Source organism: Xenopus laevis, chromosome 6L, assembly GCF_017654675.1.
Source record: "Xenopus laevis strain J_2021 chromosome 6L, Xenopus_laevis_v10.1, whole genome shotgun sequence".
Lineage (NCBI taxonomy): Eukaryota > Metazoa > Chordata > Amphibia > Anura > Pipidae > Xenopus > Xenopus laevis.
The window spans coordinates 53,558,776-53,675,687 of NC_054381.1; the positions used below are offsets into that span (position 1 = coordinate 53,558,776).

Sequence of the window (116,912 nt, forward strand, 5' to 3'; positions counted from 1 at the left end):
ATTGAAAAATACATACCGCATATATGCAGCCTGTTTGGGCTTCTTTTTCTGTTTATAATTTGTTATTTTATAGGTCCAGTCAGCCCGGTCTTTATTTAGAATATAATTGATGACACGATCCCATTGAATTATGCAAGAGCATTGGTCAGGTATTAGAGCCTGAATTGCTGGTTCCTCTTGACAGCATGTTGATTCCTTTTGTGTGTTCATTGGTGTACAATTTCCACAAAGGCACCAATCTGTTTTTCCCACTCGATTTTGATTTAGCTGTGAAGCATTTTCTTCTTCTTCTTCTTTAGTACTATCTTCTTCACCAGATTCTTGTTCTTCATCAGCACTTTCTGTAGATGTAGTAGGAAAACTACATGGTTCCAGCACCGATCATAATGCCCCCTTTGGTTCCATGTTCCAGCACCAATCATAATGCCCCCTTTGGTACCTGTTCCAGCACCAATCATAATGCCCCCTTTGGTACCTGTTCCAGCACCAATCATAATGCCCCCTTTGGTACCTGTTCCAGCACCAATCATAATGCCCCCTTTGGTTCCATGTTCCAGCTCCAATCATAATGCCCCCTTTGGTTCCATGTTCCAGCACCGATCATAATGCCCCCTTTGGTACCTGTTCCAGCACCAATCATAATGCCCCCTTTGGTACCTGTTCCAGCACCAATCATAATGCCCCCTTTGATTCCATGTTCCAGCACTGATCATAATGCCCCCTTTGGTTCCATGTTCCAGCACCGACCATAATGCCCCCTTTGGTACCTGTTCCAGCACCAATCATAATGCCCCCTTTGGTACCTGTTCCAGCACCAATCATAATGCCCCCTTTGGTACCTGTTCCAGCACCGACCATAATGCCCCCTTTGGTACCTGTTCCAGCACCAATCATAATGCCCCCTTTGGTACCTGTTCCAGCACCAATCATAATGCCCCCTTTGGTACCTGTTCCAGCACCGATCATAATGCCCCCTTTGGTACCTGTTCCAGCACCGATCATAATGCCCCCTTTGGTACCTGTTCCAGCACCGATCATAATGCCCCCTTTGGTACCTGTTCCAGCACCGATCATAATGCCCCCTTTGGTACCTGTTCCAGCACCGATCATAATGCCCCCTTTGGTTCCATGTTCCAGCTCCAATCATAATGCCCCCTTTGGTACCTGTTCCAGCACCAATCATAATGCCCCCTTTGGTACCTGTTCCAGCACCATTCATAATGCCCCCTTTGGTTCCATGTTCCAGCACCGATGATAATGCCGCCTTTGGTACCTGTTCCAGCACCAATCATAATGCCCCCTTTGGTACCTGTTCCAGCACCGATCATAATGCCCCCTTTGGTACCTGTTCCAGCACCGATCATAATGCCCCCTTTGGTACCTGTTCCAGCACCGATCATAATGCCCCCTTTGGTACCTGTTCCAGCACCGATCATAATGCCCCCTTTGGTACCTGTTCCAGCACCGATCATAATGCCCCCTTTGGTTCCATGTTCCAGCTCCAATCATAATGCCCCCTTTGGTACCTGTTCCAGCACCAATCATAATGCCCCCTTTGGTACCTGTTCCAGCACCATTCATAATGCCCCCTTTGGTTCCATATTCCAGCACCGATGATAATGCCGCCTTTGGTACCTGTTCCAGCACCAATCATAATGCCCCCTTTGGTACCTGTTCCAGCACCAATCATAATGCCCCCTTTGTTACCTGTTCCAGCACCAATCATAATGCCCCCTTTGGTTCCATGTTCCAGCACCGATCATAATGCCCCTGCCCCTTCATAATGTTAATAATCACCATAATCTGTACCCGTGCCTGCGACAGTTAAAAAAACCCATCATATCTCCGGTAAACATATATTGAACTGCTAACTATCATAGCACTCTCCAAATGATGTTTCTGTCTCATGTTCAAACCAGAGCATGGTTGCTAGGGTAATATAGACCATTGCAACCAACCTACCTATATGAAAAACAGAGTAATAGAAAATACCTGTTCTGCATCTGATGTAGATGTAGTAGGCATCTGAGAATCGTCATCACCTGACATTTTTCATTCTGTAAATAAATTTATTATTAGTGAATAAATTAAATTAATTTACTGCAAATTAATTAGAGAACATATAATATATAATAAATTGATTTTTAAATTAATTATTAATTAATATAATTTATGCGAATAATTAAAAATTAATAATAGAGAAATAATTAATTATGGACTGTATTCACTGTCAATAATTATTTCATTAAATAATTAATCATTTTTAAAATTAATCAATGAATTAATTTATTGAATGTATCTTTGATTAATTAATTCTATTAAAATTATTTACAATTAATTGAGCCAGCTATTCATTTTAAAATATTTTGTAATATAATTAAATTTACTTGACAATTGATTATTAATAATGCTATAGCTCCCTAAAATATATTTGTGAAATGAATGGCCAAAGCACACACATTTACATAGATATCCTTGCAATCAGTGTAAAGCACTTCTATTAACTTCTATAGACTTTAGAATTGATCTAAAGCACACCTATTAACTTGCATTAAAATCGGATAGAATTGGAATTCTTTGATATGATGTTTTTAAGCACCTGCACCTTTATTTGCGTTTGTGAGCGTTGTTCAGACTCGTGCGCTGTTGCCCAAAAGGAAGTCTGGTGCACGAGCTTTACAGTGTCGCTCGCGCACGTGATGCGTGTAATGGATTTGGCGCATGCGCATTAGAACAACCAGCGCCATCTTGATTAAAGAAAATGTCAGCGCTGAATATGATTTGCTTCACTTACAGACAAGGATGCGGAACAGGAGAACGGAACGTATTTGAAACAAAAAAACTTAGCAATCAGGTACATCATAGGGTGGACTTTACAATCATGGGGGATTAAAAAAAATACTTTCCTTGTCCTTTAAGCGTGTGGGGTGGCTGCAGCAGCAAACTACTACAGGCAGAGGAGGGGCCAGGATCACCCCTGCTACTACCCACAGTGGGACTGATAGCCATAGGGTTACTGTCCTAGCCTTAGACTTATTGCTAAAAGCCTCAACTAGCTGTGTCCAGACTTGATCTACACTAATGCTGTCCACATTTTAATAATCACCACCCCTATGCAGAACTTCCATTTTCTGTATTAATTATACTGGTGCATCAGGGGTATGTTTTGGTAGAATGAGTGTGGTATTTAAGTTGGTCTTATCAAAGTGCACATAGTCAATTTTTGATTTTCTTAATTTATACTCTCTACTTAAACAGTCCCCTAGTTATACAATTACATAAGTTGTGAGTGATTTTATGGGCTTTGCAAATAAAATGATTTTCTACAAACTTGGCACCTAATATACAGGCTTAAGGGGTTATGTAATAAAAGGCACTAAGTTTGCCCAGGAGCAGTAACCCATAGCAACCAATCAGCAGGTAAAATATACCAGTCACCTTTTTAAAAGCAAACAGCTTATTGGTTGCTATGGGCAAAAAATACATTGACACCCAAACTGATTAAAAATGATAAGTAACAACAAGGGGTTGATGGTGGTGGGTTATTTGGAGTGTTCAGTAAGGTTTAGAATGATAAGGAGGGGAGGTGCATCTATCCAAGCGATCCAAACCCTTTCAAATGATTTGGGACAACCACTATGGAACTATGTTTGTTGATACAAGGGGACAAATAACCAGTTCAGCCATTACTTGACCTAATGTTATTTGACCTAACAATACATGTATTAAGCATGCAAATTAGATGTTTTATATTGACATCTAGCGGCCATTGTTAGTTGTATTCCTTTTAGTTATGGGTGTACCCAACCCAGCAGGACACACAGCACTGATTTATATATCTGCCCCACCTTGTACCTTCTCTGATATCTTAAGAGGGTGGCAGGTGAATGTGAGAATATAAACAACCACCACCTGACACTTCTGGGGTTTGGCATGGACCATTGAGGTCATGAGAGTGGCTGGGTGCTGGAGAATTCAGCCAGTGACCCTTCTCTGGAGGCAATTAGGTAAATCTGAGGGTCTTGCAGTTCCCATGCTGACCCGTACATCACTAATTCCTTTCATAACAGTGTTGTTCCTTCATAAGGACATTTTTTTAATGAACTTTAAAATGTATAGTAAGTCATTTTGTGAAACATTTGCCACAACCTGTGCAATTTAAAGTTAAGTAGAAGTTTTGACAAGCAGGGCAAAATTATGGAAGTGCAAAACTTTAAAGTTTGAGCAATGTATCAAAAAGTTGTCACGGCAAAAGTTGCAGCAGAATAAGTTGCTGTGAAAAAACAAGTTTAGACTCCAATGTAGTTTGTACATAAATATAGTATCTGCTGTGAAAAAATCACATAGTCTTAAATACATTCTGTACATTTTTGGTGTTTCACAATTTCTTCTGCAGTTTCACAATTTGTTACAGGTTATCGCAAGTGGGGGATGCAGGTATTAGCACGGGACTAGCCACAAACCAGTTAAGTAATCCAGAAACAATTGAAGAGCCAATACCTTGAATGCAGCAAACAGGTGATCCCAAATTTATTACACGGTGCTCCAGACACTTTACACACGATCAAAGGTTTCGGGACCACATGTCCTTTCCTCAGTGACTAAATGCCTAATATTTCTATTTGATACTCCTATGTATGCATGATTCCTAAATTCTCATGACCATTCAGTTTCCACATCTAGACCACAGTGTTGTTCCAATGCGTTGCTTTCAATTCTTTGTAGACATAGATCACAAAGCATATTCCATACTGGTTGGTTCATTCATAAAACATGGTGGGTTGTCTTGCCCTTGGGATTGCTATATAACAAAATATGAATGAAACAAAAGTTGGAGAATATCTTAAGATGTATGTGAAGGAAAGAATCAGTTTGCAGTTATCCCCTTTAGTGGAAAATGCACCCTGCACATTTTCAGTCACTTTGTGTAGGCATCTGTATAACAATTAGGCATCTTATCTGCCCATATATGGGACGTTCCGACAGGTCTCCCTGAACAATTTCAGGCCAAAAATCAGGCAGTTATTGATTAGGCAGGTTTAAATTCTTTTTCCCATTTCCTTTGTTGTAATCTGATCGTTTGTCCCTAGGGCCGAACAATCATATTAAACCGATATCGCCCTGCCTTTGGTGGGCATATCAGGTTAAGATCTGCTCGTTTGGAGACCTTGCAAAGTGGCTCTTGTTAACCTTGACTGGGATAGGGACCTTAGGTAATAAGATCCAATGGGTCAAAAACTGATGTGAATAATGTATAATCTCTGAAAAATGCTGCAGAATATGTGGACGCTAGATAGATATATAGATGTGGGCAGGGGCGTAACTAGAGTGCATCGGGCCCCCCTGCAAAAAAACTCCTCAGAGGGGCCCAGCACACTCCGATCCCCAGCCTCCCGCCTCTGCCCACTTCCTGCCTCTGCCTACTTCCCATCCTGATTCCATCCACTCTCTGTCAGACTTCACCACGTGTCTCTGCTTCCCCGCTGCAGGTAAGAGAGTGGCTGGGAAAGGAGGGGGTTTCTTAGAGGAAGCAGACCTGGCAGTCCCAGCCCCCTACGACTGCGGGTCTACTTCCTCTATAGTTACACCACTAAATGTGCCTGCTTTATTGCATTATTAATTGTGGATCATGGAGCTGTAACAGTATGTTTGCCAAAGCTAATGTGAGTGTCAGTAACAGTGAATATAAGTATATGTAAATACAATTCAGAACATGGGGGCCTCAATTATTATTCAAAGGGATAAACTGGTATACATTTCCACTTTTACAATCATGTTCCGTGAATTGGATCCACATTTATAGAAAAGTAGGATCCACATTCATAGAAAAGTATGATCTGAAAAATAAATAAAGTTTATATAAGGATATTATGAATACAAGAATAGCACTCATCCCAAATTGCACCCTAGATGGAACTTAGACTGGGCATGTTAGCTTATAACAAAGTCAGGGATTTAACTACAGAGGAAGTAGACCCTGCAGCTACAGGGGGTCCAGGAGGTACAGGGGGCCCCATGAGGCCCTAATTAATGAGCAATTTCAATATATACTGTATTTGTCAACCTCTGGGTGTGTTGGGGGCCCTAAAATTAATTTGTTACGGGGCACAGTATCATCTAGTATTGCCACTGAGCAAGGTTACCTTGTATATAAACTTAGAAGGCAACAGTCGCCCTGAAATTGTTTTAGAGAGACCTAGTGATACTCCCAAATCTCTGAACAAGCCCTCAGGCAGGGCCCCTTTAGCTCATAAAAAGGTTTAACGTTGATTTGTGTAGCAATGGGATCCTCCTATAGTTCCAAAAAAATCTTTTGCAACAAACATGCATACATCCCAAATTACAGTCAAACTGGCTCTCAATTTGGGCCCCTTTGATGTTGTTAAACTGCAAACCCCAGAATGCAATAAAGGCTTCAGTTATGGTTATATTACTAGGAAAGGTTTGCAGCAACATGATCTTAGAAGCAAGGGAAAAGCCTATGTTAAAACTTACAGTATGGTTCTACAGCATCCCCAGACTCCCCAGCAATCACTTCAGATCTCTTCAGATAAACTGCATGAAGGATTCAGTCCCTTTCCTCTGTAAAAGAGAATTCCCCCAGCAAGGGAACAAGCATGCGCAGAGCATCCTCTCCAATATCTACAGATAATTTATGCCACAGCAGCATACTTACAATTTTTAGCAAATATGAAATGTGTTGTGAAAATATGTCTGATGAAGGTGAACTTTGGTGATGTTCGAGGAGGTGAAAACTCACTCTTTAGTAACTATACTCCTTGTAGAATGCCCCGATTGCTCTACATGAAAAGGCTGTACACAGCCAGAAGAGGGATTTTATCCAGGTTAATTATATATACATCATTGAATTCATGTGACTGGTGCAGTGTAAAGTTCTCCCATTTCTATCACCCATACTACTTAAATAAAACCTGCAAACATTGGTATGAATTGAAAGGCCGCAGCTCCTTTATTAATCAGCATATTAATTACCAACATATTTTCTTTTAAAACAACATGAACAGATAAACATAACAGGAATGCTTGACCCATTATAGCGGCCGCCTGCCATGCCAGTCACCCTTATGCAACCACCTGCAAGGGCGGGCATGTGAAAGCAGGACAGCCCAATCTAACTAGTGTTACATTGATTTCAAACCAATATATTTTGAATCTCCTTTCAAGAATGGATGTTGTGATAAAGGTATGTGTTTCTACTGTATAAGCGGATTTAATACAAGTGTTTATTATAACAGGTCCTGTGCATGGGAGCAGAACAGAATGACTTACCACTTGAGTATTGGAAGATGCTGCAAGACATAGAAACCAACAACTTCTCTGGCCATATTCCTATCATGGACCAGCTAAAAGATGCAATTGAGAAACTGCAAAGAGCTTTGTATCAGTAATGAAGAGAAACTGAACTTACTGTCAGCCTCTGACCTGTTGTGAAAGTGACTGGATAACAATTGCAAAACAAGCGGACTCCCTTCTGGGACTGGGTGGTTCATTTGATCTTTATTTGCTTGGAAATCAAAAAGAATCATTATACATTTTATTGATAGGTTTCTCCTCTGGGGACACTCGAGGGGGTCATTTATCAGTCATGATGCAGGTGCAAGCAGAAATTGTGCACCCTGTATCGTGGGTGAGCAAGCACACCTGCACTTTCTGCATAAATACAGCACTCACTATATAACAGCAGTTTTTTATATAATTCATTCTGTAAGTAACTTTACCCATACGTAACTGCATCTGTTATGGATGTTTTTTATTTGTGAGACAGATTGCTGTTTAAAATGTACAGAATATAACAGAATGTACAGTAATATAATGGTATCCTTTTTTGCACAACATAGATTTGTTCTCTTACTTTAATAGAAATATGTTTTTAAGCTTTTGTGTATTTATCTGTGTATATGGTCACAAATACTTATGCAACCTGAGAGAGACATTCATTCTGTGTACTAGGGATATTTTTGTATACAGATTGTATTTGGGACAATGGCACCCCATACTGTAGCATCAGCTTATAGGATAGGAAAAATCAAATTTTCTGGTTGTTGATTCTCCATGACCCCTAAACTTAGCTTCTCAACAGCTACTCAGAGCCCACTGAGCATGTGAGTGTCACAGACACTCTTAACAAAATCCAAGATGGGAAACTACCGTTGCAGCTTTGAAGGCCTGGATCATTGCTACTATAGAGATGCTGAACCTTTAGGCTTATTCAATAAGTTTATTATTATATATTATTTCTGGCCATATTCATTTAGGGTTTAGTTCTCCTTTAACTCATACCATATTTACAGGTATATGAAAACATTGCTCTATTCACCTATTATCTCTTACCTAAAAGTACCTTAAAGTTCGGCTTTTAGCAGTATTCTCAAATATTATATGAATTCACTTATCTTAACCCCCAAAGGATGCTGCTCCATAAGTTAGGAATCACTGGTGTAAGGGGTTTGTTTTTAGGGGATCACAGGGACCAGGTGTAATCCTTGATACTAAAGTTGGGAAATGGGATGAGTCTTAGAGGTAAGAGACAGTAAGGTCCAATGTGGCACTAGAGACATATCAGGGTCGGCATAGAGCAGACTGGAGCAGGGTAGAGTGGCTTTAGGACAGGGCAGAGTGGGTATAGAATGGGACAAACTATAATATAATATAGGTCAGAATAGGCATGGTATCAAGGCTAAGATTCTTAGGCAAGGCAATGAGTCTCGGGCAATACAAGGCAGAAGTAGCCAGAGCTATGGACAGGCCACATTACTTAGATTACACAGGCAATGGTAAGAACGTCAGTACATCAATACATTAGAAAGGAAGGAAAGAAAAAGTTTTATATAAGGAGCAGTAGCACTGACCTGTGATTGGCTAAATCCAAGGATGCTTGGATTTGAAACAGCCCTCAGAAAAGGCCAAAGTCCGCCAAGTGGCTGCATTCCTGGCCAGTGGTTAGGGAAAGGCAACCAAAGGTCCCTGGTTCAAATCCCAAGTAGCTTTACAAAGGCGAGACAGAGGTAAAGGCACTTTTACATAGCTACTCAACTCTTCAAAATATGTCTTTCCATTGCCCATTCTTTACCTGCAAAGGTGGTAGAAAATTGCTATGTATAGTAGTAATGTCTTCTATTAGTTTTCTTATTTACATGTAAAAATATGCATGAATAGAAGCCCGCTGTACAGAAACCCTTAATTAGGACAGGAATTAAACGAAACCCTTTGTGTTTTTTTACTCTCTTTTAAATGAGTTTTACTGGTTTTCTTTCCATTCTTTCATAAGAAAATCACATTGTAAGTAAGGCAAAGTATGATGATTGAAGTGTTTTTTTTTCTTGGCCTTAATTTAGCAAAAAATACCATATTCAACATGAATTACTTTCAAATATGGCACAAAACATAAAGCATAACACCAGCCTCTTCCAAGCCAAACAAACATACTTTACTTCACTCATTATCTCCCTTTCTAAAAAACCAGCGCAACTTTTCTCCACCTTTAACACTCTCCTTTCCCCTTCTCCACCCCCTCTGTGCACATCTGTCTCTGCTCAAGATATTGCTGAGCACTTCAAAAACAAAATTGACACTATCAGAAGGGACATTACACTACTCAACCCCCCCCTAGACTTCCATCACCCTCCCTCCTCATTCCCCAGTCTCTCCTGTGCTCCGTCACCCCTGTCACTGATGAAGAAGTCTCAAAGCTTTTGACCTCTTCTCACCTTACCACATGCCCGCTTGATCCAATTCCCTCAAAACTTCTCCGCAATACCAATCTTTGTCTAATCAAAGCCTTAACTCACCTATTTAATGTTTCGCTCTCAACTGGACTGTTTCCTTCTCAACTAAAACATGCTCTTGTCACCCCCATTCTGAAAAAACCCTCTCTTGATCTCTCCAATCTTGACAAACTCCGACCTATCTCTCTGCTACCTTTCATCTCTAAACTACTTGAGTGCCTAGTCTACAACCGACTAACCTCATTCCTCTCTGACAATATCTGATTTGCCTAACTAATGACCTTTTAACCGCTAACGCCAACAATCATTTCTCACTACTAATACTGCTTGATCTCTCAGCTGCATTTGACACTGTAGATCACTCTCTCCTTCTCCAGACCCCCCGTTCGCTTGGCCTTCGTGACACAGCCCTGTCCTGGTTCTCTTCTTACATCACCAATCGTTCCTTCAGTGTCTCCTACAATGGAGTAGCATCTTCTCCCCTACCTCTTTCTGCTGGGGTTCCTCAAGGCTCTGTCCTGGGACCATTACTATTCTCCCTCTATTCTTCCCCCCTCTGCAAATTAATCAACTTGTACGGTTTCCACTACCACCTCTATGCTGACAATACTCAGATCTATCTTTTATCTCCTGATCTCAACTCACAACTCCTAACTCATGTCTCCTCCTGCCTATTCGCTATCTCTACCTAAATGTCGCAATGCTACCTTAAATTAAACCTCTCTAAATCTGAAATGGTTCTCTTTCCTTCAACTAACACCAGTAACATCCCGGAAGTATCCATCATAGCTAACAATTCCACTATCACCCCCTGTCCCCAGGCGCGGTGACTTGGGGTTATCCTAGATTCTGCCCTGTCAGTCACTCCTTATATCCAGTCACTTATTAAATCATGTCACTTCCACGTGAGTAACATATCCAAAATACAATCATTTATCACCCAAGATGCGGCCAAAATTCTTATTCACTCTCTCGTCATATCACGTCTAGACCACTTTAACTTTCTTTTAATTGGCCTTCCCCTCTGGAGACTGTCACCTCTCCAGTCCATAATGAACACTGCTGTGGGGCTCATACACCTCAGCAACCGCTCCTCCTCTGCCACGCCATTCTGTCAATCCCTGCACTGGCTTCCGCTACCTTTCAGAATCAAATTCAAATTAATGACCCTGACTTTCAAAGCACTTCATAACTCTGCCCCAAGAAATCTCTTAAAACGCACTTCTTTCGAGAAGCCTACCCTCACTCTGCTTAACTACCAAATCCAACACCACATACAGTACCACATTTCTCACCCACTTAATTCGATCTTGCCCAATCTCACACCTTGTGTATTACTCCCTTCCCTTTAGAGTGTATGCTCTTTTGCATAGGGCTATATAAATACATGTTAATAATAATAATAATAATAATAATAATAAAAGCAAATAATGAAGTAGTTACGAAGAAACGTTGAAACTGAATCTATTGCTATACCCCAAGGTGGTGTTTGATTAGACAAATTAGAACCACTTTGGTGCCAGCAGAACATTACATTGCCAGTGAACTGCTATCACATCATTATGCTGATATCAGAGAGGTGGCAGAAAATTGTAACAAACTATGAAAAGTAAAGCTATTTCCAGGGACATTGGTGTTGCTGTAGATCAAGAATCTCTGGTTAAGATAAGGTATGTAAAAGTCACAGTGTTTTTAATGTAAATAAGCTTTTCTTTTCTGATCTTTGATGTTGCCCTGGGTCCAATAAAATGTTCTATCAGAGAGGTTATCAGAGAGGTTATATTCCAGCCATAAAGCAAGACAGGGTATTCGACATTTGGGAGGAAGGAAGTATCTGATTACATAATGACTAGGAAAGGTGGAGGAACAGTGACACGGTGAACTATTGCCCCTTCTCCCCCTGAATGAACAGTGAGGTGTATGCTACTTTTATAGCTTGTTGTGCCAATCCTGTCTGTTCACTTAGAGTTAAACTTTAGTATGATATAGAGAGAGATATTTTGAAACAATTTGCAATTGATTTTCATTTTTTATTATTTGTGGTTTTTGTGTTATTTAGCTTTTAAGCAATAAATGTGGAGCCTTATAGAGCATTTGTTTTTTAGATGGGGTCAGTGACCCCCATTTAAACGCTGGAAAGAGTCAGAGGAAGAAGGCGAATAATTAAACTATAAAAAGTAATTAATGAATGACCAATTGAAAGGTTGCTTAGAAATAGCAATTCTATAAAATACTAACAGTTAACTCAAAGGTGAACCACCCCTTTAACATTGGAGACAAACATTGCTGCTGATGTTGCCCATCACAACCAATCAGCAATTAGATGTGAACTGTCGCCTACAAGTTAAAAAACAAATGCAAAAATCTGATTGGTAGCACTTTGCACAGTATTGCTCCTGCCGATCATCTAATATGGAAATACATGTACCTTTTATATCAATTTCCCTATACCTCATATAGCTATACCTAATCGTTTTCTCTAGTTCCTCATCTCCCCTGCTCCCAGAAATGCTTTGTCTACTCCTTACTAATCAGCAGCAAATCTGAAATAGATATTCATACTGGCGTGTTGGGGGAAGATATATTTGCAATAGTGTAGGTTTTCACAATTCTTTTGTACTGCCCCCAGAGAAGCCAAAACTCCAACTACATGAGGCATTTTACTGCCAAAAATAAATATATTGGTCACTTTGGTTCATTCCTCAGCTCTCACCACAGCTTTATTGCCCCAAATACAAATCTAACAATTTAAACTTCTTTTATATTTCTTTATCATTTATAATATAATGAATGGTGTTCCCCCCACCATTGTTGGAATTGAGGAGTGTAATCTGCAGGTCTGCCAAGGATATCACATGAACTGCTTGAAACAGGTACCAATAAAATTGTGTTCATTGCACTGGTTGAAAATGTAAATTCAGCTCTGGTGGGTGCTATTTGCATACCTGATATGAATGTGGCCAGGTTCTAATGGCAAAGGCACTGAAAGGTAAAATATAGTAGTCAGGTTTGGTCTGTGCTTCAGAAAGTTAAAATATCACAGGAGAACTGTAATTTATAACTTGCCCACTGCATAATTTCACAAAATTTACTCTAAGGTCAGCCTTAGGCTCACCAACTCACACACAAACCATTGTATTAAAAGGGCTGCAGCAGGGTCAAAGGCCATGGACTTTACACCAGTGGTAAGAGAGATAGTGCAGTCACAACTTCGAAATGCCTTTTGTGCAGCGACCATAGTTGGTATTGGTACACTTAGGGGGTTATTTACTAAAGTCCGGTTGGGCTTTTTGGTGCAAAACATAAAAAAAATTTTTTTAAACTTAAATTTTTAGGGATTTATTAAAGTTTAATGCTGCAAAATCTGAAAATACGCCATCTCAGACCTGCCAAGGTTGTATATAAGTCAATGGGAGAGGTCCCTCTCCTGTTTGGAAGTTTCTGTGTTCTGTGCTGGAATTAGTTTGACAATCCCACTATTTTGGACTTTTCTGGCAAAATTCCCAAAAAATTCAGGCTTTTTGGGAAAAAGCCCCCAAAAAAACGAGTTTTCCCCCAATCTGATTAAATTGTGCTTTTTAAATAATAAATAAGGTCAAATAGTGGAATATAGTTGGTTGGACTTTTTTTAATTTAAATATTCAGAAAAAAATTAATTTAATTAAATAACAGTATAGGTCCACAGCAGCCCTGTGTTGTTAGCAGCCACTGATTGTTTTAATATTTGTACTCTATTACTGATGTGTATGGGGTGAGCAAATGGTGTGCCAAAAATTAGCTGTCAGCAGTGTTCCAAAAACCTGAACAAGTGGTTCTTCTGCATAGCTCCATAATATGAAAAATGCTGGTCACAGGTTCACTGTGTTTATCTGGTAAATAAATGACCTAGATATAATAACACAACTGAGAAGGAAGGAAGTTATTTATATTTGGGCCATAGCAGACTTGTGCACAGAGTTATGTTTAAGCCTTTATGATTTCCTAGCAATGTTGTTTCAGGCTTTTCAAACTACCTTTTGTTCTCAAATAGTTTACAATGGAAATCTGCCATATAGGACTATGACAAGCAGCTGCTGTGTGCACAAATACATACAAACTTGCACATGTTAAAATGCCATGCACTAAGCAACTGTCCTCAATATTTTCTGCACTTAGGGACAGTGTACCCATTACACCATGAGGTGCTAGGTACTAGATGCAAAGGGCAGAGGCACAAGAGAGCACTGTAAATCTGCCATTGACATGGTGTAGATTGCTGGGCTCGCATTGCTCATTTCACCCACTAGTGCCAGATTTTAGTAACTCTGAAGGGAGTGCAGCTATACACCAATGTCCTCCCTGCATCAGTCACATCTGGCACAAATGCATGTCATTTACTAACCAGAGCAGAATTGTGCACCTGAATAGTTTGTTATATAATTTTACACTTGTTTTGCATGGTGCAACTATGCAGGATTTTTGGGAGAACATGCTGCATTGTGGGTAAAAAAAATATGGCTGATTTTTTGCATTTAGCTTTGAAACCTGTTGTCTCTAAAATATCCGATACACATTTAACATATTGTTACTTAACCAACTTGCATAAAACATTTGTTGATTACAGATTAATATTAAATTCTGTTTTACTTTAACTTGCTCCAAAACCATTATTCCTAATTTTTTTATCCCACCAAATAATGGAGTCAGAGTTGCCTGCAAGCAGAATGTTAAACTATTTGTCCAGCTATTTGCTCCAGTCTCTGGAGGATGTTATTTGCTACAAATGAGACGTATGCGTTACATATAAACAACAACTATGTTATTTTAGCTCTGTTTTGTAGTTATGAATATGTCCAATTTGACTGCAGGCAGAGCATGAAAAAGAACAGTGTACTGTCATTTGTTAGCACTCCATCAAGCAAGATTTGCACGTTTGCTGTCATCTTGGATTTTCTATTGCTTATTAATAGCCATTCTGTGAATACAAAGGGTCAAGAAAAAAGTCATTAATTGCATGTTTATAATAGATACTGTACATAGTTTCAGGGAGTAGGGATGTAGCGAACGTCGGAAAAAATGTTCGCGAACTTGCGTCAAAAATGCGAACGGTTCGCGAACGTCGCAAACCCCATAAACTTCAATGGGAAGGCGAATTTTAAAAGCTAGAAAAGACATTTCTGGCCAGAAAAATGATTTTAAAGTTGTTTAAAGGGTGCAACGACCTGGACAGTGGCATGCCAGAGGGGGATCAAGGGCAAAAATGTATCTGAAAAATACATTGTTGACACAGCGCTGCGTTTTGTGCTGTAAAGGGCAGAAATCACACTACATTTCTAAACTTGTGTAATAAACTGCTTTAAAACGTCCGGCGTCTACATGCCAATCAAGTCGTGTAAAGGTTACAGCCTGTTCACACGCAAAGACAAAACGCGGCGCTTACTGCAACGCAAAAAAACGCAAAGAGCTTTCATGAATGATACCGTCAAGTGAGCAAATAATAGTTTTTAATTACTAGTTGCTTGTCACCTCCAGGATGTTCGTCCTGTTGGTGGCAATATTTCTGTAGTGGTGTGTTTAGCAGTCACCGTGCTTGTGCGCACGTGCACGGTCAGGCAGAGGTAATTCAATGTACAGTGAAGTGAACCAAGAAACACTGATTCTGCAGTGTGGGCCCAGTTTTGGTCTACTTTATTGATCACCTGCGGTGACCATAAAAGATGCGATTTTGCCACTGTTGCAGAACCCTGAAAAATTAGGCATGTGTACTTTCCTGAAAAATTATGTTTTTTTTGTCGCAGCCACTGAAGCACAGAGGCCAGAAAAAATATGCCATATGAATGCTAAAAATATAAATTTTTTTTGTCGCAGCCACTGAAGCACAGAGGCCAGAAAAAATATGCCATATAAATGCTGAAAATATGAATTTTTTTTTGTCGCAGCCACTGAAGCACAGAGGCCAGAAAAAATATGCCATGTAAATGCTGAAAATATTAATTTTTTTTTGTCGCAGCCACTGAAGCACAGAGGCCAGGAAAAATATGCCATATGAATGCTAAAAAAATAATTTTTTTTTGTCGCAGCCACTGAAGCACAGAGGCCAGAAAATATATGCCAAATAAATGCTGAAAATATGAATTTTTTTTTGTCGCAGCCACTGAAGCACAGAGGCCAGAAAAAATATGCCATATGAATGCTGAAAATATAAATTTTTTTTGTCGCAGCCACTGAAGCACAGAGGCCAGAAAAAATATGCCATATGAATGCTGAAAATATAATTTTTTTTTGTCGCAGCCACTGAAGCACAGAGGCCAGAAAAAATATGCCATATAAATGCTGAAAATATGATTTTTTTTTGTCGCAGCCACTGAAGCACAGAGGTCAGAAAAAATATGCCATATAAATGCTGAAAATATGAATTTTTTTGGTTGCAGCCACTGAAGCACAGAGGCCAGAAAAAATATGCCATATAAATGCTGAAAATATGAATTTTTTTTGTCGCAGCCACTGAAGCACAGAGGCCAGAAAAAATATGCCATATAAATGCTGAAAATAAGAATTTTTTTGGTTGCAGCCACTGAAGCATAGAGGCCAGAAAAACTCAGGATTTACCTGTCCAAAAAGTTTTGATTAAAATGAAACAAGTAGGGTTTGCACCCTAGTTTGTAACGGTGGCGGAGGGAGGAGGACGCTAAAGGACAGCTGTGTGTGGAGTCATGTGGTGTGCAGAGAAGGACAGCTGCATGGGGAGTCAGAACAAGTCTTCCGGCGTGCAGTAACCCTCCGAGATCCATGCCTCGTTCATTTTAATAAAGGTCAGGTAATCCACACTTTTGTGACCTAGGCGAGTTCTCTTCTCAGTTACAATCCCTCCTGCTGCACTGAAGGTCCTTTCTGAGAGGACACTTGAGGCGGGGCAAGACAAGAGGTTCATGGCAAATTGTGACAGCTCTGGCCACAGATCAAGCCTGCGCACCCAGTAGTCCAGGGGTTCATCGCTCCTCAGAGTGTCGATATCTGCAGTTAATGCCAGGTAGTCCGCTACCTGCCGGTCGAGGCGTTCTTTGAGGGTGGATCCCGAAGGGTTCTGGCGCTGCCTTGGACTGAAAAACCTTTGCATGTCTGACGTTACAGAGTGGCCAAAGTGCATTGTCCTTGCAGGTGCGCTCGTGGCAGGATTACTGGCACCTCTGCCCCTGGAATGTTGATGAGTTCCTGAAGTGACATCACCCTTAAAAGCATTGTACAACATGTTTTGCAGGCTGGTTTGTAAATGCAGCATCCTTTCAGAGTTGTGGTACGTTGGTAACATTTCTGCCACTTTATGCTTGTACCGAGGGTCTAGTAGCGTTGCGACCCAGTACAGGTCCTTCTCCTTAAGCCTCTTGATACGGGGGTCCTTCAACAGGCATGACAGCATGAAAGACTCCATTCTCACAAGGTTGGATGCAGAGGTATCCATCTCCGCTTCCTCGTTATCAAGGACTATATCATCCACGGTCTCCTCCCCCCAGCCACGTACAAGACCAGGGGTCCCCAAAAGATCACCACAAGCCCCCTGGGAAGCCTGCTCCTGTTGGTCCTCCTCCTCCACAAAGCCACCTTCCTCCTCTGACTCCACTTCTGACACCTCTCCCTGCGTTGCAGCAGGTGCCTGGGCTCGTTCTGGTGATTCCGACCAGAAATCGTGCGCTTCCTGCTCCTCGTCACGCTGGTCTACAGCCTCATCTGTCACTCGTCGCACGGCACGCTCCAGGAAGAAAGCAAAGGGTATTAGGTCGCTGATGGTGCCTTCGGTGCGACTGACCATGTTTGTAACCTCTTCAAAAGGGCGCATGAGCCTGCAGGCATCGCGCATAAGCACCCAGTAACGGGGGAAAAAAATCCCCAGCTCAGCAGATCCAGTCCTACCACCCAGTTCAAACAGGTATTCATTGACGGCTCTTTGTTGTTGCAGCAGACGTTCCAACATGAGGAGCGTTGAATTCCAGCGAGTCTGGCTGTCGCAAATTAAACGCCTAACTGGCATGTTGTACCGCTGCTGAATGTCAGCAAGGCGTGCCATGGCTGTGTAGAAACGTCTGAAATGGGCCGACACCTTCCTGGACTGCCTGAGAATGTCCTGGAATCCTGGGTACTTCGAGACAAAACGTTGGACTATTAAATTCAGAACATGTGCCATGCAGGGCACATGTGTTAAATTGCCCAGTCTCAGTGCTGCCAACAGATTGCTTCCGTTGTCACACACCACTTTTCCGATCTTCAGTTGGTGTGGGGTCAGCCACCGATCGGCCTGTGACTGCAGAGATGACAGGAGTACAGATCAGGTATGGTTTCTGCTTTCCAGGCACGTCATCCCCAAGACAGCATGACAACGGCATACCTGGCACGTCGAATAGCCTAGGGGGAGCTGGGGGTGCACAGGTGTGGAGGACCCAGCAGCAGAGGAGGAGGAAGCAGAGGAAGAAGACGAGGTAGAGAGCGAAGGAGGAGTAGAGGTGGTGGCAGAACCGCGTGCAATCCGTGGCGGTGACACCAACTCCACTGTTGTTGTTGAGCCACGCATTCCCTGCTTCCCAGCCATAAGCAAGTTCACCCAGTGGGCAGTGTAGGTGACATACCTGCCCTGACCATGCTTGGAGGACCATGCGTCAGTAGTCATATGGACCTTTGCCCCAACACTAAGTGACAGAGATGCGGTGACTTGGCTCTGCACATGGTGGTACAGGTGTGGTAATGGTTGCGCATCACTCAGTTCAAGAAACTCATGTGTAAATAACTCCTCTGACTCCAGTGAAGAAGGGGCGCCTATGGTGGAGGAAGTGTTACGTGGGGTGCCCATAGCAGAGGAGGATGAGGATGTTGTGGCAAAGTTAGAAACGGTAGAGGATGGGGTGTGCTGTGTAAGCCAGTCAACTACCTCTTCAGCATTTTGGGAGTTCAGGGTAATTGCCTTTGTAAAACTGGGCAATTTCCTAGGGCCACAGGATAGCATAGCAGCACGGCCACTAGTGCGTCTGAGTGGGGGCCTGCCTTTGCCTGGCATTTTTTTTAAAACAACAACAACAACAACTCAGGTGGTGTTTCTGGAGACGGTATTATTATTGATATTTAGACAGAATGTGAAAAAGCTCACACAGCTAGGTGGCAGTTGTTTGAAGAACACACTGGGCAAACAATGTCTGCAAGGTCAACGTATACACTACAGCAGTGGATACGGTATATATTATTGCTGCTTGAAAAACGTCACTCAGGTGGTGTTTCTGGAGACGGTATTATTATTGATATTTAGACAGAATGTGAAAAAGCTCACACAGCTAGGCGGCAGTTGTTTGAAGAACACACTGGGCAAACAATGTCTGCAAGGTCAACGTATACACTACAGCAGTGGATACGGAATATATTATTGCTGCTTGAAAAACGTCACTCAGGTGGTGTTTCTGGAGACGGTATTATTATTGATATTTAGACAGAATGTGAAAAAGCTCACACAGCTAGGTGGCAGTTGTTTGAAGAACACACTGGGCAAACAATGTCTGCAAGGTCAACGTATACACTACAGCAGTGGATACGGAATATATTATTGCTGCTTGGAAAACGTCACTCAGGAGGTGTTTCCGGAGACGGTATTATTATTGATATTTAGACAGAATGTGAAAAAGCTCACACAGCTAGGCGGCAGTTGTTTGAAGAACACACTGGGCAAACAATGTCTGCAAGGTCAACGTATACACTACAGCAGTGGATACGGAATATATTATTGCTGCTTGGAAAACGTCACTCAGGTGGTGTTTCTGGAGACGGTATTATTATTGATATTTAGACAGAATGTGAACAAGCTCACACAGCTAGGTGGCAGTTGTTTGAAGAACACACTGGGCAAACAATGTCTGCAAGGTCAACGTATACACTACAGCAGTGGATACGGAATATATTATTGCTGCTTGGAAAACGTCACTCAGGTGGTGTTTCTGGAGACGGTATTATTATTGATATTTAGACAGAATGTGAACAAGGTCACACAGATAGGTGGCAGTTGTTTGAAGAACACACTGGGCAAACAATGTCTGCAAGGTCAACGTATACACTACAGCAGTGGATACGGAATATGTTATTGCTGCTTGGAAAACGTCACTCAGGTGGTGTTTCTGGAGACGGTATTATTATTGATATTTAGACAGAATGTGAACAAGCTCACACAGCTAGGTGGCAGTTGTTTGAAGAACACACTGGGCAAACAATGTCTGCAAGGTCAACGTATACACTACAGCAGTGGATACGGAATATATTATTGCTGCTTGGAAAACGTCACTCAGGTGGTGTTTCTGGAGACGGTATTATTATTGATATTTAGACAGAATGTGAACAAGCTCACACAGCTAGGTGGCAGTTGTTTGAAGAACACACTGGGCAAACAATGTCTGCAAGGTCAACGTATACACTACAGCAGTGGATACGGAATATATTATTGCTGCTTGGAAAACGTCACTCAGGTGGTGTTTCTGGAGACGGTATTATTATTGATATTTAGACAGAATGTGAACAAGCTCACACAGCTAGGTGGCAGTTGTTTGAAGAACACACTGGGCAAACAATGTCTGCAAGGTCAATGTATACACTACAACAGTGGATACGGAATATATTATTGCTGCTTGGAAAACGTCACTCAGGTGGTGTTTCTGGAGACGGTATTATTATTGATATTTAGACAGAATGTGAACAAGCTCACACAGCTAGGTGGCAGTTGTTTGAAGAACACACTGGGCAAACAATGCCTGCAAGTGCACTACTATTGGTGCACTACTATGAAGAACAGCAAACAGCACTGGACACGTTAAAGAACAGTAAGATAAGTAAAATAAAAAAATATATATATGTATATTAAAAAAAAAAAAATTACTCTGGTTGGTGCTGAACTACTAGGAGCAGCACACCAGTCCCACTCACCAACACAGCTAGACTAATAGCACTGGGCTCTTATAGTAGCAAAGTAAAAAAACAAAAAAGAAAATAAAAGCAGTCCTTACAAGGACTATTGGGTTATTACAGCAGTCAGCAGATGAGATCAGAAGCAGTGCCCACAGCAGCTACATACAGAGCACTGCAGTAGAAGGTAGATTACTAGCCAGCAAAGCTACCTAACCTAAAATGTCCCTCAAATCCCTGCAGAGTTCTGTCCCTACAATACAGAGCAGTATCAAGTAGATTACTAGCCAGCAAAGTTACTATCAACTGTCCCTCAAATCACTCAACAGCTCTCTCCCTACACTAGCTCTTCCAAGCACACACAGGCAGAATGAAAAAACGCTGCAGGGCTTCAGTTTATATATGGAAGGGGAGTGGTCCAGGGGGTGTGGGGGTGGTCCAGGAGGGAGAGCTTCCTGATTGGCTGCCATGTATCTGCTGGTCTGGGGTGAGAGGTCAAAAATAAGCGCCAGCTATGGCGAACCCAAATTGGCGAACGTCCGCGACATCCCTATCAGGGAGCTGAAGATAACATGTGTTTGTGGTTTGCATGCAGGTGCAGTCTCTGTATCTAACCACTTATTCCCACACATATCATACTTCGCCATTACATTCAATTACATTCTGTTTAACTGAACAACACCACTGCACAGTTTTAGTTTTTGTTTGATGGAAGCGTTAATATCAATATAATGTACATTACACAATTGTCCATTTATTTTTCAAAAATAAAAGAGTACTTGTACGTCATGGTATCTAATCTGCATGAATCCATACTGGTGACAAAACAATTAAATTGGTTTATTTAATATTTATGTGATTTTTAGCCATTTAAGGTATGGAGATCCAAATTATGGAATGATGTCTTTTAAGGAAAACCCCAGGTCCCAAAGATGTGATGACAAGGAAATAGTGACTTAAGGTAGATACTGAATATTCTTATTATTCTCTATATAGGGCTCCCATGTTCTATAGAATATTTTATAAACTATCAATACACACCAGTTCCTTTAAGTGGAGCTTGCAATTTTATTTCTCTATTATAGGTTTAATGTCATTAAGTAAGCCAATTAAACTATATGTATGGGATCCGTTATCTGGAAACCCGTTATCCAGAAACCTCAGAATTACGGAAACGCCATCTCCCATAGACAATATTTTATCCAAATAATCCAAAAATGTTAAAATCATTTCCTTTTTCTCTGTTATAATAAAACAGTACCTTGTATAATTAATCCTTATTGGAATCAAAACCAGCCTATTGGATTTATTTAATGTTTACATGATTTTCTAGTAGACTACAGGCATGAAGATCCAAATTACTGTACATAGAAATCCGTTATCCGGAAAACCCAAGGTCCCGAGCATTCTGGATAACACGTCCCATACCAAAGATATATCTGCCTTAACCCATTCAGCATTTGGTACACAATTTTTTTGATAGTTTTGTGGGATTGTCAGGAACCTAAAATTGTGCACATAAATTGTTTTTCCAACAGAACTTTAGCTGTAATAGTAACATTAAACTGCTTTTCTGAACTAATCAATGAAATATCAAAGCAATGTATCCCCTACTGAATCTGGAGTTATCAATGAGTAACTCCATTAAAAGCTGTTCTTCTTCAGTCATAATGAGATCAGTATCAAAGCAGCGGCCTGGAGCACATTATTTGAGGGGGAGATCTCTTCCGCAAAAAGGAATAAGAGAACAGAAGTCACATGTCCTTCTCACGGTTCTGTAAGGGATTCAGGATTGATGCACAGAAATTTCAGCAAAGGCTCACTACACTATATACCCAAGGTGAAAGTCACTTTGAAGTCTTCATGGACAAGAATGCTATATACTGTATATATCTATATCTATCTATATATATCTATCTATATAAGCAAAAAGAAGACCAGCAACACCGAGATAACTTGTGAAATGCTCAAACTTGTATTGTAAAATTAAATGCAAGCCAACGCGACGTTTCGGTCCAAAAAGGGACCTTTCTCAAGGCAACCATGTTTAACCCCAAATCCATTTATATACCCGTAATCCCAAAGATCCATCAACAGGAAGTGAAATCAACATCATTAAAATAGAAACATGTGTGTTCATAGGTTCCAAAATCACAATAAAAAGCGACCAAGTGCCACAGTATAAATCATGTGATAAAACGTGTAATAAAATGTATACGATACAATAGCTTGTGTGTCAAATATATTTATTGCATTATATATTAATAAAAGTGCTATAATGTCATAAAATGATGTGTACTGTGCATTGTAAAATTAGGAATTAAAATATTAAAAACAGGCTATTTGCCGTCAAATGTACTAGTTATCTTATGAATGTGATACAATCCTACTGTGAATGTATCTGTCCCATGAGGGTGATATATATGTCCAAATAGATATCTAGTAGATGATGGAATCTATATAGGAGCTTTACTCTTTGGTTTTTCCAGCGTGCTTTATCTTCATGGGATTGTCTTGCAGCTGGCTGAAAAGCATTCATGTCCCCATCTATCCCCTTGACTCATGAAATGTATAATTTATCATTTTTTATTATGAATTTAAAACTACTTTTACAAGAACAAAATTCGAGGTGGTGGATTTAAACCTGATTTTCTATAGCTTAAGTGAATTTGACTTCCAGATTTGGCTTAATTTGTAGACTGTAGAATATGAAAGCCATCTTTTATTATTACTTAGAATACAATAATTAGTATAGATGTGTTTCATTGTGCTGATATATCATCAAAGCCCTGTCATCTAGTCTGTAAACTGATTAGATATGTTTAGCTTTTGATTTGACAGCTAACTGAAAAGCATCTGTGTCCCCCTCCTACCATTCCCATTCTCTTGTATGGAAAATGTACCACTTATATGTTTTTTATGCGTGAAAACATTTACCAAGGCATATACTGGTTGCAAGGCATATTCTGGTTGCTACTGTGCTAGTGTTCTGTGGGCCAGCCTGAAACCTGCAGGACCATTGGATGGAACCAGGGCAACCAAATACTCTTTCAGCAGGTCACTGATGTGTGTTGAGCCTCCCTCTTCCCAGGGCCCTCAACTCTGGTGACATCACCCGAGCCCTGTCATAAAATATGTAATTTCTAACCATATTTGTTTTGGGTTTAATTCTCCCTTAACTTACAATTTGCTCTCCACATCTACCAAGGTATGAATGAGACCACTATCTCTATGTAAATTTGGAAGGGGCAGAAATCAAGAGGCAAAATTATTCTTTTCGTTAAAGTGACACAGAATCTATAGTTTTCAGTTTTTAAATGATTTTTATTGTTTTTCCAAGTTAAACAAGCAGAAATTTGAGCTAACCCTTTAAATTGATCATACCTTGCTGGTTATATGAAGAACATGTAATCTATGTTAGAGGCTCACAGAATATATATAGATTCTGTGAACTCATGTGTATTAATCTCTTGAACAATCAAGATGATTTTTATTGTTTTTCCAAGTTAAACAAGCAGAAACTATGACAAAAGATGAAGGCTGAACAGTGAAGCTCATTCAGTTATAAAACAGTAGGTGGAGCCATCTTGATTGTTCAAGAGATTAATACATACGAGTTCACAGAATCTATATATATTCTGTGAGCCTCTAAAATAGATTATATGTTCTTCAGCACTTCAGTTTATATGAGTAGAGGGGTACCATAATCCCCCCAATGTCTTTGGTACAAGCATTGGCCTTTCACAGTCTGATGACTAAAAATACAAATCAAATTAAGATGTGTTATCAGTCAGTTGGTCTTAGGGTAAGGACACACGGGCAGATTCAGGGAGATTAGTCGCCCTACAAATCGTCTCTACTTCGGGGCGACAATCTCCCCGAACTACCTTCCCCCGGCTATAATGAAGAATCGCCAGCAGCATGGCACTCACGGCGCTTCATTTTCCGAAGTCGCCGTGAAGTTTCCTCGTAAGGCAATTTAGGGGGACTTCAGAAAACAAATGTATTTTCTTCCAGGCAAGTGGCAGGTGCTTGAGTCCCAAAGGTATCTCTTGTCTGTCAATCCCTAACTCCTCAGCTTTCCTATTGCTGACTGGGATTGTGGGAGTTGTGGTAGTTCTTCTGATATGGGGGGCAGCATTCTAGGCCATTCCTTTGTGCATACAGAACCCTAGGAGACAGTCCTTGCCAGTGGCTTGAGGTTGCAGTTGGTCTGTTCAGAAATTTGAGTCACCCACCCTTTATAGCTAACTCATGCCATTGCTAAATAAGTGAATATTTGCTATTTTACAGGACAGTATCTGACTGTGTGAAATAATATTATACCCTGGTCCTTACACCTTTTGCTTTCTATGGCAATTTCCACAAACAAAGGTCTTCATAGGTGGTTCCATTGACCTTATAAGGTGGTTCCATTGACCTTTATAAGGATCACTGGAACCAGCAAGGTATGATCACTTTAAAGGGTTAGCTCAGGGTTAGCTCACCCGTTAACTTTTAGTATGTTATAGAAGGTGGGCAACCCATTTAACCATTTAAGTGCCACAGAACCTTATAGAATCTACGGTCTGTGGATAAAGGTAACAAAGTGCCTCAAAAAGTAGATTCTAGGTTCTGCTGTGGTTCCTGGACCGCCACCCACCCAGATCCTGCCTGATTTTGCTCTCCTCTTCTTCCTGAAAGCCTTCTTTGTGGACCAGTCGGATTTCTAAGAGGTGTTCCATCAGAGTATTGTTTCAGATCCTCAAATCGGCTAAATTTGTTTGCGAAATAAAGATCTCCGAGTTTGTTAATGCCTGCATCAATCCACTTGCTCAAAGATATTTGCGGGTGTCACACTTTTTTCATACACACTTGCATTTATACTTACACACACACACACATACATTTTTGAGGGGTTCCACAAACTCACAGCACTCACACACGCAGACACGCACAAAGCTCCTTTGTTAGTGGGTCTTATGGTCAGGGTCAGACTGGGCCAATGGGACACTGGGAAAAAACCCGATGGGCCCCAGGCTCTTGTGGGCCCCACCAGCCCAGACCCACTTCCTGCACAAGCCCTCTTCCTGCCGCTGACCTCCTGTCTCAGGGCCGGGTATGTGCACGCGGGGGGTTTAGGCAGGGAGCCCGGAGGGGGGCCCAGAGACAGCAGGTCCGATGGCCCCCTAGTCCGACCCTGCTTATGACACATAATAAAAATACTTCTAATGCAGCAGCTAAAGTGTCAGACGTGACAATTCATATGCGCTATTTTAATTTGGGTGCCTCTGTACACCACATAGATTGGTAAAGGTATGCATATTGGGCATCAAAGTGTTCAGTAGACCCTGGTGTGCTTATTCAGGATGTTTTAACTTGGTACATTATGCCATGTGGCAGATGCTAGAAACTGTAAGATTTGAGGTGATTTTCCATTATTACATCAAAACCATCAAATTTGGAAAAGCATCGCGACTCAGTAGTTTGGAGTATAAAAACATGGTTACCCATTTTGGATTCTAGAATGTGAAAGTGTACATTCCAAAAAGATATGGTTTTGGGGGACAACTTATATTTTGTCTTTCGATTCCCGCTTTCAAAATGCAGTAAATGCATTGATTTTTCAGTAGCAGAATTGAACTCGGGGACAATTTTAATGCGCTTACTTTATTTTGGGGTCTCTAAACCATCAATTTTGGGAAAGCATTGCGATTCAGTAGTTTGGAGTAGAATGGCATAGTTACTCATTTTGGGTTTGCCTGAATGTGCACTTTTTACGCGCATGCCAATTTTGTAATGGCGAATTTTCGTACATTTAGAAAGCTCAGGTTCTGGAAAAAAAAACAATGTATAGTTTTCCTAGGTAAACTAAAAATCCCCCCTCCCGCACCAGGAAATGCCCCTAAAGTGAGAGAGCTCAATATGTTCAATATGTACGGCTGGTGCAAATGAAATGGGAAATTCTACTGGCACTTAAAGGGTTAAAGCAAGCTCCATACTATGGGCAACCAGTGAGTAGATTTTTGAAAGTTATAGATCATTTATAGGGTCATTCTTATTGGCAACTGCCAGTAGCTAAGCACTTGAAGCTGCACTGAAATGCCATGTACCTGCAAAAGTATGTAAATAATTTTAGTGACCGTAATGTAGAATCACCAGTAGCTGAAGTGAAAATGGCCACAATGACAGCATAAAGTGGGTTTTAAAGCTTACCATCGTCCCTGTCCATGGGGATCAGCCCCGTTTCAGGACTTCAGTTCCCCTGGAGAATTAACCCCATGGAATGTTCCTGTCTGGTAAAATAACAATAAAAATCCTCGTGCAGGAATAAAATCAGGCCCATCTTTTTACAGGTAGGGGGCGCAGGAGAGAACAAGCATACCACAACATACTAGGTCCTGCTGAGCTTGGGGTCTGGAGGGAAAGAACTACTTGAGCAGACTTGACTGGCAGTCTCTATGTCCCCACTTCTATTTTCTTTAGAAATGTGTCTTTCTCCTCTGTTTCTCCTACAGTGACACCATCAACTATTTCTTTGCCTTAAAGGAAAACTTTACCCCCAAAATGAACACTTAACCAACAGATAGTTCATATTATATTAAGTGACATATTAAAGAATCTTACCAAACTGGTCTATATATTTAAGTAAATGTTGCCCTTTTACATCTCTTGCCTTGAACCACCATTTCGTGATGGTCTATGTGCTGCCTCAGAGATCACCTGACCAGAAATACTTCAACTCTAACTGTAACAGGAAGAAGTGTGGAAACAAAAGACACAACTCTGTCTGTTAATTGGCTCATGTGACCTAACATGTATGGTTTGTTGGTATGTTTGTGAGTACAATGAATCCTACGATCCCAGGGGGCGGCCCTTATTTTTTAAAATGGCAATTTTCTATTTATGATTACCCAATGGCACATACTACTAGAAAAGTATATTATCATGAAAATGGTTTATTTACATGAAGCAGGATTTTACATATGAGCTGTTTTATGCAATATCTTTTTATAGAGACCTACATTGTTTGGGGGTATAGTTTTCCTTTAATTAGCCATTTTGCATTTTAATATTATACATGGAATTGCCAATGTATCATCCTACTATGAGTTTGGTGCGTATTATACATGGAATTGCCACTGTGTAATCTTACTATGACTTCTGAGGGGATTATATGTAGAATTGGACTGGAACAAGGATGAAGCAGAGCACACTCCTCACTTCTGTTAGAAGATAACCTGGTGCACAGAGTAAAGGGTACAGCAATCCCCAAACAGATACTTCCAGTAAAGATACACTGGCACACAAGGTAAATTGCAGTGCAGGGTGACCCCTTGCTGTTTATTTGTGCGGACGTGCGACGTTTCGGGGCAAGCCCCTTTCTCAAGCATGCTTGAGAAAGGGGTTTGCCCCGAAACGTCGTACGTCCGCACAAATAAACAGCAAGGGGTCACCCTGCACTGCAATTTACCTTGTGTGCCAGAGTATCTTTACTGGAATTATATGTAGAATTGCCACTGTGACATCCTGCTATGAGTTCTGGGGTTATTATACATGAAATTACCACTGTGTTCATTTATATATTCACCGAGGGTGTATTTGTAAAAACGGGAGTGGTAATTAAAGTGCCTTTAGCATGAAATAATACGATTTTTATTATTTGCCGTTTTTGAGCAAAGAGTTAACTTTTTATTCAGCAGTTCTCTAGTCTACAAATTCAGCAATCTGGTTGCTAGGGTCCAAATTACCCTAGCAACCATGCATTCATTTGAATAAGAGTCTGGAATATGAATACGAGAAGCTGTGAATAGAAAGAGGAGTAATAAAAAGTAGCAATAACAATACATTTGTAGACTTAGATGGGTTCATAAATAATGAAGATCAATTGACAATTTGCTTAGAATAGGCCATTCTGTAACATACTAAAATGTACGTAAAAGGTTTAAGGGGTTAATAAAGACTGTTTTCTAGAGGTTATCTTCCCAGCTTGCTGCTTTTTCAACAGCTTTATACCCAATTTATCAGATTTCACCAAAGTGTCAGAGAACTCTGCAGGATATTGTGGCAAATGAAAATATATGTACCTATGGATTTTCAAGGGTGTTGAGCTTCAATCAGCCACCCAATTATCCTTTGCATCAAAGGGCTACCTATTTGAACAATGCAATTTTGCCATTCCATAGTATTGCAATGCATAGTAATAATGGAGAAAACATACACCTAATGGCTTTCAACTATGCTGGTTGTGAAGCTGGTGGTTTGCCTGAATACCTGATTTGTTTTCTGGATAATGCTGAGTATGGAGCTACCTCCCTGTCTGACCAATGACAGCAGAATTTCATAGTTTTGGAATGCTTCTCCCTAGCCAATCGTGGTTCTTTACCTAGTGTATAGGTATATGATATATGGGAGATAGTACTTTAATTTGGCACTTTCTAGCAATGGGTGGGCCCGGGCCACTGTTGAACACAGAATTGAGCGGCAGCTATCTTGAAATTGCTATCTTCAGAGGAGTGTCCCTTTACTTTTAGGTGTAGAAAGACAGCTGAGTCTTTCCCTGTAGAGTTCGCTCTCCTATGCTGAGCCATTCGCTTGGAGAGTAGTTGCAATGTATAGATCTGTGCACTCCTCACTACACTGCATTGCGTAAACCACATTGCTTTGTTTTTCTTTAGGCGTTGGATCCTTTGGGTGTACCAGTTTTTGTCTCAGTGTGTACAACACACTGAGAGGTGGGGGCCTTCAACTCCACCTGTCTGCTACATGCAATGCTGTTCTTACATCTGTACCCCGGCGGTTTCAGAACACTTTACACGTCCATTCATGCAACTGTCACAAGTAGCACCTGTTTCTAGGAGTTGCATGACACATTGGATAATCCTATCACAGTAACTACACAGAATCAACACCTCTGTGAATTTCAGACGTCACCACTCTGAAGAGTTACAATGTGCCATTGTGATTGAATTAGTGGAAGAGTTTATATGCCGAGAATTTCCCACACCAGTCAGTTGAACTGAAGAAGCTGCTCGGATGAGTAGTGAAACGTCTTTAATAATTACTCAGCAAGTCCAGTTGTTTTTTGAATTACTTGTATTAGATATTGGGCTATGGTCTGTCTAGCCCTGATTTAAACTGACATATAATTTTATACTGTACCAGACATGGATTTAATCAGTAGGCTGTTACTTCGCCTTCTTCTGTCTTGGCATCACAGTTAGATAAAAAGCTCTATAGAATAGAGACTCACTGGGGATATTTCTACTCAGGGCTGGGGCTAAAACTAGGGGTAGGCAGACGAGGCACTTGCCTAGCGTGCAATGGGGGGGACCTAACACGTACCTCTTTTGTAGACTACTCCTAGCGCGGGCCCTTGTCCCCCCAGCAGCAGGTATTTCACCTCCCCCACCTGTTGCTTGTTTGTGCATGAGCAGGGGGCAAAGCAACTGGGTTGCCTAGGGTGTCCAATTGGCTCAACCTGGCACTGTCTGGGACTGTGAATTATCTTCTGCTGCTCCTATTGCAGCACATCTAATCTCAATTTGCCCTCACTTGACTCCACACTGTATGTTTCTTAATACAACCCATGAATAAAGCACTTTTATTTTCTGTATGACGTCTTGTATGTTTTTCCCCTCTCTGTGGCTTTTCACATTATTCAGCCACTATTTATGAGAAATAATTTTGCAGCCTCAACCCCATTTCTCAGAAATCATACTTCCTCACATTTTCTCTGTGCCTTATTCTACTTTCCCATATGACGTGCTGATTTTCGAATGAGTTTCTACTATTGAGAAATATAATTCTCCCTCTATCAGTCATTAGATGCCTCTCCAATTAAAGACAAATGTCAGTTCTTGGATGTTTGTATTTAAAGCCCTTTTGGGTAATCCATGGCTCATAATAAATATTGAAAAGGGGTCTCCAAGTAGTAAGATGATTACTCACCAGATAAGGGAAGAGGCCCAGGTGCACAGCCCTGAGCCCTCAGCACGGGGAGCGGACAAACCGAAAATTCTTTAGAGCAGGTTCTCTATTTCTAACTGTGAGTCACAAATTGAAAATTCTTTAGAGCAGGCACTCAAATAAAGATGCCCCTGATGAAGTATGGCTAATACGAAACGCGTTGAGCTTTGTTAATAAAATATTTAGTTTTAAAATTACTTTTCCGCATTGAGTGGGATTTCTGAGCCCTATACACCTGACTCTGGACCGCTGAACTAAAACATACAGGAGATTGTTTTTCACACAAAAAGTGGAGACGCCGCCACAATCACCCTTGTTCAGCAGAGACCATCAATCAACTGCACGGCAAGAGAACTGCTACCAACGATTGCACAATGAAGGCTTCTTACGTCTTCTTGTGAGTAGATCCAGTTATCTCCTTTCAATACCCGAAAATAATTTACTACACTATATATTGTATCTTTACATCTAGGTACTGGGACAAAAACGTAATATCCCCTAGCGCACTGAACTTTGAATACATATTCAGTTTTTTATCGTGGACCAGTGGATCCAACGTTATCCTCGGTGCTGCTGTTTTTTACTAATTGGGACTTTGCGCATAGCTCACCCCTGTTTGCTGTTTCTACGCAAATAAAGGCAATCTTCCACAGTCAGTTGAATCAAAGTGAAGCAGTTTATTGTGTCCACAGTCTTACGCATTTTGTGTTACAAACAGTCATAGGCCTATATAAAAAATATACCATTATGTTAATCACAGTGGCGTAACTACCGGGGGAGCAGGGGGTGCGATTGGGCCAGGGCCCGCACCCCCTCAGGGCCCCCTGGCAGCTCGCATGCCACTGACTTTGACGGAGTTCTGGGCGTACGGAGGGGGGCGGGGGCCCGGCTGCATGTCCCACGCCAGGGCCCGCCCCCCTCTGGTTACGTTACTGGTTAATCATCAGGTCACTGCACAGATCCCCATCCCTAACCAAAATCAAACAGCACACAACCTTCCTCCCCATCCCCAAACTGAAACCATAGAGATGCACAGCAGGGTTGGTTGCTGCCATGGCTTTGTCTCTTCCAGTTCTGGAGCTGATTGCTGAACAGGAGCACAGTGGAAGCCTATCTTGTTCCTGGGAAAATATTCAGGAACCGTTATATTCCCTTTAAATGCAAAGGCACACAGTGATTTAAGCGTTTTGCTTATCAAGCATTTTATAGCTCCATGAAGGGTAGGATTTGAAATCAAAATTTTACTTAAAATAGGTAGTATCAAGTTATAGGAATTTATCCAGTGACATAGCTTGGGTTGGATTTGATATATTTAGGTAGTTCTAAAAGCCATATCCCTTAATACAGATTTGTTCTTTTTCACAGGTTCGGCAAATTCTCAACCTTGTGGAAAGTAAAGAAGAGGAAGTTTCAGAATATTTTAAAAGTGTCCTTTAAAGCATACCAAAAGCTTATTTTAATTTAACGCCATGGTTAGAGGAAATTTGCTTTGAGGCCTCTGAACAAATACTTGTTTAACTGTTAAAAACAATGACCCATGGCATTATTCTTTGATTCAGCATAATGTACATTGTTTGCAGATTAATCTTGTCATGACACTAAGGCGATAGACTCTAGAAAAAGTGAGAACCGATATTTGCCTAAATGTCTTTATCATGGGACTAACCAGTCATGGGTAAAATGTTGCTCATCTGCATGGCCGAAAGTCATTTGTTTATAAGAATGAGGAAATACCAGGTATTGGTTATTGGGAAATTCATATTGCTTGGAATTTGTTTATAATTATATAAGTATAAGAATCCTTTATTTATATAGTGCTGACATATTACACAGCCTTGCAGTGACATGGTTCTTCAGTCACCTCAATCAGGTCAGTTTCATCAGGAACACGGACGTTGGAACAAACAACCTCCATGCTAATAGTGCTCTGGTTTGCCAAAAAAGGCTTAGAAAATCATGAAGGAAAACATTGTATTTAGATTTCAACCTATTATAATTTGTCCAAACAACGAATCAAAAGGCACATTAGAAGGCTGTATTATAGTGATAATTAATATGAGCTGATTCACTTATCTCTTAAGGTCCGTTGCTGCCTTAAGCATTGCAGGCCGGCTTGGTTTAGTACCAGGTACCTCTTTTCTTATCCTCCCAGACATATACTGCCGCCATCCCCTTCATCACTACACTAGAACCACAATTTTAAATTTTCCTGCAATTCACATCGATTTTTCATGATCCCATACAGACAAGCATTGGTTTTTTTCCAACCAGATTTTCAGTTTTCCCAGAATTTACAGTGTTTTGATGCCACAACATGGAAAACGTAAAACTGTTGTACTGTATTTTAATGGTGCTTACTGGGATGTTGGCCACCCCATTTACATGCAAGGTCTGTGTTCTTACATCAGTGTTAACCCATTTTGGAAAATTAGATTTAGGTTAGATTTATAGCTGTCCCTAACTTTCTTAAATAGTTATTTTTAAACTATTCATTGTTCATTTTGTTATTTATTTATTATAGTTACTGTTTTTAGCAGAAAACTAAAATGTGAGCTGTGTTGTGATGTCAAATAAATAAAGTCTTACTCGGAGAGAGAAGAGATGATGCTTCAGGAAACATATGTCAATGGGATAATGGAACTGATAAGTGCAGCAAATGTGAATATAGGAAGAATGGAAGAACTCAGCTCTTTGTTTGATGGCAATGGAGTGACTAATGAAGATAGGGAAACAATCTTTGTCTTTGGTAATGCAGCCATGGAAAAGACCATGTTGATCCAAAATTGCCCAAGTCAGCCAAAGGAGAACGCTTCTGTGATATTAAATTCGTATTTAGGTTTAGGGGCAGGAAGTTTAGTTTGTTCAAAAAGAACACTTTAATAACCCTAGAGGACCTTCTCTTCAAGTACAATTGCAACCCTGACCATGATCCAGAGGCAGTGTATAGATATATGCATCACTTTCCAGAAACTGTGTTGTTTACTTTTGATGGCTTTGATCTGATTTTGACTTGAATAGCATTCCAGATGTCTCCTCGCCATTTACTCCCACCCACTGAGTGGTCCATTTTTATCATCTGTTGAGTGGAACACTGTTAAAAGAGTCCAAGAACGTTTTGACAGCCAGAACAGTAAACCAATTTCCCAGAATTCTCATCTGTAACAAAATAATGCTATGGGGCTTCTGAGCAAATGTATTTTTTAAGGAACCTGATATTCACAATTGTGTAGTAAAGCACCTTGAAGCAATTCACAATTTCAGTAGCTTGTGTTCAATACCCCTTTTTTTGCTGGATTATTTTCAAGTCTTATTAGCACTTTCACTCTATTAAAGTGGATCTCTCACAAAGACATAAAAAGTTGTATAATAAGTCCTTTTCAAATTAAACATGAAATCCAAATCCTTTTTTTTTATTAGTGTTCATAGCTGTTGTAAACTCGTTTAAAAGTCTCAACTGTCAATCAAATATTGCCTGCTCCTCCTCTATGCTTTTAACTTTCCATTCGGCACTTCCTAGATGTCACTGTTCTCCCCACATTCCCCTGTTCTCTTTACCATTTAATTGTGTAGCCAGGGCATGGGGTTGGACATCGGGTCCCCCATTCTTGTGCACAAACAAGATTTTGCGATGATGCAAGGCTTGCCTTAATAACAGTGTGCACAACATGGGTCCTGCCTGCTTGCTATAATTATGAATTTCCAGACTGAAGGAAACAAGATTCAAATAATTTATAAAGTGTAATTAAAGTTCATTTTGCTTGACTTACATGTTAAAATAGGATTTGGAATAATTATTTTTGGGTGACTGGTCCCCTTTAATGACTGTCAGGAATTTTCAAGCAGCTCAGTAATATTAACAGACATCTTTTTACTTGTTAGTGAAGTTCTTATAAACATGTCAAGTAATGCATTTTTCAGTAGAAGAGACAGTAGAAGCCAATCGGAGACTTTTAAAAATTGCAAGGACAATTAATGGTCAATAAGTAGGCTTGCTTATTCAGGGATGAAACGGTCCAAGTTTGTCTTTGATCAGGATGCAATCACCTCTATAAGTATTAAGGATGCACTGTATCCAGGATTCGGTTCGGGATTCAGCCAAGATTTCGGTCGAATCCTTGTGCCTGGCCGAACCGAATCCTAATTTGCATATGTAAATTGTGGGGAGGGCTTTTTGTTACAAAAACAAGAAATTAAACCAATTTTTTTCCACTTTTTCCTGTCCCGTCCCTAATTTGCATATGCAAATTAGGATTCGGATTCGGTTCAGTATTCGGCCAAATCTTCCTAGATGGATTCGGTGCATCCCTAATAAGTATATCTGAGAAGTATCTCAGACAAATTAAAGAGTATAGTGTACTAGGTGATTATTCATCTTTTGAATTTTTTCATATGACCCTGCAGTCCTTTACAGCCTTGTTTCTTGTGATTGATGACAAAACTAGCAGAATATTTCAACCAGTGCACTTACACAGAAGATAAAGAACTTGGCAATTCTCCTTGGTCATGTATATGTGCATGTAGAGATAGCAAAGGAGATCCTTTCAAGAATAATGTCCACCTGTAGTCACCTATCAATCTTTTTGTCTGTCGCTTCTTCTCTTAACCAAAACAGAGCCTTTAAAAGGACTTGGTGCCCCCATCAATACTCAAGATCAAAAGAAAAGCACTAACTTTACCAAAGAGTTAAATCCCACCTAAAAAGCCTACCTCGATCCCCATTTCTGGAATATAACCATGTACATGCATTAACTCACTTTATTTGGATGGCACGGTGCATTTGTGAAACACAGAGTGAGAAAGTGGGAAAACTAGCAGCCAAAGTAAATTAGCATTTAGAAAGGTAACGGTTGCCAACTAAGTTTTCATTTAGAAAATGAAAGCATTAATAGCTCTCAAGAGACTTTATTTTACATGAGATGCTGTGTAAAAACATAATAAATAAAAGAAGCCTTGTATTATTACTATATTCAAGTGACAAAGAGCCTCACAGGGCCCCAAATGTAGTGCTGAGAATAAACACAGAAGTTTGAGCAGTTAACCTGCAGTGTCGCCTGTTCTTGCTTAACTACAACTCTCTTGGATGTTATTTCGCTTTTCTATTTCATTGATTTAAATGATAAATGACAAGTGCACCTTTGCGATAGTGGAATGATAATTGTGTCACGTCCACAGATTATTATTGTTGTAGCACATTTCAGTTTTGAATTCAGTTCCTGTTGATCAGTGATCTCCAACCAGTAGCTCGTGAGCAACATGTTGCTCTCCAACCCCTTGGATGTTGCTCTCAGGGTCCTCAAAGCAGGTGATTATTTATGAATTCCAAGCTGGAAAGCAAGTTTTAATTGCATAAAGACTAAGTATAGTGCCAAGTAGAGTCTCTTGTAGGCTGTCAGTCCACATAGGGGCTACCAAATAGCCAATCATAGCTCTTATTTGGCACCCAAATGGACTTTTTCATGTTTGTGTTGCTCCCCAACTCTTTTTACATTTGAATGTGGCTCACGGTTCAAAAAGGTTAGGGACCCCTGCTGTAAATGAACAGTAACACTAAAGAATACTTATGGAAATGGCATACAGTGTACTGGGTAATTTCAGGCACTGTGTCCATCATTTTTAGATGATCAGAAGTCAGTAACAAATCACTTCAGATAAGAGATCATGTATTTTAGAAAATAGGTGTATGTTAGATTATTAGTGATGGGCGAATAAATTGGTCAGACACGAATTTGTTGAAGCTGTGGTGACAATTGCCAGGCCAAAAATCCAGAGCGTCAAAAAAAGTTTATTCGTATGCCCACTGACTTTAAAGTATTTGGACCAAATAGTCACTCGTATAAAAACTGTCACTCGGGGCAAAATTGACGTGCAAAATAATTATTTTGACGCTCATTAATTTCATGAAACGAGACAGATTCACCCATCACTGTAGATTATCTAACAAATTATCATTTGTGATACTGTGGGCAAGTTCCTGTTTATATAATAACATGTCACAGGCAGTTAATCACTTATAGTGTTTTTAGTTTAAAAAAAATGTCAGCATATCACATGGCAGTGTCCTCTTTCTGTCGGCATACCCCTTGCTAACCACACCCTCCTGATGAGTTTTGTGTCATTGGGCACTTGATCAGAGGTGGTGTGACTGGATTAGGTCATATCTTTTTTATACCTATCTTATTATATATATTACCATTCAGGGTGCCCTGTTGTATCCTATTTTGCCCATTGTTTGGGACCAAATAATTTTAGATGTGCTCGATTAGTCATGGATTTTACTTGATAGGCAGATTGTTGTTTTATTAATGCTACCAGTACAAAATGTTGATGGGGGCCCCCGAGGTAACAGTCCCAGTGGGCCCAGGACCCCCAGTCCGACACTGATGTTGATTTTTCTTATATAATGAATGTCCGTTGCCTCTTTTTATTGACACACAGGCTCAGATCACTGATGAAGGGGCCAGAGTTTTGTATGAAGAATTGGTTAAATACAAGGTCAACACCTTTCTTGGGTAAGTATAAACTTAAGATATTGCCAGAGGTTTTTATAACGAGCGTTACAAAACAGGCAGGTATTTAATTTTGCAGTGTGTAATTCTTTTTAAGGAGCCCCCCTATAAGATATATTGGATCTAACTCTCAATGATTATGACACCCAACTCCTTGATGAAGAGAGAATGAAGAGAGACAGATGCCGCGGGAGGAATAGTGAAGATACACTTGATTATTTCAGAAACAATGCCGAATTTTTAATTGATTGTGTTAAGTTTATTTCAGTTTGTTGAAGCTTATATTAAATTTCCATTTTTGTAATAGTTCCCCTTTAATGATAGAATCTTAGGGGCAAATTCACTAAAGCGTGAAGCGTCTAACGCTAGCGCAAATTCGCCAGCGTGACGTCATTTCGTTACTTTGCCGATTTACTAACGGGCTGGCGTAAATTCTAGTGGACTTGCTCTAGTGCTACTTCGCACCCTTAAGCCAGGCAACGTTGCGCTATGGCGAAGGGACGTAACTACGCTAATTAAATAACTTGCACATTTTACTGAACGTTACCTCTTGCTCCAGACTTGCCTTCGCCACCTCCGACCAGGCGAAATGCAATAGAGTAGATAGGGATTGCTTCAAAAAAAGTTGAAATTTTTTCAAAGTCCCAAAAAAACGCTGGTTTCTTTTCCTTTTTTAAGGGTGATAGGCTGAAAAAGATTGTACATTTTTTTGGGGGTACCCTCCTTCCCCCCCCCCTACATTTCCTAACATATGGCACCTAAACTATACAGTGGGCACATGTATAGGGCAAAATAACAACTCTATTTTATTCTATGAAGCTTTCCCAGGCTTGTGTAGTGTAATGTATTTGCTGCTACATATACGTCCATTGTACTTTAACTTGGCGCCGTATGCAAATAAGGCATCGCTAGCGTAACTTCCCCTGGCAAAGTGCGGCGAAGCCTACGTTAGCGCAAGTCCTCAGTTTACTGAATTTGCCCCATAGATAGAGAAACCAAGAACCTCATGCCGTCTAGTTGACACCTTTTAGAATCCCTAGACCAGGGATCCCCAACCTTTTTACCTGTGGGGAGCAAAACCGGCATGAAAAAAAATTCCACGAGGGTACAAAATGAGGGCTGTGATTGGGTATTTCATAGCCTCTTTGTGGACTGGCAGCCTACAGGAGCCACTGTGTGGCAGTACATGTGATTTTTATGCATTTAAAACTTCAAGCCAAAAATTTAAAAATAAGCACCTGCTTTGAGGCAGTGGGGATCACTGCCCTAGAGCATAGAACCTTCACCATGAGCCAATGTTTCCAGCACCCCAGAAGAGAAGCATTTATTCTAATGACAGTGTGCCTTTAATAGAGTGTCACACAATGTACAATAGGGGCCGCGCATTCAAGCAAATCACTCACTACACAGATTTGTAGGTTTGAGGCAAATTATTTATTGCATTAAAACAAGTACCGTTTAACCAAAGAGAGGAGAAGAGAATTATTCCTGTGTTCATGTCTTGTGACTGGGTGCACCACCAATACCAGTCCCCTCAGCTAGCTGCCACATGTAACTGCATTATTACATCACATACACAAATACCAATTGAATGTGCTACTGCCCGGGTTACTTTGTAGACTCAAGAAGGCAATAACCTGCATTAAAACTACATGTTTCATGTGGGAAATACAATGGATGGTAGCCGCACCTTCTAACCAGTTGTTTTATCTTTAGGGTTGCCCCTTAAACCTAGAGTTAGAAGCAACTTGGCAAGGATGTCCACTCCTATATAAATATTTGGTTTAGTGCTCAAGGAGAGACAAAAAGTGGAGTATATGACGTCGCACAATCCTAAAATACCCTTGTGTTAAACATTGTGTCTACCTGCTTAAGGTGATCAACTTTGCATTGATATAAATAAATAAATTATTGTGTTTGTGTTGTGATCATTCCAATCAATCTGTGATTCTCACAACAGGATTAGATAAAGTGCATTGTTGAACAATTCATAGTGACTCAATTAATTAAAGTGCATGGTGCTTCATGGTGAACGTGGGAATGTGCTTAAGCCTGCGGCTTGAACTGATTAAAGAGACTCGTAAAAAATAACTTTTATTTCATCTACTAAAAATTCATTGATTGAAAGGGAATTGATTATTAAAAACACTAAAAACACTTAAAAAACAGGTGGAAATCGGATCTGAATTTTGTATGAAAAGGGGTGACAGTGTAAATGTTTCCTTAGACTGTTCCCATATCGATCTCACGACACCCGTTCCCCTATAATGGCTGAATAGTAGTCAGGGAGTGCGTTAAGGAAAGGTTGGCACTGCTGCAGTGATCTCCAAAGCGACTGAGTAAAGGTAAGCGAGGATTGGGGAGATGCCCCTTGATTGTCGAGCGTGATGTCAGCCACTGTACAGTATGGTGTGCGCAAAAGTTTTTTAACTGACACTGTGTCCTCTCAGAGGCACCTAAAGCGTAATGGCCTATTCCCTAGACACTACAAAAGCGACACAACACACTGACAGATCCGCTGCACGGGACGGTCTGAGGATGGGTTCCCCCACCCAGGAATTGTCCGTTCTTTCCCCCTAGTCCTCTAACCCACTGCGTGCTTGAGTAAAGTTCCTTATAGTTCCCAATTGTTACAACCGCTAAATTAGCAGCTAAGCTACGGTGCCTGACGCACGTTTCGCCGGTTAGGCTTTTTCAAAGGCAAATGGCGGCGTGTTCTCGCGATATTTACGTCCTCACGAACACGCCGATTGGTCTCTTGATGTCACGTGACCCGCAGTCGTCACTACGTTTGTGTCTTATGCAAATGGCTCATGTGATCATAACATCCTTGTCTTTGTATTGAATACAATACATTGTAGCGATTCTGATCATATTGGCCACTGTTACAATACTTCATTCTGACATTCCATGTTTATAGATACTTTCTATCATTAGAGTAGCGCTTAAATACATATGAATTCACACTTCTTAATAAGTTACCTGCTGTTTAATCAATGTATAAGGAAGCCAAAGGACATAACTTTGGTTTTCTATATTTTAATTTTTAATATTGTCTTGGATCTTTTTAGACATTTTAACAGATCCTATTTAAGACAAATATGCCTAACAGAATTGTAATGCTTATAGCTTCTATGAGCCTATATACGTGTGTAAGGATAAACTCTCATTTAGACCATGGGGATTGAGAGTATTTAATTCATAGATCCATCTGCTTTCTGTTGAAAGTAGTTTGTGGTCTACATCCCCTCTTCTGATTCCTAGAGAGATTTTTTCAAGAACTGACACTGTTAAACCATCTGGTGAGCCATTATGGTGTAAATAAAAATGTTTCCCTAAGGGACTGACTTTTTTGGGGTAAAGCAGTTTTTTATCTGTACACGATGAGTCTTGAGATTGAGTTTCCAATAACGTCCTCTGTGTTGATTTTATACTGTTTATATGTTCGGAAATCCTTTTATTTAGAGATCTTTTTGTTTTACCTATGTAATGTAAATTACAGGGACAGGTGATCCTATATATCACTGCGTGGGTTCTGCAGTTGCTCCACTGCCGTAAAAGATGTTTCTTGCCGAATCTGTCTTCAACCTCTTTGATATTATGTATATAGGGGCAGATGTTACAAGAGCCACATGGATATGTGCCCCATTTTTGTTTTGATCTTTTTCCTTTTTTATTATTAAAATGACTTCGAACCAATAAGTTTTGTAAATTGGGAGCCCGTCTCGATGTCATTTGTGGAAATGTTTGAACATATTTACTCAAGGTAGAGTCAGCATGCAAAATGTGCCAATGTTTTTTCAGGATAGATCTAATTCCATTCCACTGTTTGCAGTATGTTGTAACGAATCTTACACTCTCTTGATTGGACTTTTTTCGGTTTGGCATAAGGTTTGTGACCTGGATATAGATTGTGATCTTCTCTTTCCCTCCCTTATTGATCTGTTACTGTAGCCACGTTTTTTTAACCTTTTGTTAACTCTTCAGCTCTTTTCCTAAAGGTGAAATCATCAGAGCAATTTCTCCTAACCCTCAGGAATTCACCAATAGGTATTGCTTTTTTCACATTGCTTGCATGGTGGCTGGAAAAATGTAATGTAGAGTTAGTGGCGGTTTCTTTCCTGAACATATCTGTTTGTAAAAGACCATTATCATCCTTAATAATGGTTATGTCCAGAAAGTCTATCTTGGTAAAATCGGCGGCATATGTAAGTTTCAAATTGAGGTCATTGTCATTTAGCTCCTCAATGAACTCATGTAAAGAATCCACTGTGCCTTCCCATATGATTAGCAGGTCGTCAATGTAGCGTATCCACTGGTTGATCTTGCAAGTCCATTTTTCATGTTCTTCGGAGAAGACGTAAAACTGTTCCCACCACCCCAAAAATAAATTGGCATACGTGGGGGCAAATGGAGCCCCCATCGCTGTCCCTTGTATTTGTAAGTAGTATTTTTCGTTGAAAACAAAATAATTGTGCGTCAGACAGAATTGTAATAAATTCATAAGAAAAATTCTGAGATCCAAGTCATAATTGCTCTCACATTCGAGAATAGTATTGACTGCTCTTATGCCTGCCTTATGGCTGATGCAGGTATATAGTGAGGGTGACGTCACAGGTTACTAATACAGTATCTCTGCTGACCCTGATATTTTCTAGTTTGCATAATACATCTCTGGTATCTTTAACGTACGATGGGAGAGAAGTGACGAAAGGGCGCAATTTTGTGTCAATATATTGACCTGCAATCTCACATAGGTTTCCATTGCCTGAGACTATCGGTCGGCCAGGGGGTCTCTCTTTATTTTTATGGACTTTTGGTAACATATAAAATGTTGGTATCCTTGGATTCTCGTTAGACAATGCATTGAACTCTTGTGCAGAGAGTAAGCCAGATTCTTTAGCATCACTTATGAGATCATGATATTGTTTCTTGTAGCTATCAGTGGGATCCTGGGCAAGTTTGGTATAACATCTGGTATCATTTAATTGTTTTAAGGCCTCTGCTATGTACATAGTTTTGGGCCATATCACTATGTTGCCTCCCTTATCTGCCGCTTTGATAAGAACATCATCCCATTGTTGAATTTCTTTAACTGCTCTTTTCTCAGCTGGAAAGGGTTTGGAGGTTGGTCTGTGAGTTAGAATATTGATTGGTATTGCTCCCAGTTTCTATATCAGATGTGTCAGTCTCAGTCAATTCACGATCAGAATTGGTTGGATTATGTAATGATCTTTCACTTTTTCTTCCCCATTTATAAATGTTCCCTGTTTTGAAGTCCTGCATGTCACGCATAAATTTTTGTTTTTTCTTAAAAATAGTGTCCTGTTCTAATTTATCTAGTTGATCATTCATTTTTGATATGAACGCAGTATATTCTACACAATCTTTGTATTCTTGTAGTTGGGTTTCCTTGTTCTTAATTCACTCACAGACCAACCTCCAAACCCTTTCCAGTTCCCCCCTAGAACCCGCTACTTTTTTAGGACAAGGAGATATAAGCGGATTAGAAGGGGGGGCAAGAAGATTAAGGAACAGAGAGAGATGGGGTTATCCAAGGCAGAATTCCTGGGAGACAAGCAGGGGGAGGGGGCATTGGAGATACAGGAAACAACAGAGGAATTAAATGTGATCAATTTAAGTGATCACGTTCTGACAAATACACAGTTAGAAGTTTTAAAAAAAGGTTTATCCTTCTCCCCTAGCTGCAATGTAGACAAATTCACCCTGTATAAAGACCTGTTTCTCTTTTGTAGAAAATTACTTCTAAAAAAATATTATTCTATACGTGATCCTGTAACAATGGGTGATCAAAACCCTGTATCCAAGGTAACTAGATGGGACAATCCTTTTGATCTATTTACACCACAACAGATCATTAATGAGGAAGAAAAGATCTTTAATAATGCTTTACATGATTTATGCTCACTTTTGAATGAAGAAACAGCACCAGAAAGACAATTTAAGGTACAAAGTACTTTCACCCCTATGAGCCAAATCTGTCCAGCTGTCCAAGTTTTTGGGGAACTGGTAATGAAAGAATTTAACTCACTATCTGACACAATTAATGGGAACAATATGTCGCAAGCTGAGAAAAGAGCAGTTAAAGAAATTCAACAATGGGATGATGTTCTTATCAAAGCGGCAGATAAGGGAGGCAACATAGTGATATGGCCCAAAACTATGTACATAGCAGAGGCCTTAAAACAATTAAATGATACCAGATGTTATACCAAACTTGCCCAGGATCCCACTGATAGCTACAAGAAACAATATCATGATCTCATAAGTGATGCTAAAGAATCTGGCTTACTCTCTGCACAAGAGTTCAATGCATTGTCTAACGAGAATCCAAGGATACCAACATTTTATATGTTACCAAAAGTCCATAAAAATAAAGAGAGACCCCCTGGCCGACCGATAGTCTCAGGCAATGGAAACCTATGTGAGATTGCAGGTCAATATATTGACACAAAATTGCGCCCTTTCGTCACTTCTCTCCCATCGTACGTTAAAGATACCAGAGATGTATTATGCAAACTAGAAAATATCAGGGTCAGCAGAGATACTGTATTAGTAACCTGTGACGTCACCTCACTATATACCTGCATCAGCCATAAGGCAGGCATAAGAGCAGTCAATACTATTCTCGAATGTGAGAGCAATTATGACTTGGATCTCAGAATTTTTCTTATGAATTTATTACAATTCTGTCTGACGCACAATTATTTTGTTTTCAACGAAAAATACTACTTACAAATACAAGGGACAGCGATGGGGGCTCCATTTGCCCCCACGTATGCCAATTTATTTTTGGGGTGGTGGGAACAGTTTTACGTCTTCTCCGAAGAACATGAAAAATGGACTTGCAAGATCAACCAGTGGATACGCTACATTGACGACCTGCTAATCATATGGGAAGGCACAGTGGATTCTTTACATGAGTTCATTGAGGAGCTAAATGACAATGACCTCAATTTGAAACTTACATATGCGGCCGATTTTACCAAGATAGACTTTCTGGACATAACCATTATTAAGGATGATAATGGTCTTTTACAAACAGATATGTTCAGGAAAGAAACCGCCACTAACTCTACATTACATTTTTCCTGCCACCATGCAAGCAATGTGAAAAAAGCAATACCTATTGGTGAATTCCTGAGGGTTAGGAGAAATTGCTCTGATGATTTCACCTTTAGGAAAAGAGCTGAAGAGTTAACAAAAAGGTTAAAAAAACGTGGCTACAGTAACAGATCAATAAGGGAGGGAAAGAGAAGATCACAATCTATATCCAGGTCACAAACCTTATGCCAAACCGAAAAAAAGTCCAATCAAGAGAGTGTAAGATTCGTTACAACATACTGCAAACAGTGGAATGGAATTAGATCTATCCTGAAAAAACATTGGCACATTTTGCATGCTGACTCTACCTTGAGCAAATATGTTCAAACATTTCCACAAATGACATCGAGACGGGCTCCCAATTTACAAAACTTATTGGTTCGAAGTCATTTTAATAATAAAAAAGGAAAAAGATCAAAACAAAAATGGGGCACATATCCATGTGGCTCTTGTAACATCTGCCCCTATATACATAATATCAAAGAGGTTGAAGACAGATTCGGCAAGAAACATCTTTTACGGCAGTGGAGCAACTGCAGAACCCACGCAGTGATATATAGGATCACCTGTCCCTGTAATTTACATTACATAGGTAAAACAAAAAGATCTCTAAATAAAAGGATTTCCGAACATATAAACAGTATAAAATCAACACAGAGGACGTTATTGGAAACTCAATCTCAAGACTCATCGTGTACAGATAAAAAACTGCTTTACCCCAAAAAAGTCAGTCCCTTAGGGAAACATTTTTATTTACACCATAATGGCTCACCAGATGGTTTAACAGTGTCAGTTCTTGAGAAAATCTCTCTAGGAATCAGAAGAGGGGATGTAGACCACAAACTACTTTCAACAGAAAGCAGATGGATCTATGAATTAAATACTCTCAATCCCCATGGTCTAAATGAGAGTTTATCCTTACACACGTATATAGGCTCATAGAAGCTATAAGCATTACAATTCTGTTAGGCATATTTGTCTTAAATAGGATCTGTTAAAATGTCTAAAAAGATAATGAGACCCAAGACAATATTAAAAATTAAAATATAGAAAACCAAAGTTATGTCCTTTGGCTTCCTTATACATTGATTAAACAGCAGGTAACTTATTAAGAAGTGTGAATTCATATGTATTTAAGCGCTACTCTAATGATAGAAAGTATCTATAAACATGGGAATGTCAGAATGAAGTATTGTAACAGTGGCCAATATGATCAGAATCGCTACAATGTATTGTATTCAATACAAAGACAAGGATGTTATGATCACATGAGCCATTTGCATAAGACACAAACGTAGTGACGACTGCGGGTCACGTGACATCAAGAGACCAATCGGCGTGTTCGTGAGGATGTAAATATCGCGAGAACACGCCGCCATTTGCCTTTGAAAAAGCCTAACCGGCGAAACGTGCGTCAGGCACCGTAGCTTAGCTGCTAATTTAGCGGTTGTAACAATTGGGAACTATAAGGAACTTTACTCAAGCACGCAGTGGGTTAGAGGACTAGGGGGAAAGAACGGACAATTCCTGGGTGGGGGAACCCATCCTCAGACCGTCCCGTGCAGCGGATCTGTCAGTGTGTTGTGTCGCTTTTGTAGTGTCTAGGGAATAGGCCATTACGCTTTAGGTGCCTCTGAGAGGACACAGTGTCAGTTAAAAAACTTTTGCGCACACCATACTGTACAGTGGCTGACATCACGCTCGACAATCAAGGGGCATCTCCCCAATCCTCGCTTACCTTTACTCAGTCGCTTTGGAGATCACTGCAACAGTGCCAACCTTTCCTTAACGCACTCCCTGACTACTATTCAGCCATTATAGGGGAACGGGTGTCGTGAGATCGATATGGGAACAGTCTAAGGAAACATTTACACTGTCACCCCTTTTCATACAAAATTCAGATCCGATTTCCACCTGTTTTTTAAGTGTTTTTAGTGTTTTTAATAATCAATTCCCTTTCAATCAATGAATTTTTAGTAGATGAAATAAAAGTTATTTTTTACGAGTCTCTTTAATCAGTTCAAGCCGCAGGCTTAAGCACATTCCCACGTTCACCATGAAGCACCATGCACTTTAATTAATTGAGTCACTATGAATTGTTCAACAATGCACTTTATCTAATCCTGTTGTGAGAATCACAGATTGATTGGAATGATCACAACACAAACACAATAATTTATTTATTTATATCAATGCAAAGTTGATCACCTTAAGCAGGTAGACACAATGTTTAACACAAGGGTATTTTAGGATTGTGCGACGTCATATACTCCACTTTTTGTCTCTCCTTGAGCACTAAACCAAATACATGTTTCATGTACAGTACAGCATGGAGAAATGGCATTTCATTGCACAAAATATCAAGGACATCCATCCAGCTATATCTGAACTACACCTCCCACCATCTCAAGAGCAAGAACTCTGTCAACTTGTATTAAATTTGGAGGTGATTTCTGCGCTCTGCTGCAAAGTAGGTACAATGGTATAACTGTGCCAGAAAGTGAATCTGCCTTCAATACAAATAGATGCAATTTCCAACTGAATGAGCATAAAAAATACAAATGTGGATGAGGCCAAAGCGAGAGGCCTCCAGGTTGAACATCCCAGCCGTATGGCTTGCACAGCATGATGGTCAGTGTTTAATAAGAAGTCCCGCTAAATCTTGTATATAAACCGTATATAATGTATATAAAACATTGTTGATCCCCCCCACCCCTGTTCCATGAGGGCATGCTTCTAAAGTGAAAAAGAGAAGAATCTGAATATAATAATCCCAGTTATTTTCATTTGTACAGCATGTTAGATTACAGATTTCACATCATTGATTATTTCAGTGATTTCAAACATGAAAAAATGGTGCCCATTTACAAAGGGTTAGAAATAGGGTACAGTTTCCCTTTATTTAAAGCCGAAGCACATATCCTTTGTACTTTTTTACCTTGGTTGGTTGCTGCAATTCTCAGTATGGTCGTCAGTCCTTCCAGGCAAGCCGCAAACACTGTGAGCAAGTCCTGAAGTTCTGCAGTCGCATTGCTCTGATGTAGTTGCACTGCAAATGCAGCTCTGTGTTTTAAGCAGCTTTGAGTAGCTTTTCTTTAATAAAGGAGCCTTATATATTGTTTTCAAAGGTGTCTATTAAATGGTTAATGCAGTGTCCGCTCATATCTATGAAATTGGGGCAGGGTGCAAAGCTGAAAACAATCTCTCCTCTCCTAGAATGAAGTGCAAGAGTTGCTGCTCTATCTCTGTATAGCTCTGCATTCACTAGCACTAAATATAAGAGGGACGGAGATTTGTGTCACATTCAGAAGTAGCAAGCTGGGAGTGCCAGGGAGCTATGGCAGATGGCAAATACAAGGTCCCCCATGTGTCTGACAGCTGACTGGCAGCAACTCTTCATTGCCTGTGGCTCTAAACTCCATAGCCTCCTGCAGTTGCCCCTAACCAAGGAATGTCCAAAGACAGGCCCGGGGGCCAATTGCGGCCTTTTTTCAAATTTACACCGGCCCTCAGATATCATCATGAAATTAATAATAATGTGGCCCCCCAGCACTGTGCAATCAGGAATCGCGTAGCCTTAGCACAGGTCTGGATTGAGAATTAAAATAGGCCCTGGCATTTCAGGTACATAGAGGCCCAATCAGCCCCCACCAGCCCCTAAATACTGACTTTCTATGGCACCTTATAGCAGCCCCTCTGGCATTTGCCTTAACCCACAGATTGCCAGTTTGGGCCTGCGTAGCAGTAATATTTGGGCCTTTTAGTGAAATGATCTGCTACTTGGTCTATACTGCTGTCTGTGTGCTGAAGGTGTTGGCAATAGACACGTGCTGGCACGTAGTGATGCAATACTCTTTATAATTCTTTACAGTTGAAGGTGCACTAGACATACTGATGTGCCAGTACAGTAAACTAAAGAAGTATGGCATCATTACATTCCAGTACGTGTCTATTGCTAACACCTTCAGCACACAGGCAGCAGTATAGACCATGTGGCAGATCATTTCACTAATGTGCCCAAATATTACTGCTACGGCAACGCAATTTCTTGTTTAAATGAGGTAACTACATCGGAATGGATGTCAGGCTGAATGGTCGACCCTCACACATTTTCACCTCACCAAATCTGGCCCTCGTTGCAAAAGGTTTGGACACCCCTGGTTTAGAGTCTGCGTCTGAATTACTGAGCTGCCAGACTGAAACACCAGAGACAGGGACATTAAACTTAGATGTAGGAAAAACGGTAAAAAATAAAAGATGGAAAGTCATTGAAAAAAGTCTTTATTTCTGGGGAACAATCTGTAAACAATTGAACTAAAAAAGTGTTTGGAATGTGAACAACACTTTTTAACAATTACACACACATATTGCTTTTAAACTGAACCAATAACTGAGATTTTGTGCTTGAAGCATATTCATTCCACCCAATACCCCTTCCTTTATTGCTGATTTTGCCTGGTTACTAAGCACGATTGCAAATAAAAAGTGGCACAATCCACTTTGGGGAGGTGTAAGACTTAGAGCAATTTATCTAAGGCAGAGTGAAAAGCAAAGAAGTATAATTCTGAAAAAGACCTTAGCAAACAAACTAATAAAAAGGGTGAAACCTACTCCTAGATATGAAATACTACTGAGCTGAAACTACTGCCTACAAGAAACTTCCTAGTGACCCCATCATGGCATACAAACATAACCTTGATCCCCTTGTTCAATTTGGTTGTGACACTGGGTGGATTGATACCTCTGCTTATGACTTGTGAAAAGCCCCAAATCACTTCCTATTCATTTCAGTGACAATCACAGCTCAGCCAATATATGTTAAAAATGTATGGAAATGCTGATTCCCATGGTTTTAAAGACCAGGTTCCTGACCTGTGAATGTCCAGAGCAGCTCCAGGTGATTACCATTGATATATAAATTGATTTCAGATATATTGAAATGAAATGTAATCATGGGTTAGTAAATGGCTTCTTTGCAGTGAATATTGTGTGCTTCTCTCATACAGGCAGTACAGTGTTGGCTTTGAAGTCATTATAGTGTCGACTACAGGAATTCAAATTTACACCGGCCCTCAGATATCATCATGAAATTAATAATAATGTGGCCCCCCAGCACTGTGCAATCAGGAATCGCGTAGCCTTAGCACAGGTCTGGATTGAGAATTAAAATAGGCCCTGGCATTTCAGGTACATAGAGGCCCAATCAGCCCCCACCAGCCCCTAAATACTGACTTTCTATGGCACCTTATAGCAGCCCCTCTGGCATTTGCCTTAACCCACAGATTGCCAGTTTGGGCCTGCGTAGCAGTAATATTTGGGCCTTTTAGTGAAATGATCTGCCACTTGGTCTATACTGCTGTCTGTGTGCTGAAGGTGTTGGCAATAGACACGTGCTGGCACGTAGTGATGCAATACTCTTTATAATTCTTTACAGTTGAAGGTGCACTAGACATACTGATGTGCCAGTACAGTAAACTAAAGAAGTATGGCATCATTACATTCCAGTACGTGTCTATTGCTAACACCTTCAGCACACAGGCAGCAGTATAGACCATGTGGCAGATCATTTCACTAATGTGCCCAAATATTACTGCTACGGCAACGCAATTTCTTGTTTAAATGAGGTAACTACATCGGAATGGATGTCAGGCTGAATGGTCGACCCTCACACATTTTCACCTCACCAAATCTGGCCCTCGTTGCAAAAGGTTTGGACACCCCTGGTTTAGAGTCTGCGTCTGAATTACTGAGCTGCCAGACTGAAACACCAGAGACAGGGACATTAAACTTAGATGTAGGAAAAACGGTAAAAAATAAAAGATGGAAAGTCATTGAAAAAAGTCTTTATTTCTGGGGAACAATCTGTAAACAATTGAACTAAAAAAGTGTTTGGAATGTGAACAACACTTTTTAACAATTACACACACATATTGCTTTTAAACTGAACCAATAACTGAGATTTTGTGCTTGAAGCATATTCATTCCACCCAATACCCCTTCCTTTATTGCTGATTTTGCCTGGTTACTAAGCACGATTGCAAATAAAAAGTGGCACAATCCACTTTGGGGAGGTGTAAGACTTAGAGCAATTTATCTAAGGCAGAGTGAAAAGCAAAGAAGTATAATTCTGAAAAAGACCTTAGCAAACAAACTAATAAAAAGGGTGAAACCTACTCCTAGATATGAAATACTACTGAGCTGAAACTACTGCCTACAAGAAACTTCCTAGTGACCCCATCATGGCATACAAACATAACCTTGATCCCCTTGTTCAATTTGGTTGTGACACTGGGTGGATTGATACCTCTGCTTATGACTTGTGAAAAGCCCCAAATCACTTCCTATTCATTTCAGTGACAATCACAGCTCAGCCAATATATGTTAAAAATGTATGGAAATGCTGATTCCCATGGTTTTAAAGACCAGGTTCCTGACCTGTGAATGTCCAGAGCAGCTCCAGGTGATTACCATTGATATATAAATTGATTTCAGATATATTGAAATGAAATGTAATCATGGGTTAGTAAATGGCTTCTTTGCAGTGAATATTGTGTGCTTCTCTCATACAGGCAGTACAGTGTTGGCTTTGAAGTCATTATAGTGTCGACTACAGGAGACCCTGGGCCCTCTGGTTTCCAGAAAAAGAGCAGCGGTGACTACAGGTAACACCAACCCTTCCCCCCTTTATATATGCAAATAATTCCAATCAGTTGGATACTTGATGCCTATAGGGCACCCCACTTTGAGTCTAACAGTGATTCAAGGCCCCTTCAGATCATAAGAATGTCCCAGATAAAAGAAAACACTGCTGTATCAGTCCCTGTCATGATTTCAAGCAGAATCTTACAATACCTAATGTACAGATGTTACCCAATATATACTTCAGCACCCTTCACATGCGTCAGCTTTATCTTTTATACTAAACTATGTGCACCTGCTTCTGGAGCCATTTAAATTATGCACCCCTCTAAATTGGTATGATAAGTCAGGATATGAGCGCTCAGCTAGAATGCTTATTGGCTGTCCTTTATACTCCTCTAAGACCAGCTTGAATGGCAGAACAAGTGATATTTGTGGGATAAGTGCTTATTTACTGTCATTGATTGCTTTTGCTTTTGTCACTTACTTTTGTCACTTACTTACATTTATGTAATTAATTAAATAAAATCAACACACCAGGGGACATTGCTACCTTGTTGCCTAAAAACATGGCCTGAGGGATATGAGAGACGCAACACCCACAATAAATCAGCTGATGAGTTGTTTTAGCTTTGTATGGGTAGATCCTTACAATCCCACACATACAGTGAGATGGTTGCACCACAATGGTCAGTAATATCTGAAATTAAATGCAGGTGCCTGGCCAGTGCCGGGCCAAGCCGACTGGGCACCCTAGGATACCCAGCCGGCCACCACGCTCCCCATCATGCTTGTGTGAGTGTGCACACATGCGCAGAGCGACGGAGGGGAGATTGCCAGAAGGAAGGGGAAAACCCAAAGGGGAGACCTCAGGAAGGGAGAGGGAGGGCAGCAGAGATCGCCAGAGGGGAGGGGAAAAAGCCGGAGGGGAGAGGGATGGCAAAAAGCAGAAGGGGAGAGAGCTGGAAGGGAATGGAGAGGGTGCATGAACATGGACTAGAGGTAGGCAGAAACAGACACCTGCCCAGCGCCCGTCTGTAATGGGAACTCATGTGTTTGTGAGGACCTGCCAAATTGGCACGATTGATCCAACCAGACCTCGAGTTCTTTCTCTGGAATCCCATGGAATCAACTGGATGTACATTTTATTTCCATTATTTGCTTCATGAAATGATTCCTGAGACTTAAGTGACGGCTTCATACCATTTGGGCATCTGCTCAGTATATCTACCTGAGGGTATTCCCTAACTCTCAGCAAGTGCATCAAAGAAAGTGTGGCTTGAAAACAGCCTATGATTAAGCCATACAGGCCAAAAGCATTTGAGTCTGAGCAGTAAAGTGTTGAGCCGTATTTAGTGATTCCCTGCTGCTTTATCACTGTGATATCATGTGCTGAGTCATGTCTCCCCAAGATACAGATTCAGGGCCAAGGCACCCCATCCTCTGTGTGGATCTGGTGAAAGTCACCCTTTTTATCATTTAGAGAACTGTAAATGTATTATCTGCTGCTTATAAAATACCTTCAATATGGAATTATTAAAAGTTTCATTGTCAAGTGCAAAATTAATTTATATGCACAGCATGTGGAACGTTAATATAACACCAGGGCCAGTATTGCATTTTTTACAGGTATGGGACCCGTTATCGGAAACCCGTTATGCAAAAAACTCAAAATTACAGAGATTGTCTCACATAGGAGACATATTTATCAAAAAATTAAGTTAGAGATCGCCACAGTCCTCTAGAGTGAAATTCCAGCACATTAATTTCTATTGGATTTTTAAAAGAGTATTTATCAATGGGTGAAAATGAAAGTTCATCCTTTGATACGCCTTTCAAAATCCCATAGAAATAAATGGAGAGTGGCAGCATTTAACTCTAGAGGACTGTGGCGACCTTTAACTTTACTCTTTGATAAATATACCCCATAGACTAAATTTTATCCATATAATTTAATTTTATATAAACGACTTCCCTTTTCTCTGTAATAATAAAACTGTACCATGTACTTGCTCTTAACTAATATACAAGTAATCCTTAATGGGGGCAAAGCAATCCTGCTGTGTTTAATTAATGTTTAAATGATTTTCTAGTAGACTTAAGGCATGGAGATCCAAATTATGGAAAGATGTGTTATCCAGAAAACCCCAGGTCCCAAGCATTCAGGATAATAGGTCCCATACCTGTACTAGTGTACAATGTGCTCCTGCCAAGCTAATGATCCTGTGTAAGACTGAGCCACTAGTACACTATAAATCAAACACTGATGTAGGAAATCATGTTTGTTAGCAACTATTAAAGTTAAATAGATTATCCTTTCAATGCTTTTTTAGGGTTAAAGATCCACCATATAATACAGTCATTATTTTTGAGGTTATTTACTGTTATTTTCATGTCTCTCTTCCAGGTGTGGTTTCTGCTACATGGAACTGGAGAATATCCCGGCTGGTGTCTATAACATTATAACTACTACATGTCTGCCTGCCCAGGAGGGACCCTTCTTTTTAGACTTCAACACCGTATTAGCCATTAAGGTGACCCAACTCCAGTGACCCAGGAATTAAAATCCGTTCTTCCAAGTGACAAAGATTTGCAAGCAGATTCCCAGTTCAAAGAGGCATGAAAGATCCTGCATTTCCCTGATGTGACTTTGTGCATCTCCAGTACGGCTCACAGTCTTGTACAATCAGAATCTTCAAGGGAGTTGGGTACCACAGACAGCAGAAATGTAACATGTACTTGAATATTGTTTCAAAGCATAGTGCTATAAAACATATTTTTTAACACCGTATAGTGTTTTTTTTTATGTACTGTATATATGTGTATATCTATTTATCACCTTGTAGCAATAGGAACCCCCTGACAACCTGACACAAGAACCTGCTTTAATAAATGTGACAGTTTATTAAAATCATCCTGATGTTGGAAATATCGGGGAAGAGCAATTTTAGTAGCTTAAAATATCTCAATGTCTTTATTATATAGACTATGGGGGCGAGTGCAGAGGATTTCTTCTATTTGTCAGTTGGGCTTGAGATGTTGGCAGTTTTGAAGAAGAGGAATGGCAGCCTAACTAGAATTCCTGGGGGATGCCCCCCCATTGGTTTTTACCTTTCCTTCTCACTAAACAGTTGACAGCAATTCTGTTCACTTCAGTTTAAAACAAGGAGAGGGAGGGGTTAATTGAGTCGGCCAGCCTAAAGGGGCAGAAAAATGGTGCAAGCCGGAGGCAATGTATAATGATTTGCTCTCAGTTTGTGGATACATTCATATCTATATAAAAAATAGGTAGTTCTATTATTCTTATTTATGCAGCTTTTGTACATAAGCCCAACTGAATGAATTCATGTTTCCCCATTTTCCCATCTGTATATGTCAGCATAACAACATGCATGTCAGCATAACAACATAGATAGATTTTTGAAAGATTTTTTTTAAGGAAAGGTTTTTAAGAATTCCAAATAATACAAAACAGACATCTTGTAACTTGCATGAAACACCCTTTATTTGGCTGCAGAAACACACAAGCTGTGAAATGAACACAAAGACAGCAGCAGTGGAAGTCATCATATTCCAATTATACTAAATTCCCCTAGAGTTATTAATTAGTAGTGGAAACATCATTCAGTTAATGAGTAATGAATTAAAGTTTATGAGTTATTAATTAATAGTAAAAAACATCATTTACTTATCGAGTTATTAATTAGTAGTGAAAACATCATTAAATTAACAAGTTCATAATTAGTGGAAACATCATTCAGTTAACGAGTTGTTAATTAGTAGTGCAAACATTGAGTTAACGAGTTATTAATTAGTAATAGACACTTAATTACGTTAACAAACTTATTAATTAGTTATGGAAACATAATTCAGTTAAAGAGTTATTAATAAGTAGTGGAAAACATCATTCAGTTAACGAGTTATTTAGTAGTGCAAACATTCAGTTAATAAGTTAATAATTAGAAGTAGACACTTAAGATAACGAGTTATTAATTAGTAGTACAAACATCATTTAGTTAACGAGTTATAAATTAGTTGTGGAAGACATCATTCAGTTAACGAGTTATGAATTAGTAGTGGAAACATTCAGTTAACAAGTTATTAATTAATAGTAAACAATTAAGTTAACGAGTTACTAATTAGTAGTGCAAACATCATTCAGTTAACGAGTCATAAATTAGTTGTGGAAGACATCATTCAGTTAACGATTTATTATTCAGTTGACTAGTTATTAATTAGTAGTGGAAACATTCAGTTAACAAGTTATTAATTAGTAGTCAAAACATTGTTATGGGTTATTAGTGGTTAAAACGTCATTCAGTCAACGAGTTAATTAGTAGTGCAAACATTCAGTTAATAAGTTAATAATTAGCAGTAGACACTTAATTAGGTTAAAGAGTTATTAATTAGTTGTGGAAACATAATTCAGTTAACAAAATATTAATAGTAGAAAACATCATTCCGTTAACAAATTATTAATTAATAGTGGAAACATCATTTAGTTATCGAGTTATTAATTAGTAGTCGAAACATTCAGTTAACAAGTTATTAATTAGTAGTCAAAACATTGTTATGGGTTATTAATGGTTAAAACGTCATTCAGTTAACGAATTAATTAGTAGTGCAAACATTCAGTTAATGAGTTAATAATTAGTAGTAGACACTTAACTAGGTTAAAGAGTTATTAATTAGTTGTGGAAACATAATTCAGTTAACAAGATATTAATTAATAGTGGAAAACATCATTCCGTTAACGAGTTATTAATAAATAGTGGAAACATCATTGTTATCGAGTTATTAATTAGTAGTCGAAACATTTAGTTAGCAAGTTATTAATTAGTAGTCAAAACATTGTTATGGGTTATTAGTGGTTGAAACATGATTCAGTTAACAAGTTATTAATTAGTAGTGAAAAAAATCATTTAATTATCGAGTTATTAATTAGTAGTGCAAACATCAATAAGTGAACAAGTTATTAATAAGTGGAAACAACATTTGGTTAACGAGTTGTTAATTAGTAATGCAAACATCATTAAGTTAAGTTATTAATTAGTAGTGCAAACATTCAGTTAACTAGATATTAATTAGTAGTAGACACTTAATTACATTAACAAGTTATTAATTTGATGTGGAAACTCAATTCAGTTAACAAGTTATTAATTAGTAGTGGAAAAAATCATTCAGTTAACGAGTAATTAATTAGTAGTGGAAACATTCAGTTAAAAAGTTTAGTCAAAACATTGTTATGGGTTATTAGTGGTTGAAACATCATTCAGTTAATGAGTTATTAATTAGTGGAAACATCATTCAGTTATCGACTTATTAATTAGTAGTGCAACCATCATTAAGTTAACAAGTTAATTAGTGGAAACATCATTCAGTTAACAAGTTATTAATTAGTAGTGGGAACGTTGTTCAGTTAATGAGTTATTAATAAGTAGTGAAAAGCATCATTCATTTATCGAGTTATTAATTAGCTGTGGAAAACATCATTCAGTTAACGAGTTATTAATTAGTAGTGGAAACATTCAGTTAACAATGTATTAATTAGTAGTTGAAACATTGATATGGGTTATTAGTGGTCAAAACATCATTAAGTTAACGATTTATTAATTAGTAGTGAAAAACATCATTCATTTATAGGGATATTAATTAGCAGTGCAAACTTCATTCAGTTAACAAGTCATTAATTAGTAGTGAAAAACATCATTCAGTTAACGAGTTATTAATTAGTAGTGGAAACATTCAGTTAGCAGTGTATCAATTAGTAGTCGAAACATTGATATAGGTTATTAGTGGTCGAAACCTCATTCAGTTAACGATTTATTAATTAGTTGTGGAAAAAATTATTCAGTTACCGAGTTAATAATTAGTAGCAGACAATTAAGTTAATGAGTTATTAATTAGTAGTGCAAACATCATTTAGTTAACAATTTATTAATTAGAAGTAGACAATTAAGTTAACGAGTTATTAATTAGTTGTGGAAGACATCATTCATTTAACGAGTTATTAATTAGTAGTGGAAACATTCAGTTAACGAGTTATTAATTAGTAGTGAAAAACATCATTTACTTATCGAGTTATTAATTAGTAGTGAAAACATCATTAAATTAACAAGTTCATAATTAGTGGAAACATCATTCAGTTAACGAGTTGTTAATTAGTAGTGCAAACATTCAGTTAACGAGTTATTAATTAGTAATAGACACTTAATTACGTTAACAAACTTATTAATTAGTTATGGAAACATAATTCAGTTAAAGAGTTATTAATTAGTAGTGGAAAAAATCATTCAGTTAACGAGTTATTAATTAGTAGTGGAAACATTCAGTTAACAAGTTATTAATTAATAGTAGACAATTAAGTAAATGAGTTATTAATTAGTACTGCAAACATCATTCAGTTAACAAGTCATTAATTGGTAGTGAAAAAGATCGTTCAGTTAACGAGTTATTAATTATTAGTGGAAACATTCAATTAACAATGTATTAATTAGTAGTCGAAACATTGATATGGGTTATTAGTGGTCGAAACATCATTCAGTTAACGACTTATTAATTAGTAGTGAAAAACATCATTCAATTATAGAGTTATCAATTAGCAGTACAAACATCATTCAGTCAACATTGATATGGGTTATAAGTGGTCGAAACATCATTCAGTTAACGAGTTATTAATTAGTAGTGGAAAACATCATTCATTTATCAAGTTATTAATTACCAGTGCAAACATCATTCAGTTAATGAGTTATTAATTGGTAGTGGAAAGCATCATTCAGTTAACACGTTATTAATTAGTAGTGGAAACATTCAGCTAACAATGTATTAATTAGTAGTCGGAAAATTGATATGGGTTATTAGTGGTCGAAACATCATTCAGTTAACGATTTATTAATTAGTAGTGAAAACAATCATTCATAGAGTTATTAATTAGCAGGGCAAACATCATTCAGTTAACGAGTTATTAGTTGTGGAAAACATCATTCAGTTAACGAGTTATTAATTAGTAGCAGACAATTAAGTTAACGAGTTATTAATTTGTGCAAACATCATTCAGTTAACAATTTATAAATTAATATTGAAAAACATAATTCATTTATCATGTTATTAATTAGCAGTGCAAACATAATTCAGTTAACAAATTATTAATTAGCTGTGGAAACATTCAGTTAACGAGTTATTAATTAGTAGTGGAAACATTCAGATAACGAGTTATTAATTAGTAGTACACAATTAAGTTATTAATTATTACTGCAAACATCATTCAGTTAACGAGTTATTAATCAGTACTGCAATCATCATTCCGTTAACGATTTATTAATTAGTAGTGAAAAACATCATTCATTTATAGAGTTATTAATTAGCAGTGCAAACATCATTCAGTTGACAAGTCATTAATTGGTAGTGAAAAACATAATTCAGTTAACGAGTTATTAATTAGTAGTGGAAACATACAGATAACAAGTTATTAATTAGTAGTACACAATTAAGTTACATGTTATTAATTATTACTGCAAACATCATTCAGTTAACGAGTTATTAATCAGTAGTCGAAAAATGGATATGGGTTATTAGCGGTCGAAACATCATTCAGTTATCGAGTTATTAATTAGTACTGCAATCATCATTCCGTTAACGATTTATTAATAAGTAGTGAAAAACATCATTCATTTATAGAGTTATTAATTAGCAGTGCAAACATCATTCAGTTGACAAGTCATTAATTGGTAGTGAAAAACATAATTCAGTTAACGAGTTATTAATTAGTAGTGGAAACATACAGATAACAAGTTATTAATTAGTAGTACACAATTAAGTTACATGTTATTAATTATTACTGCAAACATCATTCAGTTAACGAGTTATTAATCAGTAGTCGAAAAATGGTTATGGGTTATTAGCGGTTGAAACATCATTCAGTTAACGAGTTATTAATTAGTACTGCAATCATCATTCAGTTAACGATTTATTAATTAGTAGTGAAAAATTTCATTAATTTATAGTTATTAATTAGCAGTGCAAACATCATTCAGTTAACAAGTCATTAATTGGTAGTGAAAAACATAATTCAGTTAACGAGTAATTAATTAGTAGTGGAAACATTCAGTTAACAATGTATTAATTAGTAGTCGAAACATTGATATGTGTTATTAGTGGTCGAAACATCATTCAGTTAACGATTTATTAATTAGTAGTGAAAACCATCATTCATTAATAGAGTTATTAATTAGCAGTGCAAACATCATTCAGTTAATGAGTTATTAATTAGTTGTGGAAAACATCATTCAGTTATCGAGTTATTTAGTAACAGACAATTAAGTTAACGAGTTATTTAGTAGTGCAAACACCATTTAGTTATCAATTTATTAATTAGAAGTAGACAATTAAGTTAACAAGTTATTAATTAGTAGTGCAAACATCATTCAGTTAACGAGTTATTAATTAGTTGTGGAAGACATCATTCAGTGAATGAATTATTAATTAGTTGTGGAAAACATCATTCAGTTGACGAGTTATTAATTCGTAGTGGAAAAATGCAGTTAACAAGTTATTAATTAGTAGTGGAAACATTCAGTTAACGAGTTATTAATTAGTAGTGGAAACATTCAGATAACGAGTTATTAATTAGTAGTACACAATTAAGTTATATGTTTTTAATTATTACTGCAAACATCATTCAGTTAACGAGTTATTAATCAGTAGTCGAAAAAAGGTTATGGGTTATTAGCGGTTGAAACATCATTCAGTTAACGAGTTATTAATTAGTACTGCAATCATCATTCAGTTAACGATTTATTAATTAGTAGTGAAAAACTTTATTCTTTTATAGAGTTAATAATTAGCAGTGCAAACATCATTCAGTTAACAAGTCATTAATTGGTAGTGAAAAACATAATTCAGTTAACGAGTAATTAATTAGTAGTGGAAACATTCAGTTAACAATGTATTAATTAGTAGTCGAAACATTGATATGGGTTATTAGTGGTCGAAACATCATTCAGTTAACGATTTATAAATTAGTAGTGAAAACCAACATTCATTAATAGAGTTATTAATTAGCAGTGCAAACATCATTCAGTTAACGAGTTATTAATTAGTTGTGGAAAACATCATTCAGTTAAGTTTTTATTTAGTAACAGACAATTAAGTTAACGAGTTATTATTTAGTGGTGCAAACATCATTTAGTTAACAATTTATTAATTAGAAGTAGACAATTAAGTTAAAAAGTTATTAGCGGTCGAAACATCATTCAGTTAACGAGTTATTAATTAGTACTGCAATCATCATTCAGTTAACGATTTATTAATTAGTAGTGAAAAATTTCATTAATTTATAGCGTTATTAATTAGCAGTGCAAACATCATTCAGTTAACAAGTCATTAATTGGTAGTGAAAAACATAATTCAGTTAACGAGTAATTAATTAGTAGTGGAAACATTCAGTTAACAATGTATTAATTAGCAGTCGAAACATTGATATGGGTTATTAGTGGTCGAAACATCATTCAGTTAACGATTTATTAATTATTAGTGAAAACCATCATTCATTAATAGAGTTATTAATTAGCAGTGCAAACATCATTCAGTTAATGAGTTATTAATTAGTTGTGGAAAACATCATTCAGTTATCGAGTTATTATTTAGTAACAGACAATTAAGTTAACGAGTTATTATTTAGTAGTGCAAACCTCATTTAGTTAACAATTTATTAATTAGAAGTAGACAAGTAAGTTAACAAGTTATTAATTAGTAGTGCAAACATCATTCAGTTAACTAGTTATTAATTAGTTGTGGAAGACATCATTCAGTTAACGAATTATTAATTAGTTGTGGAAAACATCATTCAGTTGACGAGTTATTAATTAGTATTGGAAACATTCAGTTAACAAGTTATTAATTAATAGTAGACAATTAAGTTAACGAGTTTTTAATTAGTATTACAAACATCATTCAGTTAACAAGTCATTAATTGGTAGTGAAAAACAACATTCATTTATAGAGTTATTAATTAGCAGTGCAAAAATCACTCAGTTAACAAGTCATTAATTGGTAGTGAAAAACATTATTCAGTTAACGAGTTATTAATTAGAAGTGGAAATATTCAGTTAACAGTGTATTAATTAGTAGTCGAAATATTGATATGGGTTATTAGTGGTCGACACATCACTCAGTTAACGATTTATTAATTAGTAGTGAAAACCATCATTCATTTATAGTTATTAATTAGCAGTGCAAACATCATTCAGTTAACGAGTTATTAGTTGTGGAAAACATCATTCAGGTAACGAGTTAATTAGTAGCAGACAATTAAGTTAACGAGTTATTAATTTGTGCAAACATCATTCAGTTAACAATTTATAAATTAATAGTGAAAACCATAATTCATTTATCATGTTATTAATTAGCAGTGCAAACATCATTCAGTTAACGAGTTATTAATTAGTTGTGGAAAACATCATTCAGTTATTAAGTTTTTATTTAGTAATAGACAATTAAGTTAACGAGTTATTATTTAGTAGTGCAAACATCATTTAGTTAACAATTTATTAATTAGAAGTAGACAATTAAGTTAAAAAGTTATTAGCGGTCGAAACATCATTCAGTTAACGAGTTATTAATTAGTACTGCAATCATCATTCAGTTAACGATTTATTAATTAGTAGTGAAAAATTTCATTAATTTATAGAGTTATTAATTAGCAGTGCAAACATCATTCAGTTAACAAGTCATTAATTGGTAGTGAAAAACATAATTCAGTTAACGAGTAATTAATTAGTAGTGGAAACATTCAGTTAACAATGTATTAATTAGTAGTCGAAACATTGATATGGGTTATTAGTGGTCGAAACATCATTCAGTTAACGATTTATTAATTAGTAGTGAAAACCATCATTCATTAATAGAGTTATTAATTAGCAGTGCAAACATCATTCAGTTAATGAGTTATTAATTAGTTGTGGAAAACATCATTCAGTTATCGAGTTATTATTTAGTAACAGACAATTAAGTTAACGAGTTATTATTTAGTAGTGCAAACACCATTTAGTTACCAATTTATTAATTAGAAGTAGACAATTAAGTTAAGTTATTAATTAGTAGTGCAAACATCATTCAGTTAACGAGTTATTAATTAGTTGTGGAAGACATCATTCAGTTAATGAATTATTAATTAGTTGTGGAAAACATCATTCAGTTGACGAGTTATTAATTTGTAGTGGAAAAACGCAGTTAACAAGTTATTAATTAGTAGTGGAAACATTCAGTTAACGAGTTATTAATTAATAGTGGAAACATTCAGATAACGAGTTATTAATTAGTAGTACACAATTAAGTTATATGTTTTTAATTATTACTGCAAAGATCATTCAGTTAACGAGTTATTAATCAGTAGTCGAAAAATGGTTATGGGTTATTAGCGGTTGAAACATCATTCAGTTAACGAGTTATTAATTAGTACTGCAATCATCATTCAGTTAACGATTTATTAATTAGTAGTGAAAAACTTTATTCTTTTATAGAGTTATTAATTAGCAGTGCAAACATCATTCAGTTAACAAGTCATTAATTGGTAGTGAAAAACATAATTCAGTTAACGAGTAATTAATTAGTAGTGGAAACATTCAGTTAACAATGTATTAATTAGTAGTCGAAACATTGATATGGGTTATTAGTGGTCGAAACATCATTCAGTTAACGATTTATAAATTAGTAGTGAAAACCAACATTCATTAATAGAGTTATTAATTAGCAGTGCAAACATCATTCAGTTAACGAGTTATTAATTAGTTGTGGAAAACATCATTCAGTTATTAAGTTTTTATTTAATAACAGACAATTAAGTTAACGAGTTATTATTTAGTAGTGCAAACATCATTTAGTTAACAATTTATTAATTAGAAGTAGACAATTAAGTTAAAAAGTTATTAGCGGTCGAAAAAGTTATTAGCGGTCGAAACATCATTCAGTTAACGAGTTATTAATTAGTACTGCAATCATCATTCAGTTAACGATTTATTAATTAGTAGTGAAAAATTTCATTAATTTATAGAGTTATTAATTAGCAGTGCAAACATCATTCAGTTAACAAGTCATTAATTGGTAGTGAAAAACATAATTCAGTTAACGAGTAATTAATTAGTAGTGGAAACATTCAGTTAACAATGTATTAATTAGTAGTCGAAACATTGATATGGGTTATTAGTGGTCGAAACATCATTCAGTTAACGATTTATTAATTATTAGTGAAAACCATCATTCATTAATAGAGTTATTAATTAGCAGTGCAAACATCATTCAGTTAATGAGTTATTAATTAGTTGTGGAAAACATCATTCAGTTATCGAGTTATTATTTAGTAACAGACAATTAAGTTAACGAGTTATTATTTAGTAGTGCAAACCTCATTTAGTTAACAATTTATTCATTAGAAGTAGACAAGTAAGTTAACAAGTTATTAATTAGTAGTGCAAACATCATTCAGTTAACGAGTTATTAATTAGTTGTGGAAGACATCATTCAGTTAATGAATTATTAATTAGTTGTGGAAAACATCATTCAGTTGACGAGTTATTAATTCGTAGTGGAAAAATGCAGTTAACAAGTTATTAATTAGTAGTGGAAACATTCAGTTAACGAGTTATTAATTAGTAGTGGAAACATTCAGATAACGAGTTATTAATTAGTAGTACACAATTAAGTTATATGTTTTTAATTATTACTGCAAACATCATTCAGTTAACGAGTTATTAATCAGTAGTCGAAAAATGGTTATGGGTTATTAGCGGTTGAAACATCATTCAGTTAACGAGTTATTAATTAGTACTGCAATCATCAGTCAGTTAACGATTTATTAATTAGTAGTGAAAAACTTTATTCTTTTATAGAGTTATTAATTAGCAGTGCAAACATCATTCAGTTAACAAGTCATTAATTGGTAGTGAAAAACATAATTCAGTTAACGAGTAATTAATTAGTAGTGGAAACATTCAGTTAACAATGTATTAATTAGTAGTCGAAACATTGATATGGGTTATTAGTGGTCGAAACATCAATCAGTTAACGATTTATAAATTAGTAGTGAAAACCAACATTCATTAATAGAGTTATTAATTAGCAGTGCAAACATCATTCAGTTAACGAGTTATTAATTAGTTGTGGAAAACATCATTCAGTTATTAAGTTTTTATTTAATAACAGACAATTAAGTTAACGAGTTATTATTTAGTAGTGCAAACATCATTTAGTTAACAATTTATTAATTAGAAGTAGACAATTAAGTTAAAAAGTTATTAGCGGTCGAAAAAGTTATTAGCGGTCGAAACATCATTCAGTTAACGAGTTATTAATTAGTACTGCAATCATCATTCAGTTAAAGAGTTATTAATTAGTTGTGGAAAACATTTAGTTGACGAGTTATTAATTAGTAGTAGACAATTAAGTTATGAGTTATTAATTATTACTGCAAACATTCAGTTAACGAATTATTAATTGGTAGTCGAAAAAATTGATATGGGTTAATAGCGTATGAAACATCATTCAGTTAACGATTTATTAATTAGTAGTGAAAAGCATCATTCATTTATCGAGTGATTAATTAGTTGTGGAAAACATCATTCAGTTAACGATTTATTAATTAGTAGCAGACAATTAAGTTAATGAGTTATTAATTAGTAGTACAAACATAATTTAGTTAACAATTTATCAATTACAAGTAGACACTTAAGTTAAAGAGTTATTAATTAGTTGTGGAAGACATTATTCAGTTAACGATTTATAAATTAGTAGTGAAAACCAACATTCATTAATAGAGTTATTAATTAGCAGTGCAAACATCATTCAGTTAACGAGTTATTAATTAGTTGTGGAAAACATCATTCAGTTATTAAGTTTTTATTTAGTAACAGACAATTAAGTTAACGAGTTATTATTTAGTAGTGCAAGCATCATTTAGTTAACAATTTATTAATTAGAAGTAGACAATTAAGTTAAAAAGTTATTAGCGGTCGAAACATCATTCAGTTAACGAGTTATTAATTAGTACTGCAATCATCATTCAGTTAACGATTTATTAATTAGTAGTGAAAAATTTCATTAATTTATAGAGTTATTAATTAGCAGTGCAAACATCATTCAGTTAACAAGTCATTAATTGGTAGTGAAAAACATAATTCAGTTAACGAGTAATTAATTAGTAGTGGAAACATTCAGTTAACAGTGTATTAATTAGTAGTCGAAACATTGATATGGGTTATTAGTGGTCGAAACATCATTCAGTTAACGATTTATTAATTATTAGTGAAAACCATCATTCATTAATAGAGTTATTAATTAGCAGTGCAAACATCATTCAGTTAACGAGTTATTAATTAGTTGTGGAAAACATCATTCAGTTATCGAGTTATTATTTAGTAACAGACAATTAAGTTAACGAGTTATTATTTAGTAGTGCAAACATCATTTAGTTAACAATTAATTAGAAGTAGACAATTAAGTTAACAAGTTATTAATTAGCAGTGCAAATATCATTCAGTTAACAAGTCATTAATTGGTAGTGAAAAACATAATTAAGTTAACGAGTTATAAATTTGTAGTGGAAACATTCAGTTAATAATGTATTAATTAGTAGTCGAAACATTGATATGGGTTATTAGTGGTCGAAACATCATTCAGTTAACGATTTATTAATTAGTAGTGAAAACCATCATTCATTTATAGAGTTATTAATTAGCAGTGCAAACATCATTCAGTTAACGAGTTATTAATTAGTTGTGGAAAACATCATTCAGTTATCGAGTTATTATTTAGTAGTAGACAATTAAGTTAACGAGTTATTATTTAGTAGTGCAAACCTCATTTAGTTAACAATTTATTAATTAGAAGTAGACAATTAAGTTAACAAGTTATTAATTAGTAGTGCAAACATCATTCAGTTAACGAGTTATTAATTAGTTGTGGAAGACATCATTCAGTTAACGAATTATTAATTAGTTGTGGAAAACTTCATTCAGTTGACGAGTTATTAATTAGTAGTGGAAACATTCAGTTAACAAGTTATTAATTAATAGTAGACAATTAAGGTAACGAGTTTTTAATTAGTATTACAAACATCATTCAGTTAACAAGTCATTAATTGGTAGTGAAAAACAACATTCATTTATAGAGTTATTAATTAGCAGTGCAAAAATCACTCAGTTAACAAGTCATTAATTGGTAGTGAAAAACATTATTCAGTTAACGAGTTATTAATTAGAAGTGGAAATATTCAGTTAACAGTGTATTAATTAGTAGTCGAAATATTGATATGGGTTATTAGTGGTCGAAACATCATTCAGTTAACGATTTATTAATTAGTAGTGAAAACCATCATTCATTTATAGAGTTATTAATTAGCAGTGCAAACATCATTCAGTTAACGAGTTATTAGTTGTGGAAAACATCATTCAGTTAACGAGTTAATTAGTAGCAGACAATTAAGTTAACGAGTTATTAATTTGTGCAAACATCATTCAGTTAACAATTTATAAAATAGTGAAAACCATAATTCATTTATCATGTTATTAATTAGCAGTGCAAACATCATTCAGTTAACGAGTTATTAATTAGTTGTGGAAAACATCATTCAGTTATTAAGTTTTTATTTAGTAACAGACAATTAAGTTAACGAGTTATTATTTAGTAGTGCAAGCATCATTTAGTTAACAATTTATTAATTAGAAGTAGACAATTAAGTTAAAAAGTTATTAGCGGTCGAAACATCATTCAGTTAACGAGTTATTAATTAGTACTGCAATCATCATTCAGTTAACGATTTATTAATTAGTAGTGAAAAATTTCATTAATTTATAGAGTTATTAATTAGCAGTGCAAACATCATTCAGTTAACAAGTCATTAATTGGTAGTGAAAAACATAATTCAGTTAACGAGTAATTAATTAGTAGTGGAAACATTCAGTTAACAGTGTATTAATTAGTAGTCGAAACATTGATATGGGTTATTAGTGGTCGAAACATCATTCAGTTAACGATTTATTAATTATTAGTGAAAACCATCATTCATTAATAGAGTTATTAATTAGCAGTGCAAACATCATTCAGTTAATGAGTTATTAATTAGTTGTGGAAAACATCATTCAGTTATCGAGTTATTATTTAGTAACAGACAATTAAGTTAAGGAGTTATTATTTAGTAGTGCAAACATCATTTAGTTACCAATTTATTAATTAGAAGTAGACAATTAAGTTAACAAGTTATTAATTAGTAGTGCAAACATCATTCAGTTAACGAGTTATTAATTAGTTGTGGAAGACATCATTCAGTTAATGAATTATTAATTAGTTGTGGAAAACATCATTCAGTTGACGAGTTATTAATTCGTAGTGGAAAAATGCAGTTAACAAGTTATTAATTAGTAGTGGAAACATTCAGTTAACGAGTTATTAATGAGTAGTGGAAACATTCAGATAACGAGTTATTAATTAGTAGTACACAATTAAGTTATATGTTTTTAATTATTACTGCAAACATCATTCAGTTAACGAGTTATTAATCAGTAGTCGAAAAATGGTTATGGGTTATTAGCGGTCGAAACATCATTCAGTTAACGAGTTATTAATTAGTACTGCAATCATTATTCAGTTAACGATTTATTAATTAGTAGTGAAAAACTTTATTCTTTTATAGAGTTATTAATTAGCAGTGCAAACATCATTCAGTTAACAAGTCATTAATTGCTAGTGAAAAACATAATTCAGTTAACGAGTAATTAATTAGTAGTGGAAACATTCAGTTAACAATGTATTAATTAGTAGTCGAAACATTGATATGGGTTATTAGTGGTCGAAACATCATTCAGTTAACGATTTATAAATTAGTAGTGAAAACCAACATTCATTAATAGAGTTATTAATTAGCAGTGCAAACATCATTCAGTTAACGAGTTATTAATTAGTTGTGGAAAACATCATTAGTTATTAAGTTTTTATTTAGTAACAGACAATTAAGTTAACGAGTTATTATTTAGTGGTGCAAACATCATTCAGTTAACAATTTATTAATTAGAAGTAGACAATTAAGTTAACGAGTTATTAATTAGTAGTGCAAACATCATTCAGTTAACGAGTTATAAATTAGTTAAGGAAGACATCATTCAGTTAACGAGTTATTAATTAGTAGTGCAAACATCATTCAGATAACAAGTCATTAATAATTAGTGGAAGACATCATTCAGTTAACGATTTATTAATTAGTAAGGAAAAACATCATTCATTTATAGAGTTATTAATTAGCAGTGCAAACATTATTCAGTTAAAGAGTTATTAATTAGTTGTGGAAAACATTTAGTTGACGAGTTATTAATTAGTAGTAGACAATTAAGTTATGAGTTATTAATTATTACTGCAAACATTCAGTTAACGAATTATTAATTGGTAGTCGAAAAAATTGATATGGGTTAATAGCGTATGAAACATCATTCAGTTAACGATTTATTAATTAGTAGTGAAAAGCATCATTCATTTATCGAGTGATTAATTAGTTGTGGAAAACATCATTCAGTTAACGATTTATTAATTAGTAGCAGAAAATTAAGTTAATGAGTTATTAATTAGTAGTACAAACATAATTTAGTTAACAATTTATCAATTACAAGTAGACACTTAAGTTAAAGAGTTATTAATTAGTTGTGGAAGACATTATTCAGTTAACGATTTATAAATTAGTAGTGAAAACCAACATTCATTAATAGAGTTATTAATTAGCAGTGCAAACATCATTCAGTTAACGAGTTATTAATTAGTTGTGGAAAACATCATTCAGTTATTAAGTTTTTATTTAGTAACAGACAATTAAGTTAACAAGTTATTATTTAGTAGTGCAAGCATCATTTAGTTAACAATTTATTAATTAGAAGTAGACAATTAAGTTAAAAAGTTATTAGCGGTCGAAACATCATTCAGTTAACGAGTTATTAATTAGTACTGCAATCATCATTCAGTTAACGATTTATTAATTAGTAGTGAAAAATTTCATTAATTTATAGAGTTATTAATTAGCAGTGCAAACATCATTCAGTTAACAAGTCATTAATTGGTAGTGAAAAACATAATTCAGTTAACGAGTAATTAATTAGTAGTGTAAACATTCAGTTAACAGTGTATTAATTAGTAGTCGAAACATTGATATGGGTTATTAGTGGTCGAAACATCATTCAGTTAACGATTTATTAATTATTAGTGAAAACCATCATTCATTAATAGAGTTATTAATTAGCAGTGCAAACATCATTCAGTTAATGAGTTATTAATTAGTTGTGGAAAACATCATTCAGTTATCGAGTTATTATTTAGTAACAGACAATTAAGTTAAGGAGTTATTATTTAGTAGTGCAAACATCATTTAGTTACCAATTTATTAATTAGAAGTAGACAATTAAGTTAACAAGTTATTAATTAGTAGTGCAAACATCATTCAGTTAACGAGTTATTAATTAGTTGTGGAAGACATCATTCAGTTAATGAATTATTAATTAGCTGTGGAAAACATCATTCAGTTGACGAGTTATTAATTCGTAGTGGAAAAATGCAGTTAACAAGTTATTAATTAGTAGTGGAAACATTCAGTTAACGAGTTATTAATGAGTAGTGGAAACATTCAGATAACGAGTTATTAATTAGTAGTACACAATTAAGTTATATGTTTTTAATTATTACTGCAAACATCATTCAGTTAACGAGTTATTAATCAGTAGTCGAAAAATGGTTATGGGTTATTAGCGGTCGAAACATCATTCAGTTAACGAGTTATTAATTAGTACTGCAATCATCATTCAGTTAACGATTTATTAATTAGTAGTGAAAAACTTTATTCTTTTATAGAGTTATTAATTAGCAGTGCAAACATCATTCAGTTAACAAGTCATTAATTGCTAGTGAAAAACATAATTCAGTTAACGAGTAATTAATTAGTAGTGGAAACATTCAGTTAACAATGTATTAATTAGTAGTCGAAACATTGATATGGGTTATTAGTGGTCGAAACATCATTCAGTTAACGATTTATAAATTAGTAGTGAAAACCAACATTCATTAATAGAGTTATTAATTAGCAGTGCAAACATCATTCAGTTAACGAGTTATTAATTAGTTGTGGAAAACATCATTAGTTATTAAGTTTTTATTTAGTAACAGACAATTAAGTTAACGAGTTATTATTTAGTGGTGCAAACATCATTCAGTTAACAATTTATTAATTAGAAGTAGACAATTAAGTTAACGAGTTATTAATTAGTAGTGCAAACATCATTCAGTTAACGAGTTATAAATTAGTTAAGGAAGACATCATTCAGTTAACGAGTTATTAATTAGTAGTGCAAACATCATTCAGATAACAAGTCATTAATAATTAGTGGAAGACATCATTCAGTTAACGATTTATTAATTAGTAATGAAAAACATCATTCATTTATAGAGTTATTAATTAGCAGTGCAAACATTATTCAGTTAAAGAGTTATTAATTAGTTGTGGAAAACATTTAGTTGACGAGTTATTAATTAGTAGTAGACAATTAAGTTATGAGTTATTAATTATTACTGCAAACATTCAGTTAACGAATTATTAATTGGTAGTCGAAAAAATTGATATGGGTTAATAGCGTATGAAACATCATTCAGTTAACGATTTATTAATTAGTAGTGAAAAGCATCATTCATTTATCGAGTGATTAATTAGTTGTGGAAAACATCATTCAGTTAACGATTTATTAATTAGTAGCAGACAATTAAGATAATGAGTTATTAATTAGTAGTACAAACATAATTTAGTTAACAATTTATCAATTACAAGTAGACACTTAAGTTAAAGAGTTATTAATTAGTTGTGGAAGACATTATTCAGTTAATGATTTATTAATTAGTAGTGAAAAACATCATTCATTTATGAAGTTATTAATTAGCAGTGCAAACATTATTCAGTTAACAAGTTATTAATTAGTTATGGAAGACATCATTCAGTTGACGAGTTATTAATTAGTAGTGAAAACCATCATTCATTTATAGAGTTATTGATTAGCAGTGCAAACATCATTCAGTTAACGAGTTATTAGTTGTGGAAAACATCATTCAGTTAACGAGTTATTAATTAGAAGCAGACAATTAAGGTAACAGGTTATTAATTTGTGCAAACATCATTCAGTTAACAATTTATTAATTAATAATAAAAAACATAATTCATTTATCAAGTTATTAATTAGCAGTGCAAACATCATTCAGTTAATGAGTTATTAATTAGTGGTGGAAAACATCATTCAGTTGATGAGTTATTAATTAGTAGTGGAAACATTCAGTTAACAAGTTATTAATTAGTAGTGGAAACATTCAGTTAACGAGTTATTGATTAGTAGTGGAAACATTCAGATAACGGGTTCTTAATTAGAAGTACACAATTAAGTTATAAGTTATTAATTATTACTGCAAACATCATTCAGTTAAGGAGTTATTAATCAGTAGTCAAAACATGGATATGGGTTATTAGAGGTCGAAACTTCATTCAGTTAACGATTTATTAATTAGTAGTAAAAAACATCATTCATTTATAGAGTTATTAATTAGTAGTGCAAATATCATTCAGTTAACAAGTCATTAATTGGTAGTGAAAAACATCATTCAGTTAACGAGTTATTAATTAGTAGTGGAAACATTCAGTTAACAATGTATTAATTAGTAGTCGAAACGAGTGATTAATTAGTACTGCAAACATCATTCAGTAGTCAAAACATGGATATGGGTTATTAGAGGTCGAAACTTCATTCAGTTAACAAGTCATTAATTGGTAGTGAAAAACAACATTCATTTATAGAGTTATTAATTAGCAGTGCAAATATCATTCAGTTAACAAGTCATTAATTGGTAGTGAAAAACATCATTCAGTTAACGAGTTATTAATTAGTAGTGGAAACATTCAGTTAACAATGTATTAATTAGTAGTCGAAACGAGTGATTAATTAGTACTGCAAACATCATTCAGTAGTCAAAACATGGATATGGGTTATTAGAGGTCGAAACTTCATTCAGTTAACAAGTCATTAATTGGTAGTGAAAAACAACATTCATTTATAGAGTTATTAATTAGCAGTGCAAACATCATTCATCGTTAACTGAATGATGTTTTTCACTACCAATTAATATTGGTAGTGAAAAACATCATTCAGTTAACGAGTTATTAATTAGTAGTGCAAATATTCAGTTAAACAATGTATTAATTAGTAGTCGAAACATTGATATGGGTTATTAGTGGTCGAAACATTATTCAGTTAACGATTTCTTAATTAGTAGCAGACAATTAAGTTAACGAGTTATCAATTTGTGCAAACATCATTCAGTTAACAATTTATTAATTCAGTGAAAAACATAATTCATTTATCAAGTTATTAATTAGCAGTGCAAACATCATTCAGTTAACGAGTTATTAATTAGTTGAGGAAAACATCATTCAGTTGACGAGTTATTAATTAGTAGTGGAAACATTCAGTTAACGAGTTATTAATTAGTAGTGGAAACATTCAGTTAACGAGTTATTAATTAGTAGTGGAAACATTCATATAACGAGTTATTAATTAGTAGTACACAATTAAGTTATAAGTTATTAATTATTACTGCAAACATCATTCAGTTAACGAGTTATTAATCGGTAGTCGAAAAATGGATATAGGTTTTTAGCGGTCGAAACATCATTCAATTAACGAGTTATTAATTAGTACTGCAAACATCATTCAGTTAACGATTTATTAGTAGTGAAAACCATCATTCATTTATAGAGTTATTAATTAGCAGTGCAAACATCATTCAGTTAACAAGTCATTAATTGGTAGTGAAAAACATCATTCAGTTAACGAGTTATTAATTTGTAGTGGAAACATTCAGTTAACAATGTATTAATTAGTAGTCGAAACATTGATATGGGTTATTAGTGGTCGAAACATCATTCAGTTAACGATTTATTAATTAGTAGTGAAAACCATCATTCATTTATAGAGTTATTAATTAGTAGTGCAAACATCATTCAGTTAACGAGTTATTAGTTGTGGAAAACATCATTCAGTTAACGAGTTATTAATTAGTAGCAGACAATTAAGTTAACGAGTTATTCATTTGTGCAAACATCATTCAGTTAACAATTTATAAATTAATAGTGAAAAACATAATTCATTTATCATGTTATTAATTAGCAGTGCAAACATAATTCAGTTAACAAATTATTAATTAGCTGTGGAAAACATCATTCAGTTGACGAGTTATTAATTAGTAGTGGAAACATTCAGATAACAGTGCATTAATTAGTAGTCGAAACATTGATATGGGTTATTAGTGGTCGAAACATCATTCAGTTAACTATTTATTATGAAGCAGTGAAATACATTATTCATTCATAGAGTTATAAATTAGCAGTACAAAAATCTTTCAGTTAACGAGTTTTTAATTATTTGTGGAAAACATCATTCAGTTAACGAGTTATTAATTAGTAGCAGACAATTAAGTTAACGAGTTATTAATTAGTAGTGCAAACTTCATTAAGTTAACAATTTAGTAATTAGAAGTAGACAATTAAGTTAACAAGTTATTAATTAGTAGTGCAAACATCATTCAGTTAACGAGTTATTAATTAGTTGTGGAAGACATCATTCAGTTGACGAGTTATTAATTAGTGGAAACATTCAGTTAACAAGTTATTAATTAATAGTAGACAATTAAGTTAACAAGTTATTAATTAGTATTACAAACATCATTCAGTTAACAAGTCATTAATTGGTAGTGAAAAACATCATTCATTTATAGAGTTATTAATTAGTATTGCAAACATCATTCAGTTAACAAGTCATTAATTGGTAGTGAAAAACATCATTCAGTTAACGAGTTATTAATTAGTAGTGGAAACATTCAGTTAACAATGTATTAATTAGTAGTCGAATCATTGATATGGGTTATTAATGGTCGAAACAACATTCAGTTAACGATTTATTAATTTGTAGTGAAAACCATCATTCATTTATAGAGTTATTAATTAGCAGTGCAAACATCATTCAGTTAACGAGTTATTAATTTGTTGTGGAAAACATCATTCAGTTAACGAGTTATTAATTAGTAGCAGACAATTAAGTTAACGAGTTATTAATTAGTAGTGCAAACATCATTTAGTTAACAATTTAGTAATTAGAAGTAGACAATTAAGTTAACAAGTTATTAATTAGTAGTGCAAACATCATTCAGTTAACGAGTTATTAATTAGTTGTGGAAGACATCATTCAGTTGACGAGTTATTATTTAGTAGTGGAAACATTCAGTTAACAAGTTATTAATTAATAGTAGACAATTAAGTTAACGAGTTATTAATTAGTATTACAAACATCATTCAGTTAACAAGTCATTAATTGGTAGTGAAAAACATCATTCATTTATAGAGTTATTAATTAGTATTGCAAACATCATTCAGTTAACAAGTCATTAATTGGTAGTGAAAAACATCATTCAGTTAACGAGTTATTAATTAGTAGTGGAAACATTCAGTTAACAATGTATTAATTAGTAGTCAAATCATTGATATGGGTTATTAGTGGTCGAAACAACATTCAGTTAACGATTTATTAATTAGTAGTGAAAACCATCATTCATTTATAGAGTTATTAATTAGCAGTGCAAACATCATTCAGTTAACGAGTTATTAATTAGTTGTGGAAAACATCATTCAGTTATCGAGTTATTATTTAGTAACAGACAATTAAGTTAATGAGTTATTCTTTAGTAGTGCAGACATTATTTAGTTAACAATTTGTTAATTAGAAGTAGACAATTAAGTTAACAAGTTATTGATTAGTAGTGCAAACATCATTCAGTTAACGAGTTATTAATTAGTTGTGGAAGACATCATTCAGTTAACAAATTATTAATTAGTTGTGGAAAACATCATTCAGTTGAAGAGTTATTAATTAGTAGTGGAAACATTCAGTTAACAAGTTATTAATTAATAGTAGACAATTAAGTTAAAGAGTTATTAATTAGTATTACAAACATCATTCAGTTAACAAGTCATTAATTGGTAGTGAAAAACGTCATTCATTTATATAGTTATTAATTAGCAGTGCAAACATCATTCAGTTAACAAGTCATTAATTGGTAGTGAAAAACATCATTCAGTTAACGATTTATTAATTAGTAGTGGAAACATTCAGTTAACAATGTATTAATTAGTAGTCGAATCATTGATATGGGTTATTAATGGTCGAAACAACATTCAGTTAACGATTTATTAATTTGTAGTGAAAACCATCATTCATTTATAGAGTTATTAATTAGCAGTGCAAACATCATTCAGTTAACGAGTTATTAATTTGTTGTGGAAAACATCATTCAGTTAACGAGTTATTAATTAGTAGCAGACAATTAAGTTAACGAGTTATTAATTAGTAGTGCAAACATCATTCAGTTAACGAGTTATTAATTAGTTGTGGAAAACATCATTCAGTTGAAGAGTTATTAATTAGTAGTGGAAACATTCAGTTAACAAGTTATTAATTAATAGTAGACAATTAAGTTAAAGAGTTATTAATTAGTATTACAAACATCATTCAGTTAACAAGTCATTAATTGGTAGTGAAAAACGTCATTCATTTATAGAGTTATTAATTAGCAGTGCAAACATCATTCAGTTAACAAGTCATTAATTGGTAGTGAAAAAAATTATTCAGTTAACGAGTTATTAATTAGAAGTGGAAACATTCAGTTAACAGTGTATTAATTAGTAGTCGAAACATTCAGTTAACAAGTTATTAATTAATAGTAGACAATTAAGTTAACGAGTTATTAATTAGCACTGCAAACATCATTCAGTTAACAAGTCATTAATTGGTAGTGAAAAACATTATTCAGTTAACGAGTTTTTAATTAGTAGTGGAAAAATTCAGTTAACAGTGTATTAATTAGTAGTAGAAACATTGATATGGGTTATTAGTGGTCGAAACATCATTCAGTTAACGATTTATTAAGAAGTAGTGAAAAACATCATTCATTCATAGAGATATTAATTAGCAGTACAAACATCATTCAGTTAACAAGTCATTAATTGGTAGTGAAAAACATCATTCAGTTAACGAGTTATTAATTAGTAGTGGAAACATTCAGTTAACAATGTATTAATTAGTAGTCGAAACATTGACATGGATTATTAGTGATCGAAACATCATTCAGTTAACGAGTTATTAATTAATAGTGAAAAACATCATTCATTTATAGTTATTAATTAGCAGTACAAACATCATTCAGTTAACAAGTCATTAATTAGTTGTGGAAAACATCATTCAGTTGACGAGTTATTAATTCATAGTGGAAACATTTAGTTAACAATGTATTAATTAGTAGTCGAAACATTGACATGGATTATTAGTGGTCGAACATCATTCAGTTAACGATTTATTAATTAATAATGAAAAACATCATTCATTCATAGAGTTATTAATTAGCAGTACAAACATCATTCAGTTAACGAGTTATTCATTATTTGTGGAAAACATCATTCAGTTAATGAGTTATTAATTAGTAGCAGACAATTAAGTTAATGAGTTATTAATTGGTAGTGCAAACATCATTCAGTTAACAAGTTATTAATTCATTGTGGAAGACATCATTCAGTTGACGAGTTATTAATTAGTAGTGGAAACATTCAGTTAACAAGTTATTAATTAATAGTAGACAATTAAGTTAACGAGTTATTAATTAGCACTGCAAACATCATTCAGTTAACAAGTCATTAATTGGTAGTGAAAAACATCATTCAGTTAACGAGTTATTAATTAGTAGTGGAAACAGTTAACAATGTATTAATTAGTGGTCGAAACATTGATATGGGTTATTAGTGGTTGAAACATCATTCAGTTAACGACTTATTAATTAGTAGTGAAAAACAACATTCATTTATGGAGTTATTAATTAGTACTGCAAACATCATTCAGTTAACAAGTCATTAATTGGTAGTGAAAAACATCATTCAGTTAACGAGTTATTAATTAGTTGTGGAAGACATCATTCAGTTGACGAGTTATTAATTAGTAGTGGAAACATTCAGTTAACAAGTTATTAATTAATAGTAGACAATTAAGTTAACGAGTTATTAATTAGCACTGCAAACATCATTCAGATAACAAGTCATTAATTGATAGTGAAAAACATCATTCATTCATAGAGTTATTAATTAGCAGTACAAACATCATTCAGTTAACGAGTTATTAATTATTTGTGGAAAACATCATTCAGTTAATGAGTTATTAATTAGTAGCAGACAATTAAGTTAACGAGTTATTAATTAGTACTGCAAACATCATTTAGTTAACAATTTATTAATTAGAAGTAGACAATTAAGTTAACGAGTTATTAATTGGTAGTGCAAACATCATTCAGTTAACGAGTTATTAATTAGTTGTGGAAGACATCATTCAGTTGACGAGTTATTAATTAGTAGTGGAAACATTCAGTTAACAAGTTATTAATTAATAGTAGACAATTAAGTTAACGAGTTATTAATTAGCACTGCAAACATCATTCAGTTAACAAGTCATTAATTGGTAGTGAAAAACATCATTCAGTTAACGAGTTATTAATTAGTTGTGGAAGACATCATTCAGTTGACAAATAATTAATTAGTAGTGGAAACATTCAGTTAACAAGTTATTAATTAAGTTAACGAGTTATTAATTAGCACTGCAAACATCATTCAAATAACAAGTCATTAATTGATAGTGAAAACCATCATTCATTTATAGAGTTATTAATTAGCAGTGCAAACATCATTCAGTTAACAAGTCATTAATTAGTTGTGGAAGACATCATTCAGTTAACAAATTATTTATTAGTTGTGGAAAACATCATTCAGTTGACGAGTTATTAATTAGTATTACAAACATAATTCAGTTAACAAGTCATTAATTGGTAGTGAAAAACATTATTCAGTTAACGAGTTTTTAATTAGTAGTGGAAACATTCAGTTAACAGTGTATTAATTAGTAGTCGAAACATTGATATGGGTTATTAGTGGTCGAAACATCATTCAGTTAACGATTTATTAAGAAGTAGTGAAAAACATCATTCATTCATAGATTTAGTAATTAGCAGTACAAACATCATTCAGTTAACGAGTTAATAATTATTTGTGGAAAACATCATTCAGTTAACGAGTTATTAATTAGTAGCAGACAATTAAGTTAACGAGTTATTAATTAGTAGTGCAAACATCATTTAGTTAACAATTTAGTAATCAGAAGTAGACAATTAAGTTAACAAGTTATTAATTAGTAGTGCAAACATAATTCAGATAACAAGTTATTAATTAGTAGTGGAAACATTCAGTTAACAAGTTATTAATTAATAGTAGACAATTAAGTAAATGAGTTATTAATTAGTACTGCAAACATCATTCAGTTAACAAGTCATTAATTGGTAGTGAAAAAGATCGTTCAGTTAACGAGTTATTAATTAGTAGTGGAAACATTCAATTAACAATGTATTAATTAGTAGTCGAAACATTGATATGGGTTATTAGTGGTCGAAACATCATTCAGTTAACGACTTATTAATTAGTAATGAAAAACATCATTCAATTATAGAGTTATCAATAAGCAGTGCAAACATCATTCAGTCAACATTGATATGGGTTATAAGTGGTCGAAACATCATTCAGTTAACGAGTTATTAATTAGTAGTGGAAAACATCATTCATTTATCAAGTTATTAATTACCAGTGCAAACATCATTCAGTTAACGAGTTATTAATTGGTAGTGGAAAGCATCATTCAGTTAACACGTTATTAATTAGTAGTGGAAACATTCAGCTAACAATGTATTAATTAGTAGTCGGAACATTGATATGGGTTATTAGTGGTCGAAACATCATTCAGTTAACGATTTATTAATTAGTAGTGAAAACAATCATTTATAGAGTTATTAATTAGCAGTGCAAACATCATTCAGTTAACGAGTTATTAGTTGTGGAAAACATCATTCAGTTAACGAGTTATTAATTAGTAGCAGACAATTAAGTTAACGAGTTATTCTTTAGTAGTGCAGACATTATTTAGTTAACAATTTGTTAATTAGAAGTAGACAATTAAGTTAACAAGTTATTGATTAGTAGTGCAAACATCATTCAGTTAACAATTTATAAATTAATATTGAAAAACATAATTCAATTATCATGTTATTAATTAGCAGTGCAAACATAATTCAGTTAACAAATTATTAATTAGCTGTGGAAAACATCATTCAGTTGACGAGTTATTAATTAGTAGTGGAAACATTCAGTTAACGAGTTATTAATTAGTAGTGGAAACATTCAGATAACGAGTTATTAATTAGTAGTACACAATTAAGTTATTAATTATTACTGCAAACATCATTCAGTTAACGAGTTTTTAATCAGTAGTCGAAAAATGGATATGGGTTATTAGCGGTCGAAACATCATTCAGTTATCGAGTTATTAATTAGTACTGCAATCATCATTCCGTTAACAATTTATTAATTAGTAGTGAAAAACATCATTCATTTATAGAGTTATTAATTAGCAGTGCAAACATCATTCAGTTGACAAGTCATTAATTGGTAGTGAAAAACATAATTCAGTTAACGAGTTATTAATTAGTAGTGGAAACATACAGATAACAAGTTATTAATTAGTAGTACACAATTAAGTTACATGTTATTAATTATTACTGCAAACATCATTCAGTTAACGAGTTATTAATCAGTAGTCGAAAAATGGTTATGGGTTATTAGCGGTTGAAACATCATTCAGTTAACGAGTTATTAATTAGTACTGCAATCATCATTCAGTTAACGATTTATTAATTAGTAGTGAAAAATTTCATTAATTTATAGTTATTAATTAGCAGTGCAAACATCATTCAGTTAACAAGTCATTAATTGGTAGTGAAAAACATAATTCAGTTAACGAGTAATTAATTAGTAGTGGAAACATTCAGTTAACAATGTATTAATTAGTAGTCGAAACATTGATATGGGTTATTAGTGGTCGAAACATCATTCAGTTAACGATTTATTAATTAGTAGTGAAAACCATCATTCATTAATAGAGTTATTAATTAGCAGTGCAAACATCATTCAGTTAATGAGTTATTAATTAGTTGTGGAAAACATCATTCAGTTATCGAGTTATTATTTAGTAACAGACAATTAAGTTAACGAGTTATTATTTAGTAGTGCAAACACCATTTAGTTATCAATTTATTAATTAGAAGTAGACAATTAAGTTAACAAGTTATTAATTAGTAGTGCAAACATCATTCAGTTAACGAGTTATTAATTAGTTGTGGAAGACATCATTCAGTGAATGAATTATTAATTAGTTGTGGAAAACATCATTCAGTTGACGAGTTATTAATTCGTAGTGGAAAAATGCAGTTAACAAGTTATTAATTAGTAGTGGAAACATTCAGTTAACGAGTTATTAATGAGTAGTGGAAACATTTAGATAACGAGTTATTAATTAGTAGTACACAATTAAGTTATATGTTTTTAATTATTACTGCAAACATCATTCAGTTAATGAGTTATTAATCAGTAGTCGAAAAACTGGTTATGGGTTATTAGCGGTCGAAACATCATTCAGTTAACGAGTTATTAATTAGTACTGCAATCATCATTCAGTTAACGATTTATTAATTAGTAGTGAAAAACTTTATTCTTTTATAGAGTTATTAATTAGCAGTGCAAACATCATTCAGTTAACAAGTCATTAATTGGTAGTGAAAAACATAATTCAGTTAACGAGTAATTAATTAGTAGTGGAAACATTCAGTTAACAATGTATTAATTAGTAGTCGAAACATTGATATGGGTTATTAGTGGTCGAAACATCATTCAGTTAACGATTTAATTAGTAGTGAAAACCATCATTCATTTATAGAATTATTAATTAGCAGTGCAAACATCATTCAGTTAACGAGTTATTAATTAGTTGTGGAAAACATCATTCAGTTATCGAGTTATTATTTAGTAGCAGACAATTAAGTTAACGAGTTATTATTTAGTAGTGCAAACCTCATTTAGTTAACAATTTATTAATTAGAAGTAGACAAGTAAGTTAACAAGTTATTAATTAGTAGTGCAAACATCATTCAGTTAACGAGTTATTAATTAGTTGTGGAAGACATCATTCAGTTAACGAATTATTAATTAGTTGTGGAAAACATCATTCAGTTGACGAGTTATTAATTAGTAGTGGAAACATTCAGTTAACAAGTTATTAATTAATAGTAGACAATTAAGTTAACGAGTTTTTAATTAGTATTACAAACATCATTCAGTTAACAAGTCATTAATTGGTAGTGAAAAACAACATTCATTTATAGAGTTATTAATTAGCAGTGCAAAAATCATTCAGTTAACAAGTCATTAATTGGTAGTGAAAAACATTATTCAGTTAACGAGTTATTAATTAGAAGTGGAAATATTCAGTTAACAGTGTATTAATTAGTAGTCGAAATATTGATATGGGTTATTAGTGGTCGAAACATCACTCAGTTAACGATTTATTAATTAGTAGTGAAAACCATCATTCATTTATAGAGTTATTAATTAGCAGTGCAAACATCATTCAGTTAACGAGTTATTCGTTGTGGAAAACATCATTCAGTTAACGAGTTAATTAGTAGCAGACAATTAAGTTAACGAGTTATTAATTTGTGCAAACATCATTCAGTTAACAATTTATAAATTAATAGTGAAAACCATAATTCATTTATCATGTTATTAATTAGCAGTGCAAACATAATTCAGTTAACAAATTATTAATTAGCTGTGGAAAACATCATTCAGTTGACGAGTTATTAATTAGTAGTGGAAACATTCAGTTAATGAGTTATTAATTAGTAGTACACAATTAAGTTATAAGTTATTAATTATTACTGCAAACATCATTCAGTTAACAAGTTATTAATCAGTAGTCGGAAAATGGATATGGGTTATTAGCGGTCGAAACATCATTCAGTTAACGAGTTATTAATTAGTACTGCAATCATCATTCAGTTAACGATTTATTAATTAGTAGTGGAAACATTCAGTTAACAAGTTATTAATTAATAGTAGACAATTAAGTTAACGAGTTATTTTTTAGTAGCGCAAACATCATTTAGTTAACAATTTAGTAATTAGAAGTAGACAATTAAGTTAACGAGTTATTAATAAGTAGTGCAAACATCATTCAGTTAACGAGTTATTAATTAGTTGTGGAAGACATCATTCAGTTGACGAGTTATTAATTAGTGGTGGAAACATTCAGTTAACAAGTTATTAATTAATAGTAGACAATTAAGTTAACGAGTTATTAATTAGTATTACAAACATCATTCAGTTCACAAGTCATTAATTGGTAGTTAAAAACATCATTCATTTATAGAGTTATTAATTAGTATTGCAAACATCATTTAGTTAACAAGTTATTAATTGTTAGTGAAAAACATCATTCAGTTAACGAGTTATTAATTAGTAGTGGAAACATTCGGTTAACCATTTATTAATTAGTAGTCGAATCATTGATATGGGTTATTAGTGGTCGAAACAACATTCAGTTAACGTTTTATTAATTAGTAAGAAAACCATCATTCATTTATAGCGTTATTAATTAGCAGTGCAAATATCATTCAGTTAACGAGTTATTAATTAGTAGTGGAAACATTCAGTTTACAATGTATTAATTAGTAGTCGAAACATTGATATGGGTTATTAGTGGTCGAAACATCATTCAGTTAACGATTTTTTAATTAGTAGTGAAAACCATCATTCATTTATAGAGTTATTAATTAGCAGTGCAAAGATCATTCAGTTAACGAGTTATTAGTTGTGGAAAACATCATTCAGTTAACGAGTTATTAATTAGTAGCAGACAATTAAATTAACGAGTTATTAATTTGTGCAAACATCATTCAGTTAGCAATTTAAAAATTAATATTGAAAAACATAATTCATTTATCATGTTATTAATTAGCAGTGCAAACATAATTCAGTTAACAAATTATTAATTAGCTGTGGAAAACATCATTCAGTTGACGAGTTATTAATTAGTAGTGGAAACATTCAGTTAACGAGTTATTAATTAGTAGTGGAAACATTCAGATAACGATTTATTAATTAGTAGTACACAATTAAGTTATAAGTTATTAATTATTACTGCAAACATCATGCAGTTAACGAGTTATTAATCAGTAGTCGAAAAATGGATATGGGTTATTAGCGGTCGAAACATCATTTAGTTAACGAGTTATTAATTAGTACTGCAATCATCATTCAGTTAACGATTTCTTAATTAGTAGTGAAAAACATCATTCATTCATAAAGTTATTAATTAGCAGTAGAAACATCTTTCAGTTAACGAGTTATTAATTATTTGTGGAAAACAACATTCAGTTAACAAGTTATTAATTAGTAGCAGACAATTAAGTTAACGAGTTATTAATTAGTAGTGCAAACATCATTCAGTTAACGAGTTACTAATTAGTTGTGGAAGACATCATTCAGTTGACGAGTTATTAATTAGTAGTGGAAACATTCAGTTAACAAGTTATTAATTAATAGTAGACAATTAAGTTAACGAGTTATTAATTAGTACTGCAAACATCATTCAGATAACAAGTCATTAGTTGGTAGTGAAAAACATTATTCAGTTAACGAGTTATTAATTAGTAGTGGAAACATTCAGTTAACAGTGTATTAATTAGTAGTCGAAACATTGATATGGGTTATTAGTGGTCGAAACATCATTCAGTTAACGATTTATTAAGCAGTAGTGAAAAACATCATTCATTCATAGAGTTATTAATTAGCAGTACAAACATCTTTCAGTTAACGAGTTATTAATTATTTGTGGAAAAACACCATTAAGTTAACGAGTTATTAATTAGTAGCAGACAATTAAGTTAAAGAGTTATTATTTAGTATTGCAAACATCATTCAGTTAACAAGTCATTAATTGGTAGTGAAAAACATCATTCAGTTAACGAGTTATTAATAAGTAGTGGAAACATTCAGTTAACAATGTATTAATTAGTAGTCAAATCATTGATATGGGTTATTAGTGGTCGAAACATCATTCAGTTAATGATTTATTAATTAGTAGTGAAAACCATCATTAATTTATAGTTATTAATTAGCAGTGCAAGAATCATTCAGTTAACGAGTTATTAATTAGTTGTGGAAAACATCATTCAGTTATCGAGTTTTTATTTAGTAGCAGACAATTAAGTTAACGAGTTATTCTTTAGTAGTGCAGACATTATTTAGTTTACAATTTATTAATTAGAAGTAGACAATTAAGTTAACAAGTTATTGATTAGTAGTGCAAACATCATTCAGTTAACGAGTTATTAATTAGTTGTGGAAGACATCATTCAGTTAATGAATTATTAATTAGTTGTGGAAAACATCATTCAGTTGACGAGTTATTAATTCGTAGTGGAAAAATGCAGTTAACAAGTTATTAATTAGTAGTGGAAACATTCAGTTAACGAGTTATTAATTAGTAGTGGAAACATTCAGATAACGAGTTATTAATTAGTAGTACACAATTAAGTTATATGTTTTTAATTATTACTGCAAACATCATTCAGTTAACGAGTTATTAATCAGTAGTCGAAAAAGGGTTATGGGTTATTAGCGGTAGAAACATCATTCAGTTAACGAGTTATTAATTAGTACTGCAATCATCATTCAGTTAACGATTTATTAATTAGTAGTGAAAAACTTTATTCTTTTATAGAGTTATTAATTAGCAGTGCAAACATCATTCAGTTAACAAGTCATTAATTGGTAGTGAAAAACATAATTCAGTTAACGAGTAATTAATTAGTAGTGGAAACATTCAGTTAACAATGTATTAATTAGTAGTCGAAACATTGATATGGGTTATTAGTGGTCGAAACATCATTCAGTTAACGATTTATAAATTAGTAGTGAAAACCAACATTCATTAATAGAGTTATTAATTAGCAGTGCAAACATCATTCAGTTAACGAGTTATTAATTAGTTGTGGAAAACATCATTCAGTTATTAAGTTTTTATTTAGTAACAGACAATTATGTTAACGAGTTATTATTTAGTAGTGCAAACATCATTTGGTTAACAATTTATTAATTAGAAGTAGACAATTAAGTTAAAAAGTTATTAGCGGTCGAAAAAGTTATTAGCGGTTGAAACATCATTCAGTTAACGAGTTATTAATTAGTACTGCAATCATCATTCAGTTAACGATTTATTAATTAGTAGTGAAAAATTTCATTAATTTATAGAGTTATTAATTAGCAGTGCAAACATCATTCAGTTAACAAGTCTTTAATTGGTAGTGAAAAACATAATTCAGTTAACGAGTAATTAATTAGTAGTGGAAACATTCAGTTAACAATGTATTAATTAGTAGTCGAAACATTGATATGGGTTATTAGTGGTCGAAACATCATTCAGTTAACGATTTATTAATTAGTAGTGAAAACCATCATTCATTAATAGAGTTATTAATTAGCAGTGCAAACATCATTCAGTTAATGAGTTATTAATTAGTTGTGGAAAACATCATTCAGTTATCGAGTTATTATTTAGTAACAGACAATTAAGTTAACGAGTTATTATTTAGTAGTGCAAACATCATTTAGTTAACAATTTATTAATTAGAAGTACACAATTAAGTTAACAAGTTATTAATTAGTAGTGCAAACATCATTCAGTTAACGAGTTATTAATTAGTTGTGGAAGACATCATTCAGTTAATGAATTATTAATTAGTTGTGGAAAACATCATTCAGTTGACGAGTTATTAATTCGTAGTGTAAAAATGCAGTTAACAAGTTATTAATTAGTAGTGAAAACATTCAGTTAACGAGTTATTAATTAGTAGTGGAAACATTCAGATAACGAGTTATTAATTAGTAGTACACAATTAAGTTATATGTTTTTAATTATTACTGCAAACATCATTCAGTTAACGAGTTATTAATCAGTAGTCGAAAAATGGTAATGGGTTATTAGCGGTCGAAACATCCTTCAGTTAACGAGTTATTAATTAGTACTGTAATCATAATTCAGTTAACGATTTATTAATTAGTAGTGAAAAACTTTATTCTTTTATAGAGTTATTAATTAGCAGTGCAAACATCACTCAGTTAACAAGTCATTAATTGGTAGTGAAAAACATCATTTAGTTAACGAGTTATTAATTAGTAGTGGAAACATTCAGTTAACAATGTATTAATTAGTAGTCGAAACATTGATATGGGTTATTAGTGGTCGAAACATCATTCAGTTAACGATTTATTAAGAAGTAGTGAAAAACATCATTCATTCATAGAGTTATTAATTAGCAGTACAAACATCTTTCAGTTAACGAGTTATTAATTATTTGTGGAAAAACACCATTCAGTTAACGAGTTATTAATTAGTAGCAGACAATTAAGTTAACTAGTTATTAATTAGTAGTGCAAACATCATTTAGTTAACAATTTATTAATTAGAAAAAGACAATTAAGTTAACGAGTTATTAATTAGTAGTGCATACATAATTCAGTTAACGAGTTATTAATTAGTTGTGAAAGACATCATTCAGTTGACGAGTTATTAATCTGTAATGGAAACATTCAGTTAACAAGTTATTAATTAATAGTAGACAATTAAGTTAAAAAGTTATTAATTAGTACTGCAAACATCATTCAGTTAACAAGTCATTAATTGGTAGTGAAAAACATCATTAAGTTAACGAGTTATTAATTAGTAGTGGAAACATTCAGTTAACAATGTATTAATTAGTAGTCGAAACATTGATATGGGTTATTAGTGGACGAAACATCATTCAGTTAACGTCTTATTAATTAGTAGTGAAAAACATCATTCATTTATAGAGTTTTTAATTAGCAGTGCAAACATCATTCAGTTAATGTCATTAATTGGTAGTAAAAAACATCATTCAGTTAATGAGTTATTAATTAGTAGTGCAAATATCATTCAGTTAACAAGTCATTAATTGGTAGTGAAAAACATTATTTAGTTAACGAGTTATTAATTAGTAGTGGAAACATTCAGTTAACAGTGTATTAATTAGTAGTCGAAACATTGATATGGGTTATTAGTGGTCGAAACATCATTCAGTTAACGATTTATTAAGAAGTAGTGAAAAATATCATTCATTCATAGAGTTATTAATTAGCAGTACAAACATCTTTCAGTTAACGAGTTATTAATTATTTGTGGAAAAACACCATTCAGTTAACGAGTTATTAATTAGTAGCAGACAATTAAGTTAAAGTTATTATTTAGTATTGCAAACATCATTCAGTTAACAAGTCATTAATTGGTAGTGAAAAACATCATTCAGTTAACGAGTTATTAATTAGTAGTGGAAACATTCAGTTAACAATGTATTAATTAGTAGTCAAATCATTGATATGGGTTATTAATGGTCGAAACATCATTCAGTTAACGATTTATTAATTATTAGTGAAAACCATCATTCATTAATAGAGTTATTAATTAGCAGTGCAAACATCATTCAGTTAATAAGTTATTAATTAGTTGTGGAAAACATCATTCAGTTATCGAGTTATTATTTAGTAACAGACAATTAAGTTAACGAGTTATTATTTAGTAGTGCAAACATCATTTAGTTAACAATTTATTAATTAGAAGTAGACAATTAAGTTAACAAGTTATTAATTAGTAGTGCAAACATCATTCAGTTAACGAGTTATTAATTAGTTGTGGAAGACATCATTCAGTTAATGAATTATTAATTAGTTGTGGAAAACATCATTCAGTTGACGAGTTATTAATTCGTAGTGGAAAAATGCAGTTAACAAGTTATTAATTAGTAGTGGAAACATTCAGTTAACGAGTTATTAATTAGTAGTGGAAACATTCAGATAACGAGTTATTAATTAGTAGTACACAATTAAGTTATATGTTTTTAATTATTACTGCAAACATCATTCAGTTAACGAGTTATTAATCAGTAGTCGAAAAATGGTTATGGGTTATTAGCGGTCGAAACATCATTCAGTTAACGAGTTATTAATTAGTACTGTAATCATCATTCAGTTAACGATTTATTAATTAGTAGTGAAAAACTTCATTCTTTTATAGAGTTATTAATTAGCAGTGCAAACATCATTCAGTTAACAAGTCATTAATTGGTAGTGAAAAACATAATTCAGTTAACGAGTAATTAATTAGTAGTGGAAACATTCAGTTAACAATGTATTAATTAGTAGTCGAAACATTGATATGGGTTATTAGTGGTCGAAACATCATTCAGTTAACGATTTATAAATTAGTAGAGAAAACCAACATTCATTAATAGAGTTATTAATTAGCAGTGCAAACATCATTCAGTTAACGAGTTATTAATTAGTTGTGGAAAACACCATTCAGTTATAAAGTTATTATTTAGTAACAGACAATTAAGTTAACGAGTTATTATTTAGTAGTGCAAACATCATTTAGTTAACAATTAATTAGAAGTAGACAATTAAGTTAACAAGTTATTAATTAGCAGTGCAAACATCATTCAGTTAACAAGTCATTAATTGGTAGTGAAAAACATAATTACGTTAACGAGTTATTAATTTGTAGTGGAAACATTCAGTTAACAATGTATTAATTAGTAGTCGAAACATTGATATGGGTGGTTATTAGTGGTCGAAACATCATTCAGTTAACGATTTATTAATTAGTAGTGAAAACCATCATTCATTTATAGAGTTATTAATTAGCAGTGCAAACATCATTCAGTTAACGAGTTATTAATTAGTTGTGGAAAACATCATTCAGTTATCGAGTTATTATTTAGTAGCAGACAATTAAGTTAACGAGTTATTATTTAGCAGTGCAAACCTCATTTAGTTAACAATTTATTAATTAGAAGTAGACAAGTAAGTTAACAAGTCATTAATTAGTAGTGCAAACATCATTCAGTTAACGAGTTATTAATTAGTTGTGGAAGACATCATTCAGTTAACGAATTATTAATTAGTTGTGGAAAACATCATTCAGTTGACGAGTTATTAATTAGTAGTGGAAACATTCAGTTAACAAGTTATTAATTAATAGTAGACAATTAAGTTAACGAGTTTTTAATTAGTATTACAAACATCATTCAGTTAACAAGTCATTAATTGGTAGTGAAAAACAACATTCATTTATAGAGTTATTAATTAGCAGTGCAAAAATCATTCAGTTAACAAGTCATTAATTGGTAGTGAAAAACATTATTCAGTTAACGAGTTATTAATTAGAAGTGGAAATATTCAGTTAACAGTGTATTAATTAGTAGTCGAAATATTGATATGGGTTATTAGTGGTCGAAACATCACTCAGTTAACGATTTATTAATTAGTAGTGAAAACCATCATTCATTTATAGAGTTATTAATTAGCAGTGCAAACATCATTCAGTTCACGAGTTATTAGTTGTGGAAAACATCATTCAGTTAACGAGTTAATTAGTAGCAGACAATTAAGTTAACGAGTTATTAATTTGTGCAAACATCATTCAGTTAACAATTTATAAATTAATAGTGAAAACCATAATTCATTTATCATGTTATTAATTAGCAGTGCAAACATAATTCAGTTAACAAATTATTAATTAGCTATGGAAAACATCATTCAGTTGACGAGTTATTAATTAGTAGTGGAAACATTCAGTTAATGAGTTATTAATTAGTAGTGGAAACATTCAGATAACGAGTTATTAATTAGTAGTACACAATTAAGTTATAAGTTATTAATTATTACTGCAAACATCATTCAGTTAACAAGTTATTAATCAGTAGTCGAAAAATGGATATGGGTTATTAGCGGTCGAAACATCATTCAGTTAACGAGTTATTAATTAGTACTGCAATCATTATTCAGTTAACGATTTATTAATTAGTAGTGGAAATATTCAGTTAACAAGTTATTAATTAATAGTAGACAATTAAGTTAACGAGTTATTTTTTAGTAGCGCAAACATCATTTAGTTAACAATTTAGTAATTAGAAGTAGACAATTAAGTTAACGAGTTATTAATAAGTAGTGCAAACATCATTCAGTTAACGAGTTATTAATTAGTTGTGGAAGACATCATTCAGTTGACGAGTTATTAATTAGTAGTGGAAACATTCAGTTAACAAGTTATTAATTAATAGTAGACAATTAAGTTAACGAGTTATTAATTAGTATTACAAACATCATTCAGTTCACAAGTCATTAATTGGTAGTTAAAAACATCATTCATTTATAGAGTTATTAATTAGCAGTGCAAACATCATTCAGTTAACAAGTCATTAATCGGTAGTGAAAAACATAATTTAGTTAACGAGTTATTAATTAGTAGTGGAAACATTCGGTTAACAATTTATTAATTAGTAGTCGAAACATTGATATGGGTTATTAGTGGTCGAAACAACATTCAGTTAACGAATTATTAATTAGTAGTGAAAACCATCATTCATTTATAGAGTTAATAATTAGCAGTGCAAACATCATTCAGTTAACGAGTTATTAATTAGTTGTGGAAAACATCATTCAGTTATCGAGTTATTATTTAGTAGCAGACAATTAAGTTAACGAGTTATTAATTAGTAGTGCAAACATCATTCAGTTGAGTTATTTATTAGTTGTGGAAGACATCATTCAGTTGACGAGTTATTAATTAGTAGTGGAAACATTCAGTTAACAAGTTATTAATTAATAGTAGACAATTAAGTTAACGAGTTATTAATTAGTATTACAAACATCATTCAGTTAACAAGTCATTAATTGGTAGTGAAAAACATCATTCATTTATAGAGTTATTAATTAGCAGTGCAAACATCATTCAGTTAACAAGTCATTAATTGGTAGTGAAAAACATTATTCAGTTAACAAGTTATTAATTAGTAGTGGAAACATTCAGTTAACAGTGTATTAATTAGTAGTCGAAACATTGATATGGGTTATTAGTGGTCGAAACATCATTCAGTTAACGATTTATTAAGAAGTAGTGAAAAACATCATTCATTCATAGAGTTATTAATTAGCAGTACAAACATCTTTCAGTTAACGAGTTATTAATTATTTGTGGAAAACATCATTCAGTTAACGAGTTATTAATTAGTAGCAGACAATTAAGTTAACGAGTTATTAATTATTAGTGCAAACATCATTTAGTTAACAATTTATTAATTAGAAGTAGACAATTAAGTTAACGAGTTATTAATTAGTAGTGCAAACATCATTCAGTTAACGAGTTATTAATTAGTTGTGGAAGACATCATTCAGTTGACAAGTTATTAATTAGTAGTGGAAACATTCAGTTAACAAGTTATTAATAGTAGTCAATTAAGTTAACGAGTTATTAATTAGTACTGCAAACATCATTCAGTTAACAAGTCATTAATTGGTAGTGAAAAACATCATTCAGTTAACAAGTTATTAATTAGTAGTGGAAACGTTCAGTTAACAATGTATTAATTAGTAGTCGAAACATTGATATGGGTTATTAGTGGTCGAAACATCATTCAGTTAACGACTTATTAATTAGTAGTGAAAAACATCATTCATTTATAGAGTTATTAATTAGCAGTGCAAACATCATTCAGTTAACAAGTCATTAATTGGTAGTGAAAAACATCATTCAGTTAACGAGTTATTAATTAGTAGTGCAAACATTCAGTTAACAATGTATTAATTAGTAGTCGAAACATTGATATGGGTTATTAGTGGTCGAAACATCATTCAGTTAACGATTTATTAATTAGTAGTGAAAACCATCATTCATTTATAGAGTTATTAATTAGCAGTGCAAACATCATTCAGTTAACGAGTTATTAATTAGTAGCAGACAATTAAGGTAACGAGTTATTAATTTGTGCAAACATCATTCAGTTAACAATTTATGAATTAATAGTGAAAAACATAATTCATTTATCAAGTTATTAATTAGCAGTGCAAACATCATTCAGTTAACGAGTTATTAATTAGTTGTGGAAAACATCATTCAGTTGATGAGTTATTAATTAGTAGTGGAAACATTCAGTTAACGAGTTATTAATTAGTAGTGGAAACATTCAGTTAACGAGTTATTAATTAGTAGTGGAAACATTCAGATAACGAGTTATCAATTAGTATTACACAATTAAGTTATGTTATTAATTATTACTGCAAACATCATTCAGTTAACGAGTTATTAATCAATAGTCGAAAAATGGATATGGGTTATTAGCGGTCAAAACATCATTCAGTTAACGAGCTATTAATTAGTACTGCAATCATCATTCCGTTAACGATTTAATTAGTAGTGAAAAACATCATTCATTTATAGAGTTATTAATTAGCAGTGCAAACATCATTCAGTTAACAAGTCATTAATTGGTAGCGAAAAACATAATTCAGTTAACGAGTTATTAATTAGTAGTGGAAACATTAAGTTAACAGTGTATTAATTAGTATTCGAAACATTGATTTGGGTTATTAGTGGTCAAAACATCATTCAGTTATAGATTTATTAATTAGTAGTGAAAACCATCATTGATTTATAGAGTTATTAATTAGCAGTGCAAACATCATTCAGTTAACGAGTTATTAATTAGTAGCAGACAATTAAGTTAACGAGTTATTAATTTGTAGTGCAAATATCATTCTGTTAACGAGATATTAATTAGTAGTGGAAACATTCAGTTAACGAGTTATTAATTAGTAGTGGAAACATTCAGTTAACGAGTTATTAATTAGTAGTAGACAATTAAGTTACGAGTTATTAATTAGTACTGCAAACATCATTCAGTTAATAAGTCTTTAATTTGTAGTGAAAAACATCAGTTAACGAGTTAATTAGTAATGCAAACATAATTCAGTTAACAAGTTATTAATTAGTAGCAGACAATTAAGTTATCAAGTTATTAATTAGTAGTGCAAACATAATTTAGTTAACAATTTATTAATTAGAAGTAGACAATTAAGCTAACGAGTTATTAATTAGTAGTGCAAACATCATTCAGTTAACAAGTTATTAATTAGTTGTGGAAGACATCATTCAGTTAACGAGTTATTAATTAGTAGTGGAAACATTCAGTTAAAGAGTTATTAATTAGTAATAGACAATTAAGTTAAAGAGTTTTTAATTAGTTGTGGAAACATCATTCACTTAACGAGTTATTAATTAATAGTGGAAAATATTTCCACTGGTTACCTAAAATGGTGCCAGTCTTTTCTTTACCTCAACTAAAATGTGGTCCCTTAACTCCACCCCCACATTGGTACCTCCCCCACACGCTGTGCCGTAACCCACTTGGAGGCTGCGCAGGGTCATGGCCGCCCTCCTCCAAGCCTGGCTGACTGCTATCCGTGACTCACAGTCTGTGGGCCTGCTCTGCTTGTGGCTGCTGGAAGCACAGAGTGTCCTCCATAAATAGATATATTATTGTTTGCCTGCTCTCAAGACCATCTGTCTGTTCAGTCACTGTGCTGTGATTATGCCTGATGCTAATATAAATCTTAATGATTATTAGTCTGCCCACATTGTGCTACACAGTTTATATGTCTAAGGACAAAGCAGGGAACTAGGGGTAGGCAGAAGAGGCACCTGCCTAGGGCACAAAGATGTGGGGGCGCTGGGCAGGTACCTATTCAAAAGTTTTCTGCCTACCCCTAGTCCAGGTCACTTGCTCCCCAGCCTTCCCATGTCACCTGACCTGCCTCCCCACATCACCCGCTCCGCCTCCCCAATGTCACCGGCCCACCCTCTGCCCATTTTCGCCAAAAAAAAAAAGTTGGCAATCCTATGATTCCCACCACACAAATCTAGAGAGTTGGATGAAAATAAGGATTATCACGAGTAGATTCTGAACAGCAAATAACATTTTCATATAAACAATGACCAAGTGAAATATATTAATACTTTAATATATCCATTAGGTAAATAGAAAGGGGAATTAATAGAAAAGCTTATTGATCCTTTAAAGGGGTGGTTCACCTTTAAGTTAAATTTTAGTATGTTATAGAATGACTAATTTTAAGCAACTTTACAAATGGTCTTCATTATTTATTTTATAGTTTTCTTTTTTATAGTATTATTCACCTTCTTCTGATTCTTTCCAGCTTTCCAATGGGGTCACTGACACCATCTAAAAACAATTGCTCTGTAAGGCTGCAATTGTTATTGCTACGTTTTATAACTCGTCCTTTTATTCATACACTCCCACAATCCTATCTCTCATTCAAATCAGTGCATGGTTGCTAGGATAATTTGGACCCTAGCAACGCGATTGCTGAACTGCAACTTGGGAGAGCTGCTGAATAAAAAGCTAAATAACGTAAAAGCCACAAATAATAAAAAATGAAAACCAATTGCAAATTGTATCAGAATATCATTCTCTACAACCTAACAGTTAATTTAAACAACCCCTTTAAGATTTTAAACTGATTCAATGAATCCTTGTAATCAATACTTTACTCATTTTATTGAAGAAGTCTTTTTTAAGTTAACTATTACTATGTCATAGACTGGCAACATTTGAAGCAACCTTTCAGCTGGTCTTCATTGGTTTTTTTTAAAGTTTTTTATTTAAATCCTTCTGATTAGTCTTTTCAGCTTTCAAATGGGAGTATCTAAAACAATGCTCTGCAAAACTAAAAATTTATAGTTATTTCCACTTTTTTATTATTTACATTTTTATTCAGGCCCTATCCTATTAATGTTCCAGGCTCTTATTCAAATCAATTCATGGTTGCTAAGATAAATTGGACACTAGACACCAGACTGCCAAAACAGCAAATTGAAGAGCTGCTGAATAAAAAGCAAAATAACTGAAAAACCACACGTAATAAAAAATTAAAACCAATTACAATGTGTCTCAAACATGAAAAATTCTTTTAGACAGAAAGTATCACAAATAAAAAAAGCCCATATGTGAATAATAAGGGCAGAACACTGGGTAAAAATAACTTAAAGGGACAGTATACATCCTTTTTGTAACAGATTTAGACTTTTGCACTTCATTGTGCAAAAATGTATGTTTGCGTGAATTTAGGTTGAAGAAGCGGTACATTGTCCTTTAATGTATGGAATGCATGTAAACTTACTCAGTAATTTAAAATACGTATTTTTTTCATGCGTCTTCTTCATATTAATCATTTAGGATTAAGCTTTCATACCAGAAGTATTACGTTCCTATGCTGGCTAGATTAATGATGCAGAGTCTAGGGGGGTATTTGCTAATTGTAAAATGTTTCCATTCTTCTATTAACTTCCATTCATGAATTTACCTAGTTTATCACAATATAGGATTGAAAAAAAATCGGTTTAGGAAAAGTCTTGACAAATCGAAACGTATGCCTTTTTTGAATTTGACACTTTAATCTTATGTCTTTTTCGAATTGTCGCCCAGTAACCTCAACTTTTTGGATTATTATATGAAAACCAGGAGCACGATGTCAAGAAACATCTTCAAATTGTAAAAGGGACATCTGCCACTGACGTCTACTTGACTTCGACAGGTATTAGCTGGAGTATTTTCAGATTTACCAGCTATAAGGATATAATAAATCTCTAAAAATTCAAGTTTTTTCTCTCTAAAAATTAAAATGTTTCTCCTTTAAAAACTTAACCAGAAGGTTTAATAAATAGGCCCCTAGCTTTCAGATTTTTTATTAGACGGGTAAATACTATTTAGAATGGGGCAGGGTTTGCTGCCTGCATCCAGGACTTAACCCTCTGATGGCTGGCAGTTCAGCAAAGAAGCTCAGAGCTGCTGGGTAGAAAGCATGATATTTGTAATGTAAAACTACTTATATCATCCAATAGCTACAGAAACACATTTATGTCAATTTCAAAAATGTTAAGAAGACCATTCTGTGCAATCTTACATTAACAGGGTTATATACTAAAACTAAATTTATCTCTAAATTGAAGCTCGACCAAAACTCCCATGTCAGATTTTGGCCTATTTATTAATAAAATAGCTAGAATACATAGGATTGGGGGGGGAAACAATCGTACATTTTTTTCAGACTTTACCCCAAATGGCTCGATTTTTTTAAGTTTTATTTGAAAACACCAAATATTTTTTTAAAGTTTTATTTGAACAATTGCTTGACAACTGATTTCAAGGAAAAATGCCATAGCAGTCAATGGAGTGGACTTTGAGCATTAGAGACCTGCCTCCTGAGCTAATAAATATTGAAGGTGCCTGAAAATGTCCCATGGGCCAGTGCCCAAACAATAAACGTTTGCATAACAATGCTTTTGCTGCCAAAAAGAATAATTAATTTTCACCATTTGGTCAAACAATGCACACAAAAACAATTTCACTCTTCATAGACTTTTAATTTATTTACATTCACTTGGAAATGTATCCCTGACCTTCCCACCTACTAAGTAAAGGCTGACATATTGCCTGTGTCCTTGTGAAATTAAATGAAGACAGGGTAGGACTGAGCTGGCGGGACATTGGAAAAAAATGGCCCTCATGGCCCAGACCCGCTCCCTGATCTGTCCGGCCCCCAAAGTGAAATAATGATATGTGGTGCCCATGCTTGAGTGCAGTTTGCTCATGAGCACTGTGCTGGCCCCCGAAGTTTGGAACCCGGGGTCCCCTATTATGGCTTTAGATTTCAAGCTACAAGCCCCACTGATGCAAACACTCTCTGCCCATGAATGTAGGATTGCCACCTTTCTTCCATGGGGGAACCTGGCAGGGGGCAAACGCCGAATAACATCGAGGGCAGGGAGGTGATGTTGGGGGGCGGGCCCCACTGACGCCACCACTCTCTGCGCTGAATGTAGGGTTGCCACCTTTCTTCCATGGGGAAACCTGGCAGGGGGCAGGCCGGGGAAGTCAGGGTTTGGGCTGGATGATGTTGGGGGCAAACGCCGGATAACGTCGAGGGCAGGGAGGTGATGTTGGGGGGCGGGCCAGATGACATCAAGGGTGGGCCGGTGACGTGTCAATCAGAGATTGCCTGATCACCATGTCATTCACTTCAATGTCCTGTCCGGATTTGGAAATCCGGAAAGGCACTTTTCACCCGGGCAGCCCCTCCAAAAACTAGGCTGTTCGGGTGATATCCAGAAAGGTGGCAACCCTACCCTACCCGTATGTGTAATAATAAGAAAAAATGCCTATTTGCACCTAGGTCCACACGCATCAAGTTTCAATGACCACCACAAGAACATAAAGAAATATAAAAACCTCAAAAAGACACCCTCTGCATTTAGACGCATTCTTAGCGACCATAACTCTACATACATATTTGAAAGCAATAAACTGGACGAAAAATAAGAAAACAGAAAATACAATAAACTATTAGCAAAACCATACCCATGAAACAGAAATTGCAAGAGATAAATCCAATACAATAACGACAATATTGTATATATTTGGTCATGTGCAAAAAATATAAGCAAAAATGCCTGTTTGTGCCTATGTCAAACACCGCATCAAGTTTCAATGACCACCACAAGAACATAAAGAAATATAGAAACCTCAAAAAGACACCCTCTGCATTTAGACGCATTCTAAGCAACCGTAACTCTACATACATATTTGCAATAAACTGGACAAAAAAATGAGAAAACAGGAAATACAATAAACTATTAGCAAAAACATACCCATGAAACAGAAATTGCAAGAGATAAATCCAATACAATAACGACAATATTGTACATATTTGGTCATATGCAAAACAAGATGTGGATGTAGACCAAGCGCAATACTATTTCAAGTCACAAGTGAAAAAAATTGTCAGCAGGTCCCTTCGCATTGCTCCACGATTAACCTAGAGCAAACGAAAGGGCCAGGGAGCAACCTGTGTGCCAAGGAAATGCCCCAGACACATATGTTGCCCCCACTGACGCCACCACTCTCTGCGCCTGAATGTAGGGTTGCCACCTTTCTTCCATGGGGAAATCTGGCAGGGGCCGGGCCGGTGAAGTAGAGGTGTGGGCCGGATGATGTTGGGGGCTAACGCAGGATAACGCCGAGGGCAGGGAGGTGATGTTGGGGGGGCGGGCCAGATGACGGCAAGGGCGGGCCAGTGACGTGTTGATCAGCAATTGCCTGATCACCATGTCATTCAGTTCAATGTCCTGTCCAGATTTGGAAATCCGGAAAGGCACTTTTCACCCGGGCAGCCCCTCCAAAAACTGGGCTGTGCGGGTGAAATCCAGAAAGGTGGCAACCCTACCCGTATGTGTAAAAGAAAGCAAAAATGCCTATTTGCAGCCATGTCCACACCGCATCAAGTTTTAATGACCACCACAAGAACATAAAGAAATATAGAAACCTCAAAACCATAACTCTACATACATATTTGAAAGCAATAAACTGGACAAAAAAATGAGAAAACATGAAATACAATAAACTATTAGCAAAAACATACCCATGAAACAGAAATTGCAAGAGATAAATCCAATACAATAACGACAATATTGAACATTTTTGGTCATGTGCAAAAAAAGATGTGGATGTAGACCAAGCACAAAACTATCCAGAAAGGTGGAAACCCTACCCTACCTGAATGTGTAATAATAAGCAAAAATGCCTATTTGCACCTAGGTCCACACGCATCAAGTTTCAATGACCACCACAAGAACATAAGGAAATACAGAAACCTCAAATAGTTACCCTCAGCATCTAAACGCATTCTTAGAGACCAGAATTCTACATACAAATTTGAAAGCAATACACTGGACAAAAAATAAGAAAATATGAAATACAATGAACTAATAGCAAAAACATAAGCACGATACGGAAATTGCAAGAGATAAATCCAATACAATAACGACAATATTGAAAATTTTTGGTCATGTGCAAAACATGATGTGGATGTAGACCAAGCGCAATACTATTTCAAGTCACAAGTGAAAAAACATTGTCAGCGGGTGCCTTCGCATTACTCCACAATGATCCTAGAGCAAACGAAAGGGCCAGGGAGCAACCTGTGTGCCAGGGAAATGCCCCAGACACACATGTTGCCCCCACTGACGCCACCACTCTCCGCCCCTGAATGTAGGGTTGCCACCTTTCTTCCATGGGGAAACCTGGCAGGGGGCGGGCCGGTGAAGTCGGGGTTTGGGCCGGATGATATTGGGGGCAATCGCCGGATAACGTCGAGGGCAGGGAGGTGATGTTGGGGGGCGGGCCAGATGACGCCATGGGCGGGCCGGTGACGTGTCGATCAGATATTGCCTGATCACCATGTCATTCACTTCAATGTCCTGTCCGGATTTGGAAATCCGAAAGGCACTTTTCACCCGGGCAGCCCCTCCAAAAACTAGGCTGTTCGGGTGATATCCAGAAAGGTGGCAACCCTACCCTACCCGTATGTGTAATAATAAGAAAAAATGCCTATTTGCACCTAGGTCCACACGCATCAAGTTTCAATGACCACCACACAAACATAAGGAAATATAGAAACCTTTCATAAGATACCCTCAGCATCTAGCGACGAGATTTCTACATACATATTTGAAAGCAATACACTGGACAAAAAATAAAAAAACATGAAATACAATGAACTATTAGCAAAAACATAAGCACGATACGGAAATTGCAAGAGATCCATCCAGTACAAAAACGACAATATTGAACATTTTTGGTCATGTGCAAAAAAAAGATGTGGATGTAGACCAAGCGCAACACTATTTCAAGTCACAAGTGAAAAAAATTGTCAGTGGGTCCCTTCGCATTGCTCCACAATGATCCTAGAGCAAACGAAAGGGCCAGGGAGCAACCTGTGTGCCAAGCAAATACCCCAGGCACACATGTTGCCCCCACTGACGTCACCTCTCTCCGCCTCTGAACTTTCTTCCATGGGGGAACCTGGCAGGGGGCGGGCCGGTAAAGTCGGGGTTTGGGTCGGATGATGTTGGGGGCAGACGGCGGATAATGTCGAGGGCAGGGAGGTGATGTTGGGGGGCGGGCCAGATGACGTCAAGGGCGGGCCGGTGACGTGTCGATCAGCAATTGCCTGATCACCATGTCATTCACTTAAATGTCCTGTCTGGATTTGGAAATCCGGAAAGGCACTTTTCACCCGGGCAGCCCCTCCAAAAACTGGGCTCGAAAACAATCCATAAAGGCTGACAAATTTAGGCTCAGTTACTACACCTCTATGCTGTAATGCTCCATAAGTAGAGAATAAACACACCAACAGCCAACACATTAAAAAAACACTAAAAACAACTACATCATAAACTGAACACCTATCATAAACTTGCTACCACCACTACAAAAAAACTTTACTGAGCAAGAATGATTTTGCAGGACATAAATTCCTGGGGGTGGGGGGTATGCATTGCCGTTGTGCCATACATGAACATGCTCCTCAAATATTCTAATATTAAACAAAATAAAGTATACAATATATGAAAATATATAGACAGTGCATTGGCATTACTCCCATGGCTAAACTGAAATAAAATCACATTGCAATATATTTGACATTTAAATTCTCTCTCAAGAAAGCAGAATCACCATTTATAGTAAGCACTCAAACTTTACCAGATTTGTATATACATCTCTAGCAATTTAGAGATAAATAGGGAAAAATATAATAAAGCATAAAAATAAAGCTTGCCACAGAACACTACTTCTCTGTTCACACATATACAATTTTTAGGATATTAAGATTTTAAAACAGAGTTTGCCCTATTTCCCCCATTTCAAAAATACACCCCTAAGGGAACAGAGAATTTGGGAGTTACCTTCTAGAGAACTAAGGTAAAATCCATTTACTCTTTAATAAATAAAAACCTAATGTGTTGTTTTTTAATTTAGAGGCAAATAGAATTCACCACAATTTACCAGAAAGGAACTTCCCTGCTCACTATTTAGCTATGCAGCATTATAAAATAATCTCTGTTTTAAACCTTTGACAAATATGCACATGAAAATGCCAGCAGGTGAATAAAGAATTATTCCATCGTTAGGGCAGATAGCGCAATTGCGTTTTTTTTAAATCTGGCTTTTTGTCGTCTCTGGTAACTTGCAGGGTAATGCCGTTTGAGACAAGGTTCTCTCCTTGCCTCGTGGCAGGCACCCCCTGGAAATGACAGGCACCTAAATAGCCGTACAGCACTTAGGCCTTTGTTATTTGCAGAACACTTGCCTTCTATACCTGTCACTGCACCTAATACTAATGACAAGAATGTAATTGAACACAGATGAGATGGAACAGTGACCCAACTAAAACACTAGCTTGAAAGCTTGAGCACTGAGATCTGTCTGTCACTGTTCTGTATGCGTTCACTACAGACCTAGTTGATGATTAGTATAAGGAGCAGTAAGGAGTAGTCACAAGTGGAGAAGGGGCACTGTCCTCTGCCTCAGCTGCAAATAAAATGTCCTGTGTGCCAGGCAGGGTCGCCATCAGGGGGGGACAGGGGGGAGAGTTGTAGGGGGCCCGAGGGTAAGGGTGGCCCAACGATGCCACACTTACTTGATTAGCCGGGCCCCCCATTTCTCTGAGAGCTGCTGACTTCGGGAAGGCATGGATTTTTAAGGGGCCTGGCCACCAATTTTTTTTTCTCATGTGGGGTCCTAGCCACCAATATTTCTTAATGGGGGGGCCCTGGCCACAAATGTTTTTTATATGGGGGACCCTGACCACCAATACCAATTTTTATTTTTTATTAACATGTGGGAACCCTAGCCACCAATATTTTTTTTGTTTTTTACTGTGTGGTGGGGGGCAAACCTGTGGGGTGGGGAGGGCGGACCTGTAGGTGGGGCTTGTGGTGGGCGCAGCCCAGGGGGCCCAGGAAATTTTGTCTTATGGGGCCATGTGATTTCTGATGGCGGTCCTGGTGCCAGGGGCCTAGTGTGTAAGTACCTAAAATAACAATTTCTGAGTGAGCTGCAACTGCTGCTTTGGGACCTGATAACATTTTTAATAATTCTGGCTTACCTTGCCATGTATTTTTGTCTGGAGCTTTTTCCTTTTCCTCTGGAATGAACCAGCCTTTACTAGCAGCAGTAGCTGTAGGGGTAAAAAAAATTAATTAACACAAAAAATATTTTTTTACTATAAAAACAGTAACTGCATCAAAGCATAATCCAATAGCAACCAATCAAAATCTTCCTTCTAGTAGACGTATCAGTATTTCCTTATTGTTCTCTATGGGTAACTGTACTAGCATTTAGCCATATATATATATATATTCATATTCAGAGGACTGCTGTTATAATAACCCTGACATTTCTCATATATATCATGCAGCACCTTTTGGATTTATGGCTAAATTTAGTGCTGGAAGTAAAATCCCTATAAACTAGCTACAGTAATAGTGATATTCATAACTATGTAAATATAATGACAACACCCCTACATATACGCACAGATATTATTTCCCAACCAGGCACAGAAGATGGGCCCATGCGACTTGTTGCTCAACCCAGAATTTAAGCACGCTGGGGAACACGCTGCAAACTAGCAAACCTGATTTCTCCTGCCAATGGAAATAACTTTCTGCTGGGCAGGTCAGCCCAGAAATTAGGCATAATTTAGTTAAATGAAAAGTTAACCTTGATGGTTATGTGTATTTTGTCAACCATTGCTGCTATAACTATAAAAAGATACTATCTCACCTTCTTGCCATTATTGGGAATTTTTTAAATTGGGAATTAAAATAATATACAAAATTAATCATTACAGAAAAAAAAATCTAAAAAACTGATAGCATCAATTAACAAAGCACCAAATCATTACATTAACCCATCCTACTGATTTCTCCTACCAACGGAAATAACTGTCAGACTCATCACTATCTGCTGGGCTACTAGCTACAGTAATAGTGATATTCATAATATGTAAACATAATTCCAACACCCCTACACATAATAACAGATATTATTTCCCAACCAGACATAGAAGATAGACACATGCTACTTGTTGCTCAATCCAGAATTTAGCCACGCTGGGAAACATGCTGCAAACCAGCAAACCTGATTTCTCCTGCCAATAACTGTCATCACTATCTGCTGGGCAGGTCACCTTCTCACCTTCCTTCCATTCTAAGTACTCAGATTGCTGCTCCCAATCTTGCTTACTTTTCTTTCTCACTCTCAATTGTCAGTTTCCCCACTTGCCTCCTTTTTCTTTCCCTTTTCTCCTTACCCACCACCTTTCAGTCGTCCCCTCTGCTGCCTTCATTCCTGCCATTATTGGGGTATGTGCTGCTGCCTGCTGCCCACTAGTCAGACCACACAACCAGCAATCCATCTGATTACTCCTTCAGCTAACTGTCATCATGTGATCATATTTTTTCAACCCATGCTGCAATATAACTATAAAAAGATAATATCTCACCTTCCTGCCATTATTGGGGTACACGCTACAGGATTCTAGCAAAAACCACACAACCAGCAGTCCATCCTCCTGATTCCTCCTTCCAACTGACCTAACTGTCAATGCTGTGGGCGGGGCTTCAGAAAGAAGGACTTCCTCCTTCCAACTGACCTAACTGTCATTCCTGGGGGTGTGGCTTCAGAGGGATGTGTGCATTGGCTGGTACAACACGTGGGCAGAGGCAGTTGTACTGAATAAAAAGGGCACCCCATATTATCCCTTGATTCCCATGCCCATTTGCAGCTATACCAGTGAATCATATTCACACATGACTAGAAACCACTTTCCTGACATATTGAGCCCATCCCTGACACACACCCCTCAACTAAACGTCTGTACAAAGCAGGGAGAGCAATAGCAATATGTAAGGATATCATCACATGTACAAATGTAACACAGCTGTACTGTACCCTGGTCCCTGAAACACAAAACTGCCTTCAAAATTGTTCATCTATTTTCCCATCAGCATACCTGGCTCGGAAAGTTTGTCAGACAAGTTCTGTCAGTTGCTGGCTCCGCGGGCCAATAGAAAACAGGGGGCGTGGCTTTGCATAACGCAGCGCCGCCCCCTTTCACTGGTTTTCAAGCCGCTGTCTCTAAGTTACTCCTTCACTAAGCAGCACTTGTTAACTACAACTCCCAGCTGCCTCAGCAATTCATTTGCTGTTTTAAGTAGCCCCCTTGGCAAGTACTAGAAAGTCCTGAGAACTCGACCCCCATGTCTCCCATGTGTCACGTGTATAAGGCAGTACAGTCAGTGTCCCTGTGGGGACAGCTTCCAGTAACACTCATTTCACCTGCAAAACATCTGCCTCCCTAAGGTTAGCTCTCCCCAATGTTAACATTCAATTATTCACACTGATTATTCCCTCGCTCCCTGTGTCATCCCTTATTTCTACTCTCTGCCCTGCGGCACCGCCCCTAACCCCGCCCACCTCTATGCTCCCTCCCCATATGCTTCATGCACCCTCCTCTATCCCTCCTCCTAAGTTACTTGTATGTCCTGGGGACAGGTGTCTTTAATCCTACCTGAGGTATAGACATCTGCAGGCTCCTCCGTGTCATCTCTCCTGCACGATATGTTTTCCCCTTCATAATCCGTCTTTGCCTTCCCTGTTGACAGAAAGTCCCGCCCCACCAAGGCTGCAGCCAATCAGAACCGACAGAGGGCAGTCATTTTTGATTGGCTCACCTGCATCAGTACTGCTTGCTGATTGGATTATATAAATGTTCCCACCCTCTGCTGGAAGGCGATTGGCTGAGACCTGCTAAGGTGGGGAATCTGAGTCGTACAATTTAGATGCCAATGAGGGCAGGAATTCTGGATGCTGCAAGTAAGTTGAAGGAAGCCTGACACCTGACTTAGATGTAGAGATCATGGAGGGGGGTAAGATCCAATGGAATAGGGCAGATACATGACTAAATGCTAAAGTTGGGGAGGTGGGAATTGTGACAGAGGGAGAGAGCCTGTAGCACATACGTTTTTCCCGAGTTCGTCCTAAAATGGACTGTATTGACAGACGAGCTGCGCCAGTTTCTGTGTTTTGCTGCTGTCCTTGGCATGATGTTTGTTTCCAAATTTGAATATTGTAAAAATGGCAAGTTCTGTGGAATTTCTAGTGTTTTTGCTTTCCTATTCGGCGAGTCATGCAGTCGTTTTAACCCTTTTACTACCAGAGGATTTGGGAGGGTTTTTTTGTACTGTTGTGTAATTACAAATTTATAGCAATCTATTCTTAATGTCTAAAAAATGGAAAAGTCAAAAATATTTGACTTAATATAACCACATATCAGAAACCATTTATTTTATGCATGAAAATACAATTGTATACAGTTTGTCCCATGACTCCCAAATGCGACTTCAGAAATATAAAACTAACAGTAGGTTACCCTTAGGAAACTGGACATTTTTGGAAAGAAAGGATTAGGACTAGTCTAAAATGGGTAAATATGTTTCTACTCCTAAATTACCAAATTGCAATGCTGTCCTAAAATTATCAGCTGTTATAAAAAAAATTTGAAACCTTGAAAAATATCCTCAAAGCTTCCAATTTAGAGGATCTTATCTTCTAAAGGTCAATAATTAATGCATAGGCTTACCTAGCCTATAGGGGCCCATGGGGCTTTTTAAGTTATTGTTTTCTTTAAAAATATATATTTTTGCTGTGCTGGCTGGATCGGAGAAGATTAAGCAAAACAGCAAGGCACATAAGTGCAGCTTTATAGAGACTCACACAAAGTACAGGCACTGACATGCTTTGCTGCTTTGCCTAATCTTCTCCCAGCTAGCCAGAAAGCAGGTACTGGCCTTGCACAAGAGCAGCATGGCCAGGCCCAGTAGCAGCTGCAAGCCTGCAGCACAGTTTAATATTTTTATAAAAGCCGTACACATGGGGGGCAGCACGGCACTGCTGAAGGCCTGCTGCGGTTACACAGTAAACTATTTTTTAAAGAAAATAAAAGTAATTGAAAAAAAATTCAGGCCTGGAAGGAAGTACCAGATGTACACAGGGGGCAGTACAGCACTTGGCTGGACCCAGACCCAGGCCTAGGGAAAAGCGCAGAAAAAAATATAAGATACTATAAAAGCAAAGGAAAAACAAATAATAATAGATGGGCCCATGCCCCTTATGTCTGCAGATGCACTGTGCACCTGTGACCCTGGCTCAGCATCGTAGATAAGGGGCCCTGTGGGAAGTGTAACCTAAGGGCCTCACATCTCATTAATCCCCCACTGTGCATATTACATATAACATATATATATATAACATATGTAAAAGCAAAAAAAAGAAAAAGCAAGGAAACAAGTACTTTTGTGTGTGTGCGCATGTTGTACACTTGCTAAATTTGTGTGAGTGCATATATAACTCTGTATACATGTGTGTGTGAGTTTATATGTTTATATGTGAATAAGTCTTTAAAATTAGAAAAAGGAAAGCTTGCATAAATGTGTGTTGTGTGTAAAATAGGTCTGCTGGAGGGAGACCTGTAGAAGGCTTGTAGAGTGTATCCAGTAGGAAATTATGGGGGGCTTCTAGGAAAAGGCAAAACAGCAGACATGTAATTGTTGTAAGTCTGCTGTTTAGAACCAATCCTCAGAAGATAGGGTCTAAGGATCAATCGCACGTGCCCCTGGAGTTGTTCCCAGAGCCCTCTGCCAAGGTAGAGAATGCCAAGCACCGTCAGCACCAACACCTCCTGCGGCCCAAACTTGTCAAATTTACCCCTCTCCACACCTCAAGATTTTTCTTCCCAACTTGTAAAAACTTTCCTTCTGACTTTGCACAACTCGAGTTCCACCTGCACCCCCCTTCCCTGCGGCCAAAACTTGTAACTGCCTCTGTACAACAAGTTCCCCCAGCACGTTACTCGCCCCCCCCAAACTTGTTGCATTAGCCAATTTGCCTCTGCACATTAATATCTTTATGTATTTAGATATAGAATTTGTGTGAAATATATTATCCTTTATAAAAGTAGGGTTGGATCTGTCCATTGGGTGTCTAGAGTGTGTATATTCTGGGACTAAGTTTGTATTAAAGGGGTGACTCATTCTAAGCAACTTTTCAATTGCCCTTCTTTTTTTCTTTTTTATAGTTTTTTAATTATTTGCTTTCTTCTTCTGAATCTTTCCAGTTTTCAAATGGGGGTCACGAGGGCCAGAACTAGGTGTAGGCAGAAGAGGCACCTACCTAGAGCACATAAATACGGGGGCGCTGAGCAGGTACCTGTTAATGGGTCTTTGCCTACCACCAGTCATTCCCCTCTATCACTCTCCTCTCCCTCCCCTCTGACCCTCTGCCTCCCCTCTGATGCACTTCCCCCCTCCTCTGTCCTCTCCTCTGCCGCTCTCCCTTCTGTCACTCTACTCTCCCTCCCCTCTGTCCATTTACCCTCGTTTACGGCACGTGCACGTTTACACGTGCCCACTGGTGAGGAGGGTGGTGGACGCTTGGTTGCCTAGGGCTGCTGGACGGATTGGCCTGGCCCTGGGAGTCACTGATCACATCTAAAATCAAATGCTTTGTAAGGCTACAAAATGTATAGTTATTGCTACTTTGTGTTGCTGATCTTTCTATTCAGGCCCTCTCTTACCCATATTCCAGTCTTGTAGATTAATTATTGCTAGGATAATTTGGACCTTAGCAACCGGATTGCTGAAACTGCAAGCTGGAGAGCTGCTGAGTAAAAAGCTAAATGACAAACAACACAAATAATACAATTTTTTAATTATTTGCAAATTGTCTCAGAATATCACTTACTGTGTAAAGTAAATGAACAACAGCTTTTACCTCTAGGAAGTTTGCTCATGCTTACCAACCTCTTGGATGTTGCTCTCAGTAACCTCAAAGTAGGTGCTTATTATTGAATTCCATACTTGGAGGCAAGTTTTGGTTGTATAAAAACCAGATGTACTGCCAAACAGAGACTCCTGTAGTCTGCCAGTCCACATAGGGGCCACCAAATAGCCAATCACAGCCTTTATTTGGCATCCTCAGGGACTATTTTCATGCTTGTGTTGTTCCCCAACTCTTTTTATATTTAAATGTAAAAAAAGGTTGGGACCCCTGCTATAGACAGTCACTATTTATCTGGTTGGTGTGGGCTGTTTGGGCCTCTGTGTACTTGAAATGACAGGTCTTTTTATAAATCCCACTCCAGGCCTGCCACAGCTACAAGGGCCATGACTGAAGAAGAAAAAAAAGCTTGGTTCCTACACATGCATAGACTGTCCTGGACATAAGGGAATTCAAACAGTTTTGTTTTTAGACATGTATATACGCATTTACTCTGGGCAAACAATATGGAATGCAGGTGGTACAACTATCGGGATCCTAAAAAATCCTGAACCAGGCAGGCCTGGACCCTTTCTGGTCTAGTCAGGTGTATTGTAGTTTGTATTGCAAGTAACTATATAATAAATTTACTGCTTTATGCAATTGCAGGTATTTTCTGGATGACATGGGAAGAGCTACGAGTGGAAACCAAAGTCTTTTGAAGAATCCACCTGCATACATAGGTATGTAACAGATATAGTAATATTCATTATACAGAAATTAGAAATGAGAGAAATTAGAAATTAGAGGATTCAAGCTAGACAAAATAATTATACTCTGGGCCTGTGGAACACTGGGAAAACCCCAGTAGGCCCCACAGGCCCAGGACCTGCTCCTGGATCCGAGTCTCACTCCCCAGACCAGGGGTCAGCAACCTTTACTATCAAAAGAGCCATTTTGCCCCTCTTCCACTAAAGAAAAATAGTCTGGAGCCGCAAAACATAACACAAATTATAAACTTTTAAAAGTTTTAAAACAAACAGAAGTGCATTGTGCATGTGTAGGACTACTTTGAAATAAATAAAACACTGAATAGCCCTATTAAATGCTAGTGTTCTCATCTGTTTAATGTAAATTCTGTTTCTGAAGTTCAATGCTGATCTTCCCTGTATTGTCTTGAGTTTGTGACCGCAGTAAGGAACATGATGAATCATCTTGCTGCTGCTCAGTCTTGCCTGTCACTCCTGGGACGTCTATACAGCCCTCACAACTGCTGGCAGCTTCCTGAGTGTGCGACTGCAGTAATCTAACCGTTAACTTACCCCGGTCACACACTCAAGCAGCCGCCAGCAGGTGCGACGGCAGTATAGAGGTATAGCCAACCTGATAGGCAAAGCCACAAGACCGAGCCGCAGCAAGCAGGATAAAGAGCCGCATGAGGCTCCGGAGCCTCAGGTTGCCTACCCCTGCCCCAGACTGTCAATTGGAAAGTTAAGGAGGTGGTAGAAAAGGGTACGGGGTGATGGTGAAGGGGACAGGGGGATGGGGAAGGTGGACTAGGGCCCTTGAAAGCACAACCCTGGTGAGCCCCTGGACGTCCCAGTATGTCCCTGAATATTCTATATACAAAGTACTTTGTGTGTATCCAAAGGTACAGTATCCTCAAATCAGTAAAATAAACACATAAAACAGGAATGTACAAAATGCAATCTAAAATGTAGTCATTTTTTTTGTATGAGTGAATAGCGTGGTTGTTAACATGTTATTTTAATACTGTAAGTGTAATTAGGCTGGAACTGTCGCTGCACTGGAAGGTTTGATCTGCCTGGTTAGTGCATTTATACTACTAGTTAATGTTTTCATTTGGGGTCCGCACATGCCACCTGCTTTGGTATATCTATGCATATTGGGCATCAAACTATTCAGTAGACCCTTGGCGTCAATATTTAGAGTGTTTTCCAATAGTATGTAAGAAATTATGTGGTATAAATGTGGCAAATTGCAATATTTTTAGGTGAACTTCAGAAATGTCATAAAAACCACTGCCTTTAGTGTAGGGATTCTTCAGAATGTGTAATTTACAAAAAATATTTGGTTTTGCGGGGGTCTTTGTACAGTAGTTCGGAGCTTTCTGCATAACGGATTTGTCTAATGGAAATGTGAAGAGCTACATGTATATTTATTTTCCTTTTGATTTATTTTCCCCAAGTTGTTCAGAAGCACGTTATAACCTTCAGAAAATTGAAATCCTTCCCAGCCTGTCACAATTTCCCATTTTAAAGAGGCTATTACCCAGCATTCTATGAGGTGTGTTATGGTGTCACTTGGGACTGGCTAACTGCATGGCGAGTTAATGTTATTCTGTGTAGTGAAGACACATTACAGCATATGCAGACAGATACAATAAATTCATGACTGCATAGAAATTTCCTTTAAGCACAATTCCTTGGGAAAATATGAAGGGACAACAGCAGAATGTCAGGAGCGCCCGTCTCCAGGAGCATCGCATCCAAGATGGTGGTTCCCATGACCCACGTGGGACAACCCAGGCGCAATGACGTCACGTGCTTGGCGTGAAAATTTGAAATAAAAAGACACTGAGCTCACGGGTTCAATGCTCAATTATAGGATTTTTTTGTTGCATTCCTGTGTGTTCCTAAATTCCTTGTATCCTGATTCCTGGACTTTTTGACCCTGCCTGAACCTTGACTTTGCTCCTTCTCTGCCTGCCTATTGAACTATTGCCTGAAATTTACTACGTTTATTCCTGATCCCTTTCTGGTTACCGCAAACTTGGACATTAACACGAGGCTTCCACCTTGGTCCGGACTTCTCCGCTGAAAGCTGATAGGCACCTGACACAGACATCCTGCTATGGGGCTCGTATAGGTAATGGGGAATGGGCTGGGTTTGTGTTAATCAGGTGCTTGTTTCAGTGTAACAAGCTTGTTTGTCGATCAGTGGCAAGTTTTATTTAGCATTTGTTAAAAATTTGCACTCCCGAGCGGCCAACTAAGTAGCATGGGACTCTTTTTGGCAGTACCCTTTACTTGAAAAGTTCTTTGGCCTCAATTACAAAGAGAGGGTCAGCTTGTGTAACAGCTGCAGTTTGAGGCAAATGTTTTCCGTGTAGTGGTTCCCCGGATACTCTGTCCTAGGCATCCAAGTATTGTATAGATAAGTCAAAGAGGTTAGGAATCATACACTTGGGCAGAAATTGTCTGCTGTTGTGCTTTTATTTTTGTCCACACAACATGTTTCAGGCTGCAAAGGCCCTTTCTCAAGTGTGTTCTAATTAGCGCACTAATCAAGATCAAAAGAAAAGCACTAACTTTACCAAAGTGTTAAATCCCACCTAAAAAGCCTACCTCGATCCCCATTTCTGGAATATAACAGTGTACATGCATTAACTCACTTTATTTGAATGGCACGGTGCATTTGTAAAACACAGAGCGAGAAAGTGGGAAAACTAGCAGCCAAAGGAATATGGGCAGACTATATCAAGCTAAGTTTCTGTTGAGCATCGTCATCTGATTGTGGTGCCATCTCATTTGTGCTAAATCAGTACAGGTATGGGACCTGTTATCCAGAATGCTCGGGACCCGAGGTTTTCCAGATAACGGATCTTTCCATAATTTGGATCTTCATGCCTTAAGTCTACTAGAAAATCATGTAAACATTAAATAAACCAAATAGGCTGGTTTTGCTTCCAAAAAGGATTAATTATATCTCAGTTTGGATCAAGTACAAGTTACTGTTTCATTATTACAGAGAAAAAGGAAATGATTTTTAAAAATTTGGATTAATTTATTAGAACATAGCCTATGGGAGACAGCCTTTCCGTAATTCGGAACTTTCTGGATAATGGGTTTCCGGGTAACGGATCCCATACCTGTACCACAAAAAGATTGCTTTGGAACTAGACAATAACAACATAAATGATTATGGGGTGAAAGAACTTATTCCATGTTACAACAAGCTCACTGTGATCAGGTGAGGTATTTTACTAGTAAATTAGCATTTAGAAAGGTATCGGTTGGCAACTTTTACAAAATGAAAGCATTAATAGCTCTCAAGAGACTTTAGTTTACATGAGATGCTGTGTAAAAACATAATAGATAAAAGAAGCCTTTTTAGAGCTTTTCTTCCACCTGGTTGCTTCTTCAAATCCATGCTCTTCGTTTTCCGAAGTTGCCTCATGAGTAAACTTCTGGCCACTTCAGAAAAAGAAGCGCTCAGAGTGCCATCCCACTGGTGATTTACATTCTAGCCGGCGGGAGGCAGTTCAGGGAGATTAGTCGCCCCGAAGAAGAGATCAGTTGCTGGGTGACTAATCTCCCCGAATCTGAGCGCGTGCCCTTACCCTAAGAGTGAGAGTTATAAAACAGTTACGATGTAATCGTGTGATAGTAAATAGTCTTTCAAATCAAATTTACTGGAAATTATGACTTATGGAAATAGCATACAGTGTACTGGGTAATTTCAGGTACTGTGTCCATCATTTTTAGATGATCAGAAGTCAGTAACAAATCACTTCAGATAAGAGATCATGCATTTTAGAAAATAGGTGTATGTTAGATTATTAGTGATGGGCGAATAAATTGGTCAGACACAAATTTGTGGCGAATTTCTGCGTTTCGGGCAAAGAGAATTAATTCTTGAAGCTGTGGTTACAATTGTCAGGAGAAAAATACAGCGCGTCAAAAAAAAAAATTATTCGTATGCCCACTGACTTTAATGTATTTGGACCAAATAGTCACTCGTATAAAAATTGTGGCTCGGGACAAAATTGACGTGCAATATAATTATTTTGACGCTCATTAATTTCAATACGTTTCGTGAATTTTTTGTCGTTTCATGAAACGCGACAACAAATTATCATTTGTGATACTGTGTGCAAGGTCCTGTATATATAATAACATGTCACAGGCAGTTAATCACTTATAGTGTTTGATTAGTTTAAAAAAAATGTCAGCATATCACTTGGCAGTGTCCTCTTTCTGTCGGCATACCCCTTGCTAACCACACCCTCCTGATGAGTTTTGCATCATTGGGCACTTGATCAGAGGTGGTGTGACTGGATTAGCTCATATCTTTTTTTATACCTATCTTATTATATATATTACCATTCAGGGTGCCCTGTTGTATCCCATTTTGCCCATTGTTTGGTACCAAATAATTTTAGATGTGCTTGATGAGTCATGGATTTTACTTGATAGGCAGATTGTTGTTTTATTAATTCTACCAGTACAAAATGTTGATGGGGGGCCCCCGAGGTAACAGTCCCAGGACTCCCAGTCCGACGCCGATGTTGATTATTCTTATATAATGAATGTCTGTTGCCTCTTTTTATTGACACACAGGCTCAGATCACTGATGAAGTAGCCAGAGTTTTGTATGAAGAATTGGTTAAATACAAGGTCATCACCTTTCTTGGGTAAGTATTAACTTAAGATATTGCCAGAGGTTTTTATAATGAGAGTTACAAAACAGGCAGGTATTTAATTTTGCAGTGCATAATTATTTTTAAGGAGCCCCCCTATAAGATATATTGGAACTAACTCTCAATGATTATGACACCCAACTCCTGCATGAAGAGAGAATGAAGAGAAACAGATGCTGAGAGAAGAATAGTGAAGATACACTTGATAATTTCAGAAACAATGCAGAATTTTTAGTTGATGTATTAAGTTTGTTATTTCAGTATATAGAAGCTTATATTAAATTTTCATTTTTGTGATAGTTCCCCTTGGGGAGCAACACAGGCATGAAAAAAGGTCCCTGAGAGTGCAAAATGGGCTGTGATTGGGTATTTCATAGTCTCTTTGTGGACTGGCAGCCTACAGGAGCCTCTATGAGGCAGTACATGTGGTTTTTATGCATCTAAAACTTCGAGCCAGGAATTTAAAAATAAGCACCTGCTTTGAGGCCAGTAACATCCAAGGGATCGGAGAACAACAGGTTGCCTGTGAGCGACTGGTTGGGGATCACTGCCCTAGAGCATAGAACCTTCACCATGATCCAATGTTTCCAGCACCCCAGAAGAGAAGCATTTATTCTAATGACAGTGTGCCTTTAATAGAGTGTCACACAATGTACAATAGGGGCCGCACATTCAAGCAAATCACTCACTACACAGGTTTGTAGGTTTGAGGCAAATGATTTATTGCATTAAAACAAGTACCGTGTAACCAAAGTGAGAGAGAAAAGAATTATTCCTGTGTTCATGTCTTGTGACTGGGTGCACCACCAATCCCAGTCCCCTCAGCTAGCTGCCACATGTAACTGCATTATTACATCACATACACAAATACCAATTGAATGTGCTACTGCCCGGGTTACTTTGTAGACTCAATAAGGCAATAACCTGCATTAAAACTACATGTTTCATGTACAGTACAGCATGGAGAAATGACATTTCATTGCACAAAATAACAAGGACATCCATCCAGCTGTATCTGAACTACACCTCCCACCATCTCAAGAACAGTTGAGGTCTGCTTTGGGTTGTTGGGAATTGCAGGCAGAACTCCTGCAGTGGGGCACCCAAAATCATATCCATCAATTTGTATTAAATTTGGAGGTGATTTCTGCGCTCCGCTGCAAAGTAGGTGCAATGGTATAACTGTGCCAGAAAGTGAATCTGCCTTCAATACAAATAGATGCAATTTCCAACTGAATGGGCATAAAAAATACAAATGTGGATGAGGCCAAAGCGAGAGGCCTCCAGGTTGAACATCCCAGTCGTATGGCTTGCACAGCATGATGGCCAGTGTTTAATAAGAAGTCCAGCTAAATCTTGTATATAAACTGTATATAATGTATATAAAACATTGTGGATCCCCCCCCCCATCCCTGTTCCACGAGGACATGCTTCTAAAGTGAAAAAGAATCTGAATATAATAATGCCAGTTATTTTCATTTGTACAGCATGTTAGATTACAGATTTCACATCATAGATATCCCAGTGATTTCAAACAGACATAGGTGCCCTTTTACAAAGAGTTAGGGGCAACTGCAGGAGGCTATGGAGCTTAGAGCCACAGGCAATGAAGAGTTGCTGCCAGTCAGCTGTCAGACACATGGGGGACCTTGTATTTGCCACCTGCCATAGCTCCCTGGCACCCCCAGCTTGCTACTTCTGAATGTGACACAAATCTCCGTCCCTCTTATATTTAGTGCTAGTGAATGCAGAGCTATACAGAGAGAGAGCAGCGACTCTTGCACTTCATTCTAGGAGAGGAGAGATTGCTTTCAGCTTTGCACCCTGCCCCAATTTCATAGATATGAGCGGACACTGCATTAACCATTTAATAGACACCTTTGAAAACAATATATAAGGGTCCTTTATTAAAGGAAAGCTCCTCAAATTTGAATTGAAAGACTGCAGCTGCTTAAAAACACAGAGCTGCAACTACAACAGAGCAATGGGACTGCAGAACTTGCTCACAGTGTTTGTGGCTTGCGTGGAAGGACTGACGACCACACTGAGAATTGCAGCAACCAACCAAGGTAAAAAAGTACAAAGGATATGTGCTTCGGCTTTAAATAAAGGGAAACTGTACCCTATTTCTAAGTAGATGTATTATCCCACTGACAGAATGCACAGAAAGCCTGGGAGCAGTGCTGGTGGCTGTAGTGCTGACTATACCTGGTCTATGGTCAGTGCTTAATGCGGAAGTTCTGGAGGATATGAATTAATACAAATACACCTTTACCCATAACAAGTTCAGGGGTGGAATAAAATGTTGCAGAAACAATAGCCTTTCTATAATACATCAGTATATAGGAGGGCCAATAAGCACTCGCCAAGCCAATGGCACCCCTTGGGTTGCCCAGTCACTTGTTTGGGAAAGTATTACATAAGGCTACACAAGCAATTCTCACTGCTGCTCTGCTCAGCAGCAGCCAAAAATGTCACTGCCTGACGCTGCTTTCCCACAGGAATGTATGGACAGTAGCCTTTAATAGACATAGTGAGGACAGCTGGACCACTACCTTTAGAGGTTCTGAGTGGTGATTGACCTATCAAAGCCATGTCTTCCTTAGCATTCAGGTGGGAAGAGGCAACAGCTGAGATATTTCAACCACTGCTGTTTCCCCCTGAACGTAACACTGGTCAAAACAACTTGTGTGCTAGAGGCTTATGAGTAAGGGTACACAAGCAGATTCGGGGAGATTAGTCGCCCCCGGCCACAAATCGCCTCTTCTTTGGGGCGACAATCTCCCTAAACTGCTTTCCCCTACCCACCCGTGGGCTATAATGAAAAATCATCCGACGGGATGGCACTTGCTCCGCTTCGTTTTCCGAAGTTGCATAGAACTACGGGTGACTTCAGAAAACGAAGCGCCATCCCCCTGGGGATTTTTCTTTATAGCTGGCGGGAAGGTAGGAGGAGGCAGTTTGGGGAGATTGTTGCCCCGAAGAGGCGAATTTGTCCCAGGGTGACTAATCTCCCTGAATCTTCTTGTGTGACCTCACCCTAAAGAAATTTGTAATTATTCTAATGGAAGCACAGGAGATCTATTGTTCCTGGAACTGATGTTGGGGGACACAGGGATGGGGGGCAGGTGAGTCTCCAGTCAGCAGGGTCCCCCTCCCTCTGGTAGGTGTGGAAGGGGATGGCTAGTGGGGGATATAGGGTTGGGATAGGAGGGAAGGGATCATGTTTGGTGCCAGAAGGTGGGGCTATGGCCAGGCTAGCAGGCTGTGATTGTGTGGTCAGAAGCTGGGGCCATGGACCACCAGTGAGTACGGTGAGAAGAAAGACCAAGGAGAGCAGGGCAGGGGGCTTTGGACTCATCCATGGAGGATTATATGTTAAAATTACATTGATGTAATTGGGCAACATTTTGGTGAAGGGGACTTCTAAATGTTATTTAATAAAGCTGTGACCTCTGGTTCCTCAAATTTTCCACAAAAACCTGGTTTGCAATGTGGTTATTGGTTTAGTAGGTTTGATTGAGGTGGATTGGCAAGTTGAGGGGTTTGAGGAGTAACAGATAGAGAACATAGAACATTATGGTCTCAAAGGAAGTTGACACTTCTTACAAAATGATGCATATTTTGCCTTTAAACAATGCAGAGCAGTCCCCCAGCAGGTGAACTCTTTCAAGAGGAATGTTCTTTAAAGGTAAACATGTACGAGATACAATATCTGTCCCCTTTGTGTAAACACCAATGATCAGCACAACTGCCCTGTCATAAATGGCACTTGAATGGCTTGTTTTCCCTGACTGCTTGAAAGATTTATAAAAGTCAACAAGGGAGTATCAGCAGCAAAGCAAGATGAATGTGGCCACAGACAGTGCTCTGAGGTGAGAGCATTAAAGGACAATGTAACCCAGCTAGGGAGGCCATACTGTATGGCTGCAA

The 116,912-nt window shown here is 36.1% G+C and overlaps 1 pseudogene; it reads left to right on the plus strand.

Annotated features, from left to right (window-relative positions):
- The first annotated feature begins 12,913 nt into the window (after positions 1-12,913).
- LOC108705554 lies at positions 12,914-113,095 on the plus strand (annotated as a pseudogene).
- Positions 113,096-116,912: the final 3,817 nt, after the last annotated feature.